The sequence below is a fragment of the Pinus tabuliformis genome, chromosome 9 (assembly GCF_031772625.1).
Source record: "Pinus tabuliformis cultivar Carrire ecotype Pingquan chromosome 9, CPIR1, whole genome shotgun sequence".
NCBI lineage: Eukaryota > Viridiplantae > Streptophyta > Pinopsida > Pinales > Pinaceae > Pinus > Pinus tabuliformis.
This window is the reverse complement of record NC_142307.1, coordinates 564,337,961-564,482,139: the sequence shown is the minus strand read 5'-3', so window position 1 is coordinate 564,482,139 and position 144,179 is coordinate 564,337,961.

Sequence of the window (144,179 nt, the reverse complement as noted above, 5' to 3'; positions counted from 1 at the left end):
TAACATTTTAGAATCATATTATGATGCCATGCTCAATATATTATCGGGAATTATTGATATTATGATGCAATATTGAGAATTGGGTCTTGATCTCATGCCACTAAAAACCGTGAAATCTTGATATCTAAGTACTTAATACCTGACACTTTGATCCCTAACCCTGTTGAATGATGGCTACAAAACATTACATTAATTGAAAATAATGTGGGTTCTATTATTTTTCAAGAGTTTGGTCAATAGTTTCCATTACATTCTCCCAAAATATGATAGTTGGAAGGCCAATATCTAATGGTCAAAGGCCCAATATCCCCTTTCAACAAAACTCCTAGTCCTGACTCACATTGGCCATGTGACTAGAAACTAAGGCAAAGGACTCTAATTCTCAACATTTCTAACTCCGTCATTATATAATTCTCAAAGATTAAAATGGGTTCAAACCCTAAGTTTCCACAACTAACTAGCCAATACCTTATTGATGATATTTGATCCAATGACGGAAAATTTTATGTTAGTTTCTAATGCGGTGATGCTCATGAGTGTCGTGGAACTTATCACTATTGCTTATTTGTAATTCTTGAAATATAAGGCTTGATAGCCTAATACATTGGTACTTTTCTCTTCCATGGCTTATCCCCTTTCCAATTAACTCTTGGTTATGGATCCTATTAGGCCATGTGACTAGGGGTTGAGGTTAAATATAACAACCCCGAAAGTATAACACTTTTGATAAGGTTACTAGGCCTTTTCCAAAGCTTTGAACTAACTCAAATATGGAAATAATTTTCCCTCAAAACTTCTTAAGAATCAGAAGTCTAAAAATTTCTCTAACAGAAACCAAAACTATTACTTCATCCAAGCATCTTCACCAAGAAAACAAAAGATGGCCAATGGCACAAATTTACAACTTATCCCATGTAAAGGAGATTCTCCTCAGTCCTTTAGGTTTACAACTTCACCCTTCAAACTTCTAACATTTACAAAATAGGGATCCCATTATGTTAACTTATCGTTAAAGGGACAAAGTCCTCTTACGTAGAGTTGAACTTAAGTTCTCCTCATTGATGGTAGGGATGTAGTCACAACAACTCTTATCCCATAATTGGCCTAAGAAGGTCCATTCACACTGAGAGGATGTATGAAGAGAATTAGGCTCAAGTCAACATGTACATTCCACTTCACACATCATATATCTCGTAACCATGATAGGACACATACTTTATAGAATACCTCTTCATGTAGAAATTATTCATCAAAGACGTATTGGTTAGTAACTAAGCACAATTATACAATATTTATATCTCTTTATTAATACATATTCAACAAAATATTGCAAAAAATTTCATCTCATCATTAAAATAAGCATAGTAACTAGCATAACAATATTCATAAACCATTGAACAATAATAGAATTTCATTAAGGAAGAAGATATTGTTGGGAATCACGATTGCCATTAGACAAAAACTAGTAGGTGTTAGTCAATGATCGCATCCCTTGAAATACGGATCCATGAGAGGTGGTTAGTCCATGTCGTGAAACATACGGAATCGTTGGTTTATCCAATGTCCAAAAATCTCCCCCCCGCCCCCCACCTCAACGCAAGGGAGATGTGTATCTAACTCATGACCTATGCTCTAATACCATTTGGGAATCACAATTTCTGTTAAAACAAAACCCACAAGTGTTAATCAATGATCACATCGCCAGAGATAAGGATCCACGAGAGGCAGTTAGTCCATGTCGTGAAACACACAGGAGTGTTGGTTTATACAATTTCCAATATAGATAACTTATCTATTTCACTTAAATTTTTTGGAAACTGAAGAAGGCTGAGCCACTCACCACCCAACCTTATACTTAGCTTCATTTTCGTGTTTCTTGCAACTAGTCACACCTGAAGAAAATTTAATGCCTCAAGAGAAAGATTCAAATAGGGTTTAACAAGGTTACAAGTTAGGTAGAAGGAATGAAGTTCACACTTCACAGACAATATTTAGGATTTATGAACTTCAAATGTTGGGCCAAGGCCTATTAACACAACAAAATATGCCCATGTAGAGCCAAAACAACACAAAAGGTAGCTCTTGATTAATCTAACAGTCCCTCAATGCTCCTCCTTTTCTTAGGTCCTTATGTTCTTGAGTCAAACGAACTATTCAAAATTTCTTCCAGACCATTGCATCTTAGGTTGAAGGCTTCATCACTTATTCTCGGTCTAGTTCAATTAATATTTCACTTCCACATCAAAAGGATGTGAGTTAAAAGGATTTTAGTCCCCTTCTATTTAGATTCATGTCTCCAATGCCCACATGTGGATGAGTTTCAGTTCATAGCATTCATGGGTTCACTAACTATCATTTATTGGTTTTTTTTCACTTCTTTCTCTACTACAATTCACTTTCTATCACTATATTTCTCTTCTCTCAAGTCCTGTCACACAATTCTAATTATCCACATGCAAACTAATCTAGCATTAGATTTCGAGGCCCTCCTCTCGATCTGGGGTCAATAAAAGCCTCTAGAAAGGTACATAGCCCATTAGCTTTAGTAGTTTAGTCTCCTCCCCCCCATTATCTCATAACTACTAGTAGGTTGGGTACTTTAGTAGCCACATTATAGGTCTAGTTAATTAATTTCATATAGATAGGAAACTTCCCCATCCCCTTTATAGCTTTCACCTTAGTTAAGCATCTCTTCCAGGCATCAGGATCTGATGCATGAGCATAAACCTTGAAAAATCAAACTAAAAATATTAAATCTTCCAAAAGGTGCATCTTGGAAAGGAGGATTTGATTTCCTCATGAAAACTTACCTAGAATAATATAGTTGTTATTTATTTTTGTTTTGGCGTGTAGTTGGAAATTTGTGGAGAGGATCATGGATCTAGGATGATCCATGATCATTTTATTTCTTTTATATGTGATCATTTGGCCATTGCAGAAATTGGAGGCTAGATCTAGTGTAGACCAAGTCAAGGAGATGGTCAAGGCCTAGTTACCTTACTATATAATCAAATTTGATTGGAATACAATCATGTTTGTCTCTTGTACCTTTGTGTGTGAACCTATGCGTGTTTAAATCATGTAAAGTCATAAGTTGAATGCATATGAGTAGAGGTGTGAGATTGTAGGTTGGATGCATCGAGGAAATTCCACAGGATTTACAGTTTGAACATCGTGAACAACCTTATGTAGTGTGGAACCAAGTTCAAGAAATTTTCAAACTCAAAAAACATTGTATTCCGCCCGACCCCCAGCTAACCTTTCTTAGGGTGGGACACACCTTTAACATTTTTTATATCATTATTCATGTTTAGGATAAATTACCCTCCTCAGGACACAACCATTCTTTGGGTTATTATTTTGGTCAGTTATTTTAGATTGCTCGGACCTCGAAGTGAAGTGTGGAAAAAGAAAAAAGATTTTGATTTTCTAAGGGTTGTGAGTCTATTGCTGCAAATTAGGTTGATATTTTCCATTTTTCATGGGCCCATAACTGATAGGAAATCGGTATGAATAGACCCCACATTTGGTTGCTATTATTTGGTATCAAAGCAAGGAATAAGTATTTCCTACTTGTTGGATAAAGATGAGAACAACTTTCAACATCGATTGGGTAGAAGTTGTTGACAAATCCACTATTACAATTATGGGTAGATATTTCAAGAGAAGTAAGTAGCATACAACAACCAGAGGAGAAGAGGAAGCTTGAAAGGTTCCAGTGGAGGTGAACCTGTGATACCAAAAGATCCAGCCAAAGCCATGTCGGGTTGTGTTATATTATTTCCATGACTAGCCCACGTAGTTAACCGGGGGATTATGACGGGGGCGAAGCCCCCCCTTCAAGGAGTCACAGGGGGTTTGAGGGGTGTAGGTAACCACACTCTATGGGGTTTGGGGAAACGCCCCAGAAAATTTTGGTTTTGGACCCTATGTTAGGTTGGGCATACCTACCTATGGTTTTGTGCATGATTTTCACACATGGTTTTGGACACGATGGTTTTCGGTCCATGGTTTTGGATGCGATGGTTTTCGGTCCATGGTATTGGATGCTTCAGCATGTATAAATATGTATTGTAACATTGAAAGGAACATGATGAAAAATCAAGCTGGTAGTCTCGGTTTTGGGATCCAGGGGAAAATCTCTGTGTATATGTGTAATGCTCTCGCATTATTTATTTTTTGTGATTTAGAATTTGTATGCAGGTAATTTTTGTATAAGGTTAAAACCTAAATTTGGTATCAGAGCTATTTTGGCTTCAAGGGGACGACTTTGTTGCTAAGGGGTTTTGCTTGGGCCTGTGGTAGACCCTGTTCAGTGGGAGATCTGTGAGATCTATTTTGGTGGTGAAAGAAGATGGCTAGTAGTTGAAAGATAGAGATCGAGAAATTTAATGGTTAAAGTTTTGAGTTGTGGAAACTCAAGATGGAGGATCTGTTGGTGGATAAAGATTAGTGGATTGCAGTAGATCCAAGTACTAAACCAACGGGAGTGTCCGATGAAGAATGGAAGAAGTTAGATCGGACGGCAAAGAGCACAATACGATTGTGTGTCTCAGATTCAGTATTGTTGAATGTATCAGGGGAAGCTACGGCTAAGGCTTTGTGGGACAAGTTTAGGACTTTGTACCAATCTAAGTCTCTAGTGAATAAATTGTTCCTACAAAAAATGTTGTATAACTTGAGGATGAAAGATGGAGACTCAGTGACAGAGCATCTAAATGCGTTTAATACTGTGGTAAGTCAGTTATCGTCTGTTGATATCAAAATTTCAGATGAAGATAAGTGGGATAGTCTGGTTATTGCAATAGGTAGCAATGCAACTACCTTGTAGTTTGATGAAATAGTCTCATCCTTGTTGATGGAGGAGATGAGACGGAAAAATATGGAGAGCCAGAATGGTGATTCCTTGTCTATATGAGGATGGTCCCAGAAAAGAAATAAAAATAATTTATCGAGTGGGAGATCTAAATCTCCAGGAAAACCTGTAAAGGTGGTGTACTGGAAATGCGGAAAGGAAGGGCACTACAAAAGGGAATGTAATTCTAAAGCTCCTGAAAAAGGAAAGAGATCTGATGATGCTCCTTCTGCAAAGGAGAAAACCACCTCAGATGAAGGTGGGAATGTGTACTTAGATTCTTCAAGTACACATGTAGATCATGAGGCATGGTTGATTGACTCAGGTGCATCCTTTCACTTCACTCCCCATAGAGATTGGTTCTGTGAGTATGAGAAATACGATGGTGGTGATGTCTTCTTAAGGGATGATAGGAAGGCTAGAATCATTTTTCGTGGAAAAGTAAAGTTGAAGTTGCAAGGTGGAAAGGTTAGAACACTTCCGGGTGTTCTGCATATTCCTGCATTGGCCAGAAATCTAATTTTTGTAAGCAAGCTAGATGATTCAGGTGTAAAAACACTATTTGAGAAGGATACCTACAATTTGGTTCGGGGAGCACTGGTATTGATGTGGGCAGTTTGGATTGGAACTCTGTACAAGCTACAAGGTAGCACTGTTGTTGATGGGTGCAACAGTTTTGTGGTTCCTGAAAGTGGAGCAGAAAATCTAGTGGTCTCTAGAGAGAAGACCATGATGTGGCATCAAAGGCTTGGACATATTGGAGAAAAGGGCCTTCGAATACTTCATGGTAAAGGTATGGTAGAAGGTATGAGTAATAGCTCTCTAGATTTTGATTTCTGTGAAAGTTGTGTATATGGGAAGCATAATCGAGTGAGTTTCCCCTCTGGTGGTAAGAGGGCGAAACAAATATTAGAGCTTGGGCACAGTGATGTGTTTGGACCTGTGAAGGTTCCATCACTAGGTAAGTCTGTGTACTATGTATAATTTATAAATGACTTCTCAAGGAATACATGGATATATTTCCTTAAGAAGAAATCTGAAGTCTTTGACAGGTTTAAAGAATTAAGGCTCTAGTGGAAAACCAGACAGAGAAGAAGATAAAGTTGTTGAGGACAGATAATGGTGGAGAGTTTTGTAGTAAGGAATTTGAAGAATTTTGTAAGAAGTGTGGTATATCACGACAGAAGACTACTCCATATACACCTCAGAAAATGGAGTTGTAGAAAGAATGAACAAGACATTGATGGAAAGGGCAAGAAGCATGCTCAGTGGTGCCGGGTTAGGATAGGAATTCTGGGTAGAGGTGGTGGAGACAGCATGTTACTTGGCCAATAGATCATATTCATCAGCGTTGGAGGATAAGACTCCATAAGAGGTATGGACTGGTAAGAAACCCTCTCTTTCACGTCTGAGGGTATTTGGATGTGATGCAGATGTACATGTTACAAAGGAGAAACGAACCAAGTCAGATAGTAAATATGAAAAGTGCATCTTTATTGGGTATAAGGATGGTTTAAAGGGTTATAAGCTTTGGAACCCAGTAACAAGGAAGGTTGTGTACAGTAGAGATGTTGTGTTCAGAGAGGTGAAAGATGTTATTAAACATGAAGTCCAACCAAAGGAACCTGAGAAGATAGAGTTTGAGCTAAAGGAGGAAGAATCAGACTCTACAGTAGAGGAGGAATAAAAAGATGAAGAGCCACAAACTTCGGGTGTGAGAAGATCAGTTCGAGAAAGAAGGCATCCAGAAAGGTATAGTCCATCTGCTTTCTGTTCAAATTTTGCTTTATCTATTACTGATGATGATCCCAAAAATGTGATGGAAGCAGTAGATTCAGAGGATGGAAAAATTTGGAAAGGGGCCATGGTTGATGAAATGGCATCTTTGCACAAAAATGAGGCTTGGGATCTGGTGGAGTTGCTGGCTAGAAGAAAACCCATTGGTAGAAAATGGGTGTTCAAGAAGAAGACAAATGCATAAGGAAAGGTGGATAAATACAAATCTCGGTTCGTAGCAAAAGGTTATTCCCAGGTGCCAGGAATTGATTTTGGTGATATTTTTTCTCCTGTTGCCAAGGTAGCTTCCATTAGATTACTTTCATCTGTTGTTGCTGCTTTTTATTTTGAGGTAGAACAGATGGATGTGAAGACAACATTTCTTGATGGGGATCTGGAAGAGGAGATCTACATGAAGCAACCTGAAGGCTTTGTGGTGAAGGGTAAGAAAGAATTGGTATGCAAGTTAAAGAAGTCTTTGTATGGGTTAAAACAGTCACCAAGGATGTGGTATCAAAAATTTGATACATTTATATGGGGACTTGGCTTCACCAGAAGCAAAGTAGATCACTATGTGTATTTTAAGTTAATTGGTGACCATGTTATTTATTTGGTCTTGTATGTGGATGATATGTTGCTGGTTGGAAATGACAAAGAAATTATCCAGGATTTGAAGACCCAATTGTCCTCCAAATTTGACATGAAAGATCTTGGTGCTATAAAATATATTTTGGGCATCGAAATTAAAAGAGATCGGGCAAAGAGGAAGCTCTGGTTAAACCAGAGGAAGTATGTCGAGATAATATTACAGAGGTTTAATATGCAGGATAGTAAACCGGTGAAGGTTCCTATTCCTGTAGGTGTAAAGTTATCCGCTGAATAGTGTCCCAAGACACAAGAAGAGGAAGAGGATATGTTCTGTGTTCCATATGCAAGTGTAGTCGGTAGCCTAATGTATGCAATGGTCTGTACTAGACAAAACATTGCGCATGTAGTGGGAGTATTGCATAGGTTTATGTCAAAACCAAGGAAGGAGCATTGGACGACAGTGAAGCGGGTTTTTAGGTATTTACGTGGCACTAGTGATTATGGATTGTGCTACCAAGGAAGACCAGGATTGGACAGAGTTTTTGATATCCATGGCTTTGTTGATGCAGACTGGACTGGAGATCTGGATCAGAGAAGATCTACAAGTGGGTATGTGTTTAACCTATTTGGAGGTGTAGTCAGTTGGATGAGTAAGAAACAATCTGTAGTGGCACTATCAACTACAAAGGCAGAATACATGGAAGCCACTCATGCAAGCAAGGAAGAAGCTTGGTTACAGAGATTGTGTTCAAGTATGGGGTTAGTACAGGGAGCTATAAGGATAGACTGTGACAACCAAAGTGCAATTTTCTTGGCAAAGAACCCTACTTACCATTCAAGGACAAAGCACATTGATGTTCAGTATCACTTTGTGAGGGATATGAAAAAGGTGTTGCTGGTAAAGGTGGACACTTTGAAGAATACTGCAGATGCATTGAAAAAATCTATGAGCTTTGAGAAGTTGTCTTGGTGTAGAGAAACAATGGGCATTAGAGGGCTAGATAAATGACTAATCTCTCTTGTGGCCCCCTGTGGAAAGAAAAATACAAGTGGGAGAATGTTGGGTTGTGTTATATTCTTTCCATGACTAGCCCACATAGTTAACTACGGGGTTAGGAGGGCGGCGGAGCCCCCCCTTCATTGCGACGATTGCGTAGCGAGGGGAAGTCATAGAGGGTTTGAGGGATGCAAGTAACCCCACTCTATGGGGTCCAGGGCAGCGCCATGGAAAATTTTGGTTTTGGACCCTATGTTAGGTTGGGCAGACCTACCTATGGTTTTGTGCATGATTTTCATACATGGTTTTGGACGCAATGGTTTTTGGTCCATGGTTTTGGATGCAATGGTTTTTGGTCCATGGTATTGGATGCTTCGGCATGTATAAATATGTATTGTAACATTAAAAGGAACATAATGAAAAATGAAGCTAGTAGTCCAGGTTTTGGGATCCAGGGGAAAATCTCTATGTATATGTGTTTTATGTGTTATGCTCTCGCATTGTTTATTTTCTATATTTTAGAATTCGTATGCAGGTAATTTCTATACAAGGTTAAAACCTACAAGCAAAGAGCTTGGTGAGTGTTAATGGAGGCTTGGTTACAACTCATTACTAGGTATGCAGAGAAGCTTAGTGATACTTGAGGAGAAACAAGGCCAAGATTGAAGATGAATGACGTGCAACAATGAAGAAACATGATTAAGAGATCATGAAGATTTCCTACCTTGGGAGTCTGATGTAGAAGCATAAACCCCCCCAAGTAAAATTCAAAATATTGAATCTTCTAGAAGGCACATCGTGGCAACTAGGACATGATTTGTTCATGAACAAATATATAGAAGAATAGAGTTTTTATTTATTATTTTTTCAGCATTTTGTTATAAATCTGTGGAGAGGATCATGGATCTGAGATTAACCAAGGTATTGTATTTATTTTATATGTGATTCTTTAGGAATTATGAAAGGGGGAGGCTAGATCCCATGTATTCGAGGATGAGGAGGAAGTTAGGGCCTTGTCTTCCTTACTATATAATATAATCCAATTAGAATAAAATTGTGTGTCTCATGTGCCTTTTTGTGTGAATCTATGCATGTTTAAATCTTGTTAAGTCATAAGTTGAATGCATATGAGTAGAGACACGAGAAAGAAGATTGGATGCGCTAAGGAAGACTACAAGGTTGATAGTCTGAACATCTTGAACAACCTTATGCAGTATGGGATCCAGTTCATGCCCTTTCCATACTCAGCAAACATTGTATTCCTCCTGACCCCTGACTAACCTCACTCCAGGTGGGACCCACATTTAACATTGTCTGGATCATTATTCGTGCTCAGGATCATCAACCCTACTCGAGAGCTGACCATTGTTAAAGATTTTATTGTGGCCTGCTATTTTAGAGTTCTTGAACCCCAAAGTGAGGTGTGGAAAACATAAAAAAGTTTGGGATTTCTGAGGTTTGTGATTCTGTTACTGCAAACTAGGTGGATATTTGCCAGTTTTCATGGGCCCATAACCCACAAGGAATTGATTTGAATAGAACACAGATTTGGTCACTCTCAAGATCCATGTTGGTTACCCTATTCTTCATATTCATAAATTTATATCAAATAAATTAATATTAACATCCAATAGAGTCTCACAAAAATATCAAATTGGGCGATCCAACCTTATCATCCTTACTTACATTCTACAAAATATATGGATTGGAAAATAATATCACACTTGATGACGAGATGAAACATTTGTAAGAAACCATTCCATTGGTAGTGTAGTCCATTGTAACTTACTCTATGGCTATAGATACAATATAGGCTCATTAACTATGTATGTGGATGTTGGTGTCCTTTCTGATGGGAAATTTAATTTCTTCAATTATGAGTTCAGTAAACTATCAATTGAGGCTCATAAGCTTATGAGGAACCTACACAATATAGGTAGGACTAGATCTTATTGGTAAACTATAACACACGTTTCATCTTTCTATCAAGAATTATTTTCTAGTGGATATAATTTATGCTTCACTCAATAAATGGATATTCAATATTCACAAATCTTCAAAAGAATTTTTATCCATTAACATGTAACAAATTCCAGTAACAATAATAGTAATAGCTAACAATCAATTCACCCTTGTGCTATGAAAAATAAACAAACTATTCAAGTTAAGAGGACTAGAGATCCGAGCCCTGGGAGTATCTCTCAACCCTCTAGTAGATCCTTGGGTTAGAATTCTCTTAGTGTACATGAAATCAAAGCCTTTAACACACAATAACAATTTGACTCATTCAAATTGAAATGTGATGCTCAAACAAATCAGTAACATTAACCAACTATAACAAAGGAAATATGAGACATCGATTTATAACATTAATATTACAATTCTATAGAAATCATAAATCATCACATGAAATCTACTAAGTGCATGTAACCTGTTGTTGCTCATAGAGACAACCTCGGATTGCTTACAAGACCAGTGCCTGTTCACATCTAGATTATCTGTGTCTCGTATGATTCTCAAGAAATTGAAGACATCACATATATTTTATATCTGTATATATTTAAATCGAATGGGTTGGTTCATTCATCTAAAGGAGTAAGCCATGAATTTTTGGTACTTCTTCACATGTACAAATCACATAAATATATGCATAAAATAGTGGAGGCCGAGTAGTTCAAGGACTTACAGTTTAATAAGATTTTGTAGAGTAATGAAAGAGGATAAGGAGAAGGAGTAGCTCATCACATAGAGCTTAAAGCATAAATAATTCTACACTTATCACATACAGCTTGATGCATCAAGAATTTCTACACTTATTTGAGTTACAGGTAGATGTAATGGAGAAAAGAGAGAGTGAATGCTAGGACTCATGTAGCACAATTTTAAAGATATAATCTCAGTAATCCATATAGGCACATGCATTAATAAGTCAATATAAATGAATATATGAGGAAGTATAAAATATTTCCAGCAGATATGATTGCATGAATTCAGAGAAGAAACATGAACATCATGGTTTTTAAACAAAGTGATAACACACTGCAATACTCGAAGGGGGAATCACTACCATTTCCTTGATATTATGAAAGATTTGTATTATAGAGTCATATAATATGAAAATAACATTTAGCGTTTTCTTTAGGATTTTTGAACCTTTGTGAAGTGTTGCTTCCCCCTATTTATCTAGAGAGGGGGAGTGTTGAACATTCATTACATCAAAATATCTTTGGCTGAGTCTCAACTATTAGGTCTACTAGATGTCTCATCCGGGGATGGTTCTGTGTCCTAAAAGCATTAAAAAATATTAATTGGCTCCTTAAATGGTGTCACATTATAGGATAACAAATTAGTCAACCATCACCCTTGACCCTTGCGATCACCAATCTGCGGGATTGGGCCCACCCGGGGTATCGCAATCGAAATACGAGAGAGAGTATGAGGATGAGTGGTTTTCAGAGGGGGGCATGAGCAATAAGTGGTAAGTGAGGGGGGCAGTGCGAAATTATATGAGAGGAACATATGTTAGCGGTGCCCGGTGGGGAAACCGCTTTTTCAGAGCCCCCCTCGCTGATAAAGGGAAACATGGTGGGGGCGCAAAAAGACTGGGGAGCCGTCGATTTGGCGAAGTTCATCTAGGCCATCTAGAGATGGGGGTGTTTATTTGATGGTAGAGGAGGGACCCCTGAATTGATGACATCATCAGTGCCACATGGCCCCTCCTGATGGTGACACGTGTCACCCAAATATGCTCCCATAGGACCCATGAAAATGCCAAATCTGCATGCCATGTGTCCTCTGTACTGCCACATCATGCTGATGTCAATTACCATGTGTATTCATTTGGACCAATGGTATTCCACCACGTGGCCCCCCATAGGATAGAGAAAAGGCGCATCTGCCTCTGGTTATGCAACTGATTTCTTTTCTAAAATGACATTGGCCCTCCCTTGCTTCTTTAACACTATAGGCGTCTTCCCCCACAAATCCTTAAGAATGGTCCATTAGACTTGCCAATTGCTGATTTGACGATATCAGAGCTTTGCCCCTTTGTACTGCACTTTGAAATCCCCATCAATCGTCGATATTCCGCGCCTTGGATCTTTGACTTTTGTGATCACCGATATCAGCGATTGCTCCATTGCAGTTTTGTTGTGTCCTCTCACACCACTGCTGCTAGGAAACTGTGATTGTGATTTGTGATGAGCCTGACCCTTAGCCGTTTTTCCTTTGTCTTCTGGCTTTGAAAGGGTGTCTTCAATCTACTCTAACTTATGATCTAGGAGTCCTATTTTTGGACTTCCACCTACCGTTGGAAAGCTTATTCTGAACACTATCCAGTGGAGAGGGTCTGATTTAGCTTTGAGAGCTTCCCATGGCTTAGAAGATGGATGCAAACCTCTATGTTATTTGGTACTCTTTGTACAATTGGAACTCTATTTTCAGAAGGTGACAACATTGGCTCCACCTGGGGACAGTACCTTAATAGCAAGGTGCTAAGAACCTGCAAACTGTGAACTTCTCCTTTGGGAATGGAATCTTTTCTAAACAAATGATAATTCTCTGAAAGTGGAATTTTCAACATAAATTGGAAATTTCATATAACAATTACAATACACACACCGGTATTTACAATGAGTGTAGGATAGGTACCTCTAGTTTTAGAAATAGAGTGTGAGGAACTGACTATTTACCGACAGTTCTAGTGATCCACCATCTATATTTTCAAGCATGCACATGTTATTTCCTTTCTATTCTAGAATCTTGAAAGGGCCCAACCATAGCGGATCGAATTTTCCGTGTTTGCCTTTGTCTTCTCACTAGACATCTCATTGGAGAACTAAATCTCCTAGTTGACAAGGTCGATCCTTGGCCTTCTTTTCAAATAGGGATTTCATTTTTTGTTGATAATTTTACAATTTGGCCCCCACATGTTCTTTGTTTTCATGATTTATCCTTCGTTTCAAGGCATTTGGCTCTTCCTCAGCTTCTTGTAGTAAATTCGTCACTGACATCACTAATTGGATCGAGAAGACTATAGCCTTACCACACACTAGCTCAATAAGTGATTTCCTCGTGGATCACTTGGGAGTTACTAGGTTGGCCCATAGGGAAAACTTTAGTTGGGAGTTCCAATTCCTCTGATTCTTGGCAATGGTCTTATTCAACACCCTCACCATAGTTTTCTTTGAGGACTCAACCAAGCCATTACCTTGAGGATAGTAGGTAGTGGAGTGCCTGATGATAATATTGAATTTCTGGTAGAAGCTGGAGAATTTGGCAGATTTGAAGGCCTGAGCATTGTCAGTGATAATTTTTATAGGACACCCAAAGTGAGATAATATGTTCTCCTCCATAAACATGATTACCACTAAGTCTATAGCGTTTCTTGCTAGGATGGCCTCTACCCACTTGGTGAAATAATCTGTGGCCCTTAATATCCACCTGTGTTGGCTAATAGAAGGTGGGTTTATTTCTCCTATGAAGTCTAGTCCCCACTGTATGAAAGGTTCCTCGACATCCACTAGAATTAGAGGGAGAGGAGAATTTTTTTCCCTCTCAGCAAACATTTGGCACTTCTGGCACGACCTAACCTAGGAATGAACATTTCCAAATAGTGTAGGGTAGTAGAATCCTGCCTTGAGGATTTTATGTGTTTTTGTCTTCTAGCTATAGTGACCTCCACAAAATCCTTCGTGAAAATCCTCAATCACTTTATGGGTTTCGCCCTCTACCAGACACAACAATACTCCCACCGAGTCCTTCCAGTAGAGTAGACCATTTGATATGATATATTTTGTGCTTGAAATCTCAAAGTTCGGTATTTGGATCTATCCAGCCCCAGAGGGTACCTTAGGTATAACAGATAATGAATGATGTTCTTATACTGGGGTGATCCCTCATATTTAGCATAGATCTTCTGCTCATATGTTTTAATCTCGTTCTAATGATCCTCTGGTCTTCTTTCCTCTATTATCAGGTTTATCCCTAAAGCTTACATTTAGATTTGGATAAAACCTTGGCCCATCCCTGGCCTTTCATGGGCTAGTAGGCTTTATGTCTAGCTCATATTCTTGTATCTTTGCTATCCACCTACACCTTTTTCCTTTACTCTCTCCTTGCACCAGGATGTCCTTGACTGTTGTCGTTGGGACAAATGCTGTGATTTCCAACTGTAGCACATACATACAACATTCCTTTAAAGCCTTAACTAGTGGATAGGCATGTTTCTCCAAGATGTTATATTTTAGCGCAACATCCCTCAAGACTTGGATGAAGAAGGAGATGGGTTGTTCATAACCATGTTTATTCTTTTGTAGCAGAACTTTGGCAATGGTACGCGGAGAAGCAAAAGAGAATATATAGAAAGGCATTGAGTAGTCGGGGCTGACTAATACCGGGGCTTCAGCGAAAGATTATTTAATTCTAATGAAATAATCTCGAGGGGCAGGGCTCCACTTGACTTCATTTTATTTCTTAAGCATGTCAGTAATACCCTTGACTATTTCTACATAGTTGGGTATGAACCTCCTCAAGAAATTTATTCTCCCCAAAAAGGCTTGGACCTCTTTCTTATTCCTGGGTAGAGGAATATGAATAATGGATTCGACTCACTTAGGATCGATCTTCACACCTTCCTGCACTACTATGTGTCCTAGTAGCTTCCCCTCACTAAGGGGGAACTAATATTTCTTAGGATTCAAAGAAAGACCATACCTCTTGCATTTCTCAAAGGTGAGCTTCAAATGGAGGATGTGCTCTTCATCAGTCTTAGAAAAGGCTGTGATATCATCTCAATAAACCACCACGAATTTGTCTTGCTCCCCTACAAAATCTATGTCCATATCTCTCTGAAATGTGGCCCTTGCATTAATAAGATCGAAGGGCATGCAAGCATTCATGAATTTTCCCCACGGGGTGGTGAAAGCAATATTCTTCTGATCATCAGGTGTACTGCTACTTGTTTGTAACTAGAGAACCCATCCATCATGGACATTCTGACTGAGCCAACCACCTTCTGTAATATATAATCCATCCTAGGTAGTGGTAGTTGTCTTTCAATGACACCTTGTTCAGATTCTGAAAATATACACATAGCCTTATTTCTCCCTTCTTTTTCCAGACAGGGAGTAAGTTGGACACCCACTCAGAATATCTTAAAGGCACTGTGATCTTTGCCTGTAGTAGCTTCCTCACTTCTTTTTCAATGGAGGGGAGTAAGAGTGGATTTATCTACCTGATTTTCTTCTTGCATGGTTTTATTCCACGCCTTAAAGGAATCTTATGTTGTATGATGTTAGTATAAAATGATTTCAAATCCTCATAAGACCAAGAAAAAACATCCTTGTGGGTTTTGAATATATTTAAATACCTTTGTTTGTATTGCAAGGGGATTCCTTTAGATAGCCTGATCGCCTGGGGTTCCCCCTCTGAGCCGATATTGCAATTTTCTACTTCATCGTCTATCTTCAGGGCCATGGGTTTGGAGGTTATGTCATCCTTATTAAAAATCGTTTTGAGTGGGACTAGTCCACGAGGGATGGTATTCCCTTTCAGTTGTAGAATTTGTGCCTAGCCATTGTGTCTTTCCATGAAGTGGTTTCTTGATTTGCTACTTATTCTTCTTGATCGATGGTGGAGTTAAAAAACTCCCCAACAGCTTCTATGAATTGTTTCACATGCTCGTCGTCCTCGAATACCTGCTAGTGCTTGACATTATGAGGTATAAAGGGTCTCTATTTGATTTCTACCTCATACCTCAGGAGCAGATTTTGAGGGGGCCTGAAACTGCTTGTCGCTACATCAAGGGATTCAACCATTCTGTTTCCTTCTTTGGGCATAAATTGGATATTAAAGTCTAGGAAGAATTTATCAATTAAATCCCACACTTCATTTCGGTAAGTCCTCAGTCTGGGGTGTTTGGCCTGCCACTGATTTCGGATCTGTGTTACGGCTAGCTCCGAGTCTCCATAGACCATTAGGCATTCAATATTCATATTCTTTGCAATTTGTAACCCAAGTAGAAATGTTGCATACTCAGTCGCATTGTTGGTTGCCTCAAACTCCATCTTGAATGAGAGGGGTATCAATTTTCCCTTAGGAGATACCAACAATACTCCTACTCCATTTCCCTCTTTGGAATTTTCCCCGTCAAAGTATAATTTCCATACTTTGTTTTCTTTTTTATGCTTGTGTTCTAACTACCTTGTTAGGTGTACTGATGTTTCTTTTAATATGGTCTCATCCTCTTCTAGGAACAGTCAGGAGAGGTTGCTTTCTTTGCCATGTACTGGGGAGTTTCTTGAGCCTTTAGCTGGGGTCACAGCTTTTCCAAACCTGGACTCTCTGTACAACCTCCTTTGTTCACCTCCAAATGTGGGAATGGTGGCATAAGTTAGATCGAACTTGACAGAGCCCCCTACCTTGGAACCCCAAGATCTAGATAGAAGCATGTTGAACAGAGGGGGAATATTTGCCACCACTATGTCCATTACCACACTCTTCATAGGGATCTGAGCCAGGTTTACCACTATATCTTTTATCATTCCTAAACATTTGAACCTCCTAGAGGCAAAGGAGTATAGGTCCTTGTAGGGCCTGGTAATCTTCAAGCCCAGTTGTTCCATCATTGCTAGGGGCATGAGGTTGTGCGAGGCTCCAAAATCCAACATGAAATTATGCAACAAGAGGTCATGGATTACTAAGGTCATGTAGAAGGGTGTAGTAGAAGGATCAAGCTCCTCCACATGCGGCCCAAAAAAAACCATTGGCCTCTCCTCTTGAAGATTTAAACTGTCATGGTGTTTTGGAGAATTTGGTATCTATGGATAAATACTAATTCCCTAGATAAGTAGCCATATCTAGAACAATAGTTTAAAGAACTTTAGCTTTTTCTTATAAGCAATAGATAAGACAAATAAGATGAGAAGACCTACTTGTAGTTCCACTTTCCTCTTGTCTCCTTTGTATCGATCCTGTCGCTCCTTCCCATACTTAACACGCTTGAGAAGTACTTGTAAACACAAACAGAAGACAAAGAACTGATCAAATAAAAAGATCTATTGGATACAAGTGAATGGAATCAGATACATTTCACACATATAAGCATCATAAGACAATACAAACATATGGGAGAAAAGTTCAAATACTTTATTGAATAGAATAAGGAATTACAACCATTGTGTCTGATTCAAAGTCATTCCTCCGGCTTGGATCCCATCCACATCACATCAAAAGAATGAGAAAATTGTAGCATTACAATACTTGCTTCAAAGCCAATTCTCATAGCAACATTATCTCCTTATAATTCAACATAGTCCAGACCCTGATCACTTAGATAAGAGATCAATTTATAGGAGGATTAAGGAGGTTTTGTCATAAATGGTGTCATTGAATGGCCTTCCATACTTAGAATTAGTTCCATGGAGGAAGGGATGAGAGGATAGGATGCCTCTTAACTCATTCCTCATCCATTTTCGAGCTCATAGGAGTTGATAAGTGAGGGAACCTTCTAGGTGACTCCAAAAGATAAGAATATTCGCCAAACCCTATGTGAATTTCGCTCAAACTCTCCCTGCGCAGGGGAAAGGAAGCCTAAGTGCTCTGTAGAGCACCCTAATATGGACTCAACTTCTCTGCGGCGCACCCTTATATGGGCCTACCTGCGCTGGTCCCTCTAGAGGTCATTTCAGGATGTCTTCATGTCATGAAATTGTCTGGGAAGGAGGAATTCAAAAGGGTGACTTGTTTAGGGCATGTAGCAACTGGAATTAGGGTTTGTTGAGCCCTAAAACACTGATCTAGATGGTGGGAGTGATATTCCCAAATGGATCTGTAACAGCTGACCCCTAAAGCATGAAGCCGGAAAAATGCCATTGTCGAATGAAATGCTTTACGATGTGATGAGAAGGTTTTGAAGTGGAAGGTGACCTGCATCAATTACAATAGATATATCTATATATATATATATATATATATATATATATATATATATATATATATATATATATATATATATATATATACATATATATATATATATAATGATATTTTCATTTTTACATGAATCGTTGAAGGAAGGCATACCCATGCTCAGCTTATAAACTTTCATTACATGTACATAGATAGTTGTCTACAGATATAGACCCATGATCAGAATGACCATCAATGTAAAGCCATTGTACATATGATTTAGTACTCTTGAAATCGCAGCCCAGACAGATGAAACTAGATCTGGGGTCTTCTATCTCATTCAATCGTTTGCTCAAGTATGAGTCTAACCATGTGAATATGTGATCTGAAGTAGAACATGGGAAGACAACATCTGATTACCAGCCAATGATGTAAGCTATTAACAGACATGAGAGAAATCGCCGATAACGATAATGATCCTCAAGGTACTACAATACATTTTGCATGGTTTGAATGGATGATTTGATGTTGAACACCATACAAAGTCTTTCGGTCGAAGGTCATTGATGTAAACCTATCACTGGAAGCCAGAAACCTACCATTGATGTATGCAAGCCTCAAGGTATTGGAAGGGCGTTTCTAAGTCAAATTCTTGGATAATGTGTTGATGTGGACAAGAAGTGACTCATTGCAGGAGGGCCTTGATGTATCCCACATCAATGACACGAAACAAGTGTAGTGATTTTGGAGACGGAATTTGGCTGATGACACAAGATTCAGGAATGGTGGTCATGAAGGTTTATGGTATTGCAAAGGATGAATTTTGACTGGATGACTTCTCTTGAACATGTCGTTGACACTGAAATTAATTGGTAGCATTGACTTAAAACGAATTGATGGATGGTATGATAGACCAACAATATGATAACCATTACGCTGATAACCCAACCCAAATAGTCATAGTGATGGAGTGAAAGTGTCATGTTCAAGAGCGACCTACTACCATAAAGTGGTTTTCCCCTTTTTCCCATTTTCCCCAGTCATTGCTGACCAGTACCTATTTATTTTTATCAAGCTTAAGGAGGATAACATATGCTTGTTGTATAATTCCACCCTTCAGGTCAATCCATCGTTATGTGATGTTTTAATGAGTATAGCGAAGTTGAAACTCGGTCTTATCTATATGGACAAGTTTTTCGCTATTCGATGTTTTAACAAGTTTAACAACAAAGATAACTCGGTCCTTTTCAAAAGAAAACTACACAAGTTATTTTTCGTAAATTAATCTATCAAGCCCGAAAAAGCGTAAAACAATACGAGAGAGATGTCATTTCCAATCTGTTAACGAGCTGAAAAGGACAAGCTCGGCAATCTTTTCATGTTTAGAGAGTCTAAAAAGAGGTTAAATAGGACTCCAAGGGGATTCCTTTCTTTTAATAGAGCTCAAAAAAGAGATAAAAGTATGCTCTATGGTCAAAGGTACAATTTACAATTGAGCACATCGAATTATGTAAGTTAGCTGTAAAACCTGCTCAAAACACCACCAAATGGATTTAAAATACCTGTTTCATAGGCAAAAATAGGAAAATACTAATCTTTACTCGATTAATGAACATGAAATAAACATAAAACAAGTTTTTACGATGACATTTTTACCATTTGGAACTTTCCATTCAGTTTTGTACTCAGGACTAGTTTTTACCTCGAACTTCATTAGTTGATTGCGAGAGATTCTGTGGACCATTTCTCGTGCCGTCTGGACTAGGTAGGAGATCTACCCCTCCTCTTTCCTTTCAGGTCATTCTTTTGTCATTTCATGCAGGTTTTAAGGTCTTTTTGGACCTCTGGGGTTTCATTTTCTCGCCCTAGCATCAGCGCAGGCTTTCACATCGAAAATTGCACTGAAGAGCACCTAGATAGAAGGTTGCCTACCCTATAGTGCACTGTCTCTGTGCTTGGGCTATGCTGGGTGAGTTTCCCTAATTTGTTTTAGTCGTTTTATCCAAAATTTGACCTTTTTCTAGCATGGAAAGGATCCTAACTAAGCTTATGATTGTGTTTCAAGCTTTCATTAGATCAGAATGTCGATTACATGGTGAGAAAGAGAGCTTGAAGAACAAGACATGGTTTCCCTAAACAATCTGGGTACAGTTGAGGCCCTCAAGCACTGTGGTTTACTCAAATACTTCAAGTTGTATGAAATGATGCAACGAATAGAACTATTGCAGTTCCTTCTTCATGCATGGGATTTGATAGATCATACATTTCACATAAGGGACAAGATGGTCCCTATTACCACTGATGATATTTACTTTTTTACCGGACTGTCAAGGTGAGGTGCCCCCATCTCACTTTTTGGATTTGCCCGTGGAGGTGAATCGGTGAGAGATTACATTCGATAGTTTTGTCGGCCAGGTGCACATCCTAGAAAGGCTGGGAAAATAAAAATCAGGGATGTAGGTGATTTGCCTTTGAGAACGATCCTCTTCACAATCGCAAAATTGGCTAGCAGTGTGACACTACATTTGGCAAACAAATCATATATGCAGTATGCACTTGAGTGTCTAGAGCCAAAGGTATTCAACTAGTGCGAGGTCGTGCTTTCTTCACTGAAAGAACCACTGAACAAGGTAAAAATTGGTAAGACGAATAATTTCTACTATGGTTCGATCTTTATCGCTTTTACCTTAGAGATAATCCCATTGATGCGACCACAGCATGTATCACTGGGTGTAGTTGGTCCTAGAGATCCACATATGCAGAGGTGGGTCGAATTGATGGCTCGACATGCAGGTCAGTCAATAATCATTCTTTCCACTGCATTCTTTAGTTGGCTTGATCGACAAAACTTTGTCATCGAGGAGAATCCATACTTAAGGATGGATTTTTGTGGAGATCCAGATATTATTCTACCAATCGGAGCACAATGGGGTGCTATAGGTAAATTGTTTGACCAAAGTTTTTTTTATTTTTCAATTTTCTACATGTCTTTTGTGTTTTTAATGTTTCCAAGACTAAACTAAAATCATTCTCATGCATGCAAATGTGGGTATTGTTCGACCTGTGGGGCACCAATAGGGTGCAGGTGGGCTAGCATAGAGAAACATTGGAAAAGTAGTTCTCTAGGACTTAGACTTGGCTGAGACCTTGGCAGAGTTGCAAGATCACATAGAGGGATTAACCCTTGGTATTCTGGATGTTCGGATCGAGGAGTTACCTATGAGGCTGCAGTGCCACACTATTGGTGTTCCTAGCCACTGGGTGAGGCTTTTGCGCATGATAGCATAGGCTGTGACCTGTTATCATGAGCACCACTAGATCTACTTAGGATGTTTTTGCATGCATTTTGAGTTTTTTGGGTCAGATGACCAAACGTGTCTTGGACACAAATTTTGTAAAAAAATTTAAAACACCTATCTATTTTATTTTTAGAGTTTTCTATGGTTATGTGAAATCCTATTCAGCTGATGATGTGAATTGAAAATATTACTTTTACATGTGTCGCAAATGTCTATTTAACAGACAGTTCACTAGAGAATCAGTTAACGTGTTAAAGTTTTTAGAAATAGTTGATATTGAATGTATTCAAAATACCTTTCCAAAATATGAACTCTAAGGAACATATGAAAAATTGTTGGATTTCGAACAGTATAAATGTTTGTTATTTGTAGTACAATGAGTTGTGAGTCTAGCCTAACGATGATTCGACGAATTCCAAGTACAATGGCATCAGAGAGAAGTTCAATCAATGTGCTATACTCAATGATGTTTTTCATCTATCGACCAATACAAATCCCTTGAAAACTCGCTAACTTGTCACTTGGAGCGAAAATGGCCAATGTTGCAGAAGATAGGTTTTGCGTACTATGACTAACACCATTGGCATAACCAACAAATGGTTTCGAAGACTCCAAAATCTGCAACAAATGAAAAGCAGATTACTAACCAAAAAAACTCTAAAAGACACACACTGACACACACACATGCAATGAAAGCATATATACAATGAGTTTTACTACACCTAATCAAGCATAGTAACGTTTCAGGTACAACCTGTTTTGGGGCTACGATAATGGAATCTGCTCATAATCTACTAACTCGTAGGCACCTTTTGCAAAACACACTTGACAATATAAGGACCATCCACATTGGTTCAAATTTCCCTGCTCCAAGTTTATCAGCTTCCTGATCGTAAAGGAAGACTAGGTCTCCTTCTGAGAAGATACGAGGCTCGACATTTCTATCATATTGTGCCTTGATTCGTTTCTTATTCGCTTCATTAGCCAATGCAGCATCACGATGGGTTTCATCCAGATGGATTAATTCCAAGAAACATGCTTCTTCTTCAGAAGTGTCAGGTAATAGGTCAATCATGAGTTTGAGAGATGAAATTTCACATTGTATCGGTAAGACTACTTCCAAACCATACACCAACTAAAAGGTTGTGAATCCAATTGCATTTCTCACTGAGGTTTGATATGCCCACAAGGCAGAGTACATGATTAAATTCTAGTTTCGTTTATGAACCCCTATCATTCTTTGCAACATCCGCTTTGGGACTCTGTTGATAGCCTCAACTTGTCCATTTGCTTGCGGGTAATAAGGGGTAGAACTATCATGTGACAGTCTTAACTTAGCAGTTAACTCAGCCATCATGTGATTGCGAAAATGCAACCCATGATCTATAACTATGGCTTGTGGTACACCAAACCGGGCAACCACATGGTTAAAAAGGAAAAGAGCAGTCGTTTCACCACTATTGTTTAATGTTGGCATCGCCTCGGCCCATTTGGTAAAATAGTCAACGAAAACTATAATATTCCCATGCCCCCCAGCCGAGGTGGGGTTACATGTCATGAAGTTAATGCCCCATTTAGTGAATGGTCCAACAACAATGACTGGATGCAATGGTGTAGGTGGTAATCTAGTTATTCGGTCATAAATCTAGCATGCGTGACAACTTCTGACAGAAATAATACAATCTTTGAATATAGTTGGCCAGAAGTAACCAGCACAGAGAATTCTCTGTGTAGTAGCATATCCAGATAAGTGTCTGCCACAAGCACCTAAATAAAAATCATTCAATGCTTTCTTTGCTTCCTCATGTGTGAGGCACCTCCATAAAATCATATAGATACCACGACGGTAAAGAGTGTTGCCAATGATCAGATAATATTTGGCTTTGTATCAAATACGTCGCTGTTGCGAGCAAGAGGTATCAGGGCGGAAAGTTTGGGTCTGGAGATAGATCAGTATATCTTCATACCACTGGTCATATGACGATATGAGAAACAAATACTCATCCAAAATTGATGGTTTAGATGTTGAATCAATGGAGGTCAATGGAAGGTCACAAAGTAGCTCGACGAAAATGAGAGATTTCTTTGATTTGGACTTGATGAATTCCAGATCAAACTCCTGCAAAATGACTATCCATTTTGAGTATTTTTCCCCCAGAAATTGACGTGACAAAATGTATGTCATAGGGTTGCAATTCGAAATGACAGTGGTCTTTCGGAGCAGGATGTAATGGCGAAATCTTTGAACAACTTACACATCTGCCAAAGCTAGTTTCTCGACATAAGAGTACTTACTTTCTGTATCATTGAGATTGTGACTCAAATAATAAATAGGATGTTCAATCCCATTTTCCTCTTGGACTAAAACCATGCCAATGGTTGTATCTGCAACGACGAGATATAGGTAATAGTCGTTTTGATAATTCGGAAAACACATTAATGACACTCTAATCAAGGTACCTTTAAGAGCATCAAAGGAAGCTTGCGCAACCTGATCCCAATGGAAGGGTATCCCCTTTTTCAAAAGACGTGTAAAACCTTTAGCCATCTCACCGTAATTGGGAATGAACCTCCTCAGAAAGTTAGCATTCCCTTGGAGTCTCTGTAACTGTAAAATATTTAAAGGTGGAGGCAAGTAAAGAATTGCCTGAACCTTTAATGGAACGAGTCGAATTCCATCTTTAGACACTACAAATCCTAGAAATCGATTAGAACCAACACAAAAGACACATTTGTGCGGATTGAGTCATATCTTGTAGTGTGGGCACTGTAAAAATATTGCCCTCAGATGTTGCAGGTGATCAGTCCGCTTTCGTGAATGAGCAGGTAAATCATCAAGGTAAGGTTGAACAATGTGCTTGATGTCATGGAAGGCATAGTTCACTGCCCTCTGAAATGTAGCCCCGGCATTCTTCAAACCAAATGGGAGTTTCCTATACGTGAATGTGCCCCATGGACAAATAAAATCAGTTTTAGATTGTTCGTGTGGGCGGATATTGATTTGATTATACCCGAAAAAACCATCCATAAATGAGAATATTTCGCATCTGGCACATTCATCAATATTCTGGTCAATAAAAGGAGTAGGATAATTGTCCTTTGGACATGCCTGATTTACATCCCTATAATCAAAGCACACTCGAATTGTCCCTTGTTTCTTCATGACAGGAACAATGTTGGAAACCCAGTCAGTAAGAGGTATAGGGTAAATGAAACCAGCATGAAAAATCTTTTCAACTCCTGCTTTAATGGAAACGGGTTTCTTTGGATGAACAGGTCGAAGCCATTGTCGTACTGGTTTGACTTCAGGGTACATTTTGATTTCATGTTCAACAATACTAGAGTCAATTCCTAGCATCTCCTCGTATGACCATGCAAATATATCTCTAAATTCACGAAAGAGAGTACGATAATTATCATGTTCTGATGGAGAACATGATTTGTCGACATGAATGTTTTCCACAACAATAGGTTTGGTAAAAATATTAATAGAAATCGTTTGTTCAATATTTGATAGGTTCTTCGCAAAATCTATCGTGTTTATGAAAACTGAATTCAAAAGGAAATCAACAACTTAAGGGTGGTTTAGTTCATTTGAATAATCTTTGATGTAATCTGGAAGATTGGAACGATGATGATAATCTTCCCAAGGTTCTTCTCCTATCATCATTGATTGGACGATTCCTTCATCCGTAGAATGTATACATGAGAAAGGATCCAAAGAAGTATCATATTCTAATGAACGGTCTACCCATACAATTGGTGAAAGTGGATTTGGGTTTGCCGTGCAAGCTAGAAAAATTGATTGCTATGCAAGCTCAATGGGGCTTAACGACATAACCTCAGTATTACTATCAACTTTAGAATTGTTGGTAATCCTCCTTAAATCAGATGAGGTGGAGGAAATCATGTTGCAAGTCTCTACTCTTGCCACTTTCACCAAATCAGATGGTGACGGTAGCGTAAAAGTACCCATTAGGGAAGGATCTTTAAAGAGACCTACAACAACACTTTGAAGTGACAACGGAGGTCCATGTACCAATGGAATTCTTCCCGTAACCTGAGAACTAGATGCAAAGAAGGCAAGCTGATTGATAACTGTGATTCCACCCTTGTGAGGGAATGAAATAGTACGAAATTACGTGGAAACCACAGTAGCCATAGCATATACCCATGGCCTTCCTAGTAAAATGTTGTAGTCGAGGGGTCCATCAACTACCTCAACCTCAACAGTAACTGTTTTTCCCCCTAGTTTGATTTGCAGGTTACCTAAAATCCCACAAGGAATATATGTTTGTCCGTCAAAAGCTTTTAACATGGTTGGTGATCATGACAACGACAATGAACCAAGTGGTTTCCAACATCTCATTGAAATAATGCAAGTAGATGCCCCCTCGTCAATAACAGTTCGGTGAACATTCTTATTGAGATCTTTTACCTGTATTAGGAAAGCTAATTGTGTCGGTAACTGTGGTGTATATCCCACATGGTTAAAAACCACAATATTGGAATTCATAGGGTCTATTCCACCAATTGTTGACAGTAAAGCCTACTTCTGGGAGGGACAATTTTGTAACACCTCGAGTGTCGACATAGCAGAAGGTGATTGAGCAAGATCTTCCACTATGTTATAGTTTTGAGTTTCTCGAGCCTGAGGGTTAAATGTTGATTTATAAACAACTCCCTTTGGTGGTTTTATTGTCAATTCTGGTGCAATAGGTGGTGGAATATTCTCTTATGAAGTTGAAGTTGAAGGATTAGGTGGATCAGTGGCCTGATTATTTGACGATGATGGTCAATTTCCATAACCTTTATTTCTCGTTGACACCAAAGCTTCATTTTGTGGCTTTGTGATGGATAACATAAGTACTTGGGATGTGGAAGCATGGTCTTTCACAACCAAATGTGTCTTCGGGTTTGGAAATGGATCAGTCAACACTGCAGATGTGTTAGAAGTATTTAGAAGCTTAGAGACTTTTGAGCGGTGTGGACAATCTCTTGTAAAATGCTCATCATTACAGATTAGACATGGATATCGAGGTTTACTTGCCAAAGAAGAGGAATCAGATGATTTCTCTTTAGGGTAATTATCTTGTTTCTTCTTGTTTTTCCCCTTTTTCTTACTTCCTCGTTGCTTTTGATTTTTGCCTTTGTCAGATGACACAGCATTGACTTCGAAGCAAGAGTGTTTTCTGATGCATTGTTAGTTTGATTGGAAATGGAAAGAGTTTGACCAGATGGTCTTCCTACTGTTTGCGTGCTTGAAGGACCGATCACACCGTCGTTGGCATGAGAGTCCCGACTCAATTGTGGAGGAGGAACAGTGAAAACTGGTTGGGGTGCATTGGGAATCTTATCGTAGAGCATGCTAGATTGTGTATAGATCAAATCCAAATATTGGGAACAAGAAATTACTTGCTCTTCTGTGACAACTCCACCTTTTGCCACATCCTCGGTGATTGATGGAAATAAGGATTTTATGAACAACTCAGTGAAAATCTGATCAGGAACATATGTCTTAACCATTCGACGACGACGCCGCTACTCATGAATATGATCTTATATATGAGTAGCAGTAGTCTGTTTAAAGTTGGTTAGGAGTTCTGTTCCAGTCTCGTATCTGATAGGTAACTGGAAGTGGGTAAAGAATGTGGTGGCTAAAGTCGTAAAGTTGTCAAAAGAAGTTCGTGGTAACTCAATGTACCACTTTGGAGCCGAACCAGTAAGCATTATTTGGAAAAGATGGAGTCTAATGGAGTCATCATTTAAGGAGTTTGATGAACACCACAAGTGAAAGGTCATGACATGATTTGATGGGTCTTCTCCAAGATTTCCATTGAATTTCATAATGTCAAAAGGTAACTTATGCGGAATTACTAGCCACCAAGGTGCATATAAGATTGGATCATTAGTGAGCCAGTTTAAATTTGCTAATTCTAGAGTTGCTAGAAATGGCAATTGTCGATTCAAGTCAGGTTGACCATACCCAGGATATGATGGAATTGCCTGAGCAATAAGTCTTTTCATACCAACATAGGGCATCTATATTTGGTAACGTTGATAAGGTGGTTGTTGAACAAATCTGACATAAGGTGGTTGTTGATAACCAGGTTGAATTTGCAGTTATCCATAACCAGCAAAGCCTTGTTGACAAGGACCTTGGTAAGCTTGGTATTGTCCAAACCCAGGTTGTGCCTATTGGACAGGTCCAAATTGGGGTTGGAATTGTTGGAATTGAGGCTGTTGAAATTGGGGTTGCCACGGTTGTTGAATCATCTATTGTTGTTGTTGGTACAACTGTTGTTGATTTAACGGTTATTGTTGCCCAGCAATGAAAGGTTGGCTAGGTTGTGAATAAACTATACCAGTGTAAGCCTGAGTTTCTCCGGGTAAAGGGATACTAACCTAAGGTTGTTGGACCCCAGACACAAGCGGTTGTTGTATAACAGCTTGAGAAACTTGAACCTCTTGACCTGAAACTTGTGATTGCGAGGTAGAAGGACCAGTTTGTACAGGTTGAGATACAATTGTTTGAACTTGTGATTGCAGTACAGTGGTAACAACAGGTGTAGTAGGAATAGCTGACACAGTTTGCATTGGTTTTGTTGGATACACAAGCCTTGGTTGACCTGGAATTGTTGGTTTCCATTGATAAACTAAAATTCCAAGTTGACCTTAATACTGCGGGATACTACCATATGATGGTCCTCTAGGATATGGAGGATAAGGCTAATAAGCATATTGCTCTCCATATGGTGGAAATCTAGTATGCAATGGATACATAGGTTGTTGTTGACTAGATTTCCCAGTTTGATATTGATATGCAGGGTCAAACTGTTGAGTTCCCGTTAAAGAAGAACCAGGTAGAATTCCGGTTGAGGACATGGGTGATGACCATGGTGTAGAAGCAACCCCTGAGTGGGTTCCAGATAAAGATTGGTAACCAATTGGGATGGAAGATTCACCATATAGGTGTGACTCAGGTGTAGTAGAAAACATCGAACAGGTTACCACAGAATATTCTGCCGCAGCTACATCAGATGATACAGTCTGGGATGTTGACGGTTGTTCAGCCATAGTTAACTGACCCAAAATTTGTCCTAAAGAATCGATGGGTACTTGAAAAGAAGCAGGATCAAAAGGAGCAGTAAAATGAGGAGTATGAGGTAAAGATAAATCACAGTTCAAAAATGGAATGGGGTTCAAGGTGTAGAATATTCTTCCAATTCTTCCTCGACAATAATTAAACCAGGTGGAAGAACTTCACTGTCTGGTCCGTAATAGACTTCTAATGTTGATAAAGTTCAAGTTTTAGTAGTTACTGATGTTTGAGGGGTAACCGGTTGATCGTCTTCCAGTAAAGTAAAAACTTTTGAATGTTCAAAGTCGAAGTCCAGATGTTCCCGTAAAAGAAAAATAGTTTCAAGGAGAGGTTCCTGAACAACTTCAAGTTCAGATGTAACTTCTGTTTGAACTGTGATAGGTTCTGGATTAACTTTTGGTTGAACTGATTCAAATTCAGAAGTAATTTCTTGTTGAGCAACTTCAAGCTGAGGACCAACTTGTTTTTGAACAACGTCGGTTACTATTTCACTAGGATCAGTGATAATGTCCTCAAGTAATTGTGAAACTTCTTCTTCAGAAACAGATGTGCCAGAAATATTTGGAGTAACTAGAGTCTCAGTACTTATCAAAATGGACGATTTTGGTAACTCAGATGAAGAACCAAGAGTTCTTGATATACTTGAATCAGTTAAGCGAGACCGCTTTTGACCGAATAGGTGTAGCTTCAAGTGGCAAAGGTGGTTTACTCATTCTTCTTCGCGAACGATGGGGTAAGGATTGATGTTCCTCCTCGATTCCTGATTAATTTAATTATCAAAAAAGAAATACACAAAAATGGGTAAGCTAGGAAAAAGGTTTACCAAGCAACTGTGAACTGCAGAATACCTCCTGGCGAACCAAGAAGTACAAGTAGGAAATCTCCCCGAATGATGTGTTCGATGTATCACAGTGTACAAGGCGACTGACTTGGTTACCTAAGGATGGATAGAAATCTAGTTTCATCCTCCCATATATACCCGAAGGTACGTGGAGGCCTAATCTGTATAAGCAATGTCTAATGCAAAACTGCACAGTGAGAGCATTCCCATATACTTTGCGTACTGTAACACCACTCTATATAGCCGAAGGTACATGGATGGGATACGATATACTCACATACGTGAAATGACGTATCACACTCAGGATGTATTGTAGACAAGTTAGTGACAGCTACTTTGTTTTACGATGCCGGAACACGTATCTAGCCTAGAACCACTAAATGTTTTTCGTTAATGACAATGCTCCATTAGGTAAATTGATGTTAATTTTAAGTTGATCTTGCTTAGGAATTTTCCTTTCAAGTTCACCACGTGATGTATTCTGAAATTCCTAGGAATGAAACTATCATGATAAGCATTCTCTCCATTCAATTTAAAAATGAAAATCCTAGCTACTAGGGATAGAGCAATCATATGTCTTTTAATCAGAGAGCAAAGAGCACAATCTAATGCAATTTCCCTAAATTATTCCTATGAGTACACACAAAAATTTTCAATGCATCATGCATGTATTTCTTTCTGATTTCCTTAATGTGAATGTAAATAAAAAGGAAATTTAATGCACATACAATCAATCAATCTTTAACAAGAACAAAGACTTTACAACAATTATGTTTCAAAGGAAAAGAAGAATTTTACGACACTTTCTTTCGAACAAAGATTAATCAACTATATTCTAACTTTGACTATGGATCGATAATGAAAAAGAAAACAATTAAGAAACATTAATCAATTAAGTAAAAGTAGGGCTAGCAAAGGAGATAGAAACTCGTTCTCTAAGACATGACATTCATTGATCAATCAACAAACAAACAAACAAAGAAAAGTTGGCAAAATCTCATTCCAAAGGTGGGAAACTGACCCTAGGAGGATCAGCGCAGCCCTGAATGGGAGACAGTGTGCTTTAGAGCACTGCCCCTAAGCCAATGGTGCTTTGTAGTGCATTGTGTCCCTCACAAGCCTGTGCTGGTGAAAGTGAGCCATTTCAAAAGGAAATTTGACATAGTTTTGACCAAAAATTCAATGCAAAAGAGCTGAAATACAATCAATGAACAAAAGTAGGGTCTGCAAGAATGTCCTAGGAGGTGGATAAGCTACTAGGAAAGATGATCATCCCCAGTGGATTTGCCAATTTGTTTTGGATAATTTGGTATCTACGAATAAATACTCATTCCCTATATAAGTAGCCATATCTAGAATAATAGTTTAAAGCACTTTAGCCTTTTCCTATAAGCAATAGATAAGAAAAATAAGATGAGAAGGCCTACTTGTAGTTCCGCTTTCCTCTTATCTCCTTTGTATCGATCCTATCGCTCCTTACCGTACTTAACATGCTTGAGAAGTACCTGTAAACATAAATAGAAGACAAAGAGCCGATCAAAGCAAAAGATTTATTGAATACAAGTGAATGGAATCAGATACATTTCACACATATCAGCATCATAAGACAATACAAACATATGGGAGAAAGGTTCAAACACTTTATTGAATAGAAGAAGGAATTACAACCATTGTGTCTAATTCAAAGTCATTCCTCCAGCTCGGATCACATCCACATCACATCAAAAGCATGACAAACTTGTAGCATTACAATACTTGCTTCAAAACCAATTCTCATAGCAACATTATCTCCTTACAATTCAACATAGTTCAGCCCCTAATCACTTAGATCAGTGGTCAATTTATAGGGAGATGAAGGAGGTTTTGTCATAAATGGTGTATTGAATGGCCTTCCATACTTAGAATTAGTTTCATGGAGGAAGGGATGAGAGGATAGGTTGCATATTAACTCATCCCTCATCCATTTTCGAGCTCATAAGAGTTGATAAGTGAGGGAACGTTCTAGATGACTCCAAAAGATAAGAATATTCCCCAAACCATATGTGAATTTCGCTCAAACTCACCCAGCATAGGTGAAAGGAAGCCTAAGTGCTCTGCATAGCACCCTGGAATGGACTCAATTGTCCTACTGCGCACCCTTACATGGCCCTACCTATGCTGGTCCCTCTAGAGGTCATTTCAGGATGTCTTCATGTCATGAAACTGTCTGGGAAGGAGGCATTCAAAAGGGTGACTTGTTTAGGGCATGTAACAATTTGAATTAGGGTTTGATGAGCCCTAAAACACTGATCTGGATGATGGGAGTGATGTGCCCAAATGGATCTGTAACACATGGGTTGATGTTGAGGTGGAAAGATGCATGAATTGAGAGACTTTAGCTTTATAAGAAGGCTACTTTATAATATCAATAAGAGGAACCAAAATCTTTACCTTTTCAAGCTCCTTCTGCAGATTGAATGTAGATTGGACTTTTTCTATACCTCCTCGTTCAACTTCTCCTTCCTTATCACTGATAGTTTTTATCAGAGCAGGTTCCTCCTTTTCTATATGTCCCTTGGAACTATTTCCTTCCTTATTCGAGGAGACTTTTATCTTAGAAGAGTTAGGATTCAGCTTACCTTTCCCTTTACTTGGTACTGGGGGAATATCTTGGGGAAAAATTCCCTCTTGTTGTTTTGGTTCCCTTAACCACTTTCTTGAAGATCTTAGATCATACCTTTGGTGTATATTTTCCATCATGAAATCCGCAAATTGTTTACAATAATAATCCATATCCTCCTCATTTCCTATTGCTTCTCTATCATGACTGGTCTCCTGATGAGCCATATTTTCATGTTCTTCATCAAAGAAAGTAGAATACAAGTTTCCCTGCATCTCATGTGTATCTAACGATTTTTCATTGGGATCATATTCTAAAAATATAGGATTAGGGATCTTGATCCTTAGGGATTTGATCAAGTTGTTCCTGTCTTTCCCTTGGACGTATTTGCAATGGAGGCCTTCTGTACTATGGGTTATAACCTCAGTTGTAGCCTTCAGAATTCTATTTGGGGAGACTCTTGTTCTCAAGTTCAAGCTTTCCAACCTTATGTGATAAACTCCTGATGAGTTTATCTAGTTCATCCCACTTCAGGTCTGGTGATTCTCTAACTTGACCAAAGGAGGATACCCCTTCTTTCCCTCTTTTATTCTTAGTAGGTTCCCACTTTCCTCTTCACTTCCCGGCTGAGGTGAAATTTGATTCTACCTCAAGCACATCGATTTGGAGTTTATCTAAAGTGAGAGACTTCCTTTCCCTTAGAGTAAAACCAAAGTCGGATTCAAAGGATCCCAAAAATGCTACTCGAGAAGCAGTTGGAGGAGCCTTTATCTCACCCAGCATGTTATTATACTGCTTATTAAACCTTTTTATAAATTTTGAGATATCCTGCTTTGGCTTCTTCCTTATAGCGTTAAACTCTGTGAGGAGGTACTCATTATTTATATTTTCACCACATTTTTGTGTGAAAGAGTTTTCAAGTTCCTCCCAGGTAGTGATGGAGGCATTGGGTAGGGATTTAAACCACTTTTTTGGCTTCTCCAAGGGATTGTACAAAAAGTCTCATGACCACATCCAACTGTTCTACGTTTAGATTATCAGCAAAAGCACAGAAGGTTTCAATGTGTCTCTGTGCAGTGTTTTCATCCTCCCCATTGAACCTAGGCAAAATATTTAGGTAGTCCTGGGGCATAGCACTTAGGGGTTGAGGTAAATAAATAGGGGCATATTGATTTAGCAAAAAACACGTAAGATCCATCTGGATTAATGGAGGGGGATTGAGACTTGCCTTAGGAACTTGGGCCAAAAACACAGTGGTACGAGTGGCTAGACTGAAAGCATGGTATGTAAGGGTTTTACGAGTAATTTCTGAGTAGTGAATAACAACGGGTTAAGATCTAGATGAGGAAGCTTCAAAGACTGGTGGGAGAGTAGTGCAAGTAGTAGGAGTTTTCTCCTTCCAAAATTTCCTGAAAATTAATTTCTTTGGGTCAGATACAAATGGGGCTTTCTGGTGATAGGTATTTGAGCGAGTGTGAGGCTTTTTAAAAGCTAGGATGATAAATGATAATGGTGTGTGTGGAGTGGCCAAGGTGATGTGGATGTAATCAAAACTTCTTTACTTATCTACAAAAATAGTGCTCAACTTGTTGTATCCCAGGGAAAAAATCCTTCAACACGTTCCCCAGCAACGACGCTAGAAGATGTTGTTGCTCCCAAAGACATCCTCGGATTTCTTACAAGACCAGTGCCTGGGCACATCTAGATTATTTGTGTCTCATATGATTCTAAAGAAATTGAATACATCACATATATCTTATATTTGTATATATTTAAATGGAATGGGTTGGTTCATTAAAGGAATAGGCCATGAATTTTTGGTACTTCTTCACATGAACAAATCATAGAAATATATGCATAAAATAGTGGAGGCCTAGTAGTTCAAGGACATATAGTTTAATAAGATTTTGCAGAGTAATGAAATAGGATAAGGAGAAGGATTAACTCATCACATAGAGATTAAAGCATAAATAATTCTACACTTATCACATGTAGCTTGATGCATCAAGAATTTCTACACTTATCTCAGTTACAGGTAGATGTAATGGACAAAAGAAAGAGTGAATTCTAGGATTTATATAGCACAGTTTTAAAGATATAATCTCAATAATCCATACAGGCACATTCATTAATAAGTCAATACAAATGAATCTGTGAGGAAGTATGAAATATTTCTAGCAGCTATGATTGCATGAATTTGGAGAAGAAACTTGAACATAATGGGTTGTAAACATAGGGATAACATACTGTAATACTCGAAGTGGGAATCACCACCATTTCCTTGATATTATGAAAATAATCTGAAAATAACATGTAGTGTTTTCGTTAGGATTTCTGAACCTTTATGAAGTGTTTCTTATGTTGAAAAATGGCAACAAGAAATGCTAAAAATAGAAGTGCTAAAAATAACACTACTAAAAATAGCAGTTTGGGTACCAGTGCTGGTTTGGGCAATAGGGAATGAAAAATGGAAGTGATAAAAATAGAATTGCTATTTTTAGTAGTGCAAGATGGATTCCTATTTTAGCTAGTCCCTGGACTAAACATCGAAAGTAAAATCTGAATTTGATATTAACAGTCGTTTGTAAATTAATTAATTAATTAATCTGGAGTTAATTAGTTGTGAAAAATAAAACATGAAGTCTATGTGAGGACATGCAACAGTTTCTCTATTAATTGAGGAATTTATCCATCAGTTAAAGAGATAAGGATGAGTTTTAATTTGAGTTGCAATTAGTTGGCTCAGTTAACTGAGTCAAGTCCAGTTAGATTGATTTAAATAGTTTGTTTAAATTAATGTAAGCTCACTTAGTTAATGCATGCCTGCATATAACTGTTGCACTTCAGATAACTGAATATTCTCTCATGAATAACTCATGCATGTTAGTTCAGACAGTGACCCGGTTGAGATCAAAGGAGGGACAGTGTACTATCAGTTGGATGGATTTTTCCTATAAAGGAAGCTCATCGATGGAGAAGGATTTATCTCCTTCAGGCCTACGCAGTTGGATGAAGAGGCCAATTCACACAAGTGGATGCACTAGACCCTAATCAAAATTGCGCAAAGAAATAGGAGGCTTGGAGGGCAGACCAAAGGTTAGATAGAGGCCTTTGACTATCTATGGGCAACAGAGGTATTGCAGAGAGAGCAGGATAGCTTTTGAGCTGATTCTTTTTGTAACACTGGCTATATTTCCACTTGTATGATAATACAGAGTTGGGATTTTAGGCTGAGGCTTTCCCCGGGTTATATCTTCTATGTTATGTGTGATTGATTCCTTCTTATCAGTTATATGTGTTCTTATTGATGTTTCTCATATTCGATTAAGCTTCCGCTAAATTGGTTGTAGAAGTAGATCAAGTATTTTTATTTAGTCTATTGCATTATTAGGTGATCTATAGTTGGAATTTATACATATTACCCCTATTTATCTGGAGAAGGGGATTGGTGAACATTCATTACATAAAAATATCTTCGGTCAAGTCTCAGTTGTTAGGTCAACTAGCTGTCACGGATAGGGATGGCTCTGTGGCCCAAAAGAATTAAAAATATTAATTTCCTCATTAAAGGGTGGCACATTACATGATAACAAATCAGTCAACAATCAGATGAACAATGTTAACTAAATATCTTCATGCCCATCCCTATGATCGCTTCTTCTTCAGGTTGTAGTTTGCCCATGATATGGCCTTCTGTGTTGCTCAACTAACTCCTGTCATTTCCGCCTTTACTACTTGTTCCATTCATCCTTCAAAGAAGGGAGTGGGAACAATCAATTTCATGCCCCAGTACTGAAACAAAGGACCCCTAAGTGCTACTTCATCTTCCCTCTATATAGGGGCACTATGCTCGATAATCAAGTATTCCCTAGCTACCAAGTCCTTGTTTACTTTTGTCAGCGTCGACCCTGATTCCGTGTTACAGAGGGCCTTTCTAGATCAGCCCATGTTGGGTTAAAATGCTACATCCTCCTTATTAAATGCCATAGCCGCCAACCCACCATGCCTTTAAAGCTCTATACCACCTGGTCGCGAAGTTCTCATATTGAGACTTCTCATCGAAAATCTTTTACAGGATGGGGCCTCCAGATCCACTTTAGCCCCTTTTGCTTCATGTGACCGAGGGCTATGAACAAGTGCTTAGTCCTTTGGGTGCTAGGGCCTTTGGAATTGCCTTTGGGGGTCTTCTTCCTTTGTTACACAGAATCCCGCACAACAGTGGTTTACAATGGTTTCCCTTTGATATCTCCCCTTCACCCTTGCGATCACCAATCTATGGGATTGGGCCCACCTGGGTTATCACAATCACAATATGGGAGAGAGTGTGAGGATGAGTGGTTTTCAGAGGGCAGCATGAGCAGTGAGTGGTAAGTGGGGGGCGGGGGGCCGGGGGGGGGTACGAAATTATATGAGAGGAACTTGTGTTAGCAGGGCCTGGTGGGGAAACTGCTTTTTTGGACCCCCCCCCCCCCGCTAATAAAGGGAAACATGGCAGGCGGATCAAAAAGGATTGGGAGCCTTCAATCTAGCGGAGTTAATCTAGGTCGTCCGAAGATGGGGATGTTTATTTGATGGTGGAGGAAGGACCTTGGGATTGATGTGATGAGCCTAGGTATTGCAGTAAGAATGTTGCAACTCCCAGGGCTACCAACTTTACTTATCAACCCGGGGTTTGTCCAAACTTGGAGGTGACAGTGCTATATGCATAAGTAGAAGTGAAGGTACTGCCTGTTGTCACTACTCATCTGGCAAGAGACCCCAGGGGTTCCAAGCCAGACTTCTATAGGGTCATAAGAAGCTTGATTTTGATGGAAGAAGAGCAAATTTATTCTAAGGGGGAGCTACTCTACTACAATATTGAAAGAAGAAACTTGTAATACTAACTCACACCAGACCCTAGCTAACCAATTAAACAACTATGCTAAGCAGAATTACTAGAACAACACTAATCTAATGCTAATTATCTAAGTTACAGAAGTAAAAGCATCAAAACTAGACTAAGGGGTAAGCAAAGGAAACTAAGCTAAGTCTGTGTTTAAGCGGAAGAGCAGTCGGAGGACGAAATTGGCGAAAGAAGGATGTGAGGGAGCAACAACGCATGAGAACCATTGGATCAGGCGGGTGAAAGGTAAATGAACGATTGAGATCGGATCACAAGAGGCTTAGGTGAATAGGTGAACGAACAGGGTAACGAAGTAGATGAACGGCTAAAATTATATTGCGGAGGCTAAGTCAAAATATGGACAGACATGACTAATCGGTAGATGGACGGTGGAGATTAGAGCACGGGCAAAAGAAACGTGTGGAAATGGTAGTGAGTTTGTGGAGGTGGTAAGCTGTATTTCGCGTGCCTTCAAAACCATAAGCTGTATTTTGAAATTTCATGTGATTAGCCTCCCTGGGTGACACATAGCACGAAGAAACCACCTTTCTCGCGTGCTCTCAGGCGGATAACGATCAGACAAAAATCCATGTGATATGGTGTAACAGACGTTGGATCAGGCGAGGCTAATCAACGGTGGAGATCAGCCGAGCTGGTTGGCGATTGGGTGAAGCGACAACCATCAGATCAGGAGACAGATCGACGGTGGAGATTGGAGTGCCTAAAGGAACGTGTAGAAATGACAGAGCGGGTTTTGAGGGCGGTAAGCTGTTTATCGCACACCCTCAAAGTTGTAAGCAATTTTTTCCAAAATTTTGCGCGATTAGCCTCCCTGGGTGACACATAGCACAGGGAAACTGCTCTTATCGCGTGCCTTTGGGTGGATAATGACTGGATAGAAATCCACGCGACATGGCACGATAGATGTAGGATCTGTTTAGGCAGACCAATGGCGGAGACTTGACCGAGCTGGTTGGTGAGCGGGTGTGCAATAACCATCAGATCCAACAAGGCAGATTGATGGTTGGGATTTCATGTGCACAAAGTCAAATGTTAAAAGCAAATTCGGGCGGTGATTGGTCAATTTTTCTTATGAAAGGCGATCTATCGGTAAAAACCATTTAAACATGAATTATCAGCTTCTGCTAAGCGTTTTGTGCTGAAGGAGAATGAAATGGGAATGTGAGGGAGATCAAATGACAGGAAGAGAGTGAAGGAACAGGTGACCATGAAATGACTGAATGACCATGAAATGAACCAAGTAACAATGTAATGAACCAGTGACTGTGTTAAACAACAAACTTCATGCAAAACTGAAACTCTGTGTTTTTGGGGTTGCTGCAAGGTTTCTTCCTCATGTCATGGTCCCAGAGGGAGGAGGTGAGGCTGAGACACCTGTGGACAACCTTATGGATCTTTTCTTTGCTAACCTGGTAACTGAATGAAATCATAAATGATATACTCTACACTACTATAATGAGACTGCAATTATTTAAGCAGATGAACAATTAAACAATAAACCTCTGGAATGGAAATGAACTACTTAAGCAGATGAACAGAAAAAAGGAAACTATGTTACTTAGCAATACAATAAAGAGGAGCTTTGGCTGCTAGCATTAGGCCCTAACCCAAGAGCTTCAACCCTTTGAGTTAACTCAGTGTTGGCTCAAAACAAAACTCATCTTCATTATAAATCAAAAACTGTTACAAGGTTTGCAACTTGAAAATAAAGTATAATTCTTGCTAACTCTTGGTGACTCCTAATAACTGACTGACTAAAAAAAACTGAGGTTCTAGGCCTCTCTACTTATACATCTGAAGTCTCCAATGACTTCCTTCAAAATTAGGGAGGCACAACTCCCAATTCAATGATAAACTCGTGCTTTCCCTTTCACTAGCTCGGCTGCCTTCTAGTAGGGAGGCTTGGCTCCCAACTCAAGATAAACTCATACTTTCACTTGCTTGGCTACCTTCTAGTACTCCTGATTTGGTTGTTTGCACCTTCACTTGCTTGGTTGCCTTCTAGTACTCCTAATTTGGCTGTTTGTACTTTTAGCTGATGAAGGGATATTCGAATGGAGGGGTAGTAAATGAGGAGGATTTACCTCTTGTAATTCTTGTCCCTTGTCCCATTAGAGTTTTTACCAAGGTATTTTACCATAGTTCCTTGCTTTTATCTTTTTATCCATGTATTTTCCTTGCTTTTATCCTTTACTCCTCCATTACATGCACATTAGACCACAAAGAAAAATATAAAACTCTACTCATCTCATAAATAGAATATAATCAAAAGTATTCAATAAGTTTTGAGAATAGTTGGTTTGACTAAGCTAGGAGGTGAATTAAGGCCAATTAAGGACCTTATAATTACTTAATGATGAGGCTCATCATCACCCCCCTACTGAAAGTGTTTCTCATCCTTTGAGCAATTTAGTGGCTTTGGTAGCCTCTCTGACATTTCATGCTTCTGTTGTGGTCTCTACTTCTTGTTTATAGAATCCTACTTTCCTTTCTACTTCTTCCCATTTATATTCTCTGATCTTCAAGCTATGTGGCAGTGTTTTCCATCTCCTTATGTAGGCATGCATATTATCATTTCTTAGCAGCCTAAACATTTCCTAAAAATGTGAAATTGCTTGCTCTTGGGCAGCAAGATATCTAAGTGCTAGCTGAGGATCATTTGCATTTAGATTATTGGTGTGGATTAGGGTCATGGGATTTGATTTTTCAGCTACTTCTCTATCCCTGGAGCCACTTAGCTCTTTTGGTTCTTGCTGCTCTTTTTTTTTGTTTCAATGCCTTCTCCCTCTTCTATTTCAGCATCATGTTCCTTTGTATTAGTGTCTTCTTCATCATGTCCCTATGTATTAGTTCTTTCCTTATCCACCTCATCCCTATCTAGCTCTGTCTCTTCTTCTTCTTTTTTTGCCTCCTCGTCACTGACAGAAGGACTAACACCATAGATGAAGATTCTAATGTCATCCTCTGCTGGTAAGTCATTGAAGACTATCCATGTTATAGGGATCCTGGGGTTTAAGAGAGCATCCTCAATGAGGATTTTGATCAACCCATGGTGAGCCAATAGTTGGGAATTTCCTTTCTTTACTTTGTTGCTGGAGTCCATGAGTGATTGAATCAAAAAATAGGGTATGTCGAATCTTTGATGAAATGGTGTTCTACCCCAAATCTTAGTTTTTCAAGCACTCTAAAATGGTAGCCATAAACAATTTTGTATCTACCCTCACATGAGATATACTTGATGTTAAATTGGCAACTAGGGCCAAACTCCATGTGGGTCGGCTTATTTATGGCAGCTGATATTTTCATTGGATCCCTCTCGTCGAGAGGTGTAGGATTGATCCAAAGATCATCCAATTCCGATAAGTATTTATGGAGATATGAATTTATTTTGTTTATGTAATTATTGTCAAGCCGACCAACTCTTATGTAGGCTCTAGAAGCCCAACCGACGTGTCTATTCATCATCCTCGTTTTAGTATAAATAGATGGGTATTTGATGTCATTTGAACATGTATTCTTGAGTGACCTCCTCCTCTCCACGTCTTGGGTTTTTGGAGGAGCGAGACACCAAGAGTAACATGCTTATACCTTGGATGATGCCCTAGCAATATACGCACAAACATTCATACAATATAAGGGAAGGAACGTAGCATGGATGGAAATACTTATGCAGTTTATACACTGTCATGAAGGCAATATATACGCACAGTTATGGAATGCACAGTGATGGAAACCCTATACGCTAAGCAAGCAATGAATACATCCACACAGTTCATACGCTGTCCAGATACCCTAGACGCAGTAATGCCCTAGCCGCAGTAAGCAACAGGCTTATGAAGAAATATAAACTCAGTCAATGGGTCAATAAGACGCAGTGAGTCAACAAGACCTGTTCACGCATTCCTCTCTGCCATTCTATACATATATACGCTATATATATACGGTATACAGGTATCACTATTCTACGTGAAGTCTGGAACATGTGTGGCCTTTCTACGTGATACATATATATGCTGCTCACACTGAATGAGATATGCTATTCATAGTGGATACGCTGCGGATGTTATACACTGGTCATGAAGCTGTTCATGGTTATATATATGCTAGACATGAAGTTGTTCATGGTTATATATATGCTGGACATGAAGCTGTTCATAGTTATATATAGATACGCTGGTCAAGGAAACACATACGCAATCAAGAGTGCCAAAGTCATCAAGCCGAAGTGATGAAGAGGTAAGCCGTTGTACATCGTAGCCATCGTAATACACTGTTCATGGTTATACGCAGTCTAGGGTTACGCAGGACATAAGATTAATACGCAGGTCATCTATCTAGCCGCAGTAAGGGTAGGAACTTATATGCTGTAATGAAGATATATACGCACAACATCCACAGCAATATATATATATATATATATATATATATATATATATATATATATATATATATATATATGCACAGGTCATGAAGCAATATATGTATGAACAGCTGGGATTACGCAGAAGATATATACGCACAGCATCCACAGCAATATATATATATATATATATGCACAGGTCATGAAGATACATATACGCAGCAAATGGAGGAGACCTTATATGCTGTACAACGCAGTCAATGAATGGTAACACACAAACCGTCTGATCTGCTATTCTTGAATGAATTAAGGCAGCAGCAATGTCACTTTGGTTATCAGTCCCGGATGTCTCTGAGGTACAGTTGTAACCTAACCTAGGAGGTGTGATGAGGACGCTGTAAACAACAGTAATGAGGATTACGTTGGGTGTCATCTCAATAAGTTTCAGTGTTTCTCATACCTGTAAAAGGAGACATACAGTCTCAACAGTCATTACTATATTTAGATCTAGTATCAAGATAACAATGATCATGGGCAGCATGAAGTATAATAATCATGGGCAGAATGATAGATGAGATCATGGGCAGCATGATGTATGAGAGCATGGGCAACATGAAGCAAGATGATTAGTGCAGCGTGGTGCAGTACACTATAAGGTACAGCAAATGGACGAGATGCAGAATGATGATAGGTGAAGGAGTCACCTTGAGAATCAGTTGAAGCAGAATGTCTTCAACTGATCTCATCATTATATACAATGATCTACGCTAGATCTAGATAAGTCAAAGTGTTGACTTCTGTTGTAAATGTACTCTCTCTCTCTCTATCTCTTTCTTTGCTGAAATTTGAAGATAAAAGAAGATTTGATCAAAGGGTTTCCCCACACATTGTGGGGTTTGTCCCTGGCTCGCGCCATATCTTGTGTCCTCTTGCCTTGGCTTGTCTTCTGCGATTTTATATTTATGTTCTATCTGCAGTTTATTGTAATGGTGATGTGATTGCTAACTGTGAAAATTTAAATAAATTTCCCTAGCATAGAACATACCTAATCTTAACATGGTATCAGAGCTGAGGTGAAGACAATGCCCAAGCAAGAGTGAAATAGCAATCACCGAAGACAGTTGGGACAAGACAGAAGGATCAATGGGTTCCTCATAATTCACCTAGGGTGAAGTCAAAGCAGAGAATGTTATCAGAATGGCGCAGCGGAAGATTCTGATGGTCCATCTTAAGATCACTTCGTTGGGAAGTTTGGATCTTAGGGTGGAAGGAAAGGCGGATGCCTTGTTGAAATAAGTTTGGCCGTTATGCGCAGGAGTATCCGAATGGCAGAGACACATCTCTTGGTGAAGATAATAATCATTCTTGAGACATCTTCAATGATCAAAAGAATGACTGATAATGAAGGTCATCAAGGAAATGGTCGACTCTTCCACGAAAGCAAGGAACCCCAAAATATCTTTTATGTACCTGATCAAACCTAATGTCCATCTCGGAAATGGAAGCCAAAGGTTACAGGGGGGCACTTATCGATGGAAAGGTACGTGTTTGAAAATAGATCTTTTAAAGATGTTTTTGAGTTCAGGGTTGTGTCAAGTTGCAGGAAGTCGACTGGGGACCATGTCCATTGACTCAGCACCGGAGGTCTGTGAGTCAGCTAGGATGCCTGAATTCAAAAAGAAGCATGAAGGTACATGTCTGAAACATACCGAAGGAAAATATTATAAGGGGACCATTCCCCTCATGCAGCAGATTCACAGGTTTGGAACAACCCGAGGAGTTTGAGAATCATGATCAAGGAATCTCATGTGTACAAGTGGAAGAAAGCCCTCTATGGTTTGAAGAAAAACACCTCGGGCATAGTATGAGAGGATTGATAGCTGTCTAATGCAACTGAGATTCACTAGGAGTGAAACCGATCCAAACCATTACTCGAAGGTTGTGGATGATAAACCTCTCGTACCGGCACCTATGTTTGACAGGTGCAGACCCTCTCATTTATAGGAGACAGAGGGAGTTGGATTCTGAATGTGAGAAGATAAGCTTGTGACTGCCTCGAGGATCTTAACTTTCAGAAGTTATATGGTAATGATGTCAGACCAGATTTGGGAAATGCCTCTGAGTTTCATAAACTCATTCGCATTAATGTTCTTGGAGAACCTCCGTCCGGACATCTGTGTTGCAATGAGCATGGTGAGCTCATATTTGGTTGAGCCTCACTAGATTGGTGCCAAGAATCTTCTAAGATATCTTCAGGGCACAATCTCTCATGAATTGAGATACACTGCCGGAAATATGAAACCACATGATTATTCGAATGATGAGTGGGCAGGCAGTATGTAGGATCACTAGAGCACTTCTCAGTGTTGTTTCTCTTTAGAGTCTGCCTCGATATCCTGGATGAGCAGGAAGTAGAAGTCGGTGACTCTGAGCACCACCAAGGCAGAATACATTGCTGATAGTATGGCCGTCTGTGAGGCAGTCTGGTTGCTGAAGCTCTTCAGTGAGCTGTTTGTACACATGATGAATACCACTGTGATTCTCTGTGACAACCAGAGATGGGATTTGATTATTGAGGAATCCTGTATTTGACGTTGCTCCAACAGATAGACATCAAATACTGCCTTATCTGGGATATGGTAAGTCGATGATCAAGGAGGCTCCATCACACTGAGATGATGTACAGGACAGAGCCCTGAGGAAAGATCAAATTTGTGATTTTCCCGAACGACTTGGAGTCGTCGAGAGACCTTTGTAAAAGGGTCCTACATGCTGCATACATTGAGCTCTAGGAGCTTTGGGGGGCTTGCAGTTCTATTGGAGCAACATACAACCACAGGGTGACTCACCCTCCCCTGGTGGTGCGCACTGAAACAAGATGATTCGCTCTCTATTATAGCAGGATTGATGTGTTCTCCTGTGAGGCCTAGATTGATGTGTTCTCCATGGCGATTGTAGTAGGATTGATGTGTTCTCCTGTGAGGCCTGGATTGATGTGTTCTCCATGGCGATTGTAGCAGGATTGATGTGTTCTCCTGTGAGGCCTAGATTGATGTGTTCTCCATGGCAGCCTGGATTGATGTGTTCTCCATGGCGATTGTAGCAGGATTGATGTGTTCTCCTGTGAGGACAGGATTGATTAAGTTCTCCTGTCAAGGCATCCTACCCATGCAGTTTGGGACTCATGGGAAGTACCTCTCATCTGATCAATGAGCAGGGAAATGAAGTTAGGGACCATAGTAGTACCGATGGACGCATCGTTGTATCTACCATACTCCCTATGCTAAGATGTCCTCCATTGATCTGGGATCAATGATACTGGTCTGGGACCAGTGGTAGGAGTTGTACATGCTATGACACTGACTTCAGGTCGGCTGAGACTGGTCTGGAACCAGTGGTACATACTCCGAGACTGACTTCGTGTCAGTGCAGTACTGGTCTAGGACCAGTGAGAGTGGTACATACTATGACACTGACTTCGGGTCGGTTGAGACTGGTCTGGGACCAGTGGTACACTCTCTGAGACTGCGATACTGGTCTGGGACCAGTGGTAGGAGTGGTACTTACTATGAAGCTGACTTCGGGTCAGTTGAGACTGGTCTGGGACTAGTGGTATGCACTCTGAGACTGACTTCAGGTCAGTGGAGAATGATATGACTCATTCTCGATCAATTCTTCTTCTTCATAGTTCAGCGGAGATGAGCAGAGCATAGCAAAGCCAGTAGAGCTGAGCAGAACAGAGCCAGCAGCGCTGAGCAGAGTAGACCCGAGCCAGCAGAGCTGAGCAGAGCAGAGCAAAGCCAGCAGAGCTGAGTAGAGCCAGCAGAGCTAGGCAGAGTAGTGCAAGGCACTAATGGCAGAGATAGTACAGTCGTACATATGGATCAGCGGATGGAGTTCTCCCTAGTTGAGAGGGAGTGTTAAATTGGCAACTAGGGCCAAACTCCATGTGGGTCGGCTTATTTATGGAAACTGATATTTTCATTGGATCCCTCTCGTCGAGAGGTGTAGGATTGATCCAAAGATCATCCGATTCCGATAAGTATTTATGGAGATATGAATTTATTTTGTTTATGTAATTATTATCAAGCCGACCAGCTCTTATGTAGGCTCTAGAAGCCCAACCGACGTGTCTATTCATCATCCTCGTTTTAGTATAAATAGATGGGTATTTGATGTCATTTGAACATGTATTCTTGAGTGACCTCCTCCTCTCCACGTCTTGGGTTTTTGGAGGAGTGAGACACCAAGAGTAACATTCTTATACCTTGGATGATGCCCTAGCAATATACGCACAAACATTCATACAATATAAGGGAAGGAACGTAGCATGGATGGAAATACTTACGCAGTTTATACACTGTCATGAAGGCAATATATACACAAAGTTATGGAATGCACAGTGATGGAAACCCTATACACTGAGCAAGCAATGAAGACATCCACACAGTTCATACGCTGTCCAGATACCCTAGATGCAGTAATGACCTAGCCGTAGTAAGCAACAGGCTTATGAAGAAATATAAACTTAGTCAATGGGTCAATAAGACGCAGTGAGTCAACAAGACCTGTTCACGCATTCCTCTCTGCCATTCTATACATATATATGCTATATATATACGGTATACAGGTATCACTATTCTACGTGAAGTCTGGAACATGTGTGGCCTTTCTACGTGATACATATATACGCTGCTCACAGTGAATGAGATACGCTATTCATAGTGGATACGTGCAGATGTTATACACTGGTCATGAAGCTATTCATGGTTATATATATGCTGGACATGAAGCTGTTCATGGTTATATATATGCTGGACATGAAGCTGTTCATGGTTATATATAGATACGCTGGTCAAGAAAACACATACGCAATCAAGAGTGCCAAAGTCATCAAGCCGAAGTGATGAAGAGGTAAGCCGTTGTACATCGTAGCCATCGTAATACACTGTTCATGGTTATACGCAGTCTAGGGTTACGCAGGGCATAAGATTAATACGCAGGTCATCTATCTAGCCGCAGTAAGGGTAGGAACTTATATGCTGTAATGAAGATATATACGCACAGCATCCACAGCAATATATATATATATATATATATATGCACAGGTCATGAAGCAATATATGTATGAACAGCTGGGATTACGCAGAAGATATATACGCACAGCATCCACAGCAATATATATATATATATATATATATATATATATGCACAGGTCATGAAGATACATATACGCAGCAAATGGAGGAGACCTTATATGCTGTACAATGCAGTCAATGAATGGTAACACACAAACCGTATGATCTGCTATTCTTGAATGAATTAAGGCAGCAGCAATGTCACTTTGGTTATCAGTCCCGGATGTCTCTGAGGTACAGTTGTAACCTAACCTAGGAGGTGTGATGAGGACGCTGTAAACAACAGTAATGAGGATTACGTTGGGTGTCATCTCAATAAGTTTCAGTGTTTCTCATACCTGTAAAAGGAGACATACAGTCTCAACAGTCATTACTATATTTAGATCTAGTATCAAGATAACAATGATCATGGGCAGCATGACAGATGAGATCATGGGCAGCATGAAGTATAATAATCATGGGCAGAATGATAGATGAGATCATGGGCAGCATGATGTATGAGAGCATGGGCAGCATGAAGCAGGATGATTAGTGCAGCGTGGTGCAGTACACTGTAAGGTACAGCAAATGGACGAGATGCAAAATGATGATAGGTGAAGGAGTCACCTTGAGAATCAGTTGAAGCAGAATGTCTTCAACTGATCTCATCATTATATACAATGATCTACGCTAGATCTAGATAAGTCAAAGTGTTGACTTCTGTTGTAAATGTACTCTCTCTCTCTCTATCTCTTTCTCTGCTGAACTTTGAAGATAAAAGAAGATTTGATCAAAGGGTTTCCCCACACATTGTGGGGTTTGTCCCTGGCTCGCGCCATATCTTGTGTCCTCTTGCCTTGGCTTGTCTTTTGCGATTTTATATTTATGTTCTATCTGCAGTTTATTGTAATGGTGATGTGATTGCTAACTGTGAAAATTTAAATAAATTTCTCTAGCATAGAACATACCTAATCTTAACAATTGATGAGCATATTGCTTGTGAGGCTTGAAGAGGAAATGAGCAAATTCTTGAGAAAACAGAATTTCCTGTGTATGTAATCCACTAGCCACTTTTTTTTTAGAGGAGATTGGCCACCTTTTTACTTACAAACCATCTACCTCTTAACCTTTACAACTTTTGATCAAATGGTGCATATGAGTGAGTGAGCAGGATAACTACCTGTGGCCTTAATGCCACGTGGTAGTTATCAAAGATCAAAGGTGTTGTTGATGGTCATTCTTCTTCCTCCTCTGTTTTCTACTGATGGTTTCTTGACTGTAGATCTGATGTTGCTTCTGCTATTGTTTGGTCATCTTTCTTCCTCTTCTGTTGTCTGCTGATGGTGTTTGTGACTGCAGATCTGATGTTGTTGAATGGACAAAGGGATTAGGAGTGTGTGTGAAAGCGGGGATGATGGTAATGGATGAGGTGAGGGGTCCCTGTAGAAAACACAATTTTCACCTGAATTGGAGCACTGAAGTGAAAAAAATGGAGTTTATGGAGGGATGCATGGTAAGGAGTGAAGGAGATGAACATATGTGAGGCAGGGCCCCTTTTGGAGCTTCACTTTTCTCCCTGATTGTCTTTCTCATCCTCCTGCAAATAACAATTATGTTTTCTTTTTCTTTTTCTCTTATATAGATATATATATATATATATATATATATATATATATATATATATATATATATATATATATATATATATATATATATATATATATATATATATATATATATATATATATATATATATATATATATATATATTTAAAAACACCTAGGCTGCCTTAGAGAGGTTTTCACCCTAGATATTTGCCCTGAGTGCCTCAAGGAAGTTTTTCACCCAGGGATCTTCTTTTTCTTTCCATTTATCTCATCCTTGGGCTGCCTCGTGGAGGTTATCAACCCAAAGATGGGACTCAGGTGCCTCATGGAGGTTTTCACCTAAATCCTTATTCTGTTTTTTTCTTTTTCAGTGACCTGATGAGGGATGAGCTGAAACTTGCTCCACCATCATCACTGTCTTATTCATACTATCAATGAACTCTTACTTAGATAAATGCCTCTTGTACATTTTCAGTCTATGTCCATTAAGTAGTAATGCAATGGCTTCTTCATTTATATTTATGATATGCACTTCATGGCATCTTTCCACCACATAAGGTCCGAGCCATCTTGTCCTTAGCTTTCCCTCGAAGTCTTTATACTTGGAGTTATATAACAATGCCCAGTCTCCTTCTTGAAATTGATTCGCCTTAATGCGCTTGTCATACCAAATTTTCCTCTGAAGTTGAACTATCTCTATATGGAGGAAGGCCTACATTCTGAATTCATCTAAGCCATTCAAATGGAATAATCTTTCTTTCTGTGCATGACTGATATCTAGATATAGTTGGGCTACCATCCTCAACATATTATATTCAAATTCAATGGAAAACAAAGCCTTCTTCCCATAGATCAGCTCATAGGGTGTAAATCTAGTGGTGGTCTTCCATGTTGTATTATAGGCCCAGGTGGCCTCGAGTAGTCTTTCTTCCCAATCCTTTCTATTGTTGTTCACTACCTTGGTTAGGATGTTCTCTAGTGCTCTATTGGTCACCTCCACTTTCCCATTAGCTTGCGGATGATAAGGAGTGGAGGTCCTATTCTTGAGTTTGTGATGCTTGAACAATTATTCAATAATGCTGGAGGTAAACTGGATGCCTTGGTCTGTGACTAGCTCTCTAGGGTACCCAAGTTTGTAGAATATATTCTCCCTTAGGAAGTAAGCCACCTTTTCTTCTGTTGTTGCCTTAATTGCCTTGGTTTCCCCCACTTAGTCAAGTAATCAGTGCACACAATAATGTGTTGTTTTTTCATTGAAGGAGGATTGATAGGCCCAATGAAGTCCATGCCCCACTTGTCAAATGGCTCGAAAGTAACTTGAGGTTGTAGGGGCATTTCATCTCTTGGAATAGGCTTTGCCATCCTCTGGCATCAATCACACTAACTAATGTACTTCCTCACATCCTGATGATGAGTAGGCCAATAAGAGCCTGCTTGCAACACTTTGAATGTTGTCCTCTTTGTTGCAAAGTGACCTCCACAAGGCCGATCATGACAAGTCAGAAGGATGTAAAAGACTTCCTCTTCCCTTACACATCTTCTCAAGATTTGATCTGGGCCAAGTTTGAACAAATTTCACCCAATCCAGGTGTAGGGGGCACTTTTCCTGATTTTCTTGCTCTTTTCTCTGGAGGATAGGTTTGGTGGGAACTGTGCTGATACCAAATAGTTTGCTATATTAACAAACCATCGAGAGAGCATTGAAATAGCAAACAAATGCTCGTCTGGTATCTGATCATCCACCATTCCTTCTTCACCTGCAGGCAGATTCATCCTGGATAGAAAGTCAGCAACAAAATTCTCCTTACCAGGCTTATCAACAATAGTTAGATCAAACTGCTACAATAAAAGTAACCATATTATGATTCTAGCATTTACATCTCGTTTTTTAATTAAATATTTAATTGCAGAATGATCAGTATGCACAAATGCCTGATAGCCTGTAATGTAATGCCTAAACTTGTTCAATGAACATTATAATATAATTCATCCTTTGACAGGATTTTACTCATAAAATAGATGGCATAAGGCAATTTCTCCTCTACCTAACCTAAGGCTGCTCCTATGGCTTTATGTGAGGCCTCAGCATGGATATGAAAAGGGAGGGCCCAGTTTGGTCCCCTAAGGATTGGTGCAATGGTTAATTTACCCTTTATAATGTCTAGGCCAATTGAAAGCTCTTTGACCATGTAAATTCAGAATCTTTGGCCAACAATCCAAACAAAGGAGAGGCTAACTTGCTGAAGTCATTTATGAACCTTCTATAGTATCGAGCTAACCCCAAGAAACCCCTAACATCTCTCTACTTTTGTGGAGGTGGGACCCTTTGGATGATGCCTATTTTGTTTGGGTTCACCTGCAGTCCTTGCTGAGATATGGAATGACCTAACACAGTCCTTTCAGCCATTAAGAATTCACATTTTTATGGACTGAGAGATAGGTTCATTTCAATGCATTTGCGTAATACTTTTCCTAGGTTAGTCAGGGATTCTTGGAAATCGCAACCATAAGGTGTAAAATCATGCATATAGATTTCCACAGCGTCATGCACAAGTTCAGCAAAAATACTCAAGACTGTTCTCTGGAAAGCGGCAGGAGCATTGCATAAGCCAAAGGGAAGGACCCTATAGGAAGAAGTACCCCAAGGATAGGTGAATGTGGTTTTATCCTTGTCTTCTAGGCAGATTTGGATTTGGTTGTACCCACTAAATCCATCTAGGAAAGAAAAGAAGTTCTTCCCTCCCTGTTATAGACATTTTTGTGCCTCGCAGCATGGAGCATGAAATGTCAATAATTACAGGGATCCTCAGTCCCTAAACATGTTGTTCTTACCCCTAGAGGAACAAGGTCAGCAAACCACAGCACTTCCTATCAGTTCTCCACCTGAAAACACTCAAAAACAGACTATTTTTGGATCATGTCAGCTGCTCCATTGAGCATCTGCGCTGAATGTCAACTGCTCCTCCTTGTACCTGCGCTGAAAGTCAAAACCAATGAAGGCTACCTGCGCTGGGCGAGATTGGCCAAGTGGCACAGTCATTCTGCAAGGTGTCAACTGCCCAGGAAGCTTCCAAACTGACACTTGGTTCAAGGAATTCGCCCTATGATGAGTAAGAGGTACTTGATCTCCATTTGGAAGCAAGGATCTCCAAGTGGACTCAAGAACTGAAGTTTAACTGAAGAGGGAGAGGACACAAGGCAGCTTTAGGTCAGTCTCAAGCTGACTCATCCTTTCTCCAAATCTCCTATATATAGAGCTCTTCTATGAGGTCTAGGGAGGCTAGAATTTTGTGCAAAGCAAGGAAGTGCTGTTGGTTTACAGTTAGAGCTATTGGGTGATTGCTTTTATAGAGGAGAAGAGGAGATTTCTTGCTGCTGGGGAGGTGCTGCTGGATTGGAGCCATTTATGGTTGTAACCTTCTCAGAACCTTTTTCTTCTATCAATAAAGCGTTTGATGTTCTCCTATATACTTGTATTGCAATGATGTATTGTTTTCATCTGTATATTTGATTCATCCTAATCCATGCATCAGTTATGAGTACATGTTTCTTGTAGTTTCCTTCTCTCGTTTTTGCAGGATCTTTGTGTAACTGGGCCGGCAAAGGAGCAAGGAGCTGGGAGCAAGAGGCAAAGAGAGAAGACGGGATCGACAAAAGCGAAAGACATCGGTTGGTCAATCTTTTCTTCCTTCTCTGTATTTTCATAAAGGAAAACTATCAAAGCTTTACTTTCAGTTGTTGCTAAGGAACTATCACCCTTAGAGTCGGGATAGGGTCATTCCGAGTCGGATACTTTTCCCCACAACAAACTGGCGACCCTTAGAGTCGGATCCTTGAAAGGGAAATGCAATCTTCCTGAAGTAGGTCGACACGACTGCGGCCATGGCATATATCCAGGGCCTTCCTAGTAGGATGTTGTAATCGAGGTTTCCATCGATTACTTCAACATCAACTTCTACTGTTTTGCCCCCCAGTTCAATTTGCAAGTCACTTAAAATCCCGTAGGGAGTGTATGATCGTCCATCAAATGCTTTTAAGGTCGTTGACGATTTCGACAAGGGTGGTGAGCCTAAATTTTTCCAGCAACTCATCGACATAAGACATGTAGATGCCCCCTCATCAATAATTGTTCGATGAACAGTTTTGTTGAGGGCTCTCACTTGAATAAGGAAAGCTAGTTGAGCTAGTAACTTAGGGTCATATCCTTTATGATCAAAGGCCACAAGATTGGAATCCATTGGGCCAATCCCACCTATTGCTGATAATAAAGTTTGCTCTTGGGAGGGGAAATTTTGCGGTACCTCAAGTGTCGACATAGCGGACGACGATTGGGCCAGGTCCTCTATTATATTATAATTCTGTGCTATTTTGGCACGAGGATTAAATGTCGATTTGTGTACTACTCCCTTTGGCAACTTTATCATTGGTTCAGGAATGATGGGTGGCACAACTTTGGTCAAAGCTGTCGTCGAACTACTAGGTTGTTCATTAGCCTTGTTATTCGACAGCCTTGGATTCCCGTAATCTTTATTCCTTGTCAAAGCATTATTTTGCTGCTTTGAGGTAGACAACATAAGCACTTGGGATCGGGAAGCATTTTAATGATCCATGGAAGCGATCATTCACTTCAAAATATTGGAGTAGGTCTCCTGAAAGACCCTGCCTTAATGGGTACTTTTGCCCTACCGCCTGCAAGTAATCTGGCGGAAGTGGCCACAGTGGAAACCTACAATATGAGATCTTCTATGTCTAATGGATTCGGAAGATTCCTAAACATTTTGTCAGCATGGATCATCGCCCTAATGGAAATACTGTAAATACAGTGGGCTCCGAGGACGGTTCTAATCTCGTGTCAACCTCGTTAAAAAATGAAACAAGGAGTCATGAGGATAGTTCTTTTACTGTGTCAACCTCATTAAAAAATGAAACAAATCCCCTTTCCAAGTCTCAAATGTAAACCTTCATTCCAACCACCGAGTTGAATGCAATGAAGCTTGGGGGGCATGCACCTCGATTTGCGTTATTATGCTGGGGGCATGCAAACTTATCATCGAGCAGTTTTAGCACATAGTTCATGCTTGTTAAAAAATAAACGCAAGATCCGAGCAGTTTTAGCACATAGTTCATGCTCGTTAAAAAATAAACATAAGATTGTGAGCAGGCTTTCCCTTAGAGTTCAAGCTCATCCAAAAAAAATGAACCGGTAAATAACCATTTGAGATCGTAAATCCATCAGCCATAAAAGCCTTGGTCGTGTTTGTGTACCATCACCTCCACTTTTCATTTGGCCGATCATTCACCTCCACATGATAGTTTACCCATTTTGAGGAACAGCTGCGAAGAGTGATTTCACCTAGCCATCCTTGTGACACTGCCGTGATTGGAAAATTCCAACCTGTACCTGGAATCTGCTGCTATCCCTGTTTATCACTCGATCCTCAAAAGACGAGTCTTCTTTGAGCTCTTTTCAACTGACTCGTAAAATATGAAAAGATTGTCGAGTTTTGGCCTTCCAGCTCGTTAAACGACCGGAAGAACTATCCCTCATTTAAACTTTAATCTTTTTGGACCTGAGGGATTATTACACAAAAAGATCGAGCGCTTGTCTTGTTCGGCTCGTTAAAAGTACCGAACACCCATCCCTTCTGTATTGTTTTATACTTTTTCGGACTTAAGGGATTAGATGACGAAAAAGGAATTATGGAGTTAACTTTCTGTACCTTTTCAGACTCTCTAAAAATGAAAAGGACCGAGTTTTCCTTGTCATTACACTCGTTAAAATGATTAAAATAGCGACAAACTTGTCTTTAGATGAGAACGAGTTTCCCTATCGCTAAGCTCGTTAAATCATAGCGATGGGCTTGCCCGAAGGGCAGGTTATAGAACAAGCATATGTTATCCTCCTCAAGCTTGACAAAAATAAAGAGGTACTGGTCAGAAATGACTGGGGAAAAATTGGGAGAACATCAAAGCTTAATGGTAGCAAGTCGCTCTTGAACATGACACTTTTCTTCCGTACCACATCGGGTTGGGTTGTTTCATTCACCGGTCTCATCACCATGGTCTTCGCCAAACCATCCACATTTTGGGGTAATGCTACTGATCCATCGCATCAGTGTCGTTATATGTTCAAGAGAGGTCATTCTGAAAGTGTCAACCGTGTCCCATCCACTGCCATACATTATCCTTCATCCATTCATGATCGCCACCCTGAATCATATGTCACAGTTTGTTTTCACCTCCACTAAAATCATTAGCTCCGTTCCGTGTCATTGATGTGGGATTCATTAAGGCCCTCCTTTGACGGATCGCTTCTTGTCGACTTCAGCTCATTATCCAAGAAGTTGATCTAGGAACAACCCCATCAGTACTTTGAAGCTTGCATGCCTCAATGGCAAGTTTCTCACTTTCGGCGACAGGTATACATCAATGACCTTCGACCAGAAGATTTTGCGTGGCGTTCGACGCCAAGTCCTTTATTCACGCCACGTGAATTGTACTGCAGTACCTTGAGGGTCATTATCATTATCGGTGATTCCTCTCGCGCTTGTTAACGGTTTTCATCATTGACCGGTAATCAAGCGATGTCTTTCCATGTTTGACTTCAGCGAAATTCTCACATGGATCGACTTGTACTTAGAGTGAAGATCGAACGAGTTTGAAGACCCCGGATCTAGTTTCATCCATCCAGGCTGCGATACATATTCAGGAAATATAAAAGCATTTGTCATGTACATCATTGCAGCAGATGATCATCCTACTCAAAGGATGATAATTTCAGCAGAGAATTATCAGTCTACCATCAGACGATCGTCTGTTCTATGTACCAAAATGTATTTATAAAGCTGAGCATGGGAATGCCCGCCTCAGCTAGATCATGAAAACAGAATGAAAAATAATGTATTGTATTGTATTGTATTACAGGGCACCTCTCAGCACTTGAATGAACTTCGGACCCTCTAGATAAAGCATTTCACCCGATAAACGACCTCATACTTTAGGGGGCAACTGTTATAGACATTTTTGTGCCTCGCAGCATGGAGCATGAAATGTCAATAATTACAGGGATCCTCAGTCCCTAAACATGTTGTTCTTACCCCTAGAGGAACAAGGTCAGCAAACCACAGCACTTCCTATCAGTTCTCCACCTGAAAACACTCAAAAACAGGCTATTTTTGGATCATGTCAGCTGCTCCACTGAGCATCTGCGCTGAATGTCAACTGCTCCTCCTTGTACCTGCACTAAAAGTCAAAACCAATGAAGGCTACCTGCGCTGGGCGAGATTGGCCAAGTGGCACAGTCATTCTGCAAGGTGTCAACTGCCCAGGAAGCTTCCAAACTGACACTTGGTTCAAGGAATTCGCCCTATGATGAGTAAGAGGTACTTGATCTCCATGTGGAAGCAAGGATCTCCAAGTGGACTCAAGAACTGAAGTTTAACTGAAGAGGGAGAGGACACAAGGCAGCTTTAGGTCAGTCTCAAGCTGACTCATCCTTTCTCCAAATCTCCTATATATAGAGCTCTTCTATGAGGTCTAGGGAGGCTGGAATTTTGTGCAAAGCAAGGAAGTGCTGTTGGTTTACAGTTAGAGCTATTGGGTGATTGCTTTTATAGAGGGGAAGAGGAGATTTCTTGTTGCTGGGGAGGTGCTGCTGGATTGGAGCCATTTATGGTTGTAACCTTCTCAGAACCTTTTTCTTCTATCAATAAAGCTTTGATGTTCTCCTATATACTTGTATTGCAATGATGTATTGTTTTTATCTGTATATTTGATTCATTCTAATCCATGCATCAGTTATGAGTACATGTTTCTTGTAGTTTCCCTCTCTTGTTTTTGCAGGATCTTTGTGTAGCTGGGCCGGCAAAAGGAGCAAGGAGTTGGGAACAAGAGGCAAAGAGAGAAGACGGGATCGACAAAAGCGAAAGACATCGGTTGGTCAATCTTTTCTTCCTTCTCTGTATTTTCATAAAGGAAAACTATCAAAGCTTTACTTTCAGTTGTTGCTAAGGAACTATCACCCTTAGAGTCGGGATAGGGTCATTCCGAGTCGGATACTTTTCCCCACAACACTCCCAGGCCATCTAGCACTTGGTCAATGAAGGGTAGGGGAGAATGATCCTTCTTTATGGCTTTGTTCAACTCACTATAATCGACACAAATCCTCCACTTACCATTCTTCTTGGGAACTAACACTAAAGGAGAGACCCACTCACTGTCATAGAGAGGGTAAATGAACCCTACATCTAACAATTTTTGCAGTTCTTCCTTGACGATGTCTTTAAGGGCTGGATTCATTCTCCTTTGTGGTTGCCTGACTAGCTTGCAACCTTCCTTGATTTATATGTGGTGGGTACACACTTAGGGGTGCACTCCCTTCATTTCCTTATAGCTCCAAGCAAAGGCTTCTAGGTTCCCTTTCAACAATTTGAATAGTTTGTTCCTCTTCTAAAGTAGAAAGAGATGGATTAATCTTCAATGTTATTGGTGTGGATTAGGACCATGGGATTTGATTGTTAAGCTGCTTCTCTGTCCCTGAAGCCACTTAGCTATTTTGTTTCTTGTTGCTCCTTTTTTTTTTTCAATGCCTTCTTCCTCTTCTATTTCAGCATCATGTTCTTTTGTATTAGTGTCTTCTTCATCATGTCCCTCTGTATTAGTTTCTTCCTTATTAACCTCATCCCTATCTAGCTCTGTATATTCTTCTTCTTGTTTTACCTCCTCCTCACTGACAGAAGGACTAACACCATAGATGATGGTTCTGATGTCATCCTCTGCCTGTAAGTCATTGAAGATTTTCCATGTTATAGGGATCCTGGGGTTTAGGAGGGCATCCTCAATGAGGATTCTGATCAACCCATGGAGATCCAATGGTTGGTAATTTCCTTTCTTTATTTTGCTACTGGAGTCCACGAGTGATTGCATCATAAAATAAGGTATGTTGAATATTTGATGAACTGGTGTTTCTAACCCAAATCTTAGTTCTTCAAGCATTCTAAAATGGTAGCCATAAACAATATTGTATCTACCCTCACATGAGATATACTTGATGAGCATCTTTCTTGTGAGGCTTGAAGAGGAAATGAGCAAATTCTTGAGAAAACAGAGTTTCCTGTGTATGTAATCCACTAGCCTCTTTTTTTTATAGAGGAAACTGGCCACCTTTTTACTTACAAACCAACTACCTCTTAACCTTTACAACTTTTGATCAAATGATGCATATGAGTGAGTGAGTAGGATACTTACCTGTGGCCTTAATGCCACGCTGCAGTTGTCAAAGATTAGAGGTGTTGTTGATGGTCATTCTTCTTCCTCCTTTGTTGTCTGCTGATGGTTTCTTGACTGCAGATCTGATGTTGCTGCTGCTGCTATATGGTCATCTTTCTTCCTCTTCTGTTGTCTGCTGATGGTGTCTGTGACTATAGATCTGATGCTGCTAAATGGAAAGAGGGAGTAGGAGTATGTGTGAAGGCAGGGATGACGATAATGGATGAGGTGAGGGGTCCCTGTAGAAAACACAATTTTCATGTGAATTGGAGCACTGAAGAGAAAAACAATGGAGTTTATTGAGAGATGCATGGTAAGGAGTGGAGGAGATGAACATATGTGAGGTAGGGCCCCCTTTGGATCTTCTCTTTGCTCCCTGATTGTCTTTCTCATCCTCCTACAAATAACAATTATGTTTTTTTTTTCCTTTTCTCTTATTATATATATATATATATATATATATATATATATATATATATATATATATTAAAAAACACCTAGGCTGCCTCAGAGAGCTTTTCACCCTAGATATTTGCTCTAAGCGCCTCAAGGAATGTTTTCACACAGGGATCTTCTTTTTCCTTCCATTTTTCTCATCCTTGGGCCGCCTCATGGAGGTTTTCAACCCAAATATGGGACTCAGGCACCTCATGGAGGTTTTCACCTGAATCCTTATTCTGTTTTTTTCTTTTTCAGTGACCTGATGAGGGAGGAGCTGAAACTTGCTCCACCATCATCACTGTCTTATTGATACTATCAATGAACTCTTGTTTAGATAAAGGCCTCTTGTACATTTTCAGTCTGTGTCCATTAACTAGTAATGGAATGGCTTCTTCATCTATAGTTTTGATTTGCACTAAACCATTGTCATGGCATCTTTCCACCACATAAGGTCCGAGCCATCTTGTCCTTATCTTGCCCTTGAAGTCTTTATACCTAGAGTCATATAACAATGCCCAGTCTCCTTCTTGAAATTGCTTCACCTTAATGTGCTTGTCATGCCAGATTTTCCTCTAAAGCTGAACTATCTCTGTATGGAGGAGGGCCTGCATTCTAAATTCATCTAAGCCATTCAAATGGAACAATATTTCTTTCTGTGCATGACTAAGATCCAGATCTAGTTGGGCTGCCATCCTCAATGTATTATATTCAAATTCAATGGACAACAAATCCTTCTTCCCATAGACCAACTCATAGGGTGTAAATCCAGTGGTGGTCTTCCATGTTGTATTATAGGCCCAGGTGGCCTCAACTAGTCTTTTTGCCCAATCCTTTCTATTGTTGTTCACTACCTTCATTAGGATGTTCTCCAGTGCTCTATTGGTCACCTCCACTTGCCCATTAGCTTGTGGATGATAAGGATTGAAGGTCCTATGCTTGGGCAGTTATTCAATCATGCTAGAGGTAAACTGGATGCCTTGGTCTGTGACTAGCTCTCTAGGCTACCCAAATTTGTAGAATATATTCTCCCTTTAGGAACTCAGCCACCTTTTCTTCTGTTGCTACCTTAATTGCCTTGGTTTCACCCCACTTAGTCAAGTAATCAGTACACACAATAATGTGTTGCTTTTGCTTTGAAGGAGGATTGATAGGCCCAATGAAGTCCATGCCCCACTTGTCAAATTGCTCAAAAGTCACTTGAGGTTGTAGGGGCATTTAATCTCTTGGAGTAGGCTTTCCTTTCCTCTTACACCGATCACACTGACTAATGTACTTCCTCACATCCTGATGAAGAGTAGGCCAATAATATATTTTTTGCAACACTTTGATTGTTGTCCTCTTTGCTGCAAAGTGACCTCCACAAGGCCCATCATGACAGGTCAGAAGGATGTCAAAGACTTCCTTTTCCCTTACACATCTTCTCAAGATTTGATATGGGCCAAGTTTGAACATATTTCCTCCAATCTAGGTGAAGGGGGTACTTTTCCTGATTATCTTGCTCTTTTCTCTGGAGGGCAGGTTTGGTGGGAACTGTGCTGATACCAAATAGTTTTCTATATTAGTAAACCATGGGGAGAGCACTGAAATAGCAAACAAATGCTCGTCTGGTATCTGATCATCCGCCATTCCTTCTTCACCTACAGGCAGATTCATCCTGGATAAAAAGTCGGCAACAACATTCTCCTTACCAGGCTTATCAACAATAGTTAGATCAAACTATTGCAATAAAAGTAACCATCTTATGATTCTAGCATTTGCATCTGGTTTGTTCATTAAATATTTAATTGCATCATTATCAGTATGCAAAAATGTCTAATAGCCTATAATGTAATTCCTAAACTTGTTCAATGGATGCACAACAACCAGGAGTTATTTTTCGGTCACAATATAATTCAACTCAACCTTTGACAGGTTTTTACTGGTAAAATAGATGGCATAAGACAATTTCTCCTCTACATAACTAAGGCTTCTCCTATGGCTTTATGTGAGGCATCAAGATGGATATGAAATGGGAGGGCCCAGTTTGGATCGCTAAGGATTGGTGCAGTTGTTAATTTAACCTTTAGAAGTTCTAGGGCCGCTTCACAGCTCTTTGACCATATAAATTCAGAATCTTTGGCCAACAATCCAAACAAAGGAGAGGCTAACTTGTTGAAGTCCTTTATGAAACTTCTGTAGTATCCAACTAACCCCAAGAAACTCCTGACATCTCTCTAATTTTGTGGAGGTGGGACCCTTTGGATGATGGCTATTTTGTTTGGGTCCACATGCAGTCCTTGCTAAGATATTGAATGACCTAGCACAGTCCCTTCAGTCATTAAGAATTCATATTTTTATGGACCGAGAGACATGTTCGTTTCAATGCATTTGCGTAATACTTTGCCTAGGTTAGTCAGGTCTTCTTGGAAATCATAGCCATAAGGTCTAAAATCATGCATATAGATTTCCACAGCGTCATGCACTAGTTCAACAAAAATACTCAAGACTGCTCTCTAGAAAGTGGCAGGAGCATTGCATAAGCCAAAGGGAAGGACCCTATAGGAAAAAGTACCCCAAGGATAGGTGAATGTGGTTTTATCTTGGTCTTCTGGGTAGATTTGGATTTGGTTGTACCCACTGAATCTATCTAGGAAAGAAAAGAACTTCTTCCCTCCCAGGCCATCTAACACTTGGTCAATGAAGGGTAGGGGAAAATGATCCTTCTTTGTGGCTTTGTTAAACTCCCTATAATCGACACAAATCCTCCACTTACCATTCTTCTTGGGAACTAACACTAAAGGAGAGACCTACTCACTATCAGAGATAGGTTAAATGAACCCTGCATCTAACAATTTTTGCAGTTCTTCCTTGACGATGTCTTTAAGGGCTGGATTCATTCTCCTTTGTGGTTGCCTGACTGGCTTGCAACCTTCCTTGATTTATATGTGGTGAGTACACACTGAGTGGTGTACTCCCTTAATTTCCTTATAGCTCCAAGCGAAGGCTTATAGGTTCCCTTTCAACAATTTGCATAGTTTTTCCTCTTGTAAAGTAGAAAGAGATGGATTAATCTTCAAGGTTTTCTCTGGGCCAAATTCTATGGTTTTGACTCAAAGTGGGTTGGAATTGGCCAAGCATAAGTCAATTTGATGGTTGTCCAGTGTTTCGTTTACTTCTTCTTCTAAGGGTAATGAACTAGGAGTTGGACTTTGGAGAAGGTGTTCAATTAAGTCATTCTCCTCTTGTTGTCCTCCTCCTATGATTACTTCCATAGCATAAAGTTGGGAAGAATAAAGCTCAACTTCTTCGTCCTCCTCCAAGTATAAAGGTAAATCATGTTCTAGGGAGGGTTGAGAAGGAGGGTATAAGACTAACTATTTGGACATATGCCCATTCTTGATGGTCATATTCCCAGCTCTGCAGCTAATGTAGGCATCATCTGTGGCCAACCATGGCCTCCCAAGGATGAGAGGGTAACCAGTAAGCTTAGCCTTAGGCTGGAGAACTAGGAAATCTACAGGGTACTCCCAGGAATCAATGGAGACCATCACATCCTCCACAATTCCCTCAGGGGTGACTGTGGAACAGTCTGCAAGTTGCAGCATTGTTGTGGTCTTCATTAATGACTCTTGGACGTTAAGCTTGAGCATGGTGTCCTTGGTCATCACATTAATGGCAACCCCAAGATCAATCAGAGTGTGTGGAACAATGGTGCCATTGATGTGCACATCAACTATAGGGCTTCCAGGGTCTAAGTATTTTGGACATATTACCTGCCCCAGCATTAAGTCAGATAACTGCCCAATGACATTAATGGTAGGGGCATCCTTTTTCTTCTTCCTGGATGCTTAAAACACTTCTCCTTAATAAATTTATTGTAAATAGGAACATATTTGATTTCCTAGAGAAGGGGGATCTTTACACATAGGTTTTTCAATTCTCCAAGAAGTTTAGTTTCTTCTGGGGTAGGCTGGAGTGGTTGGGCTAATATTTCACAAAAGGGTGGATTTTCTTTAAGGTTTATTTCCTCTCTTTCTTCCTTAACCTCCCTATGTGGAGAGGGAGGTTGGTTATTTGGGAGAATTATCCCAAATCTTAGGTTGATGTCCTAGATTTCCACAACATAAGCTAGGCATGAGGTCTCTCCACCGTATCCTTGTTGAGCCTACCTATTGTTTGGATTCGGATTTGGTTGGGCAGGCATCTAGGCTTGCCTAGGTGAGGCAAAGTGCACGAGTTGTGGTTGGGTAGGTGGTGGAGGCAATAGGGCCGAAACATTGTTGACTTAGGGCCTCCACCCCTGGGGTGGGGTATTCCACTGTTGTTGTGGCTGAATGTAAGGTTGAAATGCCTGGTTGGCTAGCTGGGAATGATACTAAGGTGCATATGACCAAGGACGGGGTGTAGACCAGGAAGGTTGAGCAGGGGTTCCCTAAGAAGGTATAAATGTGGTTTGGTTGGGTCTGTAATATGCATGGCATGATCCTTGCATACCCTGCTAGTATGGTCTAGGCCTAGGAGGTCTCCTTTGGTTGATGTAGGAAAGCTGCTGAATGACCCCTTCGATTCCTTGATATATAGCTTTGAGTCTAGGTAAAGAAGGGCACTTGTCTGTGGAGTGGTTTTCTTCACAGACTAAGAAAATCGCAATACAGTTCAATAGGCATTCATTCCTAGGATGCCTCCTAGTGCATCTAGGACAAAAGATGGCCAAGGCTCTCTCTGATTCCTCTTGCTTCCTTTTTATATTCATGGAATCCAATTGCAGGCCAAGGGTTTGTAGCATCTCACTTTTGAAGTCCTCCAACATATTTCCAATTTCACCCTTGATGGATGAGTTGGAAGATGATGTACTGGCCATAGGTTGACTACTCCTACACTTTTTCCTGGTTAACCTAGAATGGTTTCTAAAGATAGTGTTTATATCCTCATAGGATAGTTGGTAGATATATACTCCTACTAACAAATGCAAGGTATCTAGGATATCCTCCCTTACTTTTCTAAGCAAGACTGCTTCAGTGACTCAGGGTCAAGTGTGCACCTAGCTCTTTTGTAACTGAGTTGGAATCTTTCTTCATAGTCTTCTAAGGATTCATCCTAGCCTATGGTCATCCTAAAAATCTCTTCTTTAGTGTCTTTTGACCTACAATAGTCCCTATATTTGTTGTTAAAGGCCTGCTACATCTGAGCCCAAGTTATGATGCTATCTCCAGGTAAACCCATGAACCAGCGCAATGCTGCATCCTTGAGGGTAGATGGAAACAATTTTAACTTTTGCTCATCCTCTGTATAGTCGTAGGTTTAGCATATAACAAAAAACTCAAATAGGAAAGTGTCAAGGTCCTCTGTGGTCAAGCCATGGAAATGAGGTAGAGTAGAGGGGCTTATATTCTTCATTTTAGTGTCCCCATTGGTTTCCCTAATGGGGAAGGCACCCTCAATTCTCTCTCTATCTCTTCTGTCATCTTGGTTGTCAGCCATTAGTTCAGTAGGAATGGGTTCTTCCTCTTCTTCTTCACCTATAAGTTCTTCAAATACGTCAGGTTGCTCACCTAAAGTTTCTTCCAATTCACAGTGACGAAGAAGAGAGAAGGTTGACTATTGGATGTAGTGAGGGTATTTGGCAAGAATTTTCCTGAAGTATCACTATTCCTACGAGGCATGAAAGGAAATTTTTTTGGGTTGGTTTTTGTAATATTTTTCTTGAAATATGGAAAGTACTTTGTAGAAAGGAAATTGCTAATTGAATGAAAACCACTAACAAAAAGGTAACTACCTGCTTAATTGAAATTGCTTAATGAAAGACTACTGACAGAAAGAAAACTACTTGCAGAATGCAATTGCTTAATTGAATGAAAAAACTACTAATAAGAAGGAAACTACTTGTTGAATTGAAATTATAGTTGCAGAATGGAAAGGAAAGCAGATAAATGACAAACAAAAGAATGAAACTAGATTACTTTTGCAGAAATAAACTAATGGAAGAAAATTGAAGACTAGAAGTAGAAGAAAAGAAAGTTAGAGACTAGAAATAGAAGAAGGAGCAGTAATCACTCCTACTCTGACACCTCCCAGGAAACGGTGCCAAAAAGTGATGAGCCCAGGTATTGTAGTAAGAATGTTGCAACTCCAAGGGCTACCAACATTACTTATCAACCCAGGGTTTGTACAAACTTGGAGGTGACATTGCTATATGCACAAGTAGAATTGAAGGAACTTCATGTTGTCACTACTCATCTGGCAAGAGACCCTAGGGGTTCCAAGCCAGACTTCTATAGGGTCAGAAGAAGCTTGATTTTGATGGAAGAAGAGCAAATTTATTCTAAGGGGGAGCTACTCTACTGCAGTAATGAAGGAAACAACTTGTAATGCTAACTCACACCAGACCCTAGCTAACCAATTAAACAACTATGCTAAGCAGAATTACTAGAACAACACTAATCTAATGCTAATTATCTAAGTTACATAATTACAAGTGTCAAAACTAGACTAAGGGGTAACAAGAGGAAACTAATCTAAGACTGTGTTTAAGTGGAAGAGCAGTCGGAGGACGAAATTGGCGAAAGAAGGACGTGAGGGAGCAACAACGCATGAGAACTATTGGATCAGGTGGGTGAAAGGTAAATGAACGGTTGAGATCGGATCACAGGAGGCTTAGGTGAATAGGTGAATGAACAGGGTAACGAAGCAGATGAACTGCTGAGATTATTGTGGAGGCTAAGTCAAAAGATGGATAGACAGGACTAATCAGCAGATGGACAATGAATATTAGAGTGCAGGAAAAAGAAACGTGCGAAAATGGTAGCCGGTTTGCAGAGGTGGTAAGCTATATTTCACGTGCCTTCAAAACCATAAGCTGTATTTTGAAATTTCACATGATTAGCCTCCCCAGGTGAGACATAGCACAGAGAAAACACTTTTCTCGCGTGCTCTCGGGTAGATAACGGTCGGACAAAAATCCATGGGATATGGCGCGATAGCCGTTGGATCAGGCGGGGTTAATCAATGGTGGATATCGGTCGAGTTTGCAATTGGGTGAAGTGACAGCCATCACATCAGGAGACAAATCGACGATGGAGATTATAGTGCCTAAAGGAACATGCGGAAATGATGGAACGGGTTTAGAGGATGGTAAGCTATTTATCACGTGCCCTCAAAGCTGTAAGCAGTTTTCCAAAATTTTGCATGATTAGCCTCCCTGGGTGACACGTAGCACAAGGAAACTGCTCTTATCACATGCCTTTAGGAAGACAATGAACAGACATAAATCCACGCGATATGGCACGATAACTGTTGGATTTGTCTAGGCAGATCAACAGTGGAGACTTGACCGAGCTGGTTGGCGAGCGAGTGCACAGTAACCTTCGGATCTGACAAGGTAGATTGACGGTTGGTATAGAAAGTGCACAAAGTCAAATGCTAAAAGTGAATTTGGGTGGTGATTGGTCAGTTTTTCTTGTGAAAGGCAATCTACTGGTAAAACCCATTTAAACATGAATTATCATATTCTGCTAAGCATTCCGTGCTGAAGGAGAATGAAATGGGAATGTGAGGGAGATCAAATGAAAATAAGAGAGTGAAGGAACAGGTGACCATGAAATGACTAAATGATCATGAAATGAACCAAGTAACAATGTAATGAACCAGTGACTGCGCTAAATGACAAACTTCATGCAAAACTGAAACTCTGTGTTTTTGGGGTTGCTGCAGGGCTTCTTCCTCATGTCATGGTCCCAGAGGGAGGAGGTGAGGCCAATACACCTGTGGAAAACCTTATGTATCTTTTCTTTGCTAACCTCCTAACTGAATGAAATCATAAATGATCTACTCTACACTGTTGTAATGAGACTTCAACTATTTAAGCAAATGAACAGTTAAACAATAAACCTCTAGAATGGAAATGAACTACTTAATCAGATGAATATGAAACAGGAAACTATGCTACTTAACAATACAATAAAGAGGAGCTTTGGCTACTAGGGCTAGGCCCTAACCCATGAGCTTCAGCCCTCTGAGTTAATTCAATGCTGGCTCAAAACAAAACTCATCTTCATTATAAATAAAACACTGTCACAAATACTTGCAGCTTGAAAGCAAAGTAGAATTCTTGCTAACTCTTGGTGACTCCTGATAACTAACTAACTAAAAAAACATGAGGTCCTAGGCCTCTCTACTTATACATATGAAGTCTCCAATGACTTCCTTCAAAATTAGGGAGGCATAGCTCCCAATTCAATAATAAACTCGTGCTTTCCCTTTCACTAGCTTGGTTGCCTTCTAGTAGGGAGGCTTGGCTCCCAACTCAAGATAAACTCATACTTTCACTTGCTTGGCTACCTTCTAGTACACATGATTTGGCTAGTTTTGCACTCTCACTTGCTTGGTTGCCTTCTAGTACACATGATTTGGCTTGTTTTGCGCTCTCACTTGCTTCGCTACCTTCTAGTACTCCTGATTTGGTTGTTTGTACTTTCAGCTGATGGAGGGATATTCGAATGGAGGGGCAGTAAATGAGGAGGATTTACCTCATGTAATTCCTCTCCCTTGTCCCATTCAAGTTTTTACCAAGGTATTTTACCATAGTTCCTTGCTTTTATCTTTTTATCCCTGCATTTTCCTTTCTTTTATCCTTTACTCCTGCATTACATGCACATTAGACCACAAAGAAAAATATCCTACTCTACTCATCTCATAAACAAAATATAATCAAAAGTATGTAATAAGTTGTGAGAATAGTTGGTTTGACTAAGCTACGAGTGAATTAAGGCCAATTAAGGCCTTTATAATTACTCAATGATGAGGCTCATCATCACCCCCCTATTGAAAGTTTTGCTCATCTTCTGAGAAACTTAGTGGCTTTGGTAGCCTCTATGACATCTCATGCTTCTACTGTGGTCTCTACTTCTTGTTTATGGAAGCCTGCTTTCCTTTCTACTTCTTCCCACTGATATTCTCTGATCTTCAAGCTATGTGGCAGTGTTTTCCATCTCCTTATGCAGGCATGTATATTATCATTTCTTAGCAGCCTAAACATGTCCTCAAAATGTGAAATTTCTTGCTCTTGGGCAGCAAGATATCTAAGTGCCAGCTGAGGATCATTTGCAATTAGATTATTGGTGTGGATTAGGGCCATGGGATTTGATTGTTCAACTACTTCTCTGTCCCTAAAGCCACTTAGCTCTTTTGTTTCTTGCTGCTCTTTCTTTTTTGTTTGTTTCAATGCCTTCTTCCTCTTTTGTTTCAGCATCATGTTCCTTTGTATTAGTGTCTTCTTCATCATGTCCCTCTGTATTAGTTTCTTCCTTATCCACCTCATCCCTATCTAGCTTTGTATCTTCTTCTTCTTGTTTTGCCTCCTCCTCACTGACAAAAGGACTAACACCATAGATGAAGGTTCTGATGTCATCTTCTGCTAGTAAGTCATTCAAGATTGTCCATTTTATAGGGATCCTGGGGTTTAGGAGGGCATCCTCAATGAGGATTCTGATCAAACCATGGTGAGCCAACATATGGGAATTTCCTCTCTTTATTTTGTTGCTGGAGTCCATGAGTGATTGCATCAGAAAATAGGGTATGTTGAATCTTTGATGAACTAGTGTTTCTACCCCAAATCTTAGTTCTTCAAGCATTCTAAAGTGGTAACCATAAACAATATGGTATCTACCCTCACATGAGATATACTTGATGAGCATCTTTCTTGTGAGGCCTGAAGAGGAAATGAGCAAATTCTTGAGAAAACAGAATTTCCTATGTATGTAATCCACTAGCCACTATTTTTTTGAGGAGACTGACCACCTTTTTACTTACAAACCATCTACCTCTTAACCTTTACAACTTTTGATAAAATGATGCATATGAGTGAGTGAGAAAGATACTTACCTATGGCCTTAATGCCACGCTGCAGTTGTCAAAGATTAGAGGTGTTGTTGATGGTCATTCTTCTCCCTTCTCTGTTGTCTGTTGATGGTTTCTTGACTACAAATCTGATGCTGCTGCTGCTACTATATGGTCATCTTTCTTCCTCTTCTGCTATCTGCTGATGGTGTCTGTGATTGTAGATCTGATGCTACTGAATGGACAGAAGGAGTAGGAGTGTGTGTGAAGGCAGGGATGATGGTAATGGATGAGGTGAGGGGTCCCTGTAGAAAACACAATTTTCACCTTAATTAGAGCACTAAAATAAAAAACAATGGAGTTTATGGAGGGATGCATGGTAAGGAGTGGAGGAGATGAGCATATGTGAGGCAGGTCCCCCTTTGGATCTTCTCTTTGCTCCCTGATTGTCTTTCTCATCCTCCTGCAAATAACAATTATGTTTTTTTTTCTTTTTCTCTTATATATATATATATATATATATATATATATATATATATATATATATATATATATATATATATATATATATATATATATATATATATATATATATATATATATATATATATATATTAAAAAAACCTAGGCTGTCTTAGAGAGGTTTTCACCCTATATATTTTCCCTGAGCACCTCAAGGAAGGTTTTCACCCAGGGATCTTCTTTTTTCCTTCCATTTTTCTCATCCTTGTGCCACCTCATGGAGGTTTTCAACCCAAAGATGGGACTCACGTACCTCATGGAAGTTTTCACCTGAATCCTTATTTTCTTTTTTTCTTTTTCAGTGACCTAATGAGGGAGGAGTTGAAACTTGCTCCACCATCGTCACTATATCATTGATACTATCAATGAACTCTTGTTTAGATAAAGGCCTCTTGTACATTTTTAGTCTTTGTCAATTAACTAGTAATGGAATGGCTTCTTTATCTATAGTTTTGATCTACACTGAACCATTGTCATGCCATCTTTCCACCACATAAGTTTTGAGCCATCTTGTCCTTAACTTGCCCTTGAAGTCTTTATACCTAGAGTCATATAACAATGCGCAGTCTCCTTCTTGAAATTGCTTCACTTTAGTGTGCTTGTCATGCCATATTTTCCACTGAAGTTGAACTATCTCTATATGGAGGAGGGCCTGCATTCTGAATTCATCTAAGCCATTCAAATGGAACAATCTTTCTTTCTGTGCATGACTGAGATCCAAATCTAGTTCGGTTGCCATCCTCAATGTATTATATACAAATTTAATGGACAACAAAGCCTTCTTCCCATAGAATAGCTCATAGGGTGTAAATTCAATGGTGGTCTTCCATGTTGTATTATAGGCCCAGGTGGCCTCAACTAGTCTTTCTGCCTAATCCTTTCTACTGTTGTTCACTACCTTGGTTAGGATGTTCTCTAGTGCTCTGTTGGTCACCTCCACTTGCCCATTAGCTTGCAGATGATAAGGAGTGGAGGTCCTATGCTTGATTTTGTGATGCTTGAGTAGTTCTTCAATCATGTTGGAGGTAAACTAGCTACCTTGGTTTGTGACTAGCTCTCTAAGGTATCCAAATTTGTATAATATATTCTCCCTTAGGAACTCAGCCACCTTTTCTTCTATTGCTACCTTAATTGCCTTGGTTCCATCCCACTTAGTTAGTAATCAGTGCACACAATACTATGTTGTTTTTCCTTTGAAGGAGGATTGATAGGCCCAATGAAGTCCATGCCCCACTTGTCAAATGGCTCAAAAGTCACTTAAGGTTGTAGGGGCATTTCATTCTTGGAGTATACCTTCCCATCCTCTAGCACTGATCACATTAACTAATGTACTTCCTCACATCCTAATGAAGAGTAGGCCAATAATAGCCTGCTTGCAACACTTTGAATGTTGTCCTCTTTGCTACAAAGTGACCTCCACAAGGCCCATCATGACAGGTCAGAAGGATGTCAAAGAATTCCTCTTCCCTTACACATCTTCTCAAGATTTGATCTGGGCCAAGTTTGAATAGATTGCCCCCAATCCAGGTGAAGGGGGCACTTTTCCTGATTATCTTTCTCTTTTCTCTGGAGGGCAGGTTTGGTGGGAACTGTGCTGATACCAAATAGTTTGCTATATCAACAAACCATGGGGAGAGCACTGAAATAGCAAATAAATGCTCATCTGGTAACTGATCATCCACCATTCCTTCTTCACCTACAGGCAGATTCATCCTAGATAGAAAGTTAGCAACAACATTCTCCTTACCAGGCTTATCAACAATAGTTAGATCAAACTGCTGCAATAAAAGTAACCATCTTATGATTCTAGCATTTACATCTAGTTTGTTCATTAAATATTTAATTGCAGCATGATCAGTATGCACAAATGTTTGATAGCCTGTAATATAATGCCTAAACTTGTTCAATGAATGCACAACAACCAGGAGTTATTTTTCTGTCATAGTATAATTTGACTCATCCTTTGACAAGTTTTTATTGGTAAAATAGATGGCATAAGGTAATTTCTCCTCTACATGACCTAACGCTGCTCCTATGGCTTTATGTGAGGCATCAACATGGATATGAAAAGGGATGACCCAGGTTGGGCCTCTAAGGATTGGTGAAGTGGTTAATTTACCCTTTATAATGTCTACGGCCTTTTGACATCTCTTTGACCATATAAATTCAGAATATTTGGCCAAAAATCCAAAAAACGGAGAGGATAAATTGTTGAATTCCTTTATGAACCTTCTGTAGTATCCAGCTAACCCCAAGAAACTCCTAACATCTCTCTGCTTTTGTGGAGGTGGGACCCTTTGGATGATGGCTATTTTGTTTGGGTCCACCTGCAGTCCTTGCTGAGATATGGAATGACCTAGCACAGTCCCTTCAGTCATTAAGAATTCACATTTTTATGGACTGAGAGACAGGTTCATTTCAATGCATTTGCATAATACTTTTCCTAGGTTAGTCAGGGCTTCTTGGAAATCACAGCCATAAGGTGTAAAATCATCCATATAGATTTCCATAGCGTCATGCACTAGTTCAGCAAAAATACTCAAGACTGCTCTCTGGAAAGTGGCAGGAGCATTGCATAAGCCAAAAGGAAGGACCCTATAGGCAAAAGTACCCCAAGGATAGGTGAATGTGGTTTTATCCTGGTATTCTAGGCATATTTGGATTTGGTTGTACCCACTGAGTCCATCTAGGAAAGAAAAGAACTTCCCTTCCAGGCCATCTAGCACTTGGTCAATGAAGGGCGGGGAAAATGATCCTTCTTTGTGGCTTTGTTCAACTCCCTATAATCGACACAAATCCTCCACTTACCATTCTTCTTGGGAACTAACACTAAAGGAGAGATCCACTCAATGTCACTTTCAAATCCTATCGATCACCAATATGTCGTGCCTTGGATCTTTGAATTTTGCAATCGTCGATACCAGCGATCGTTCCATCGCATTTTTGGTGTGTTCTCCCCAGCCGTTGTTGCTAGGAAAATGCGATTGCAGTTTGCGATGAGCTTGACCCTTAGCTATTTTTCCTTTGTATTCTGACTTTGAAAGGGTATCTTCAATCTACTCTAACTTATGATCCAAGAGTATTTTTTTGGACTTCCAGCTACAGTAGGAAATCTTGTTTTAAACACTATCCAGTGGAGAGGGTTAGATTTAGCTTTGAGAGATTTTGTGGCTTGGAATATTGATGAAAACCTCTATGTTCTTTGGTACTCTCTGTACAACTCGCACTCTTTTTTCAGAAGGTGACAACATAACCAATGCAAGTGCATTCTAAACCAGGGGGTCTGCCTAAATGGAAGAACTGTAGGTAAAAGAACTTATTACTCAAATAGAGAAAATAGAAACAATGTGAATTATATTATGTAGTCATCAAAATTTGATAGAGATTCCAAAAGTTAGTTTATTCGCTTCAACAGTCTCACAATAACATTACAACTAGCTTTCCTAGCTTGGTTACGAAGAAAATATGTAGTTTATTATCATCCAATGTAGATGACAGAACAAGAAGAAGTGTTATAACTAAGTGGGTAACTTTACAAAATATGACAATGGGCAACACTATCTAACTATTACTAAACAATATCGTTCTAAATAAAATAAAAATAGTTCATACAAAAAAATATAACAAAATAACAACTTCTTTAATTCTCTTGGCCACGATCAGAAGTATCCAATCTCACATGTTAACTTAACATTGCATTCATTCCTTTGTAGCTATCCAATATCACTTCTTCCAGTAGATATAATTTGGTGCTCAGTTTAGTAATCAATGGTGATCCCCCCTATGGCATAGACAAAAAGGATACTATAATGCCTTAAAATCATTAGATAAGAAAATTTACTAAAAACAAACTAATCGCAAGGAAACACATGAAAAAGTAATAATTACATTTGCTATTCAATATTTGATTAAAGACACAAAATGACAAGAAATAATTGTAAAGTATAAGGAAATGTGAGGTGAGGCTTAGGGACATGAGTCACAGGAGATTTTTTGAGATTGCTTTGAATAGGTTGAATTTGAGGCCCTTCATATCCCCCATGCTCAAACGGTTCCACATCCTTATGCTCAATCCTCTCAGTAGCTTGACCCAGATGGTCAAGCTTCTCCCGACTCTCCTCTTGTTCCCTATGGGAATAATTGGTTTTTTTTCATTGACATCATTATATGGTACAATCCACCTTAGCCTACCAGAGCTGCCCTGCTTAACTAGGAGGTGATTTGAAATATCTAGTCGATATTGAGATCTTCTCAAGTGATTATCACCATGAATCAGAGTCCAATTCTCTAGTTCTAGTTGAATGCACTTTACCTTAATTTTCAGAACTTCCTCTATAGTTTCTTTACCTTTGGATGCTTACCTTAGCATACTTTATCCTTTGTTGGATCCATGTCTACTAATATCTCTGGATCAATATCTGGAACCCCCTCAGTAGTCTTAGTCTTAACCTCTTCAAAACAGGAAGCATTCAACACTTCGTCCTTTCTAATAGTTTTTTCCTTTATTATCAATAGAGGTATATTCAACTCCATAGATTCACCCAGTAGAGTCTCCACATATTTCTTGTAGGCATCTAGCCCTGAGGTCAATTTTGCAATTCTATCAAACTTTTCCAATTCAAGTCTGTTAATAGCTCACGCCTATTTCTCTATACCAACTTCAGATAACTTCAATACTAGAACTATTTCCAAAAATTTATCCACAGGTTAACTTGGTACTCAAGATTCCTTTTCCACTTCAATGTCAATACCCTCTAGGGGTGAGACATCTTCAAGATTTTCATATTTAGAAATATCTTCCACAACATTATTACCATCCTTTACCAATTCAGATTTTGAAACATGGCTCCCAACTCCCTCTCCTTCAAAGTCAGAATATGGTAAATTAAGCAAACTTTGACTAACTTCATGACATACTTGCAATACCATTTTCAACCAATATGATTTTGTGACTGAGTTTGCTAAGGTTAATGTAGGTTCAATTGTCTCTTCCCAACTTGTAGATTATTTAACTAATGAACAGGTGTGGGGTCAGCAAGACAAACTCCTCATGACCACCACCTCTTCAAAATTTCCTCCAAAATTATAATTTTTTTTTAAATTCAACTCATAAGGGTTAACTACAGGAGAGGTTTCCTCTTAGATCCTTTTACATTTCTCTTTCCTCTAAATGAGCACCTTCCTTTGTTTTCTCTGATGACTTTTCCATTTAGGATTTTTCGTCTTCATAGATGGGAATTCCTCCTCCTCAGATGAAGCTTCTTTTTCCTTCACATCCAATATTCCCTCTTCCTTTTCAGACATTTGGTCATTTGGGGTTTCCTCCTCAGGATTATCTAGTGTTTCTTCTTTCTGAAGGGTTTTACTCTTCTTGGAGACAAGAGTCTCTCTAGCTACACCAGAGTATTTCTCATTTCCTCCTCACACCATGTCTTGATATGAATACTCATCATATAAAAGACACTTCCTCTTTAGTGGAGATAATTTATCCTTCAAGGGAGATGACAAAGATGTCTGCCCAAATCTACCCCAGAAAAGAAACTCTTCCCACTTCTTGCCCTATTTTTTCAATTCCGCTTCAAGCAAGTTTTTTATCACGTCATAGTGAAACATACTAGTCTTGACATATTTAGTTTTAGCATAAACATTTTTGTCCATTTTGGTTAAACTTCTGAACAAGTAGAAAGGGAGATTTGTTTTCTCCTTATCCTTAAATCAAGTCATAAACTTAAGGTGATATAGGAAAGTAACAATATATCTACCTTGTAAGATATTTTTGGACCAAATGCAAAGGTCCGTACCACTACACTCATGTTAGAGGAATTCCCTTGCTCCAATTCACTCTCTATTTCTTAGGTATCAAAAACTTGTCATAGTCGAACTCCTTCATTACACCTTTGAACCAACATTCACTTCCCTTTGCAAGGCAAATACATTGTGCAATGGATTCCTTTGAGATGAATAACTCTAGTTAGTTGAAATGATCACTCTCTCACTAAAGTTCTCTACAAAGGCTCTCGTCACCTTAAAATTATATGCTTGAATTTCCCGATAGAGCTCGAGCTAACTGGCCTCCTCGAAGTATTTACGACTACGAGGAATTTTATAAAGGAATTCAGAACTAGTATGTTCAAATTGTGGCACTAGAGGTTTTGGTTCCATATAATCCTCTATGGCTGAAGAATTGGAATTCTCATCTCTACATAAGATCAGGTGGAAAAATGTAATAACTAAAGCATTAAAGCGGAAAGTTACTATTATGGGACAGATCGCGCAAAAATAAAGTTTAACTTAAATCATGAGATTGCATGAGGAAACTACACATTCATGACCCATTGTGATAGGATAAGGTGACAACATAATAAACCAAAATCTCGAGTAGAACGATACTTTAAATATCAGCAAATCCTTTCCAATTAATTCATGAATGAAACTAAAAACTTCTTACCATGACTAACTTAAGTACCTTGGGAGTCTCATTTACCAATGCATCTTCGTTGGGTAGTTCGTGTCATGCTAATTGTTGCCGCAAATATTGACATTTTGTCCACTTTTCTGAAGGTTACAGGAAAATCCCCCTTGATCATACAATTCTCGCTCATCGTTGCTACGAAATGTGGGTGATCCAAAATCAATTCTTCATCTTGTAATTGCTATATCCTAAAGAATTTTTGGACTTGACGAATTCAAAAATAAACTTGACACTACACTGGACTTCATCTAGTGACTCTACTTCTATCTTCTTACCTGGCTATCACTTATATATTCTAATGGTAAAATGTTGTTGCGGGTAGAGAAACTAGTCACAATTCTCACAACAAATTTCAATAACTTCCCTAACCATCCTCAAATCCAATAATTTCCATATCAAGCATAATCACAACTCTTCACATGTTCCACCATTTTGGGTACAATCTCCCACCATACAAATAAAGGAGTTGAAGTCAAGGATGTGAGAGAGTCATTGGATTACCAGCCATTGATGTATGCTGTTAACCAATGCAAGGTTATTCACCTTTAATGTCAATGGAATCCAAGGTACCCTAATACATATTGCGAGGCACAAATAAACCTCTTGAAGCCAAGACACTTATAAGATCTAGTAACTAGAAGACTTTGATGTATTCCCATTGATTTCTGGTGAGAGAACCTGCCATTGATGCATGTGAGTCTCAAGGTACTATATTAATCCCTAGTCCTCCTCCTGAGATAATGTGCTAAATTTGATGGGGGAAGAATCGTTAGAAGGAGGGCTTTAAGGAATACCTCATCAACTAACACGAAACAAACAAAATAAATTTGGAAGATTTATGATTAGAATGTAAAAAAATGATAAAAACATATTAACAACCTAATCATGCCACAAGGTGGTTTTGACAATTAGGCCTCAATATTATTATTTATTTATTTATTTTAAACAAGAAGAGAAGAATTAAAAATGGGAAATAGTTGCAAGAAAAAATGAGTATGTGTTGTACCACCTCCACCCCATTGTCCTTGTATATTTTAGCTACAAATTGTTCCTTGGACATCAAATTTTGGTATAACTTCTGCATATGTCCATTCATAACAAAAGAAATCTATTTTTCGTCAATGGTTTTGATTTGAAATTACCCATTTAAAAAAATAGTATCTACATCATATGGTCCTAGCCAACGGGTTATGAATTTCCCTTTAAAGTCCTTAAATCTGCAATAAAAAAGGAGAACCCGGTCTTCTTGTTGTATGTGATTCTATTAAATAGATTTATCATGCCACTTCTTCAAATTCTCCTGTACTAGTACTATCTATTGGACTACATCTTGCTTGATTTTGTCAAGCTAATTTGGATGTAACAATCTCTATTCATGTGCTTTGATGAGATCCAATCCCAATAGAGAAGTAGTTCGAAAGGTTTGAATTTGGAACTCAATCGGTAGAAAGACTTGTTTTTTGTATAATAACTCTTATAATGTGATCTTGTAGTACTCCTCCCATTGTTTTGTAGGCCAAGAGAGCTTCAGATAATCGAGCTTCCTAATCTTTATGTTGGATTTGAATGGTGTTACTGATGATGACTTCCAATAATTTATTAGTGAACTCTACTTTCCTATTCACCTGTGAGTGATAAGTAATTTAAGTCAAATTCCTAATATGGTATTACTCCATATAGATTTGATCAAGTTGGATGTGAATTGCATTCCTTTCTTCATAACTATCTCCCCTAGCACATCGAACCTAGTAAAAATGTCATCATAAAGAAAAGTTATGATTTCTTGTTCATTTGGTCAAGCTAGAACCTTGGCCTCGACATATCTTGTAACATAATATGTGCACACAAAAATATATTTCTTATTTCGAGGGTCCACCTCTTAAACAGTTCAACCAATACTTATGGTTGTAATGGCATTTCATATTCCATGGCCTCCCCATCCTTTTGTAGCTATCACATTGGTGCACATATTTCTTGACGTCTTTAAATAGGTTGGGCCAATAATACCTAGCCTGCAATACCTTGTAGGGAAGTGCGCTTATCTAAAAAATGGCCTCCATGAGGCTCATTGTGGAAATATATTAAAATTTCAAGAAATTCACCCTCTTGTACACATCATATAATGATAATATTTGCGCCTTCATAAACCAAATCATCGTTAAACCAAGAATAATAGGCACTCCTATTTATAACCTTGCACTTTTCACAAGCAAGAAACTTTGATAGTAATTTTCTTATAGCAAGATAATTTGAAATATCTGTAAACCAAGGAAGGTAAGTAGAAGTCGTAAATCATCAAGAAAATCTTTGTTTGCAGGAGCAATATTTTCTTCGTGTTGCAACCTGAAAATGACATCAACGACCAAATTATCTTTACTAGGCCGATCTACAATTGTAACATTAAATTCCTCCAATATTAGAATCCATCTCATGATTTGACCATTAGTTGTTGGTTATTTCATGAAGTATCAGATAGCTGCATTGTCTGTATGAATGAAAACCTCATAACTTGTGATATAATTCCTAAGCTTGTTTATAGAGTGCACCACCGCAAAGAACTCCTTCTCTATCATAGTATAATTCAATTTAGAAGGGGTAAAATCTTTACTAGTATAATAACTTGCATAATGACACGGGCCATATGTTTTTCCAAGGACAACTCCCAAAGCCATGTTTGAGGTGTCCGTGGAAATCGGAAAGGGTAAAGCCCAATTGGGTCCCATAAAAAAAAGGAGAAACCAAGAATTTATTTTTCAAAGTCTTAAATGCATACTTGCACTGGTCAATCCATAAGAAAATGACATATTTAGAAAATATTTTCAACAAAGGCATGGAAATCTCTGTAAAACCTTCAATAAAGTGGCAATAATACCTTGAAAAGCCAAGGCAATTTCTCACATTTTCTTCATGGCAGTGACTGGTAAATGGGTTTCCACCTAAAATCCTGGTGTTCTCATGTGTTGATTTGTTTTTCATGTGATCCAAAATTAATAAACTTTAAGGTTTCTTGAAAATTTTTGAAAGCTAGTTTATGTCTTATGGGAAATGGATCAATTTGCAAAAAACATAAACTTATTTATTTTAGTTAAATTTTGTAGATATAACCAGATAAAAATAGGCAATATGTAGCGTCACACAAACAACAATTTCATGATGGAGTTCACCCCTCCTGGGCTACATCTCTGCGTCGAGCTTCCAATGTTGGACCTTTATATTATATACTGAAAATGTAAGTTACATCAATATACAATGCTCAAATCTTAAAAATTAATGCTTCCATTGTGTCCAAAACACCCAAAAACCCCTGTGTAGGCTCTTCTTGGGCTCACAAAGTCTGAAAAATGACCAAGTTAAGCATCTTTCTCCATTTATTAGTTATTTGTCTTACAAAATTGACTAAAACTAGCTAACCATGCAATGAACTTGTCCTTCGATAGGTCTATCGAGCGACAATTTCACATGTTTTTGGCATAATTTTTGGTACAACAAGTGCAATCTATCGAATGGTTAGTGAGCACCATTAAGCATAAGTGTTGATCCTTTAGCTCATAATGTCGGTTATATGGCGACCCATGTGGCCAAAGGCCATGCACCCATTGGCACTCCACCCCTAGTCGCATTGTGTGCCATGTGGCATGGGGTTGGACCATATGTCAACTCCCTTTGTCGAGCCCTCTATTGACGATTCAATTGAAATAAATAAGACCTGGGGCCATGGACTAACTACCCACCCCCTCCACCTAGTTATCAATCATGCCGCACACCATAACCCCACCATCAAAACATGTTGAATTTAAATATAACCGTTGGGCTTGTTATAATAAGAACCATTATGCAACTTGATTGGTTGAAAGCTTGTTTCATGTTTGGGCGGTCATGGGGTCGAACCCCTCAGGGTTATTTGTTCCTTCAAAAAAACTTTTGAGGTCATCTCGAGGCTACGTGGCGGCATCTCATTGGGCCACGTGGCGCCCTCTTACTATCCCACGTGGTGGCCTAAGATTGGCCCAATTCAAATCACCTTCAACCAATCACATCAAGCAATGTATCAATCTCAGATTAGCTCATTCAACCTTTTGTACTACCCATTCATCCTATTCATGTCAGCATGACATCATTATACCGCATACCTAGTTAGCAACCCATCCAACCCTGCAAGTTGACTTTTTAGCTATTTTCCAAAAAAATTAGAATGTGATAACTTTCACGTACAGTGTTAGATTGAGGAGATTCAAGTGCCATTGGAATAAAAACGACAAGATCTATGATTTGGCACTGGTTTCAAACAATTTTGAGCACTTTCATTTTTGAGCATATTTTTGATCCCTTGGATCATTCCTCCCCACTATAAGCTTTTGGACCACCAAAAGTATTTTTTTACTCAGCATGTAAGTGAGGGTACAAATTCCTCACTTTCTTGATCTCAATCCACCCATATTTACTTGGATTGGTATCTTTGAGCCCTAAGCGAAGATATTTCATCTTCTTGCGTTGTGCTCTAACAATATACTCAACTCCATCTTTAAAAACATGATATTTGTTCTCATGACGATATAATATCGATTTTCGGTCATACAAGTATGGACTCCATAAAACAATTGGACATATCTCAAGTGGTACAACATCAAACTCTACCTCATCAATAAAGTTTGCAGTGATGGAATTTAAGTTTACATTTTCTTGTCAATTGCAATTTGGCATTTTCACATACCCAACCCAAAGGGTAAGGTTTAGGATGAGGTGTAGTTTCTAAGTTTAGTTTCTTGACAATTGCTTCAAAAAAAAGGTTAAATTGGAATGCACTATCAAACAAGGTATCAACTTTGGTATGTTTTGTAATGACCTTGATATGGAAAAGCTCAATTCTTTCTTTATCAGTTTGAGACTCAATAGGCTTATTAGAAGAACTAGTACTTGCAATAGAAGCTTTAAATTTTATTCCCATGGTTGTGATTGTTGTTACATCAATTGAATGAGATCCTATATCATGTTGAGTTGTTGGAGAGTCTTTTGTTTCCCCTTGTTATTGAAATTCTCTGGTCTCATTTCTAGATGTATTTTTCAACAATGGTCTTCATCATGGCCCTCTTTTGAACAATGTTTACAGGGAAGTTTCTCTCTCTCTTTCTTGACTATAGTATTATTTTTTCCTTTTCCTTTAAACTTCCCCTTTCCTTTCTCTCCATATTTGTATGGTTTCTTACTAGTCTCTTGAGGATCATTCTTTCCTCTTACTTCTAAATGAGTTTCCTGAACACATACTTCATCTAGATTGGTGGGATTAAACATACATATAATATGCCTCAAGTAGTTATTTAATCCACCTATGTATTTAAGGAGAGTGTCTTGTGAAGACAAATATACACCCAAGATTAAAGCTCTTCTTCTAAATTCTTGTGTGTAACTTTAAACACTTTGACCTTTAGCTTGTCTAAAAAATTTCCAACCCATAATTTCTTTTTGCGGGTAAGCTGATGGATAAAATTTCCCTCTTAATGCAACTACAAAATCATTCCAAGAAGAGATCATTTTACCACTTTTCTTCAAATCATCTTGAGTTATGGCCTCCCAGCAGATGAGAGATTCACTTTCCAAAAAAAGATAAGAAAAATGGATCTTTGTAACATCATCCTCAATCCTTTGAAACCTGCAATATAATTCAATTTTACAAGCCTAATTATCCAAATTTCCATCATTTTCTTCCCCATTGTACATAAGAAATTCAAACTTAACATAAAGGTTTATCAAAGGAGACTTAGCATGTCCTTTCGGAGACCTGGGAGGAGTATGTCTAGTTGTTGAAGGAAGTGAAGAAGGAGGTGATGATGGAGGTGAAAATGGAGGTGAAGGATGAGGTGGTGGAGGGAATAGAGGCTTGCTCCCATCACCACCATTACATTTTGGATGAGTTAAACTCTCTCCTTGCAAACTTGTTGTCATTTCATTGTACAACACTTTTCCCATCTCTGACATATCATACAAATCTTTTCTGAAAGCTCTCTCATCCTCAGACACCAGTTCTTATCCTTCTTCATGTGCCAAGACTAGTGGATTTCTTAGAGTTTGTGACCTTCTTGAACCAATTTGAGAATTTAGTTCTTCAAGTACTCCTTCTCCTCTTATCAACTTAGATCATGTTAGATTCAAAAACACTTGAAAAAACTTTCAAACCTTTAAAACAACCATGCTTTGATACCAAATTGATCTAAAATTAAAAAGCTCTAAGGTTTCTTGAAAAAAATTGTAAGCTAGTTTATGTCTTATGAGCAATGGATTAATTTGCAAAATAATATAAACTTATTGATTTTAGTTAAATTTTGCATATATAAGAAGAGAAAATTGGATAATATATATCATCACACAAACAACAATTTGATGACGGAGTTCACCCCTCCTAGGCTACGTCTCCAGGTCCAACTTCCAATGTTGGCCCTTTATATTATATGGTCAAAATGTAAATTACATCAACATACAATGCTCAAATCACAAAATAATGTTGTCATTGCATCCAAAACACCAAAAAACCCTTGTGTAGGATCTTCTTCGGCTCAAAAAGGCTAAAAAATAACCAAGTTAATCCTCTTTCTCCATTTCTCTACTATTTATCATGCAAAAATGACCAAAAAGTAGCTAGCGAGGTAACAAACTCATCCTTTGGAAGGTCTGCCAAGTGACAATTTTGTGTGTTTTCAATGTAATTTCTATCACAATAGGTGCAATCTCTCGAATGGTTAGTTCTTGCCATTAGGCCTAAGAACCAATATTTTTATCTCTTGGCGTCGGTCATATGGCAGCCATGTGGCCTGGGGCATAAGTCAGAGACCATGTTCCTACCGGAACTCTTCCCTTGATCACGTTGTGTGTTATGTGGCCTGGGCCTGGGCCATGCGCTAACACCCTCTGTCGAGCCCTTTTCTGATGGTTTTGTCACAATAAATAAGACCAGGGGAAAGGGCTTAACTACCCACCATCTTTGCCTGAGTACTAGTCACGCTGCATGCCATGTGACTTGGGGTTTGGGACACATGGCCCACCCCTCCCCCCCAACACTGAAACATGATGAATTTAGATATAACCGTTGGGAATTTTATAACAAGAACCATCATGCAGCCTAGTTGGTTGCCCGCTTGTTCTATGTTTGGGAGGTCATGGGGATCAACCCTATAGATTTAGTTGGTCTGTTAACCAAAATTTTTACCCCATCCCAAGGCCATGTGGCACCCTTTGATTTTCCCACATGGTTGCCTAGGATTGGGCCAATTCAAATCACCTTCAATCAATCAAATTAATCCATGTGTCAATCCTAGGTTAGCTCGTTCAGCCTCTATACCACCAATTAATACTACCAATGTCAGCATGGCATGATCATACAACCTGCCCAGTCAGTAGCCTAGTCAACCCTACAAGTTGACTTTTTAGTTATTTGCCAAAAACTTCAGAATGTGATAACTTTCGCATATGGTGTCAGATTAAGGCGATTCAACAATTGTTGGAATCACAACGATGAGATCTACGAGTTAGCACTAGTTTCAAGCAATTTCAAGCACTTTTATTTTTTAGTATATTTGTTTATCCTTTGGATTATCATGTGTTGTGGTTTATCTACTTTCTACTACTTTTATTACTATTTAATAAATGGATAATGAAATGATGATACAATAATTAATGTTAAACAATTGATGGACATTATCAAAAAATGGTAATCAAAATATATGCGGGTCTCATTAATTAAAAGCATGTACACATGTGGGTTTTTTCAATAAAAATATTGTACATAATCCTAAATTTGAAATTGGAGAAAAAGTGAAATAAAAATATGTATTAATTGCCCACCTTGCTTAGTATTTTTCCTAACAAATAGAATCATAGCAAGTCCCTCAGAAGGAGATTGATGCTTAAAGGGATAGCTAATGGCTCAAGATGGAAGGAATACTAGTCGTCAATGTATGGGGATTTGTTGAAGGAGGATAGAAATATCTAAAAGGTAAGTTTTTCTGTGAATATTCTGCTAGTAAATAGAATCATGATAAGAAAGAGAATCTCACTACGAAGGCAATTTCTTACATAAATGAAAATAATGAATATTCTTCAGATGATGAAGTTTTAGATCAAGAATACAAATTATGTATGGCCTTTGAATATCAATTTGTAGACAAATATGATAATTGTAATGATCTGATGGATGCTCTAAAATAAATTGATAGAATTAGGATTGTTAACAAGATTCAAGTAAAGGAAATAAATATGTCTAAAAATATGTCTAGAAGAGGCTAACTTAGAAAAACAAGGTATTTCTCTCCTAGGTATTCTTACTTCAATGCACCTTCAATGGTCGGTGCTTTACCTACCATAAGTTTTGTCACAAGTAAATTCATTATGTTTCCTATAACACTATCATGACTAGAGATCAACATAATATGAACAATCCAAAGAAGTATTCCTATAATATTTTATCTCCTCTTCAAAATGAAGTTGAATGTATTGTTTGAAATAAATTTTGACATGAAGAAACTGAATATAGAAGCAGCATGATCTCATCTCATCATCATGAGTGGAAGTCACAGGCTCCCAAAATTTGGAAAATGAAGAGAACTTCCTCTAAAAAAATGTGGTTTAGCACTATGTGCAAGAGAATGAAAGAATCTATGACATATTGATAGTGGTTATTCCAAACATATGACATGTGATATAAAAAAAAATCTTTCTTTGATGAAAATAAGAAATAAAAGAATTTCTTTTTTTGTAACAATTCACCAGCTACTATTAAAGGAAAAGAATTTGTGATTCTAAATAAGAATATGAAAGCTAAGAATGTATTATTTTTTTATGGACTAAAACATAATTTGTTGTGTTAGTCAAATGTGTGACCAAGGGCATGAGGTTGTTTTTAGATCTAAAAATTTCTTAGTCAAAGAATTAGAAACAGGTAAGACAATAATCAAAGGAACCATAACTCCTGACAATTTATACATTCTTGAAGGAAGTGATGACCAAAGCTTCTTAAGTAGAACAAGAGAAAGCTAGTTGTGGCATAAAAGACTGGGACGTCTCATTTTTTCTCAACTATATAAATCATGAAAGAAAGGTGTAGTTTGTGATATGCCATACATCATACCACCTCAGAATAACATATGAAAATAATCCCAATTTGGTAGGAAATCAAGAGTTCAGTTCAAAGCCAAAGAATGCGATTTAGGTAAACCGCTTGAGATTATACATACAAATTTGTGTGGACCTATGAGAAAGAAGCCTCCTCATGGTGAACAATACTTCATGTTACTAATTTATGATTTTACTAGGATGTGTTGTGTTATCTTGCTGAAGTTTAAAGATGAGGCACTTTAAAATATTCAAAGATATGGTTGAAAATGAATTGGAATTGAAAATTGAATGTATGAGATCTGATGGAGGAGGATATTTTATATCAGATAAATTTTCCAATTTTTTTGAGTAGCATGGTATCAAAGGCCAATTTTCCATAGCCAAAACTCCTCCACAAAATGGAGTAGCAGAAAGAATGAACAAGACAATTCAACAAATGACAGGTGCTATGCTTGATGAGTCCAAAGTACCCCACACATTTTGGGGAGAAGTAGTTCAAACAACTATTGATATTCTTAATAAGGCCCATGTATGAGTCATGAGTGATAAAACTCCTCATGAACTCTGGTATAGAAAACCCAAAAATGTCAACCTTTAAAAATATTTGGGAGTAAATGTTTTATAAAGATAAATGATGATAAGATTGGAAGGTTTGAACCTATATCTGATGAATTCTTTCTTATTGGTTAATCTTTCAGAAGTAAAGGATATAAATGCTATAATAAAATGCTTCAAAAGATTTTCTGAAAGTATAGATGTTGTTGTAGATGAAGGATTTGCAAGTACCTAAAGAGAAATTCAAGCTGATATTGAACAAATTCCCACCAAGATACAAGTGATAGGAGAAGAATAAGGAGAAGAACCATAAGAAGATAATCAAAATCTAAGTATGGTAGAAAACACTCCAACAAGTATGTGAAAAAAAAATCATCCTGAATCCCAAATTCTATGTGATAAAGAAGATGGAATACAAACTAGAAGAAAAATTGTTGGATCACCTAATCACTTAACCTTATTATCCAATAATGAACCTTAAAATGTATACCAAGAAAGCAAAGATGAATCCTACATTAAGGCTATGCATGAAGAACTTGACAAAATAGAAAACACTCACACATGGGAACTTGTTCCAAGACCTCATAATAAAAATGTAATTGGGACCAAATGGATATTTAAAAACAAGTTGAATGAAAATGGAGAAGTAATCGATAACAAAAAGGGACTTGTATGAAAGTGTTATGCTCAATAGGAAGGACTTAAATTTGAAGAAACATTTTCTCATGTAGCTCGACTTGAAACCATTAGAATGTTCCTTGCATTTGCCAGTTTTCATGATTTTAAGGCATATTAAATGAATGTTAAATTTGCATTTCTAAATAGGGACTTAGAAGAATAAGTTCATATTGAACAACCTAAAGGTTTCATACTTGGAAATGATAAAAATCTTGTTTGAAAACTTAAGAACACATTCTATTGGTTATAGGCTCCTCGAGTTTGGTATTATAGTCTTGACAGGTATCTTCAACAGCGAGGATTTGAGAAAGGGTCTGTAGATAGTAATTTGTATATGAAACAAGAGAAAGATGAATTATTAATAGTTGTGGTTTATGTTGATGACATGATATTTGAAATCAATGTTGAAACAATGGGCCAAGGGTTTGCTTCAACCATGCAACAGGAATTTCAAATTTCTTTACTTGGTGAACTAACATTCTTTCTTTGTTTACAGGTAAAACAAACTAAGAATGGTATTTTTCTTTCACAAACCAAATATATTAAGCAGAGTATGAATAAATATGGCTTAGAATATTGCAAACCAGTATGAACAACTATGGTAACAGGATCTAGGCTCAGCCAAGAAGATGAGTCTCCCATTGTTAATCAATCTAAATGCAGGTACATGATTGGTAGCTTACTTTATCTGACAAGTACAGGACCAGACATTATGCATATAGTTGGCATAGTTGGAAAATTCCAAGCAAATCCTAAAGAAGCACATCTCAAAGAAGTTAAAAGGATATTGATGTATCTACAAGTAACTCAAGATCTTGTACTATGGTATCCTAAAAACACATATTTTTCACTCCATCCTTATAAAGATGCAAATTTTGCAGGTAGTATTGATGACCAAAAAAGTACCAATGGAGGAGAATTGTATTTGGGCCATGATTAGTGTCTTGGTTTGGTAAGAAACAAAATTATATTTCTTTATCAACTGCTGAAGCATAATATATGTTGCTTCTACTTTTTGTACTCAACTTCTATGGATGATCCAAACATTAAAAGACATTCAAGTCACTCAACCTATACTTATTCTTTATGACAACACAGGTTCCATAAGTATCTCTAAAAATCCAGTCATGCACTCAAAAACTAAACACATTCCAATAAAATACCATTTTCTTAGAAGCAAGTTCTTAAACAGAAAATCAAGTTATATTATATTCCTTCAAAAGAACAAGTAGTCGATTTTTTAACCAAACCTCTTCCCTGTGATTTATTTGAATATCTTCGCTAAACATTATGCATGATATATGCCTCTTCAATCTCCTAATTCAAAACTAGAATATGCTTTTAGTGGGAGTTGTGACTATGAAAAATCAATATTTTACATTATGTATGTGTTTCGTATGAAGTATAGTTGTGTATGTATGCGGTTTTTGACATAGATAGTCGTGTATGCTTTTATATGATGATAAAGAAGTAGCACAACTTTAGGGGGAGCTTCTAATATGTTTCCATCAGTTCATTATTGGGATTCTAATTATAATTTTGTTTTGTTGCAATTTGTTGGCAATGCCCTTATGCTATTTAGAAATGTATGAAAGAGTATTGGTTCATTGATGAGTGGTTGCAAAGTATTGTTATTGTTGATGATATGTTTCTTTGTTGATAGTGAGAATGATATAATATGATCATAATTAATGATGAAGAGTTGATAGAGGTCCACGGGGAGCATATTTTATGCTTTTGATAGTTCATTGTTGCCATTATGGTTTTTTAGCACTCCCTATTGCATGTTGTTGTCTATGATGAGTCCATGATTATTATTGCTATCATTGGTTCATTGCTCACAACTGAATATATATGTGTTGTTTTCACTATGTCATGAGTTATCAATGATCCTTAGGTTGCATATGATAAAGTTATGGATGATACCTTATTATTGATACTTGATAAGGAGGATATGCATTCTGTTGAAAAGACTCATGTTACACTATCTTATTTATTTGACTTATTGATGATGAGGATTTTCAAGTTATCATGATTATGCCAATTATGTTGTTGTTGTCATATGATTATGTTGTAGATGTAGATATGATGCATGGTGATTGCTGATGAGTATCATGGTTCTACTACAAAGATACTTCATTGTTGAAATCCTTGTTCATGGTTATGGATGTCATGTATGTCTCTTGATGTAAAGGTCATGAAAAGACCCATGTATGTAATCATTGTAAAATTTGGTCATATATGGGCTATTTGGATCAGGTCATGCTATGTATGTAATTCCATTACTTTTTGTGATTAATGTAAAATTTAGGTCAAATGTGTAATCCCATTATGTTGGGTGCCTGATCATAAAGTCAATGATTATAGGAGATGTCATGAGTCATAAAATCTTGTACTTTTATTGCATATCTTTAGAAGCTGCAACATATGCTTAGGGGGACCATGGTAAATTTCATATTTCATGATTCATATGAGAAGATCCAACTCACAGTGTTTAGTGCTACAAGTGAAATTACTTCATTCATCCTAGTTCACCCTGTTTCCCTTGATGTCAAAGGGCAGGTGGTTTCCAAACACCAAAGTGGTTGCGATCAAGTCCAAAGGGGGATATTATTGGCATTATGACTAATGTGTTGTCCTTGAAGGAAACCTGCATGTAACATATGTCTTTGATGTCAATATGACTAATGCAAATGACGAGAATATTGGTGCAGGTACTGCTGAAATGAGGAAGTGTGTTGCCAGCATTGTTACAGGGTTCACTTGAGAGAGTATCAAATTATGAATTTGAAAAAGTATACATGACCCTTGTGAATAATAGATGTGTACATACGTAGGTTTTGTTAACAAAAGTCGCGTATGGAAATACTACCCATGGAAAATAAAAACCAAGGGCCATTACCATGGTAATTACCCATAGTATTGTAATGATAACATCTATTTGATCTTTTCAGGTGAATACCATCAACATTACCGAAGGATTTGCCTTTGGTATTGGAAAAGAAAAAGATATATAAAGAAATGGAGATCAAGGAGTTGAGTGTGCAATGTAATGAATTATTCTTGTGTGATCTAATTTGGAACATCTGTGCACTAGGGAGCATGAAAAAGACTTAGACCTGAAAGATCTGAAGATGTATTAAATATATGCTTGATTGATTTTCTTGTTTGGGTGGCTAACAATGCAATATCTGTGATTATGGTGGAACTATGATTTAAATGTGCACAAAGATATGGGTCTCAGATGTGTTATGTTTGCAGCAATGATTTGATTTAGTAGTTTAAGATTTTTACATAGGATTTCTTCAGTATTGTCGTGTACATACACATATCTTCTTCAATATTGTTGCATATAATTTTGTGATAGTATATTCTATATGTTAAAATCTATATGTGGTTTTAACACATGATAAGCACATATATTCGTAGGTCTACTTAATATCAGTTGCATATATATTTTGAGTTGAAGCTATTCAGGGTTTTTAGTGTTGCTTGGTGATGATAGTTAATCAATTTTGTATTACTTTTTGATGTCTATCATTGTTGTCTTGATCATAATGGTTTGTATCTGTTGTGGATTGGTATATCTTTGGTTTTGAATTTGTTTGATATGGTTGCAGTGGTTGGTTGAGATTCAATTCAGTGATTGGTTTTCTTTAGTATTTAGTAGCTTGATGTTTCAGTGACTCAGTTGGTTTACGATTCTTTAGTGATACAGTGGTTCAATTGATATTTTTATTTGGGATTATTGTTGATGCGGGTCCAATGTGAAAATTTGATGAAATGTGGCCTGCATAATGGTTTGAGTCAGGTGAATCTAGTATGAAATATTATGAAACGAGGCCCATGATGTGATAAGGGTTGTACCATCTAATGAGGAGCAAGTTCTCCCTTATGGTAGGAGACAATAAAAAAGATTAAGGGGTTGTATCTCCCTTCTAGTGAATGTTCGATAATGAGTGAAGGTTATAGCCTCGTGTAGGTGGGTGACTCCGTGTTGGAAATAGTTTACACTAATAAAATACCATGATGTAATGATTGTTCATTATAATAAGATAAGAAGACAAAGGCAACAACAATGGTGGTTTTATCCCAGATTGGGTTTCCAACTAAAATCCCAATGTTCTCATGTATTGATGTGTTTCTCATGTATTGTGGTTTATTTGCTTTCTATTGCTCATGATTACTGCTTAATACATGGATAATGAAATGATGATGCAATAAATAAAGTTAAACAACTAATGGAAATTATGAGAAATTAGTAATTGGAATATAAGCAGGTCTCATTAATTAAAAGTGCGTACACAAATGGGTTATCTGAATAACAATAGCATACATAATTCTGTATTTGAAATTGCAGAAAAAGTGAGAAAAAGTGTTGGCAAGAGTTTACACTAATAAAAGACCATGATGTAATGATTGTCCATTATAATAAGAGAAGAAGACAAAGACGACAACAGTGGTGGTTTTATCCCAGATTGGGTTTCCACCTAAAATCCCAATGTTCTCATGTGTTGATGTGTTTTTCATGTATTGTGGTTTATTTTCTTTCTATTGCTCATTATTACTGCTTAATACATGGATAATGAAATGATGATGCAATAAATAAAGTTAAAAAACTGATGGAAATTATGAGAAATTGGTAATCGGAATATATGCAGGTCTCATTAATTAAAAGTGCGTACACAAATGAGTTATCTGAATAACAATAGCATACATAATTTTGAATTTGAAATTGCAGAAAAAAGTGAAAAAAATACTAATTCAACCCCCCAATATTTTTCCTAACAAACTCAAACTCAATTGTCAAATCAATAGTGAGGACAACCATCATTAACTCTTATCACTAAATGTAGGCTTACTCATCACTCTTATTCAAGGAAAACAAAGCCACTTCGAAATACCTTTTAGTGGTTTGTAAGGGAGCAAGATTTCACTCATTCTAGATGCCTATAAGACTTGGGCTATTAAAGTTGGAGAAAAACAAGCTCTTAGCAAAATACAAGCAACTTTAAAACCTACTCCAAATATAACTATACTTTTATTATTTACCCTATAAATATTTCATAATAATTTTCTATTTTCAAAATATTTTTTAAAGTTATATTTTTCCAAAAAAAATTGGAAATGTTTTAAATTATTTAACCTAAAATATATTTCATGATTTTCTATCAAATAATTCATAAATTTATGGCATTGTTTCATATTAGTTTAGATAACACATTTATTACCATATTAGTACACTAGTTCACATAACAAGGAAATATGAAACAATTGAGTTCACCCATGGTAGAAGGTAACACCATCAACGTTGTGTTGAGTCATCCACACACACTTCCTCACAGAGGCATATGTGGCTGATAGTGAATAGTGTGCTTTCATGAATATGACCGCTTCTCATCTCATTAAATAGTGTAGTAAAAAATACATGTAGTCATTCTCAAAATATTGACGTGCATAAAATAGTAATGAGCATTGCTAAAACAATGTGACATGTAAATGCGACATCGTTCATGCACGGATAAATAGTGGTTCGTCATTTTCATAATTAATGTGCGTAAACTAAGAAGATTAATAGTTGTTATGTAGCATAGTCATAATCAATGTGCGTAAACTAAGAAAATTAATAGTTGTTATTAGGATAGTCGTAATTAGTGTACCTAAATTAAGAAGATTAATAGTTGTTACGTATCATAGTCTTTACCTTTGCCACTCTAGCTAAATAGATTAAATGTTGCGCAAAGTACCTATTGATCCACTGATTTGTCGAGCAAAGTTTATTGCGTTAAGCTTCTTATGCATACTTTTGACTATTCATTTTATATTTCTGAAAGTGAAAGAGATTAATGCCCCTACCATTTTCCGTCACTTAAATTTTACTAGTTTTACTTGGGCGTTTGTTCTTCACCTCTTTCAATAATTCAGAATTTTGTTGTTATTCGCATGGAGAAGTTGGGCGGACAGGAGAAGTTGGGCAGATGAGTTGCCGGATGTTTGAGCTACGAAGAAGTCACGTGGAGGTGATAAGTTGAGCGGAAGAGTTTTGAGTTACGAAAATCCGGCACAAATATTGGTAACTTGCATTTCTAAATTATTAGATACACTCGTCACGTTTCATCGGGCATAAGGTTTGTATTTGCAAAGGGAAACTCCAACTGAGCGGAATCACTTGTATCCGTAACCTCCGAGGTTTGATTCCTATAGCCATAATCCATAACTTTTGTAATATCTATGGAAAAAGGTGGTAGGATTTTAATTCCTTGAAAAAGTCGTATGTTAAAGGGACTCTCGGAGGACTTCGCTATAGCATATCGCCATACAAAATAAAATAAAAAATAGAAAGGACGTTTCACATGCCACTAATCCATTCCCATAGATAAGGATTGAATTAGGTTGGATCGTTATCAACACTCCAAATAACCAGAATATATGTCTACATATTTGACTGGATATGTTGAACTTGCTGGAAAATTTGAATATATATATATTTGTTTTTCCAACCAATGGCATAATGGCAGCTTTGAAGATTGCAAAATTTATCTTTATGTTTGAAATGGAAATTTTGAAGATTACAAAATCTTCCAAGAAGTTATATCATGTTATTATTTTATGATTCACTTCTCGTTCTCCATGCATAGTAGAATGTTCTGAAGATTCCACTACGACTAACAAAGGTGATCCATCTTATAAAATTTGATTTCAACTTCAACTCCTCTACTATGCCACCATCACGCTTTTAAAAATTCTCAGAGATAGCATTAATATGTAAACGAGTATCTTACAGAGGTCCCTTATCTCATCGACAAGCTAGGCCAGTTCAAGATGGTATTGGAAAATACGAAACATGGTAATCAATAGAAGTTGCTTTGTTTAACTCACCCATTTCTTGCACATGATCTAAAAATAGGAAGCCATGCCCATTAGAAAAACCCACAACATTCTAAAGGCTTGGAAAGACTCCTTATTGAGGTGTCAAGCGTCATAAAACCATATAAAAAATGGATGTATTTCCTATTTTCAACGTTCCCATGTCGACTTTGAGATAGTTGGGGAGTGACACACTATTAAACCAAGTTGGCTTTAGCCCTTTAAATGGTTTCCTTAGTAAGATTTCATGGAGGATCCACGTGCAATCCTCATACAATTTTAATCCAATAATGATTTTGAGGCCGAGAAGTTCTCAGTGAAAAAGATGTGCCTTTAACATAAGAAATATTTTTGCAAAAGACAGCTCTTGGCACGAAAGAACAATTAATGGTGAACTGATATTACAAAAGGTATCTCTTTTAGACTCTATGGATTATGATGCAACTCTAGCTGATGATGTTTTTGAGTTGAAGGGTAATAGAGTGTATTTTCAGATGATCAACAGTGACCAGGTTGATCTAGGTAAATCGTTGCTTAATGTATTTTAATTTCCTTCACCAGTTGTTTTTATTTAGTTTTCATGGCATTTTATATGTAAATAACTATCGTAGTATTCTAATGGTATGCATGTTAGAGAGTAGAATGGGGAAAATTATAGGTGAAACATCTTATTAGTCCATGCCTTTGGCATAGCAAGGACTATAGCGATCGATGCACATTGACCGAACATTAAATTGTTTTGATCAACCACTGCATGAGCCATTTTAACCAATGTTTGAACATAAATACGGGATGAAACAAATTTTTATCCAAAGTTTTACTTCGGACCTCTTATTGTAGGAAAAAGAGTATGAGTTTATTAAAACATAGGATAATCCGCTTAAAGTTTCACTTGAGAGCTGTTTAATGCTAGGTTGTAGTTAGCATTAGTCAAGAAACATTTAATGTTTTCTCTCCACATCAATACATATTCTAGCTTCATATAAACTATACATTTTGTCCCTAAATTTCTGAATATTTCTGTTTACATTTTTGAATTTGTCTGTGCATTAGTGTGCATTAGTGTGCTTTAGTTGGTAGGTATTTATGTAAACCTACCACCGCTATCACTTTGAAAGTTCCTTTTCCATTATCCCAGATGAACAAGAAAATTGAAAGAAAAATGAGGCAGTGGTGGTGAACAAGCAAATTGAAAGCAAAACGAGGCAGTGGTGGTTCCTGCCTGGGTCTGATATCCTTAAAATCGGTCTAAAGAGATTGCCCACTTAATAAGAGACTTAATTAGTGTGGATTTCCCACTGAATAAAAAGGAATAGGGAGTTAACTCATCTGGAATGAAGATCTTGCAGAAGTAGGAGAGATGCACATTGTACTGACCTAAAGCTTAGAAAAGGAGATATCTATCCAATTTTGTTTTCAGTTTCTTTCAAACTTTTAGGAAAGCACATTTCGACTATAAAAGAGAGCATGCAAAGATAATCTTATTAAATAATATATAAAATACATTCAAGAAAGCACATTTCTGCTATAAAAGAGAGCATGCAAAGATAATCTGATTAAATAATATATAACATACATTCAGGGAAGCACATTTCTGTTATAAAAGAGAGCATGCCAAGATAATCTGATTAAATAATATATAAAATACATTCAAAAAAGCACATTTCTGTTGTAAAAGAGAGCATGCAAAGATAATCTGTTTAAATAATATATAACATACATTCAGGAAAGCACATTTCTGCTATAAATGACAACATCCAAATTTAATCTTATTAAATAATATATAACATAAACAAGAATGTCAGCTTTAATGCTATTGTAAATATTTTAACGTCATCTATGATGGTGGGCAATGTCCAAGCTATCCATTATTTTACCCAAACCATTTCAATGTCATTCATATAATCATGTATTTTCTTCAATTTCATACCTCAATTTATCGTACCCAAGTCTTGCAGATGAAAATCGATTTCCAGAACCCAAATTATGTGAGCAATATTTTTATATTGCCACAGAAAGAATAAATCTCATCTGGAGTTTTATTTGCACAACTATGTTCTACAGCAGAGGTCGAGTCTCCAACAACTACGTTCTACAGTAGAGGCCGAGTCTCCAACAGCTGAGAGCATTTATGTCTTGGTTGCAGAACAACAGAGGCCGAGTCTCCCAACAGCTGAGAGCATTTATGTCTTGGTTGCAGAACGAGGATAAGAGGGTTTGCACAACTACTTTCTACAGCAGAGGCTAAGCCTCCAACAACTACATCCTACAACAGAGGTTGAGTCTTCTGCTGAGTCTCCAACAGCTACGTTCTACAACAGAGGTCGAGTCTCCAACAACTGAGAGCATTTATGTCTTGGTTGTAGAATGAGGAGAAGAGGGTTTTTTTGGTACTAGTTGTCCATGCGCAGATGGAAGGGAGAATAGACTAGCTTCAGCTCCGAGGATTGATTCACAAGGATATCAACATCTAATTCTGATCTAGCATTACATCCAAGACAAAGAGCCCATGACTAAGGTGGCTCCGTTGAAATAATGGCATACATTTTTTTGTTTGTACATGAACATTTGAAATTACTTGGAGCCTTTCATGATAGCCACAACCCCGTGGAGTGCATGCAAAAGTTTTTGGAGTTGTCGTTTATTCCAATGTCGTGCGGAGTAATTCAGAATTAATGGTTGAATATTAATATTATTATATATTATTTTCCATCTTCTTCCTCGGAACTTGGGCCATCTTTCCGTAGTGAATTTAACTGATACCAATGCGTAGCTTTTATTGCAAATTTGAGGTGTTAAATGTCCCCCAGTGTTCATAATTGAAGCCTTGAATCGCTTAGAGAGAACCCCATGAGATTAGCAAAGCACTAACCCAAAGTGAGGGATGTGTGAGGTGATATTGGCACTTTCCCTTAAGTTATCCGATCAATGGATCTTTTATTCAAGTTATTTCCTGGTAATAACAAGAAGCAAGCTTAATTCCTAAAGAAACAACATATAATGGTTCTTTCACGTCTTCTGTTACTTCAGATTAATCGTATAAATTTTCATGAAAATATTTATGTTAAGATGCCTAAAGTGGGTTTTAAGGTACACTAGGATATGGATAACTTAACTGAAACAGTAAAAAAAGTTACGCTACTTAACAGAGTGAACCGAAAATCCTATTCCACTTTTTATCTTGGATTGTGGATTCTTAAAAAATCTACTTCAGGAAAGCTACTATAATCTACAGTTTCAGAAAACATAACCTTGCTGTTTTGTGTGAAATGAATGAAACCTCACCTTTGCCTCCACTAAAAACCTCTTGTCATGATTGAGCTTTGTCTGTAGGGAAATGAACATTTTAAACGTAAAACAAAGAGAAGATAAGCAATTGAAGAAGGGAAGATTTGAAATATAAAGAAAAAGACGGCTAAATTTGGCGGAATTTCAACAGTGAAGTAGGGACTTGAAAAAAAAGCATTAAAGTTTAGCTGGAAAATTGAATTAACATAAAATAATTAACACAAAGATTATAAAAGACTAATATTTGAATAAAAATATTAAAATTACTTGAGCTGAAACTACAAATTAGCAAGATAATTGAAAATGGACTTGAAAAAAAGCATTAAACTTGAGTTGGAAAATTGAATTGACATAAAATAATTAACACAAAGATTATAAAACACTAATATTTGAATAAAAATATTAAAATTACTTAAGCTGAAACTCCAAATTAGCAAGATAATTGAAAATGATAGTTCAATCCGAAAATAAAATCCTAAATTTCAAAATTTAACAGATGGACATCCACCAGAGAAGCAACATTGTCATAAACTTTCGAAAGAAATAGGGAATTAAACAAATTTGTCAATGGAAGATAGACAGTGATTGAACAAAAGCATATCAAAGTTAAACAAGAAACGCAGGGAACTAGCAAAATTGACACGAAATCCTCAAATGAAAACAGAACAAGAGTGGATTTGAACGAATTGTTAAAATCACCAACTTCTGACTGGGATGAAGCACATATAGTTCAAATTTGAACCGGACCAGACGAGAATTTAAGGGGAAAACATGCGGTGATATCGTGAAATAAGATAACAACAGAAGAGGAACTGAACAGAAACAAAACTACTAAATAAAAAAGGTTTTAAAAGCATAGAATTTCTTAATAACTGTATGAATCAAGTCGTCTATTTTATACCAAATACAGTAGATATATCTCATATCAAGTTCCCTGATTCTCCTATCAAACCAGTAGGTATATCTCATATCAAATTCAAACCAGCAGTAGGTATATCTCATATCAAATTCAAACCGACAGGGACCCTGACTACCTGCAGTTCTTGTTTACACTAGAAACCCTTCAATGGGCTCATTACTGGCCAAGGAAATATTCGTTCTAAGTTTGGTAACATGATTGCACCTAGAATCACTGACCTATTTGAAACTACTTTCGAAATTTTGGCCCAAGTTGAACGCCTATACATTCGGGGATTTAAAAGTCCATATAACTCCCATAAGCATCTTCATTAGAAAAATAAGTCTCTTCAAATTATGGAAGGAATACTAGAAGTTGCAGAAGATAATCCGTTGATAAACTTTGTGCATCCCCAAATATTGGAAGGTAAGGTTGCATTTCTGTTTTACACTCAATTTAACCCTGAAGTAGGACGTTTATATTTTAGAACAATTCGATTGTTGAAATCAATATTGTTTTCCATAGCTAACATATATTTCTCGAAGACCGACCGATAATTTGCATGCCAGGTGTTGGCAGGTTTGAAGCCGATGTTGATTCAATGTTTATATGTAAGTCCTTCAATCTGTAATAAATCCTTCCCCTTTATAAATTTTATTTAAGAATTTATGGAACTAAAAATTCGAAAATATCTTTGTTCAACTAGACAATTCAAGCTTGGATCAAACTGGACTCTCCTAGGTTCATGGCAAAGAACTTGTTGTTAGACAAGTTGGGTGACCTGATGGCATCACTTGCGAGATTATGCAATAGCCACACATTGATGCTAATGGAGGTGAACTGAAGAGGATAAAACAGTTTCAATCCGACAAGAGTGAATATTAATCACTTACAATGGTGAACTACAGTATAAAATAAAATGTAGTCAAATGGAATGAGTTTTGGCATGGAAAATTGGATTGAGCAATTGGAAAAGAACTAAAATGTAATTTTGGCATTAGCCAATTCTAATTAATCGGAAAACAATCTTGAGATCTCCTAAAAGTGCCTGCATGGATGAGAGAGATCACACTAGAGAAATTCTGATGATCAAAATATAACCACCTTACCCCACATTTACATGCTCACTAGGGTAAACATGAGATGAGAGTTACTACACAACCCAACATCCAAGTTCTAGTTATGGAAGTGGGGCATGACATCCTTAACTTACCATAACCTTCCAGGGACATGTAATCACCTAAACATTAGACCAATTCCATTAATGACAATTCCCTAAACTAGAACCATCTTTTTAACCCACTTTACCTCCCAATTGCATGCTTTCAGGCTAGTAAATGTGGGTATAAAGCTCCAACTTCATGCACAACTCACCCTCCAGGTGGCTACAGCCAAAATCTCTATGATCCGTGAGTGCCGCTAGAAACCCTGATCCATATTTTTAGGACCAGTTGTAGGATAACTATCCAGAATCCTCCAAAACCATCTTAATAACCTAGAGGATTCATAGCTCATTATTCTTGACTCAATGCCTAATCAACCTTAAAAAGTACATGAAAATAATTTAGACAAACACTTTGTAAACATAACACCTATAGGTCATGAATGCATGTATACTCATTGTATCATTAGTTTCATCAGAGAATCATTAAAAAGGCTTGCTTCCCTCTCTTGGTAGTTGCATCAAATACATATTAGCTCATTTCAAATGTACGGCCAAGACCCTATCAAACCACAAAATGGATACATAATAAGATCACATCATATAATGAGATATATACCATGCATGTAACCAACATTTAACCATAATAGAACCATGAAAAACGAGTCATGAAATCAACACAATAACTAATATATGTGTTGACATAGATCTCAATAAGAACCAACACACATTACCTTATGCAAATGCTAACAAAGTGAGGGACTTCCACATACGACTCGACCATCAATTGTGCTGACCAAATCTCTCTTTCATCCAATCACCCCCATGCTATATTCCAAGAATGAATTTGTTATCACGTGGAATAAACTAGAGCATAACCAACTAGGATTTCCAAAGGCTAAACCACCTCAACCCTCAACGACAGTGATTTCACATAAACAAGTCAAGAAATCACCAAAACCAAACAAGTTTGGATGCCTCTGATTATTCACCGTACCTAGAGGAATTTTCCTGTCTCCACCCATCCTTCAAGAGTTTCAACAGAATGTCCATCTCCACCCTCGACCCTTGGGAATTTTCCCGAGGCCACCTCACCGGATCTAAAATATATTGACCATCCAAATCTTAACCAAAACAGGGAACCCACTATATCATTGCTATCCAGTAAATGGAAAGGCATGAAAAGTCTGAAACCATTGTTAATCTAGGAAAATCCCATGCCAGGGATATCAACATAACCAAATAACCAAATGCATATACCATTCATTCAAATCTAGGCATGCTAAATCACACATGCACACTGTTACCAGCAAATCCATAGTCATTTTCTACTCTTACTTATTGTCATCAAAATTTCCTCTTGCACACCTGTGCTTTCAACAATGTAAACTTTGAAACGGGAACTATAAACTCAAAACGGGAACTCTGGCCAAAAAACCCCGAAAAAACATCAAAAACAGTGCTAAAATTGAAAAGTGTTGATGCTGGAATAACACCTTTTCTTTTCTTGGGTAAATTTTCAACATGTTTTAAAAATGGCGGTGAAAACCAATTTTTTGCGCAAAAATTATGTAAAAACACCCTCAAAATGAAAAGGGTTGATTCTGGAAGAAGACTTTTTTTTTCAAAAGTTAAATTTCAACATCTCGAAATAATGGCATGAAATATTTTATCATGACCCCGAAAAAACATTAAATTTAAAAAAATAATGAAAACATAAAATTAAAAAAAAAATAAAAAATAATTAAAACAATGAAAAAACACAAAAAAAAAAACCAAAAAAACAAAACATAGATTAAAATATCTATTAAAAGAAAAATATAAAACAAAAATAAAAAATGAAAAAAAAATCAATCATAAAATGTAAAAAGAACGAAATTAATGATAAGAACTAAATATATATATATATATATATATATATATATATATATATATAAACAATTAAATAGTAAGAAAAATATTTTTAAAAAATGGGGAAAAAATGAGTAATCTTGTAAACAAAAAAAAATTGGCAAAATAAAATATATATGGAAAAAAAAAAAAAAAAAAAAACATTTAAAAGAAACAAAAAATTAAGTGGGTGAAAATAGAAAAATAAAAACAAAAAAACAAAAAAATTAAAAATTAAAATTAAAAACAAACTAAATTTCAAAAAAAATTAGAAAATTAAAAAAAAAATTAAAAGCTACTAAAATTAAGATTATAATGTTGATTACTTAAAAAACAAATATAAAAATATATATAAAAGACAAAAATAAAAAAAAACAAAAAATGTTAAAAAAATTATCTCATAATCCATAAAAGAATTTGGAAGACAAAAAAACAAAATTTATATATATATATATATATATATATATATATATATATATATATATAAAATAAGTAAAAATAGAGAAATTAAAAAAAAATAAAAAAATTAAAAACAAACTAGTTTAAAAAAAAATAGAAATTAATGAAAAAAATTTAAAAACTAATAAAATTAATATTAAAAAAAAAAACAAAAAAAATTCAAATTATAAATAAATAAAAAAAAAAAGAGTGTATTTTTTATTAAAAAAAAAAATGTAATTAATTTTATTAAACATAGATATTTTGTTTTAAAAAAAAAATCAATTTTCTTTTTTTAAACGTTTTTTATTATTAAAAACAAATTTTATTTTTATTTCTATTTTTTATTTAAAAATATAATTATCCAACAGATCTTTTATATTTAAAAAAATAAAAAATAAACCTATATTTTATATTTTAAAAAAAAATTTACATTAAACTCTTTTTTTTAAACAATGTTTTTTAAAAAAAAAATGAAAATTAAATTTTTTTTTTTTTTAACAATTATTTTTTTTCAAACCATTTTTTTTCTTATAATTAAGAATAGTTTTTTTTTTAAAACCATTTTATTTTTTATTTTTTTTTTAATTTTAAAAATTATTAAAAAAAATTTAAAAATTTTAAAAATGAAATCAGTTTTTTTTTTAATTAAAAATTTTAAATTTTAAAAATTAAATAAAATTTTAAAAATTAAAAATTTCAAAAAATTAAGATCGCTCGAGAATGGCAGCAGAGAAGGTTTCTGCAGTCATATTTCACGCAACTTTCCAGTCCAGCATTCTGGGCAACCTCAGCAAGCACAGCTCGGGATCCTTTTGCCTTCATAGCAGATCTGCATTCGCCATTGTGGTCTCGGCCGGACAGTTACCCGTGCGCTTTTGCCATGAACTAGTGCATGAGATCTCAGCATTCGCATGGTCTTTGTTTAGATCTGGGGCAAACATTCGCTCTCCGAAACGCAGTCTTATCTTCAGATCTGACAAAGATCTGACAGATCCGGTCACCCAGAAGGCAGAAAGGCCCATGCTCTGGCCAGATCTAGAGATATGTATACATCCTGGCTCTGTTCTATTCTGAACCGCAGTCTCAAATCGCAGAGAAGGATCTGCATGGAAAATATGGATAGTGTTGCCTGGAGCCTGGAAATCCCAAATTATTTTTCCGCCCCTACCAGATGAAGTTCAAACAATCTCAGAAAATCGGGGTTCGCAACGCCGTCAACGAAGGACTCGCAACCCACCTCACGGATCTGCTACCTCCGCCCCTGGGAGAACGATGCAAGGAGCTGGGACGTTCACTTCAAGCATAAGAAGGTATAAAATCCCTAGATCCACTGCTGATCAATCAGATCGGGCTCTCATCAAACAGATCGGCCAAGAGCTTGCAGGTCCGATACCCCGGATGGGGAATAGCCACGGCAGATCTACTCTAGGAAGCACAAGAAGCCCTGGCATGGGGTCAAGGCCCTTCTCTGGATCCTTTCATATCCAAATTTCTCAGCCTACAGGCAGAACCATCATGCAATGGGTCAGTCCTTCATATCTGGTGCAAGAACTCAAACTGAATCTAGAACGCAGAATGGGGATCCCATCAAGTCTTCAGTGACTTCTCTTTCAAGGTAAACAACTTGAAGACCATCTTCCCCTCTCTTCTTACAGCATTTCCAGGAACAGCTCTGTGGTGGTAACCCTTCGTTTGAGAGGAGGTGCTGCGGGACAGTCATCCTCTACTCGGCCCTTCTCATACAAAGACGCAGTTCACTCTGAGAACCCCAAACCCCCGGAAGCCCTTAAATCTAAGGCCTTCTTGGTGGACAAGATTGAAGAAGTTCCCTCTGTTGAACTCATCCATGAAGATCTGGCAACCCAACTTCAAGAATTTGCAGAAAGAGCCATCATTTGCAGATTTAATGGACTGTGGCCACGATCTCAGGATCTCTATGCATGGATCCATGCAAACTGGACACATCATTGTAAGATCTTTTTTTGTTCAAAAGGTTACTTCATTGTTCTATTTGATAACAGTAAGCATTATGAAAAGGCCTTAGCAGAGGGCCCTTGGTTCATGGGAACTGCAGGGCTCTTCTTGACTCCTTGGTTCCCAGATTTTGATCCAGCTACTGCAGTCAATACTAAGACACCTGTATGGATCAGGCTTCCAAACTTACTTGCCCACCTATGGAGCACTCGTGTCTTTAGAGCTATAGGTGACACCTTGGGCAGATTTATTAGGGGAGATTTATGGCAGGAATCCAAAGGTCTCTACTCATATGCAAGAGTATGTGTGGAGTTAGACCTGAGCAAAGGACTTCCAGAACAAATCAATCTCAAGATAAATGACTTTGTCTGGACCCAGACACTGGATTACGAGAATACTGCTTTTCGGTGCCGCCATTGCCACCAATTTGGGCATTTGCAGAATACATGCCCATCTCGCCCGGCAAATAAGAATAAGGCCAATGTCTCCAAGCCCAAGTCCAAACAATGGGCTCCTTGCTCTCCTCCTCCAGTCGTGGATCCTGATTCCTCCAGCTCTGAAGATGAAGATAGCGATGAAGAATTGAATCAGGCCCCTTTTTTCTTGGTCCCTTCCACCGATGGTCTGGCGCCTTCCTCTGACTCAGCCACTGCTCAGAAACGCGTCCATTTGTCCTCCTCCTCTGATTCAGAAAAGGAGGGTTCCCCTGTGGAGGACCCCAATCTTCAAGTTGTTATCGCTCATCCACCCCAAAATGGTTGGGTTGAAGTCAAAAAAAAGAAAGGGAAAAAGCTTCGTGTTGAGGCCTCTACCCTTTCAGGGTAGGAATCAATGCTTCTTTAGGCTCCCAGCGACTTGTTGTAGCTCCTTGTTTGTTTAACTCCTTCTCCGGAACCGAGGTTGATAGTCCTATCATTTCCGGTATTAGTATTATTAATAAGAACGATAATATGAATATTATTAATAATGACCATAATATCAATTCGAGGGATTATTGTTTGAATATTGTTAACAATAACATTAATAATATTATTAACAACAACAATAATAATATTATTAATTATTCAGATAATAATGATAACAATATGAATAATAGTAATATTAGTAAGAATAACATGAATAATATGAATAATAATTATTCTATTAACACTAATAGTATGAATTATAACAGTTTAGATATTACTAATAATAATATTTCATTACATGAAGATAAAGATAGCAAAGATTTCGATAGCAATGAGGTTTTGAAAGGGGACCCTGTTATTCCTCCCCCTTCTTCCCGGAATAATAAGGTTGTTAACCTTTCTAGTTTTTCTTTCTCTCCCTCTGTTTTTAGTCTTTTAAGCAAGGGCTTAAACTTTGCCCTTGCCCCTAAAAGCATCCCGGTGGATGACATTATTTGCGACGTGGAATACGGGATTAGAGATCTTCCTGAGAATATCAAGGACACTATTAGGCAGGATTGTGCTGTCGTCCTCCGTAATGCTAAGCCCCCTCGGAAGAACCTCAGCAATGAGGAATTCTCTGCCCTGAAATCCTTAAATCAGAACGAAGATATTGTCGTTCTGAAGGCTGACAAAGGAGGGGCTACGGTCATCCTTAACAAGGATGATTACCGTAAGAAGATGTTAGATCATCTTCACAATAGTGGCAGTTATAAAAAACTACCCAAGAACCCTCTGAAGAAGATTTCGAGGACCGTGGCTCTTGCCATCAAGTCTAGTAACTCAGTGAGTTCCCTGGGCCACAAGCTCATTGAGAGCAGTCCCATTACTCCCAGGATCTATGGGTTACCTAAGATCCACAAGGAGGGGGCCCCTCTGAGGCCTATCGTCAACACCATTGGTGGTCCAACTTACCTTCTTGCTAAATTCCTTGCCCTTAAACTTAAGCCCCTTGTCGGCCGCACTGAGTCCTTTGTTAAAGACTCTGCTTCCTTCATTAAGGAGCTTAAGGATATTAGGCTGGACCCTGAGGACATTCTCGTCAGCTTTGATGTGGTCTCTCTTTATACTTGCATCCCTATTAAGGAGGCCTTGGAAGTGATCTATCGCCTAACAGATCCTGATACCGCGCATCTGGTCGAGATCTGTCTCACTTCCACTTTCTTCTGTTTCGAGGGTGAATTCTTTGAGCAGACTTGTGGTGTTGCCATGGGCTCCCCCCTTTCCCCGATTGTTGTGAATCTTTTTATGGAAGATTTCGAAGCCAAAGCTTTAGCCTCGGCTCGTCTCCTTCCCAAGCTTTGGAAAAGGTATGTAGATGACACTAATGTCATCTGGTCCCATGGCCAAGAGGAGCTTGATCGCTTCTTCAATCACCTCAATGGTCAGTCCTCTGCCATTAAGTTCACCATGGAGAAAGAAGTTGATGGTTGCCTCCCTTTCCTAGATATTCTTATTTCGAGGAATAAGGACGGTTATCTCTCCCACTCTGTGTTTCAGAAGAAAACGCATACTGAGCAGTATCTGCATGCCGATTCCCATCATTTCCCTGCTCAGAAGATTGGTGTCCTTAACACCCTCGCTACTCGAGCCCTCGGGATTTCTGACAATGAGAGCTTTGATAAGGAGAGATCCCATCTCCTTGATGTCTTTGTGGAGAATGGATATAGTAGACGCCTAGGTTAGAAGGCTTTCCTTAAAGCATCTAGGAATGTAGCTATTAAAAAAGAACCTAAGGAACGCCGAATAGGGGTCCACCTTCCCTATGTCCAAGGAACCACGGACAAGATTGCTCGAATCCTTAAAAAGTATGATATTCCCTCTTCTTTTAGACCCCTCAACACGATTCGTAATTCCCTCCGATCTGTGAAAGATCCCGTTGACCCCAAGGACATGAAGGGTGTCTACTTGATCCCTTGTTCTTGTGGGACCCCCTACATTGGGAAAACGGGGCGCTCCATCCATCAGAGGATCAGCGAACATGCAGCTGACCTAAGACATGGGAGAACCAAGTCTTCAGCGTTAGTAGAGCATGTGGTGAAGACCAAGCATCATGTTTGTATTGAAGAGGCTAAGGTGGTTGCCAAGGTTGCCTAGTTCCATCATCGTAAACTCAGGGAAGCTATTGAGATTGAAAGAAGACCTAACAATCTCAATAGAGATGATGGCTGGAAGATCAGTAGGTGTTGGATCCCTGCCCTTTCATCTTAGTTCGCCCCCCCCTCATCTTTTTCGCTTTCATCGTTCCCCTGGAGCCTTCCTGTCTCCTTTGGTTTATCCTTCTTGCTCTAGACTCTTTCCGGTCCTTCTCCTTCTGAGTTGTATCGTTCCTTTCCCGCCTTTGCCGAGTTGATATTGGTTTTCATATTCTTGTGAGTTTTTTATTGACTCATTATTATTTTTATTTTTATCTATTTTATATGATCTTTATGTATATTTTTTATCTATTAACAAATATATTAATAATATCAGTATTATTTAGTCGTCCCCCCCCTTTTTTCCCATTTGATATTGGTACTTATATTATTAACAAATATATATTTACTTAGTTTTTTTTTTTTTTTTTTTTAAGTTATTTATTTTATTTATCTATTAACGTATACATATTATTATTATTATTTTATTATTATTATTATTTTATTATTATTATTATTATTTTTTATGTCCGTAACTAGCCTTTATGTATTGTTATTATTTTATATAGTTATTAACGAATATATATTTTACTATTTCTTTCATGACTAATTTATATTATTTTATATCTTAATTTATTTAATTATATTATTATTGTTATTTCTATCTAATTTTTCGTAACTAACTTTTATATAGGGTTATTTTACAATTTATATTTTAGCGAATATATATTATTTTCATTTTTATTTATGTTTTTATTATTTCTTTAATCTATTTATCTACTAACGAATATTTATTATTATTTATCTAATTGCTTATTTTTATTTTTATTTATTTTACTATCCTCTTACTTTTACCTTAGGTATAAAATATTAGGTCTCCATTATAACTATTTCTCATTTAATAATAATTTTTAATTATTAAATTAATAATGTAACCCTCTAAATAATCCATTTGACTTTTTGACTGTCCCTTGGTCAAATCTAGCCGTGGATCTAGATAGCTGTTGGATCAGACTATTTAACTTGCAAAGCTAGATCTGTTTCTTCAACTTGTCCTGACGATGAGCCACACTTGCTGGCTCGAAACGCGTCGACAAAGATCTCTCTTTATGTGATTTACGCCGAAGCTCTTCTTACAAAATATCTATGTTTAATAAAAAATAATTACATTTTTTTTTTTTTTTTAATAAAAAATACACATTTTTTTTTGTTTTTTTCTTTTTTATAATTTGAATTTTTTTTTTGTTTTTTAATATTAATTTTATTAGTTTTTTAATTTTTTTCATTAATTTCTATTTTTTTTTTTTAAACTAGTTTGTTTTTAATTTTTTTTTTTCCCTTTTTTTCTAATGTTTTTTTTTTTTTTGTTATTTCTCTATTTTTACTTACTTAATATATATATATATATTTTTTAATTTTGTGTTTTTTTTTGTTTTCCAAATCCTTTTATGGTTTGTGAGATAATTTTTTTAACATTTTTTTTTAAATATTAACTTTACTATTTTTTAAATTTTTTTCATTAATTTTTTTTTTTAATTAGTTTGTTTTTAATTTTTTTCCCTTGTTTTTGCTCATGTTTTTTTTTCCCTCAATTTTTACTGACTTATATATATTTATATTAATTTTGTTTTTTATTTCCAAATTGTTTTATGGTTTATAAGATATTTTTTTTAACATTTTTTATTTTTTATTTTTGTCTTTTTTATATATAATTTTTTATTTGATTTTTAGAGAGAATTATTTCATTTGGATTGAAAATTTAATTAACGATGTATAAATATGTAAAATATCGACCTTCTTCTTTAAATATGCAAATTAATAAAAACCTCACTACAAAAAAAATAAAAATAAAAATAAAAACAAAAAACTATGAAGAGGAAGACCACTTCCAAAATTATTAAATTTACAAAATAATTATTTACATTTCATACATTAGAAAAATTAAAGTCAAGAAAACAGGTTTTTAAAAAAAAGGGTCTGATGGAGAATAACCACTTTTTTAAATCGGCATGAAAATCACTACCATTCTAAAACGCAATGTACATAACAAGAATTTAAAAAATTTAAAGTGCCAAAAACTATGCTCTAAAAAAAACGTGTGTTCTGCATCACCCCTTTTCAAAATCGGGTCACTTTTTTGCTATCTCTACAAAACAGGTAACAGTATCAGTTCCCGTTTCAAAGTTTACATTGTTTTTCCTTGCTTTCTCCCTTGTGTGTTCTCTCTCCATTTCTGAACTTGATCAAAAGTTGATCCAAAAGCTATGAATTGTTTCTCAAGTGCCTTTTTATCATTGATGTCCAATGTCTCTTCATTTCCTTTTCTTTTTTCTTTCATTTCCCTCTATTTTATCTCTAATTTCCCTTGCATGTATATTTCTGTCTCTTCATCTTCTTTTTCTCCCATTTTCCTTTATTTCTCATATTAAATTGTCTTTTATTACCTTTTTCCTTGGCCAATTTCCATAGTCATTAATAAACCACAAGTGACATATGTATCCTATGAACTTGGTCTTATTTTATTTACATGAAAAATCAACTCAGAATTGTTACAAAAAATAAAAGTTGGAGCTTCAAGAAAGAAAAAAAAAACATTAATGGTACTTACCTGCTTCCTTACCAACCAAAACTCCCAACAATGTAGAAACATGCACAACACTTCACGTCGCAGAGACCCTACGTAATATTTTAATCAAATAAAGGTTGAGTCACTAATACATGGAAGGATGAAGGGAATAAAAAAATTGCAAGTGCTGAGAAAACTGGATTTTAGTGTGTCGTGAGTTGAACGTGAGTTTTGCGTGGATTTGATCGCCGGACCAAGCCCTGATCGTGAAGGAATGGAAGATACCATGACTACAGGGTTCATGACTATAGCGAAAACCCATTTGTTTAAGGTAAAATTAGTTAAGTTAACTAAAGGCAAACATTGGGACAACAAAATATCATTAACACGCAAAATGTCGTGCTGCAAAACGCTCCGTCATAGTTCTAAAGAAATGCATATCTTGAACATTGTGGGCACTGAAGCTTTGCAAAGTATTTTCAAGAAAATTGTATTTAGAGTTTTCTTGATTAGAAAACTGATTCAGGTGGACAACTCAATGCTTACTTAAATTTCATTGAGTCATTAACACCTTTGAATAATTGTCTTGAAATTTGAAGGATTATATTTAAGGCTAAATATAATTAAACTTAGTCTTGGGTTTATTAGCATGTACAACAACAAGGTCAAGGCATTAGCTCTCAGATCCCTCTAATTTATTCGACTTACAACGAACCTTTAAGTTTTGCTGGGTTGTTGTGACTGGCTTCAAATTAGGAGGCGAACGCGCCTTATTCTTCTACAAGACTGTCACTTCAGGTACACAAATTTTAAAGCCTTTACTGATTAAATTTAGCTCAATATTTGTCAGAGATCTTTAACTTGTTCATAAAATCATCTTTATATTCCACCCTGTTTAAAATCTATCCTCTATGGCCTCACTTGCCTATATTTTTCCTGCTATGTATGCTTTGTGATGGATTTGCCATGTGGGATGTGGGGCTTGTATGCTACTTGATGGGATGATTACTAGTTTAATTTTTTTGTGCTTAGTGAGATATTTTCATTACGCTATACATGGGAAGTTCATCGTTTGAATCGAAGGGTTCAGTTTCATAGGACAAATGCATGTACGCTTAATAAGTTCATAAAAGGAACGCGATCTTTATGTTATATAACACATGTTCTTTTTTTAGAAATAGGAGTCGCATATTTTGACTTTGATATAATACCATCCTTTTTAGATTTTGATATAATACCATGCTTTTCAGAGAAAAAGATTATTTTCGGTGTAGGGAAGCTCAATACATTCGTCTTTCAGCCATTTTTCCTATTTTGGAAACTAGTTGGATTTTCCACCACTTTAATTTTGTTTTTTTTTTTTTTTTTATAAGTGGCATCCTAATAAAAAAATAAAATTAGCAAAAAAATATAAGAAACATGTTATTCATTATGTGTGCCATTCCTAAAACCAGTCTCCTACCATTCTACTGGAGCATGAGGGATTTTCATAGATTCAGTCTTGTTTTTTGAAAATGAAGCACCCATTTTGTAGATTTGAAGTTGTGTATTTTTATTTGTTGATACTTTTGTTTTATTTATAAAAGTTTAAAAATCTAAAATGTTTATGTTTTAAGATGAACAAATCCACTTTTTCATTAAAAAGAAAACAAGTGTTATAGGAATCACAAAATGTTGTGTGCGGAGGTATCACACCTCCAGACGGCGCACATGGGCTTCCACAGTCCCCACACATTAATATTATATTAAATTGTGGAAATTCCGCATAATTAAATTATGAAAATCTCGCATAATATAGTGCCTGGGGGACTACATGACGTTGAATTGTCCTTTCCATTATAGAGAAGTTGATTGTGCCTATTAATCAACCTTTAATGAATATAACAATCTATATTATGTCGTTTTGATTGTGCCTATTAATCAATCTTTAATGAATATAACAATCTATATTATGTCGTTTTAGTGGATACCCACTACTCGGAGGAGTTGATTATCTAAGAAATTGTAAGAGTCCTAGTCCATCAACAATGGAGTGCAAGAAGGAAAGACCGAGAACGAATCCTCCACAACAAAAACTATGTGACCTTTAGCAAGGAAAGCCATGGATGAGATTCTATTTCAGTAAAAAATAAATTGCCACAAAAAAATATCTAAAATGATAGGTGATGCTAGTAAGAGATACATTGTTAAGTCAATGTTAGAATGGGTAAATTAAAAGGTTCAAATATAGCTTACCAGTGATTAATGGGCTTTAAGGGATGACATGTAGCCAATATTGAATTATTTCATAAAGGGAGAAATACTATATCATGTGGGTTCATATTGGGGATATATATTGAGGAAAAAATGACACAATATATTGAGCTTTAATATGGGCAGGTATAAAAAATGGAGTTCAAAGTTAATGAAAAAATATAAAAGAGTATAAAAAATACTAATGAAGAAATGGAAACCTAGTGAAAGTAGAGGCTTTTTAAATTGGGAAAATGTATTGGGTTAGCATTTGTAGGGGTGATTTTTAGAGGAATTTTCCAATATATAATAAAATTAAAAGTATTGTTTAGTGTTATATTAGAGATTCATTGAATGAAGTCCCGGTGTATTGACTATATAATCACAAATATTATTATGCATTGTTAATATAATAACTTTATTATTACTCATTCATCATTATTATAAAGTAATAGATTTTATTAATCATCAATAATAATAATAATAACTCCTGAAATATTCCATAAATGACATAGAAACTAAACAATAAGTGCACCATGCCGCCATTCAAAGAAGAGTGCATAGTCTACAAAATCACCCTACAATTCAACTACAATAAATGCGAGAAAAATGAGCTTGAATTCAATGCAACTGAAACAATTATGCTCGAAGTGTATCTACAGTTACGAAGCCTTTTGATGTTATTCTAGGCACTCATTTATATCACCTAACGGAAATATAGTTTTTTTGAACTCTAGTTTTGATTTAAGGCTCACATAAAATGAATATATATTAATTTTTTGGGAAATGAGGTCCACGTTAATCAAATTTACGTGTTTTATGTATTGAAGTTCATTCAACACAATAAACTTCATAGTGGTGATCCCTACTAAGCCTAGCAAATTATTTTCATTGTGTGGAGGACCTCCACACAATGACCACCCCACAATAAACTTCCACACAAGTATCGTGAAGACTAAAACAAATCAATCTATATTTGAAGCAATTGCCATGAAAAACTACATACACAAGGAGGATATGAAGTCTCAATTTTCTACACATTTTTATCAACATCAAAATATCCGCTACCAGACATTATATGATTACTGTACCGATAGAGACAGATTATATAACATGTGATGACATCCTCAACGGTACAAAATCGTTTGAATTAGCCGCTAAATTCTGCTATGGAGCTACAGTGTATTTGAATTCATCAAACATTTCCAGGGTAAGGTGCACAATAGAATATCTTGAAATGACCAAAGATCTGGAAGAGGGGAATCTTTTATTCAAAACTGAGGCGTTTCTGACCTAGGTAGTGTTGTCGTCATGACGAGATTCAATCATGGTTTTGAAAAGATGCGAACAACTTTCTCCTTGGGTTGAGAATCTTTAGATTGCTAGGAGATGCTTGGAATCTATAGCTTCGAAGGCATTCTCCAATATAATACATCGGATAAGATGGTCAAATACTATGTCCAAGTCCCCCAAGAGGTTGAATCAAAGCCTGCATTGGAATTACAGCCCCAGAAACTAGCAGGCTCCTCTAGATTGTTGGTTTGGAGATGTCTCAATTCTACAAATTTATCACTTTGTCAAAGTTATAATAACAATCAAAGTGAAGGGTATGAGGTTTGATCTCATCAAGGCATGTATAATGCATTATGATTCAAAGTGCTTGCCCCAAATATGTGCATATTCATCGTGTGTTAAATGAAATAATAGTGATAGTTGGAATGGTGGCAGTTTGCATATAGTTGTGGCAGTTTGACTGTGTTCTCATAGTGATTATTAAGATATAATATATTATAATTGGTAGTAGTAACGAACTAAACCACCCAACCAATAGAGTTGGCATGATTTGATTATGTCTAATTACATTGTAGTTCCATAGAAGTTTGGTGGGGGTGTACTATATATAATTTGCAACGTGTAGATTAGAAAACATGGTTTGTTTATTGCTTGGGACTATAACTTAGAAATCTAAAAAAATCTGTGGTAATTAAGGTGATTGATTCGTACACGGTGTGAGGGTAGTAGTTCTTGTTGATGATGAATCTATTCCAAGATGTTGTGACTGACTATACAAGAAGCAAACAACACTTTGTTAAATTCTTGTTTTTGTCAGTGTGGAAGAATTTGTTCGCTAGCTGAAACATTGAATTACATAGTTTACATGAGAATATGCTCGGTAGTTGAAACAGTCAATTACATAGGTTTTTCTAGTCTTAGTCATACTCCTCTTATATCTGCGTCTGGGATGGGAGTTCGAATCTCTCCCCATCCCCATGTACTAAAGAGTTCAATTCATGCCCTCATAAAGCTTCTACGTAGGCGAAAGAATTATTCAAAGACCATAAGACTCCCAATGACAATGGTTAACGGCGGGCTACAATTGCTGGGGGTTTTGTCGCAGGCAGTTAGTGCATTTTAGTTGTCTCCGCCAACATGGGAATCAACTATACTGAGTAACACTCGTATTTTTGGTGGGTTCTCCGTTACTTTTTATTTGTCTCGCAACTCTTAGCATCGGGGTCGTGTTCCTGCTAGGGAGCTTGTCATAGAGAATGTCTGGAAGCAGAGGGTTTTTCGCCATCATTATGTATTATCTTATTGTGAATAAATCAACTCCTGCGAAATTTTCCCCAAGTAGCCGTCATATGTATGATTAAATTGCTAGGAGATGCTTGGAATCTATAGCTTCGAAGGCATTCTCCAATATAATACATCGGATAAGATGGTCAAATACTATGTCCAAGTCCCCCAAGAGGTTGAATCAAAGCCTGCATTGGAATTACAGTCCCAGAAACTAGCAGGCTCCTCTAGATTGTTGGTTTGGAGATGTCTCAATTCTACAAATTTATCACTTTGTCAAAGTTATAATAACAATCAAAGTGAAGGGTATGAGGTTTGATCTCATCAAGGCATGTATAATGCATTATGATTCAAAGTGCTTGCCCCAAATATGTGCATATTCATCGTGTGTTAAATGAAATAATAGTGATAGTTGGAATGGTGGCAGTTTGCATATAGTTGTGGCAGTTTGACTGTGTTCTCATAGTGATTATTAAGATATAATATATTATAATTGGTAGTAGTAACGAACTAAACCACCCAGCCAATAGAGTTGGCATGATTTGATTATGTCTAATTACATTGTAGTTCCATAGAAGTTTGGTGGGGGTGTACTATATATAATTTGCAACGTGTAGATTAGAAAACATGGTTTGTTTATTGCTTGGGACTATAACTTAGAAATCTAAAAAAATCTGTGGTAATTAAGGTGATTGATTCGTACACGGTGTGAGGGTAGTAGTTCTTGTTGATGATGAATCTATTCCAAGATGTTGTGACTGACTATACAAGAAGCAAACAACACTTTGTTAAATTCTTGTTTTTGTCAGTGTGGAAGAATTTGTTCGCTAGCTGAAACATTGAATTACATAGTTTACATGAGAATATGCTCGGTAGTTGAAACAGTCAATTACATAGGTTTTTCTAGTCTTAGTCATACTCCTCTTATATCTGCGTCTGGGATGGGAGTTCGAATCTCTCCCCATCCCCATGTACTAAAGAGTTCAATTCATGCCCTCATAAAGCTTCTACGTAGGCGAAAGAATTATTCAAAGACCATAAGACTCCCAATGACAATGGTTAACGGCGGGCTACAATTGCTGGGGGTTTTGTCGCAGGCAGTTAGTGCATTTTAGTTGTCTCCGCCAACATGGGAATCAACTATACTGAGTAACACTCGTATTTTTGGTGGGTTCTCCGTTACTTTTTATTTGTCTCGCAACTCTTAGCATCGGGGTCGTGTTCCTGCTAGGGAGCTTGTCATAGAGAATGTCTGGAAGCAGAGGGTTTTTCGCCATCATTATGTATTATCTTATTGTGAATAAATCAACTCCTGCGAAATTTTCCCCAAGTAGCCGTCATATGTATGATTAAATTGCTAGGAGATGCTTGGAATCTATAGCTTCGAAGGCATTCTCCAATATAATACATCGGATAAGATGGTCAAATACTATGTCCAAGTCCCCCAAGAGGTTGAATCAAAGCCTGCATTGGAATTACAGCCCCAGAAACTAGCAGGCTCCTCTAGATTGTTGGTTTGGAGATGTCTCAATTCTACAAATTTATCACTTTGTCAAAGTTATAATAACAATCAAAGTGAAGGGTATGAGGTTTGATCTCATCAAGGCATGTATAATGCATTATGATTCAAAGTGCTTGCCCCAAATATGTGCATATTCATCGTGTGTTAAATGAAATAATAGTGATAGTTGGAATGGTGGCAGTTTGCATATAGTTGTGGCAGTTTGACTGTGTTCTCATAGTGATTATTAAGATATAATATATTATAATTGGTAGTAGTAACGAACTAAACCACCCAACCAATAGAGTTGGCATGATTTGATTATGTCTAATTACATTGTAGTTCCATAGAAGTTTGGTGGGGGTGTACTATATATAATTTGCAACGTGTAGATTAGAAAACATGGTTTGTTTATTGCTTGGGACTATAACTTAGAAATCTAAAAAAATCTGTGGTAATTAAGGTGATTGATTCGTACACGGTGTGAGGGTAGTAGTTCTTGTTGATGATGAATCTATTCCAAGATGTTGTGACTGACTATACAAGAAGCAAACAACACTTTGTTAAATTCTTGTTTTTGTCAGTGTGGAAGAATTTGTTCGCTAGCTGAAACATTGAATTACATAGTTTACATGAGAATATGCTCGGTAGTTGAAACAGTCAATTACATAGGTTTTTCTAGTCTTAGTCATACTCCTCTTATATCTGCGTCTGGGATGGGAGTTCGAATCTCTCCCCATCCCCATGTACTAAAGAGTTCAATTCATGCCCTCATAAAGCTTCTACGTAGGCGAAAGAATTATTCAAAGACCATAAGACTCCCAATGACAATGGTTAACGGCGGGCTACAATTGCTGGGGGTTTTGTCGCAGGCAGTTAGTGCATTTTAGTTGTCTCCGCCAACATGGGAATCAACTATACTGAGTAACACTCGTATTTTTGGTGGGTTCTCCGTTACTTTTTATTTGTCTCGCAACTCTTAGCATCGGGGTCGTGTTCCTGCTAGGGAGCTTGTCATAGAGAATGTCTGGAAGCAGAGGGTTTTTCGCCATCATTATGTATTATCTTATTGTGAATAAATCTCCACAGCTATGCTTTTTGCAACATCTATTTATTTCTATGGTTTAACTTTTGTATCTGTGATTTGATTTTTAAATTTTATTGAGTTTGACCCTACAAGGCCTCGTAAACAAGATATCCTTCGTCCCACGAAAAAATAACGAGGACATTCATGGTCGTTAAAATTTATCTAAAATGCTCAACTCCTGCGAAATTTTCCCCAAGTAGCCGTCATATGTATGATTAAATCCTTAAATTTGACCTGCAACATGTGTTGATTGGTGTTTTGAGAGTGGAATTTATGAATCAGTTCTATTTTAACAGATAAATGTTTATAAAGTAGTTGCTATGTTAGATCTTCGTAACAAAACTCTACAACGTTGTGCGAAGCTTTTTTTAGCGTGATTTTAATATGAAGAGGGACGAGTAGTGTGTGAAGTTTTGCTTCTGTAAAGCTTTCAGCACATGGAATAATCGGTGGAGTTTTCACCCCATGGAAAGTTCCCCACAAGAAGTATCATAATTAGCATATAACAGTTTGAAAAAATATTTAAATGTTTTTAACTATATTTTAATTGGTAAAACATTGCGGTTTGATATTCATCGAGTTAAAAAAATGGAGTAATTATGAAATTTGAGAAAAATTGGAGTAATTATAAAACCTAAGCTTTACACAAGGAAATAAAATAATTTTCAAATAAATTGCAATAGGTTTTTCGTTTCTTTGCAAGTTCTAACGCACAATGTGTCAACCATTTTCTCCCGCCCAAATTCCTGACTTAAGGGACCTGGTGTCAGACATAGCAATATGTCACATTCCTAAGCCTTTAATCCAACAAAATTATCACAAAACAGAATCTTTATTCTTCTTTGTGTTAAATGTGTTTCTCGTATATAACATGTAACTATTCTATATTAAATCCTACCCCTTTCATGACCTGGAATTCTTAACATGCATAAAGTAGTTGATATGAAATACTTATACGGGTTCGCATTCATGAGCATTATATTGTTAAAATAAATTAATTACTCTTCCCTAAGGAGTTAGTTAAAACTAGAGAGTCATTTACATGAGCGTTGAGTCAAGTTGAGTTATTTCATAGTTGAATTTATAGTGTGTGGGTGCATGTCAAGCTATCTTAGGTGAGTCACTAGTTGGAAAAGGTTAAATACCCTTCACCGAGTTCATTGTAGTCATCAAGTTTTTGTGTGATCAATAGAAAAGCCGTAGCTTGTGTGTTTTATGTGTGAAATTTGTGTTTTAGCTCCTTTTCCTTTCCAAAAAATTGGTATAAGGGCTCAAGAAGGATCACAAGATCTGTGGTGCCCGCAGAGCCAGTGAGAAGAAGAACAAGAGAAGAAGGCCAACATTTTTTTTGTAATTTGTGTTGCAAATTTGTAGAACCATTAAATACTGCGCAAATTTTGCACTTCGTTAGTGAACAAACCGCACAATTATCATTTAACATAATGATTTATGGTGAATAAATTAAAGATCAAATAGTGGTTGAGAAGGTCTATAGATCTTTCTCTACCAAATTTGATGTTGTGGTAGTAGCCATAGAAGAAGCCAAGGATTTGGCATCATTAACAGTTGACGGGTTGATGGGATCACTTCTATCACATGAGGCAAGGATAGACAAAAATAAGAATTCCACCTTAGAAACCACTTTCAAAAGTCAGGTCTCTATTTCAAGAGACAAAGGTCAAGGAAAAGGTAGATCGAGAGGTAGAGGACAAGGCAGAAGATATGGTGGTTAGAGAGATGTTCGAGAAGAGAATGAACATCAAAGTGGAATAAACTGCATATGCTTCAACAATAATCAAAGAATTGACAAATCAAAGGTTAGATGTTATTATTGCAATAAATTTGGTCACTATGCCTGAGGTTGCAGGAAGAAGTTAGCTGATCAAGGGAACCAAAGAGCTAATGTCACTATAGAAAGTACGAACTCCATGTTCCTCGCTTACCATACCATGCATGAACCTTCCGATAATGTGTGGCTATTAGATAGTGGTTGCAGTAACCACATGACAGGCAACAAGAACTTGGTTGCAAATTTGGATTAATCCATGAAAACGTAGGTAAAGTTGGGGACTAACAAGACTGTGGATGTAGATGGAAAAGGAGTAGTCAACATTCTCACCAAGTAGGGGGAGATGAAGACAATCTTAGAGGTATATTATGTTCCTAGTCTCAAACATAATTTTATAAGTGTTGGTCAATTGACACAAAAAGGATACAAAGTTATCTTTCAAGGACAAGAATGTGTTATAGATGATAGGCCCCCAAGAAAGCAATTGATAGCAAAGCTACAAATGACGAGGAACAGACTCTTTCTTCTAATAATGAATTACAGTGATCAGGTCATTTCTTTTACAATTGCATGTTTTAATGATTAATTGGTTATGGGACTTTCAATTTGGAGTTGAATACCAAGCAAAGAAACCTCTTGAGCTAGTGCATACAGACTTGTGTGGACCTATGATGACACAGTCGATTGGTGGAAGTAGTTACTTCCTCACTTTCATTGATGAATATAGCAAAAAGGTTTCGGTTTACTTTTTGAAGCAAAAGTCTGAAACTTTTTCAAGGTTTAAAGAATTCAAAGCCTTAGCAGAGAACCAAAGTGATTGACAAATCAAGGTATTAAGGTCAAATCGTGGTGGAGAATATGATTCAAAGGAATTCCATGATTACCACAAGCAACATGGAATCAAAAGACAGATTACAACTAGGTACACACTGCAGGAGAATGGTGTAGCGGAGAGAAAGAACAAGACAATTTTGAACATGGAAAGACGCATGTTGAAAGGAAGGAACTTCTCTAATGAGTATTGGGCAGAAGCAGTTGCATGTGACATTTATGTGATCAACATATCTCTACAAAGAGTGTGATGAACAGAGTACCAAAACAAGCATGGTCAGGTATGTCTTGCAGCATATTTCATCTCAACGTATTTGTATGTGTAGCTTATGCTAATGTTCCTAAAGAGTGAAGAGGAAAATTGGATGATAAAAGTGAAAAATGCATATTTACTAGTTATAGTGAGCAATAAAAATCTTACAAATTATATAACCTTGTCCCCAAGAAGACCATAATTAGCATGTATGTTGTGTTCAAAGAAAAAGAGTCATGGAATAGTATTGTAGACAAAACAGTCGATGCACAAGTGCCATTGATGGAAGAAGATGATGTAGCAGAAAAGGAGCAACAAGAATCATAGGTGACGACACCAAACAAAGACACACCAACAAGGACTCCAAGATTTTCTAAGCGGCGTGTATCTTCAAGAAAATCAATAGATCGAGGTCCTCCTAACAATCAATCAGGTGATGAATCAAGTAATGGTAAGAGAAGGATGAGAATTCTGAAAGATATTTATGATGATTTGTATGTTAGTTCAAATTTTGCATCGTTGTCATTTCAACCTTCTTCGTTTGAAGAAGCAATCAGAGATGAAAATTGGGTGCAAGCCATGGATGAAGAAATTGAAGCTATTGAAAAGAATGATACATGGGATTTGGTTGATTTACTAAAGGACAAAAATCTCATTGGTGTAGAGTGCGTGCACAAGATAAAGTTGAATGAGAAAGGTGAAATTGACAGATTTAAAGAACGGCTTGTAGCAAAAGGATTCTTGCAGCAACTAGGAATATATTTTGGAGAAACGCTTGCTTCGGTAGCCAGATTGGATACTATAAGAGTAGTTCTAACCACATGAGCTCTAAACAAGTGGAAAGTATATCAGATGGATGTGAAATCTTCTTGAATGGAATTCTAGAAGAATAAATTTATGTGCAGCAGCCTCTGGGATATGAAGTTGAAGGTAAACAAGATAGAGTTTACAGGTTGAAGAAATCACTCAATGGAATGAAGCAAGTGCCTAGAGCTTGGTATAGCTGAATTGACGGCTACATGATCAAGAATGGATTTTGCAAAAGCAGCATTGAGCCTACCTTGTACACAAAGGTAAATAAGCATGGACATACTTTGATTGTTTACTTATATGTTGATGACATGATTTATACAAGTGATTTTGAGTTAGATGAATTTAAAGCAGCCATGATGAAATAATTTGAGGTGACAAATCTTGGTCTCATGAAATATTTTTTTGGCATAGAAGTTGAGAAATCTGAAAAAGGAATTTTTATTTGCCAAAATAAATATGCTAGATATTTGCTGAAAAGATTCAGGATGGAGAATTGTAAACCTGTCCCTACACAGTTGCATCAGGTACAAAGTCAAGCAAGGTTGATGAAGGATCAGATGTCAATCCAACTCTATACAAAAGATTGGTTGGGAGCCTCATGTATATCATAGCTACAAGACTAGATATCATGCAAGGAGTGAGTTTTATTTCTAGATTTATGGGGACTCACAAAGACACAGATTGGAATGCAGGAAAAAGAATTCTAAGATACATAGCAAGAACTAGAGATTGAGGCATAATCTATGTAAGCACAAAAAAGAAGGATTTGATTGGATACACAGATAGTTATTTTGCAAGAAGTTTGGATGATAGGAAGAGCACTTATGGGTTTTTGTTACGTCTTAATTTAGGTGTGATTTCATGGGCATATAAGAATCATCCCATTGTGAAGCTTTCATCAGCAGAAGTAGAATATGTAGCAGAAACATTAGAAGCATGTCAAGTAGTCTCGTTAAGAAGAATATTTGATGGGCTCAAGCAGAAACAACAACGATCAACAATAATATATTGTGCCAACACCTCAACGATTGCACTATCCAAGAATAGCGTGTTTCATCAAAAGAGCAAGCATATTGATACTAGATATCACTTTATTAGAGAACTTTTGAGCAATGGAGAAATTCACTTGAAGCCTTGTAAATATAGTGATCAATTGGCTAATATATTTACTAAGTCATTAGAAAAAGATTTTTTTGAGTTTCATAGAAGAAATGTGGGTGTTGTAAGCCTAGATAAGACATAGACCAACAAGCATGTTTGTGTTTTCATGAGTCATGTCTTAGTTTAGCGCTTTTAATTAAGGGAGAGTGTTAATATAAACTAATTACTCCTGCATGAGGAGTTGGATAAAATTAGAAAGTGAGTTAACTAAGCATTGAGTCAATTCAAGTTAATTCATAGTTGAATTTATAGTGTGTTGTTACATGTTAGGTTGTGTGGTTGCATGTCAAATTATTTTAGGCGAGTCGCTAGTTGGAAAAAAGTAAAATCCCCTTCACCTGGTTCATTGTAATCATCAAGTTTTTGTGTGATCAATAGAATAGTCGCAGCTCGTGTGTTTTATGTGTGAAATTTATGTTTTATCTCCTTTACCTTTCCAACACATACCCCTTGACATTGTAATTAGATTTACTCTTTTGGTTATGTTTAAAATGTTTTATTCTCTGCATACATCCGGCTTCAATTCACAAATAAATGATCCATTAAACTTGGAAACTTCTCAATGATGGATCAAGCTAGTCCACCTAGGGATCAGCTCTAGGGATCCATGATTGGATCTATATCTTATAGGCAATGGATGCATCAGACGATGAATGAGTACTTGGAAGTTTGGTGACCATCCAACTCACCCCCCACCCCCCTTTTCCTTGTCTGTCGGCATTTCCTTCCACTAGTAGAAAATGAGAAATCAGTGACTAGGTGACTAAAAGTGTTAGTCACCACAACTTTTCCAAGTGAAATACTACCAAAAATGAGAAATCTTAAGTGATCAAACTAAAAATGACTAACACAAATCACTAATTTAGTCGTGAGTTAAAATATGTGACTAGCTATTAAGTAATACAACTAAAAATGACTAACATGAATGACTAATTTAGTCTAAGAACAAAAATACAACTACCTAAGAAGTACTACAATATTATGAATCAATTTTTTATGTTAGTAATATTAATTGTGTCAAGCAATCTAAACTTACAAGTGTAGGGATTGAAAGGCTATTAAAGATTGGTTGAATGGTTATCCTTCCTTAAACATGTCTTCATCCTCACATGGTGTATCGGTGAACCAACTTTGCATTATTTATAATCTCTAATAATTTGTAATTTTAAAAATATATTTATAATAAATAAATAAATATGTTAGACTTTAAGCTTTTGTGGTAGTTTTTTGGAGTAGTATGATCTGGATTATCCACAGTATTATGTTCGAAACGTCAACATAATAAAAAGATATGTATTTTTTAAAAATCAATTCATTGAATCTAATTGGATCTAGTTCTAATTTGAAATTAATTTGAAGTGCAATTATAATCTTTAAGACTATAATATCAAATAAAAACTACTTTAATTTCATATTAACCGACATATATCCATCTTAACCCCGATCTATCAAGCACCGAGAGGGATCCAATCTTTCTAGGTGCAAACTTTTTTTTTCTAGTGCAAAACGTGAGGAAATGTTTGCACTTGGAGAGATTGGATCCCTCTTGGCACTTGATAGTTAAAGGGTTAATATGGATCCAGGTTGGTCATATAATACTATATAGTATCTATATTTGTATTTGTGTCTCTTTGTTATTCCCTCTCTCTATCTCACCCCCCAAACATACACACACACACTCTCCCTCTCTTTCCCTTCTCTCCCTCTCTACCTATATCTTTCTCTCTATTCCTTCCTGCTCTCCTCTATCCCTTACTCTCTCTCCATGACTCCCTTATCACCCCCCCTCTCTCCACCTTTCTCCATCTATGTTTTTCTTGTTCCCTCCCTCTCCTACCCCCTCTAACTCCATCTCTCTCTCCTCATCTCTATCTTCCTTCCTCTCTATCCCTTATCTCCCACCTCCCTCTATCTCTCCCCCCAAAATCACTCTCCCTCTCTCTCTTTCTCTTACGTCCAACTCTATCACTGTCTCCCCCCTCTCTATTCATCTTCATCTCTCTCCCTTTCCCTTCTCTCCCTATCTCTATCCCCTCCTCTTCTTTCTCTTCCCTCCTCGCCTCTCTCCCTCATTCTCTCTACATCTCTCCCTTCTCAATGCCCTCTCTCTCCACCTCTATCTCTCTATGTCTTTGTTCTTTCCTCCCTCTCTCTCCCACTCGAACTCCATCTCTCTCTCTCTTCCTTCCTCTGGCTCCCCCCTCCCATCACTCTCTCCGGCCCCCTTCCATCACTCTCTCTTTCTCTCTCTCTCTACACTCCAACTTTTTCACTATCTCCCTCCCTCTCTCTACTCCCTCCCCAACTCTCTTTTAAATTTGATCACATTGTATTGTGTTTAAGAAATTATCTAAATTAAAAAACTTAATTGGTTGTAAAATATGACACCTATATTTTGGAAACCTATATTTTGGATCAATCATGTCAAAAAAAATAAAATAATGAAAAACTTTAAAAATGTTGGGAGTTTATATATATATATATATATATATATATATATATATATATATATATATATATATATAGGACCGACATAGATCCATCTTAGCTTAATTTTATTAAACCTTAATTTAATTTCTATGGGAATATTTTTAGTAGTCGTGAGGATAGATGGTTTAGATATATTGAAAATTGTAACATTTTCCCTTTTAGATTCAATTAAAAAAATGTTCTAAAATTAAATTAAAATAAAATATTTTAACTATGAAATAACTTATTGTTTTTTGGCATGTGGTATTGATAAGCCATGGTATTGTAACAAAACCCATTTTCCCTTTTAAATTCAATTAAAAGAAGGTTGTAAAATTAAATTAAAATAAATTATTTTTACCATGAAATAAGTTATTGTTTTTTTGCATGTGGTATTGATAAGCCATGGTATTGGCCCATGGTATTGTAACAAAGCCGATTTACAAGTTAATATCCATGGTAAAGGGAAGGTGAATATACATGGTTAACAATCTTGCCATATTGTTATAAAATATTTTGATTGTGAAATAATTTATGGTTTGTGGGCATATAGTATTGATAATCTATGGTATTGACCCATGGTATTGTAACAAAGGCTAGATTTTACAAGTTAATAATGGGCGAATATCAACGGTTAAGAATCTTGTCATATTGTTATAAAATATTTTGGTTGTGAAATAAGTTATGGTTTTTGGACATGTAGTATTCATAAGCCATTATATTGGCCCATGGTATTGGACCATGGTATTGTAACAAAGCCTATTCAATAACAAAATTAAAATACAACAAATTGAATTTTATTATTATTATTAAATTAACTTTTTATTATTAATTGAGGTCATATTTAAATGTTTACACTCATTGCAATATCATTTTTAACCTCTTCTTCTTCTTTTTAATTTAGCGCCTTAGGAAAAAATAACAAATACTTATTAAAAATAAATAGTTTAACCCAATTGCAATTTATATATTTTATTTTATATTATAAATATTTCTTTTATTTTTTCCATTATTTTTTACATTATAGCACTGCATTTTTCTCTGCCTTGTCTATATCTATGTGGAAATTCCACAAGAAGGAAGACCATCAACGTTATCTATGGATTTCATGAGATTCTAACACCAGATGGAGTTTGCATGGGAAACACCTTAGGAGAGCATCAACGATTAAATGGAGGAAGGGAAAGGTCATTCTGCGTGGAGATTTTGGTCATTTGTACATGGGTATGAATTTGGACTCTCAAGAGTTCTTCCTTCTTACTAAAGATGATTTTTGTTCTTACAGGTAAAAAATTTCGAGGGTTTATATGATAAAAGAATAAATTTATCTAGAATTGAGGGCTTCATAATTATGATGAGGGTTTATATGATAAAAGAATAAATTTATCTAGAATTGAGGGCTTAATAATTATGATAATGCAGATCTTCATTGCAGCCAACAATTCATCAAAAGACAATGCACAAGTAAGCATTTTGCATATTCTTATTTTACAAAGGGTTTAATGATTATGATAATGCAGATCTTGATTGCGGCCAACAATTCATCAAAAGAAAATGGACAAGTAAGCATTTTTGATGTCCTTATTGTACAGATTAGTTCACTCCTCCCTAACTTTTCCAAGGTCAGAATGCATGAAATTTTATTTTTTATTTTCACCTTTTTTTTAGTGGTTGATTGTTTGTGTAATGGACTCTACCATGCCCAAACTCAAAGGGCTTGAGTGATGCAAGAATTTTTTTTGGTAGGATACAAATACTAGACCTTCCTCAAACATTGTTACATGAAATTAAAATTTCTTGTAATCATGAACATAAAATCTTTTATGTTTCATCCTCAGATTCTGATCTCAATGCCTATAGTTTTAAACCATGTTACTATATTTTAAGTAGAATATACTTAGATCCATTAAACCTTACAACTATCCAAAGCTTAGGTTAATTTCAACTACAAAGAAGGAACCTGAATGGCTTTTGCAATTTAGACTCAATTCTTATAGAAAATGATTAAAAATGGAAGAACCCAAATGGTTTGATAACTTCTACCCACCCATCAATTTCTAAGACCTTTGCTATTATTCTGAACCTAAACAGAGAGAGTAGAAGAAGAAGAGGAGCCTGGATGAGTGGACCCTGACTTGCTTGACACTTTTCAAAAGTTAGGCATGCCCTTGAATAGAAGAAGAGATTGACCAACATTGTTGTAGATGCTTTTTTTGAAAATGTTTTCATTGCTAGAATGCACAGGTAGACTCTATAGGTAGTTGAGGTTATCATTTTTTCATTATAAGAGGTAATTTAGGAGTATCTTGATCTAGTTAGGAAGTAGATTGGCAAGGTTGTTCTTCCTGCTAATAATTGTTATGCTATATTGTATTTTTTTTCTTTAGTGATAGCCCCTTCTATTAAATCCCCAAGCACACTTTGTCACCCATGGAAATATCCACTTATTTTAGGATGAATATGATGGAGAAGAGGAAATTTGAGAGGACTCTTATTGTTGTAGATGAGATGAGTTCTGTGAGGTGAGAGGAGTTTTGTGACATATATTGAAGGATGCACTACACTAGTTTATGATGCCAATCATCTCCATGCCACAGTAGTGGATCTCTATTGCACCGAGGGAGCAACGATAAAGTATTCCACTATAAATAATTGGTATGTTGGGGATGAGGAATGTAGACAAGGGATATATAATTTTATTACGAAAAGAGGTTTGTGCGATGGAGAAAAATCAAGGATTTCGTGGACCTAAGTAGAGATTGGTTCGACAATCACTTGGAAATACTCAAACATTGTTTTGAAAGGCAATGATGGGATTGGAGAGTTATATTTTGTTTCCTTGAAAAATAACTATCAATAGGGGGGGACAAAGATGATCCATATAGGGAATAATTGCAAGAGTAGGATTGTTTCTAAAATTATATCTATAGGCAAGTCAACAAACTACTACAAAGGATTAGTGCACGTGCAACAAAATTCTCATAATGCAAGGAATTTTCCATAGTATGATTCGATTTTCATCAATGACCAGGAAGGTGCAAATACTTATCGTTACATTTATGTACAATTTGAGTTTCATTCTAAAATCTCTAATTTCATTTATTGATAGTCCTTCTTGTTTCCTTGTCTCTCTTAATTTCATTGTGGTAGGATTGGAATGGGTTAAAAAAATCAAGCATACCATTGAGTAAAATAGGCACCCACATGTCACTACACGTCATTGTGCATACTCTCTGTTTTTTATACAATTAGAAGTGAGCAATATGACGTGTGCACAACTAAGAAACCTAGCAGGCATGATGAATGCAGCCTTAGCATGGAAATCAAAACCAAGAATCATAAAATATCAATAAATTTGTGACACAGATTAAAAAAAATAATAAAAGATTATATGCCAACATTGTCTATTTAGTGCAAGACACTACTAATATTTCATAATTTATAGAGATGGTGGATGTCATGAAGATTCCCTCAAGAAAAGTTACTCACTTGAAGATAAGATGGTCGGTGCAACTATTTACTTTAAATAGGCTAAATTTAGGTAATTAAAACAAGTTTTAAAATCACTAGAAACACCACCCCTGTTTATTTTAAATAGGTTAAATTTAGGTAATTAAAACAAGTTTGAAAATCATTAGAAACAACACCCCCACATCATTTTATTTCTAGTTATAGGATAATATTGAATAAAATTATGAGCACTTCCATTTAAATTGACTGTACATAAAATAACAAGCAAGGTTGATGCTTTTAAAAGCTATATCTATCATTAAATATAAGATATGACAAGGATGGCTCATAATTTTAAAGGCTATATCCATCACCAACTATAAGATAAGAGTTAATGAGATGAGAAAAAGTTTTTCTTGATATAACATGTAAACATCATATTACTTATAACTCATGCATATTGTATCTTATTGTGCATATGTTAATTGTATAACTTCAATCTGGATAATTTTTTACATTTAAATTGTCAAATATGTAGAAGTTACATTACACTAGCTTAAATCCGCACATAAATAAAATATCAGAAATATGGTATGGGAATGAATAAGCATTTTCACACTAGTTTAAAATTTCCTTGGTTCGTGAAGAACCAATTCAATGTTATTTTTGGAGTATTAAGTTATTAACCAAAGATATAAAAATAAATAAAAAATAAAAAAATGTTAGTCTCTTAAATGACTGAAAAAGGATATTTAGAATGTTATATAGAAGTTACATTTCACATAGCTATATCTACCCTGACGTAACTATAATATTCCAACTCCATTTTTTTATATAGAAGTTACATTTCATGTAGCTATAGAAGTTAAATTTATGTGTTTTAGATAGAAGTTACATTTTACATAGCTATATCTACCATGAGGTAACTATAGTATTCAAACTCCATTTTTTTCACACTTTTCAACATTTTAAAGATTTGTATATTTTAGTGTGATTATGCAATTAAATAGTTGATATTGTTTAAGACATCTCCTATTTGCAACATTTTGAATTCTTAATCAGGATCTTGGGTAGGTTTCTGTTATTACCATATATCATGTTTTAAGTAGATGGTGTTTTATAATTCATCCAAGAGACTTTAGGAGCAACCTTGAATTGCATGCTTGTTTACATTATACATCTAATATTTTCAACCTTTTCCACATGAAGAACCTAATAGCCAATGTTGAACATGAAGCAAGTACCTCAAAAATTGGGGAATATCAGTTATTCTATTTCCATGGAGGGGTAGATCTAGAGAAGGAAACAACATCTATCATAAATGGCTTTTGTTGGGTTTTATTTAATGAAATCCCACTATAATTTGCTACTAAAGTAAATCAATTGATGAATTTGAAGCTTGAAGGTAATGTTGAATAGGTGTTGCAAGGCATATCTATAACACTATCTATCTACATGATTCTAATGCCATGAGATGGTGTCTCAATAACGTTATTGTCGAGTGATGGGTGATAGATGTAGATAGCTTTCTCATGTCCTATAGGTAAATTGTATCATTATATTTCTATGAAATCTCAGAATGTGTTCAAAGTTTGTCTCAAATAAGGAAATATGTATATACTCTAGAATTTATCTATGTTGTAATAAGATAGAGAATAAAGTTGTCATTGCAAATAATTGGGATCTACCATGTAAGTTTACCTTACTACATGGAATTGATGATTTGTTAGATCCCAACTAGTTAGGGTTGAATTTATTTTGTTGTAATGAGATTAAGAATAAAGTTGTCATTTTAATCACTGAAATCTACCATGTAAGATTTATTCACTACATGAAATTGTTTATTTGTTATAGCCAAACTTATTAGGATTATGAATAGTCCTCTTTCATGACAATATTTATGAATGCTCTATTCTTGCTCAAAGAATTACATATTACAAAAAGGTGGAAAATAAATGAGATGCAGTTGAGTGGATTCTGTTTTAAAATGTGTGGAGGTAGTATAAAATCATTTTCAGTTGCGTGTAAATATTTTGGAGCACCCACTAAAATGCTTCATTTTCCTCCTAGTTAATTCCATTTCTACTATCCCACTACTTCTATAAGTCCTTCTCCAAAGTGATCTCTTAACTATATTGGAGGGAAATTTATTACTTGATTGGGACCCACATATTACAATTTTATTAGGAGCAAGGTATGAGAAAGCTTCATATTCTTCAATATATTCCACAAGTTAAAAGCATATCGAACGATTTCCTTTCTGTTTAATTGATACGACAATCACTCAAGCATTTGTTTGGATTTTGAGACCTTTTTCAATGATTTTTGTTTTCTTCTAAAAGTTATGTTCTCAATTAAGGAAATTAAAGAAAAAGTGAAAATCATGTAATGAAACGATTTTATGATTTATTGCCTAAGAATGCCTTGCTAATGTGAAGGGATTGGTATTTTCTTGACTCAAGATTAGTCGCATTTGACTTCCTAGCATTTCTTTTAATTTCATTTTTGTTGTGATTATATTGCTATCCTTGAAGTTGGTGATCTATTATGTGTGTAATGGGAACTATTAAATACTAAGCACTCTCAAAGGTGGTATTGATGGATGACTAACTTTGAATCTCCCTACTTGACACTTTAGTATTAAATGATCATGCAAAGAAATTATTGATCAATTTTAAAGGGAAGATGATTAACGTGTAGTGTTTCTTGGCTTGTCATATAATTACTGAATTTTGGCCCCCAATAATATATTTTGACGCTACTTTTTGGTTGTTACTTGTGGAGCTTCCCTTTCGCTTAGAAAAAATTGAGGATAAATGTCCATTACATTAGCATTAGACATCATCAAAGATGAATTCACCAAAAGTCATAGAGGACATGGGAGAAATTGGTAGAATTAGTAGATAAATGCTAGAGAAACAACGAGGCACCATAATTTCTTGTGTATTTAGATTTGCTCGAAATTAACTAGTCACAAAAAGTACCTTTTTTTCCCGAATATTTTCATGTATACATAAATACTAAAAACGAAATTTCAGAGTAATTATTCAAACTAATAATTATCTTACAGTCATAATTTATAATTAAATAGTATAATATGAGTAATATTATAGGACACAACTATAGGGTCTGACTGTGAGGGGCATTGTGACAATATATGTACACTGCTCATTGTATTAGACAATCATCCCTCATAGTGTGATATCCATCGAACAAAATGTATTCCCAGAGGCCATTGTGGGTTTGAAATTGTTTCTTTCAATGGAAAAGTGGTGATACATTTTCTTAGGCGTTAGTGTTCTGTTTCGCTATGGTTTTGACACTACTCACAGCTAGCACCTTCATTCAACCAAGTGAAGTACTCATCTTGGAAAGTTGAATCATTTTGTCTCCACAATCCAATATGATGTTGGATCAATCTCATGATCCTAAAAAGATAGGTCATAATAGCGAGGAAATTTTATTGTGGGCAAAAGAATATCCAAATTTAAGGAACATGACTCTTTTAGAACAAGAAATAAGGATATTTTTTACACTGATCTTTTTTTTTTCCATTTGTTTTCACAAGTTATCTATTGCCTGATATTTTTAACATGTAACTTAGTTGGTATGATTGTGCCTAATGTTTTGTTGAAGGTTGAATACTAAGTTCCTAAGGTGTTATTTTCTATGGTGACATTTTATTTGCTTTGTTTATACAGGTCATCTAGTCGCATAGTGGCCACTATTGAATGTTGAGGTATATGTCGTATAAATATTTTATAGTCTACTTTATTTTATATTCAAGTATTCATCGTCTTTCATGTCTTATACTCTGAATTGTATCTTCTTTCATTTTCAAGAGAGGAACTCAATATTGATGGTAAGAAGCAGCAATTGAAGAAAGAGGAGAACAATAAAACTGGAGTGACAAATGAAAAATGAGAGAGAGAATAGAATTTGTCTAGTGATACCCTTAGAGCCAATATCTTGCATAAGACACACTCACAGAGACTGATAGTCAAGCCTTCAGAGTTGGTGAATTCACTTTCAATGCTTTGGCAACACAGTGATAATGTTTTGAAATGATGAAACAATATTTCATGTGTACATTGTAGTCCAACCGATAGTAAGTTGGAAACTCATATTGTAATACTTGATTTTTTATATAATAAAATTTATATGGTTGAAATTATTTTTATTTTCAGTTGCTATTATTTAGTCTTGTAATTAACATATGTAACTTTGTGTTATCATATTAGATAAACATACACATTTTATGGCATTTTTTAAAAATTTAGTCGCAAAGTCATACTAATTAATTTATGTTGATTAATAATGAACATATAAGATCAATATAAACTAAATTAGTAGTTTATATTAATTAATGATGAACACGAATAAAATGAATATATGACTAAATTAGTCGTTTATAATGATTATGAATGAAATTAAATCAAATGAATAGAAATCACTAAATCAGTCGTTTATATAATGAATATTAAAATATCAAGAAAGATAAATTAGTACTTCAAATAATAATTTTCTTATTAAAATGATGACTAAATTTTGCATATATACGATTATTAGTAGCTAATTTACAATATCTTATAACACGACTAAAATCTAGTTATATTTATTTGGTCATTAATTGGTTTCAAATGATGACTAAAATTTGCATATATATGACTATTAGTAGCTAATTTATAGTATCTTATAACACGTCCAACATTTTGGTCATATTTTTTTGGTCATTACTTGGTTTTCTCGAGGATTCATATAGTAATATATTTTGTTGTATATTTGGTAATTAATTGCAACAATTAATGACTAAACCAATGAAACATTAATGAACAAATTAATGACTAAATATACTACTAGATGGTAAAATTGAGGAAACCAATTAATGGCTAAGCTAACAATGACTCAAAGTTGCTCGCATCATAAGATACTGTAAATTAGCTACTATTGGTCACCGACTGAAAAATGGTCATTTATATGCAATTTTTTTTTTTTTAGTAACTAATTAGTCATTTTGTACTAGTATTCACTCTTGTCATGATTGAGCTCCTACTTGAACCTAGGTTTACCATTCAAGGGTTTATGCAGAGCTTCACATGGTTTTTCTGCTAGACGCTGGAGTTCCGACCAACGCAACAAAGACCGACGTTACCCTCACTAGGTTTGAACACCTTTTTGAGGTACTATGAACTTAACATGATTTGAGTTCATGGTAGACCCTCTCTAGGTTGCTTGATTGCCTTTTTTTTAAGAAGACTTACATTCTCTACTAAAATTGCAATTCTAAGACAAGGCTATAGAGTTTCAATGTGTAATTGGAGTCGTAACTTTAGCTGGGGTTTCAAAGGTATGGATCTAGAAATTTATTTTCTTTCCAAAAGATTCTCACTAGGATAATTCGTAATAATTTTTAAGACTGAACAATGATATATTATCTCTTCTTGCAGATGAATTTTGCAAGCTAGGCCATTATTCCCCAATGGCTTTCTTCCACAGGCATTAGAATTTCCAAAGTGTAATCAATTTTGTCACCTTACTATTGCAATTTCTAGTTACCTCATGTGTTTAACATTCTTTTTTTGGTGGCACAAGTATATTCCAATGAAGTTATGCATGTTGAAGGAAATTATCTCTTCGGCACAGTCTAACATTTGATCCTTCTATTCTCCAGGTGTGTTATGTTCGTTGACACAACCTCATATGTTCATGGTTCCCTTACAGTTTCTACTGGCGTTGGGGTTTCATTTTACTTGAAAAACCTTACTAGGTCTAGTTTCATGTTTACAACATAAATTGCATAGCCGTTGTTAAATGGTTATGGGTTATGTCTCATGTTAGGTCACAAACGACTAGGGTCATTACTATATATACATATGTTGGCGTCCCATCCTAAAAACATTGTTTCATGTTATCCTTAATTTAATTTGGAGATTATTTCAAATCCAACAGTGCTATGCGCTCCTGTAAACTCATATTCGATCTATAGTAATGATTTTTAACTTAGATTATTATATTGTACACTTGCTCATATATGGTTGCTATCTTACATAGTTTAATTCATCATTCTATTACAAGATGACTTTTTCCTCCTTTTTCTTATGAACTTGTTTCATATATAAGGATTATGGTTTATTTCGTGAATATCTTGTTTTTTCCTATGCATACATTTTAGTTTCTGAATAATGTATTTAAACACAGAATCCTAGCCTCCATCGGTTACTTGCTTTTGGGTAACAGTTTTCTTCAAATGAAAATAGAAGCAATGTTCGTTCTCTCTATATACATTTTTATTACTAAAATAATGGCTAAGTTCCATACTTTCCTTCATTCGCTTTTCTAGCCTCTGAAATATGGTGGTTATCCCTGTGTTTTTAGACTACACTAAATTGATTTACTCTTAATCAATGTTCCATAGATAAATAATAAATAATGTAGTTTACAAGAAAGGTTTTCTTCCCTTCAATTCACAAATGTTTTGTTAGTTTCCTTCTCTATTGGGCTAATTTATTAACACAAATTAACACAAGTATTTCATTATCAATCCAGGTTTGCAAAACTTGGATGCATGCCCACAATGTATGGATATCAAATGTAGTCAAGCTTAGAAGATAAAATATGAAGAACTAAGGAAGTGCATATTACAAATATAAATCTAATTAAATATTTTTTAATTCACTTTTGCAATATATGTGAGATGAAGTGGTTCTTAACTTAAGATATCCATTTGTGTCATTCTTCTACAATATTACTTGATGAATATAAATCAAACAACCATTAATTGACAACAGCTTAAGATGCATAGATCAACAATGAAAGAGGCTCCTAACCTAGGATATCCTTGACATTCCTCATCAAAAATTCATTCATCATTATGCTATTGTTAGAAAATTGGAATTGCGTAAAACTGCTTGAAAACAAGAAAGTTGAACTCTAGTTTTTCTTCATTAATTCAATAGAAAGAGGGTTCAACTTGAACACTGTGTTGTCCTTTCATATCAAAATGATAAATAGACTAAGATTCATCAGCAACATAAATAATCACACATTGATTCAAGTAAGCAAATTTGAAATTAAACAAGTAAACAAATCTGAAGCAACTAGTTCATGAAAATCAAGCTAGTTAAATAATGAAGTGTACTTAGCTTGGAGTGGGGGCCCTCCACCCTTGCCTTGCACACTTGAAGATGTTATAAACTACTGTAAATTCATTCAATCACCCACACATTGAACAACAAAATGGAAGTAGAACAGGTTCTTCAAATTAACTTCAAATATTCAAATGTCTCCACATAAATTATACAAAATTATACATGCATAAGCCTTCAAAATTTTGGCATAAATAGAAGATCATGAAACAAACTGATCTAAAGTATCTTTAACAACTATATTTATCTATATATACCTATCCAAGTCGAATCTATCCAATCCTATCACTAAAAATATGGAAAATCCTATGAAATCATAAAATTGTCCTATTTCCTAGGGATTTTCTAGATGATTGGTCATGTTTGACCAGCTTTGAACTAGCCTGATTTAGCTTGTTTTGACTGAACCAATTAGAGTTATCTCACTCCTAGTTCTCAATATTCTCATAAATGTGTCCAGCTCATGCACTAGTGTCCTGCAAATATGACATCCATATAGCTATTACATGAATTTCTGATTCTGTCCAAAAATTGCACTTGAAATTCAATTTTCATAAAAATTTATAGAAGTTGCAAAATTAAAATTAAATACCTGAATATGCATAAAATACATCCAAATGAGGTGGACGTGATGGAAAATGGATGGAAACTATAATAATTAAGTATGTTTTTAAAGAAAAATTGGACCAAAAATGAGGGTCAACATCTCCCCCTTACTGATTCACAAGCATGTCCTCATGCTTGTTTCTTCCTCTTGGATCTCCTGACCTCTACTATGAAACCTGTGCCTAACCTTGATGCTTTCTATTGTGCTGCCTCTAACAGATAATCTATCCCCATGCTATGTTCTCCTTTATACATAGTAGCTTTGACCTTATGTTTCTCATATTTATTCTTCCACGTGTTATTATCTTTAAGCCACTTGAATGCTGGTTTGAAAAGTATATCATTCTTTCTCTTTAGTTTGCCTACCTATTTAGTTAGTTTTTCATTCTCCCTTACTAACTTTGCATTATTTTTCTTGCATATTTTATTTTTTTCTCAAGTGTTTTTCCAGGATCTTGTTTATTTCCAGCTCATCTGTCAATTCTTTGACTTTGCTCAAATACAACTCTTTTTCTAGCTCCTGTGTATCTTTTGCAAATGATGCGGCTGCCACATCATCAAAATATGAGTCTTTTTATAGAGCTTCTTTATTTAATCTTTTGATTATATCTTCTACCTGTTTTTCTATAGAACATGTTTCTGCAATTTCCACTTCTTGGTCCTTGCTACTTGTTTCTATTGGGATATTTCTCCTATGCCTCCTAGGAGAGGATATGATGGATGTTTCCTTTTCAACCATAACAGTGTTGGTTTGCTTCTTAGAACTGGTTCTGGGATAAAGTGGTGAATTCATGATGCCCCTAGTTTCCTGTTTTGTTTGTACTGTTCTTCAATGACCTGTTCCTCATGCTGGTTTTGGATTAAAAACTCTCTCCAGATTATGCCCTGAGTTTTTACTTGATGCTCTACAAGAATTTTTATTAGTCCCTAATGATAAACTTGAGCTTCTCTTGGTTTGTTCTCATTTCTCACTGACTCTATCATCTTAATGAGACTTCGGGAGAAGAAATATGGCAAGTTTATTTTGACTTCTCCCTTAATGTGTTGGAGTAGCCTGACATGATACAAATGTGCCACACTATGTCCCCTATCACAAGTGAAGAATTTCTGAATGATCAAGACTAGTTCTCCTCATGGCTCATTGAACCACTCCCTGGGTATGCCTTTGGCTCTGTCAAAGGCTCCCTTCATATTTCTTTCCAAGAAGAAAGTCCATGATTTCTCCTTGAAATTTTGACCTTTATGATAGTTTTCCCCTGTCAATGGAAGATCTAATGCTTGGGAGATGTATTCTGAAGTCAATGGAATGCTTAAGTTTCCTACCATTGTTTGATCCTGGGTATAGTTATTCACAAACTCCCTAGTTATACCCTCACTATGACCATTAAACCTCTGTAGAAACCCTATAAGCCCTGCTTGATATAATTTTTCTACTGTTTCCTTCTTCCATTGCTCAATTTGAAATTTAGGTTCTATTCTGGTGGTCATATTTCCTGAAAACCAATGGATATACCCTTCTACTATGATTAACTTCATTTTTAACAATGAAAGGAATAATCATTCAAGCATAAAAATACTTTTTGATTCAGTTTGTAGGAAGGCTTACCTTTCTCCTAATACTCTTTAGAAAGAATAAAGTCAGGCTTGTTTTAGTCTCCGTCTCACTGCAACAATGAATCACCGTTTTTTTTTTTTTAACATAAACCTTTGTGAATGAAAAACAAAAACAAACTGCTTATTCTGATGTAAAATCAATTCTTGGTTATGTTCCTCTTTCACCAAAACTCTGCTCTGTCCATATAAATGAAATATTCCTCTTTATGCATATCACTGTTTATAAGAAAATAAATTGGAAATTGAACTCTGTTTTGATTTTGAATTTTTTTTTATATAAAAATAAAATCATACCATATTTCCTATTTTCAATTTTCATTCCTCTTATATCTTCCTTATGGCTATCAAACTCATTTTTATGTCATATTGGAGTTATAATTTCATTCATCGTTTGTTTAATTAAGGCTACTGTGTGTGCAATTAAACCCACTGTCTGTGCAATCGAACCCACTGTTTATGAAATTGAACCCACTATTTATGCAATTAACCACAAATATCTCACTGTGTTTTTAACGAAATCATAACAAACTATAAGTTTAACACTCTGTTTCGTTGACCAATTTTGATGAAAACAAGTGTTTATACAGTCAGACTTCATCTTAACACTTTGTCTCGTTACCCAGTCTTCAGTGAAAACATTTATGTAATAAAAACTACAGCTAAAGACTCTGTTTTAACTCAGTGAAAACATGTGTTTTTGTATTCAAGACTACAACTAAACACTCTGTTTTAACTCGGCGAAAACATTTACTTGTGCAATCAGATATTTAACTATTCATCAATCAATTTGGCTATTCATAAGTGAACGTGGAGAATCCAAGTTGAGTTACCTGTTTGCGATGATTTTCCATGATTCTCTATGTCGTGGCTCAACCAACCTGCATTTCATAATGGTTGCCACTATTAAACTCCATTTCAAAAGCCTTAATATTTGACTGATGGCAGAGATAGCATTTAACAAATGATAAATGGTGGTTGGAGCGCTTCTTCTAACATGTGTTTTATTTTAAAAATCCCGATATTTTCTCATAAAACATCTGTTGCATTTATTGAGTTTCGGTCCTACCTTGTTGCTCACGAGATTTTATTTAACTCACTCCACTTCCTCTGCTAGTTTCTTCGACTTATCCCTCAATCAAATCCATGTTTTCTTCTTATCACTCTGATTTTCAACTGTTATATCTCTTGCCTTCTCTTTCTCTGTTTGATTTCCTCTATTTCTGTGTTTCTTCTCTCAAACCACTCACCTCAAGCTCACAACTATGCGCTAATGGCTCATGCAACCTTCATTGCTCTCCCTGAGCATGCAAAACGGTTATGATGGTGGAGAGAAGGTGATTTTTACAACGCTCTGTGTGTAAAAATGGCAGAAGTATATTGCATAAGCTCTATTGAATGAAAAACTCACGGTGTTGTTTTGAAATATTCGCTGTGGTGTTTTCAAATTTCGATTGACCATTCCATTTGCTACATATTTTGACTCCTTCCTTCATGGCTATCCTTCATTTCATCGTGGTCGTCCTTCATACCAACCCGTAGTACTTACCTTCACGTATTCAACATTAATTACTTGACCTTCGACTCATATATCACTTATTTCATCGTATAGTCTGCATACCATACGTTTCATTATCATTGGCTCGTATTGTTATGAATTTCATGGTGCATTGTGATTTGATCACCGCTTTGAATAGTTTTGATTGCATGGTTTATGGTCTTATCTCCGTTTAACTGTCATTGTACCTCCCCTCATACCCATTACCTCCATTACCTAGAGCTTATACCTCTAAAACACTTCATAATGTTTGTTTGCATTGTATAGTCATCACACGATTTGCATTATAATCACCCTTGCACTTAATAGCATCATTCTTATGCGCTTTTGAATTATAACTTATCAAAATAAATCATTTCGATTTCTTTCTCTTTGTATCACTTTATAATGTGCATGTTTCCATATATATATATATATCTATATATATATATATATATATATATATATATATATATATATATATATATATATTTGATTATATGTCTTTTAACTTTCAAATGACCATGTTTAGGTCATATTTAAAATTATTTTCATGATGTTAATCTTGTTTATGGTTTTTGTAGGTTCTAGGGTTTCAATTATTAGACCCTCTATTTGAATCCCTTTTGATTTCCAAAACAAAAATACTTAGGGTTATGAAATGAAATGAATTTGAAATATGTAAATGGAATATCGAATATGAAATGAATATTTGGAGGATGTTTATGGGATTAAATGTAGGATAATGGGTATAAATATATGAATAGAATAATATGATGAGGGCAGTGAAATGAATATGTAAATAAAATATGCATGTTAGGTACTAACTTAATTTTAACAATCTCTAAAAAATTTCTAAAATTTGTGAAATTTCAAGAGCAAAAATTTGTACTCACTGTACTTTTACTCCCTGATAGTATTTGATGATGTCTTCTTGTCAAATGACTTTGATGAATTGTCTAGGATAGATTGAAATGTAGACTTTATTTCTGTTTCATGTTCTTGCATCCATCATTGATTTAGGTTCATTTACTGTTGATGTCATTCAGGTCCCTTCTACAACTGGTACTTGATGGTTCAAGTCCCTACTGTCATATATATTTTTATGCAGTATATACATGTTTTTTTCTAACATTTCAAGTCTCTTCTGCACAATGTTTCCAATAATGTTTCAGGTCCCTTCTATGATACAATTCAAGTTCCTTCCTCAATTCAACTGCTCAAACTTTCAGCTACTCAACTAAGTTTCTTTTGCAACTTCCCCCTTTCTTATCTAAAGACTTGTCCTCAAGTCTTGTTTTGTTTTCGAGGTTCATTATGCAAAATCAAACTGTCATGAGTGTAAAACAAAAATTGTGAATTCATACAGGCCAAACTAATTGGTTTTCCTCTATGAATTCATGTTTTCTTTATGCCAGTTGCCTGGTTTTCACAAGCAAACTTTTTATTAAATATATTTTTATTATATATTTTTTATTGTTTATTATTATTTTTATTATTATTATTTGTTTATTCTTCTTCTAGAGTACTGGAGGGCATATTGCTATGTTGTTCCATTACTTCCAGGTCAGTCTCTTTTGTCATTTGTTTCACAAAATCTTCTTTATTGATAGGCTCATTGTAGACTTTAAGCCTATATCCATTTACTAGAAATGAAGTAAATTCTTGATCAATTGTTTTTATCTGAACAACTCCATTATCAAATATTTCTTCTATCTCATATGGCCCCAACCAATGAGTTGTAAACTTTGCCTTGAAATATTTGAATTTGGAGTCAAACAATAATGCCCAGTCTCCCTTGTTGAATGTCTTGTTCTCGATGAATAGACCATGCAATTTCATATTTTGATGCTGCACCAGAGTTCTGTGTTCTACTGATTGTTGTCTTTGTTCATCCAGTTGATTCAATTCCATTATCCATTGTTGTTGTGCTTCAGATAATTCGAGTCCTAACTTTGCTGCTAACTTGTATGTGTGTATCTCAAATTCTATGGGAAACATGACTTCTTTTCCATACACTAAATGGTATGGAGTGAACCCAGTTGTGTTTTTCCATGTTATTCTGTATGCCCATAGTGCATCTTGTACTTTTCTGTAAGATCACGAACAAGTTTTGATGTGAACTGTGTTCCTTGGTTAGTTACTATATGTCTTGGTACCCCAAATCTAACAAAGATTTCCTTGAAGAGGAATGTGACCACTATATTTTTCGTTTCTCTTGCTACTGTCTTTCCTTGAAGAGGAATGTGTACTTCTTTCCATTTGATGGTGGATTTATTTGTCCTACAAAATCCAGAGCCCATTGCTCAAATGGTTCTATGAGCACTTGTGGCTTAAGTGGAATTTCATCTGATATTGTTTGCCTTCCTATTCTTTGGCAACTGTCACACCTCTTGACATAGGCTTTGGAGTCTTTGAAGATTGTTGGCCAGTAGTAGCCGAGTTGCAACACCTTGTAGGTTGTCCACTTGTCTGCAGAACGACCACCACATGGCTCATCATGACATGCTTTCAAAATTTCTAATATTTCATCTTCTCTAACACATTTTCTTATTATCATATGAGAGTTAGTATAAAATAAATCACCATTTACCAAGCTATATCTAGAGATTTCTCTAATTATTTGTGAACTGGGATGGTAATTTTCCAGAAGATAAATAGTTTGTTATATCTCCAAACCATGGTGTTTTGGCAGTTATTGCAAACAGATGTTCATCTGGGAAATTATCTAAAATAGGATTTGGATCAGCAGCTATATGAAGCCTTGAAAGGAAATCAGCTACTTGATTATCTTCCCCTGGTTGATCTTGAATTGTAATGTTAAATTCTTGCATTAACAGTAGCCATCTTGTAATTCTATCGTTTGTGTTCTACCATTTGTGATTACTTTGTTCATTAAGTATTTGATTGTTGAAAGTTCTGTATGAATGTACACTTTGTAGCCTGTCATGTAATGCCTGAATTTGTTTACTGCGTGTATTACAACTAACATTTCTTTCTCTGTTCTATGTAGTTCAATTCTACTAGTGTTAAGTTTTTTCTTATGAAGTATATATCATAATTAAACAAGTTTTCCTTATGTCCAAGTGATGCACTTATATCAGTATCAGATGCATTAGTGGAAATGTGAAATGGCATAGACCAATGCGGTCCTCGAAGGATGGGGGAAACTCATAGTTTTTCTTCCAATATTTGAAATGCATTTTGATAATGATTTGTCCATTGGAATTCAACATCCTTTGCAAGTAACTTCAATAGAGGTTGTGCTATTTTACTGAAATTTTCAATAAATCGCCTATAGTAGCCTACATAACCAAAGAAAATTTTTACCTCCTTTTGAGTTGTAGGTGGCATTAAATTCACAATGACTTGTATTCTGGTTGGGTTCACCTTAATTCCTAATGAGGAAATATAGTGTCCCAACACTATCCCTTCTGTTAACATCATGTAGCATTTTTCATTACTCAGGGAAAATTTTGTCTCTATGCATTGTCCATGTAGACTTCTATACATTCATGGACCAGATCAGCAAATATTGCCAGAACTTCTCTTTGGAAAGTAGCAGGTGCATTACATAGCCCAAATGGAAAAACATTGTATGCATATGTTCCCCATGGGTAGGTAAATGTTGTTTTGTCCTGGTCTTCCATTGCTATTCTAATCTGATTATACCCACTAAACCCATCTAGGAAAGAAAATAATTTCTTCCCAGCTAATGAATCTAGGACTTGGTCAATAAATGGTAGCAGGAAATGATCTTTTAATGTTGCCTTATTCAATTCCCGGTAATCTACACATATCCTCCACTTCCCATTTTTCTTTGGTACTACCACTAAGGGAGAAACCCATTGACTATCAGAAATAGGATAGATGAACCCAACTTGTAGTAGTTTCTGTAGTTCTTCTTTCACTATTTCCTTCATCATGGGGTTCATCCACCTTTGAGGCTGCCTTATTGGTTTAATCTGGTGATCAATATAGATGTGGTGGATACATGTGCTGAGGTGAATTCTCTGCATATCAGTGCAATCCCAGGGAAATTTTTTTGAGTACTTTTGTAATAATGCTATTACCTCTTGCTCTTGTGACGATTGTAAGTTGTTACCAATGTTCAAATGTTTTCTAGGATAAATCTCAATTGTTTTAGTTGTTGAATTGGTAATTGTGTTTACAGGAAAAATATTTGTGAATGATTCTTGTAGTGATTGAATTGTGCAGGTTTCCTGAAAACAGTGGTTCAAAAGATTACTTGCAGCTTCATACTGAGTTACTCTAAGCCGCTCTGAAATATTCGGTTTTGAGATGAAAAGATCCAATAGATCTTCATTCTCCTCTTCTTCTCTAAGATCAAAGACTTGGTTAATACTTAGAATTAGTTTAGTTTGTTGTTGTTCTTGTCCTTCAAGCAATGATACTAAAGAAGGTGCTTATGCTACAGAATAAAGTGTGATGTGTTTTCTCTCATCCCCATGTGCAATAATCATACTTCCATATCTGTATCCTATAAAGGTGTCAGCAGTTTCTAACCACGGTCTGCCCAAGATTAGAGGATGTCTTCCCAAGTTTGTTTTTGGTTGCAAAATTAGGAAGTCTATAGGATACTCCCATGAACCCAAAGAGACTGATATCTTCTAATATTCCTTCTGGCCCAACTTTAGATCTCTCTGCTAACTCTAAAACATTAGTATTAGATCTAATGTTGTTTAAATATAAATGTTTTATTGTCTTTCTAATCATTACATTTATAGCTGCTCCCAAATCTATCAATGTGTTTGGAACTGAAAAATTGTTTATTGAAATAGAAACCATAGGGATACTAGGGTCAATATATTTTTCTACTGCTACCTTTGTAGACATGAGGCTTGCTAGTTTTAAAATGACTTGGATTGTAGTAGGATCCTTCTTCTTTTTACCAGTTTTCTTGATACATAATTCCTTTACTATTTTCGCATAAATTGGTATTTATTTGATCGCTTGTAATAAAGTAATTTTTACATAAGTATTTTTTAGTTCCTCCAAAATATCAAATTCAGGAAGGTTCATTTGAATTTTCTATTCTATTAACCTCTCTGGATAGGATGGTGTTTGAGTTATTATAGTTTTTCCTTTTTGAGTTTGATTTTATGAATGTGATGTTTCAGGTTATTTTCCTTGTTCAGCTGGTTCTTCTATGATCGGAGGAGAATTTTTATGCAGTACTTTCCCAGACCTTAAATTGACATCATTTATTGGAAGAATGGAGTATGTTGGAAAATATGTTGCTTCTTCCACATTGTATGCTGGTTTATCAATTTTGTTGCTTAGATTTGCTACTAGTTGAGCTGGTAGTTGAGTTGGTCTAGGCTGGTTCGAAGGCAGCTGTAGCTATTGTGGGTGTGTTAGAGATGGTGCGGGATTCTGTTGTGAAAATGGCATGGGTTGTGGATATTATTGGAACTTTCGGTATGGGAATGGCTGTTGATATTGTTGTTCGTATTAATGTTGGTATTGTTGAGGATACATTTATTGAGGTGGCTGGTTTCCATAACTATATCCTCTCCAACCTTGTGCAGGTTGGTTTTGATATTGTTGTGGAGGCCAAGATTTCCATGGCATTAGGGTATTCCAAGAGTTTTGAGGAGGATACTGATAGTTTTGTTGATGGAATTGTTGAGGGAATTGTTGAGGAATCCTTGGCTGCCAAGGCCTTCTTGGTGCCACATAATAGAAACCTTCTGCTCCTTGTACTTCTTCGATTTGATTCATTCTCAATTCTTTCAACTTTAGACAGTTTTCTATTGAATGTTTTTCTGTGAAAAGGCCACATACTTGAACACTACCTAAAGTACATTCTCTTAATGCATGCTTCTTTCTACATTTGGGACAAAATATTGCTAAAATTTGTTCTTGTTCTTCTTTCTTTTTGTTTGCTTTTAGAACATCTACTTATGTCCCTAATGTACTTAGAAGATCAGTTTTGAAGTTTTCCAGCAAGCTCCCTATCTCTGCTCTTGTTACCCCTCCTGCTACTGATTTTGTTGCTTTTGAACTAATATCTCTCCTTCCAGCTTTTGATCTTCCTCTAGAATATTTTTGACATAGTTCTGCAATTTCATTAAATGTCAAGTTTGAAATGTCACCTTTGCCCATTACATTTAGAATGTCAAGGTATTCATCTCTTATACCTTCAAGAAAGATTGTTTGAATGGTATCTTGGTTTAGCTAGTGTTGTTTAAACTTTTGTAGATTGTAAGCAAATCTTTCCAAGTATTCTTCTAAACTTTCGTCTTCTTGTTGTGTCATTCTGAAAAAAATCCTCTTTCAATTCCCTAGGCCTACAATAGGCTTGGTATTTTTTTAGAAATATTTTCTTTATGTCATCCCAAGAATTTATTGTTCACTCTCCTAAACCCATGGACCATTTTAATGTTGTTGCTTCCAAAGTAGCAGGAAAGAGACGAAGTTCGTGTGTGTCATCTGAGTATCCATAAGTTCTAAACAAGATGTCGAATTCAAACATAAATGAATCAGGATATTATGTTGACATTCCATAAAAGCTAGGCAATACAGAAGGTGGAATGTTTTTCATTTTCACATCTTCTCCTAATATTGCACTTGTATCTAATATTGGAAAGCCAAAAGTAGCTTCCTGATCATCAATATTTTCTTGTTCATTATCATTTTGTCTTTTCCTATCCTCTTTTCTCTTTCTATCATTTTCTCTTTCTCTCTTTGTCTTCTCCATTCTCTTTGTTGTCTATCATATTCAAGTATTTTGTTCTGGAGTAAGAATAACAGAGCCTTGCCCTTCTTCTGTCATAGTTTCAAATATTTTGATGACAATTTGAGATTCAGGTTGTTGTTTGTTTTCGAAAATACATTGATCTATAGGCTCAAAAATGAGTTGATCTATTGGTTTAACTATTTTCTATTATTTTTTCTGAAGTAGGTGTTGCTTTTGGAGTTTGTTTCCTTTTTACCTCCTAGGCTAACAAAGTTTGTCTTTCAATTAAAGTTAATCTTTGTCATGTTCTTTGTTTTTCTTCTAATTCCTCTATTGTTGGTTTACCAACAATTGGTGTAGTTAGTCTTGATGGTCCTACTTCTATGGATGGGGGATTTTTTTTAATAAATCTACCTTTCTGATCTCTATTTCTAGGCATAAAGAAACATACCTAAGAAAAACATAACATAACTGAATTTTTATTGTTTTTGTTTTGTCGTTTTTTTTTTTTTAGATTTTGTTTTTATCTTCTATTTGATTATGTTGCTGAATGCCTCCCCGAAAATGACGCCAAAATGTTGGGCTAATTTATTAACACAAATTAACACAAGTATTTCTTTATCAATCCAGGTTTTTAAAACTTGGAGGCATACCCACAATGTATGGATATTAGATGTAGCCAAGCTTAAAAGATAAAATATGAAGAATTAAGGAAGTGCGTATAAAAATATAAATCTAATTAAATAATTTATAATTCACTTCTGCAATATATGTGAGATGAAGTGGCTCTTAACTTAAGAGATCCATTTGTGTCATTCTTATACAATATTACTAGATTAATAGAAATCAAACAACCATTAATTGACAACAGATTAAGATGCATAAATCAATAATTAAAAAGACTCCTAACTGAGGAGATCTTTGATATTCCTCATCACAAATTCATTCATCATTATGCTATTGTTAGAAAACTGGAATTGTGTAAAACTGCTTGAAAACAAGAAAGATGAACTCTAGTTCTTATTCATTAATTCAATAGAAAGAGGGTTCAACTTGAACACTGTGTTGTCCTTTCATATCAAAATGATAAATATACTAAGATTCATCAGCAACATAAATCATCACACATTGATTCAAGTAAGAAAATCTGAAATAAAACAAGTAAAAAAATTTGAAGCAACTAGTTCATGAAAATCAAGCTAGTTAAACAATGAAGTGTACTTAGATTGGAGTGGGGGCCCTCCACCCTTGGCTTGCACACCTGAAGATGTTATAAAATACTAAAACTTCAGTCAATTTCCCACACATTAAACAACAAAATGGAATTAGAACAGGTTCTTCAAATTAACTTCAAATATTCAAATGTCTCCACATAAATTATACAAAATTCTACATGCATAAGCCTTCAAAGTTTTGGCTTAAATAGAAGATCATGAAACAAACTG